Here is a 144,179-nt window from a genome sequence, read left to right on the forward strand (position 1 = left end):
GACGGGGTAGTGAATTGTGAAGAATTCTCACAGCCGTCTGCTCTCTCAGTTGGAATTATTATTATTATTATTATTATTATTATTATTATTTAATGGTATCAATGTTTGATATTTTAAACTTAAATGTACTCTACTGAAATGAAAACCTACAACCTGTTGACCGGGTTAGGGATGTAAGGAATGAATCAGATATAGGCTATTAGTACGATGGGGTCGCCACTCCCAAAGCGATTTATTAATGACTGATAAATGCTATGAAATGAGAATGGAGAGTGTTGCTGGAATCAAAGATGACAGGGAAAACCGGAGTACCCGGAGAAAAACCTGTCCCGCCTTCGCTTTGTCCAGCACAAATCTCACATGGAGTGACCGGGATTTGAACCACGTTATTCAGCGGTGGGAGGCCGACGAGCTGCCGTCTGAGCTACGGAGGCTTTCTAGATGTATTCTACTATATTAATTTAATCATTAGATAAAAGTAATAGTAATTGCAAACTTATCTTATCAAGTTTAAGGAGGGGGTGGAAAATTATTTGTGCCCTGAGGCGTTGCAATAGTTAAATTCGGCCCTGTTTGTATGATTCGACAAGCCGCACGATAAATCGTAACGTGTAGACCGGCCTTCACTTCCACTGCTCATGTCAACAGAGTGACAAGCGAGCTATACCGGGCGCTAGGATTCGTAACTAGAAGCGGAAACAAAACCCTTTGGTAATGCTCAGATAGTGTAACATAGAATCCCAGTAGCAAAAAGTACGTTACATTAACAGAGAAAGTTCAAAAACGTTTTGTTAGATTCCTAAATTACAGATTATCTGGCATTATTCCTGTGTGGTCCCATATTTACAATTATGAGAAAATAGTTTGAAAAATCGTAGAAAAATGAATGATGCTAAATTTCTCTACAAAATCGTAAACCGTAGTCTAGACAACCCGTGCGTCTTGCCATTACTGAACTTCTCCGTGCCTCGCCTGAACTCGAGAGCATCGAGTGTATGCAGAACTAAAAGGACACTGACTAATCTCCCACCGCCATTCACCACTCTGTAGAATGTGTAATAGTTTCAATACAGCTATTCAACAATATGAGAGTCTAGACTTCTCATCATCAATAAACCATACGTCATCAATTAATCATGTTTTAGACAATTTTGCTACCACACTGAAAAAATAATAATGTTGAGACAGGAAGTACAATCAAAACACACTAGCCTAATATTAAAAAAATAGGATAATGTGTAATTGTTACATAATAGTTTAGACTAACGTCAAGTTACAGTAGTAATTATGTAGATTATAAATAAAAAAAACTTCTATATTGTAACATCTCACTGTAGGTTTACTGTTAGTAGTGAGTTCTAGGTACCTTGTTGTAAAACATAAATAAATAAATAAATAAATAAATAAATAAATAAATAAATAAATAAATAAATAAATAAATAAATAAATAAATAAATAAATAAATAAATAAATAAATAAATAAATAAATACCATTGGCAATGTGTCTCGATGGGGAGCATACTATGTTTAGGCCTGTAATGGGGAAACATTTTTCCTTTAACCCTTTCGTTAACATTTATTTCTACTGATCAGAAAATTTTGGTTTTTCACATCAGTTAAGTAATGAGGAAAGAACACTATATGCCAATTTTCGTGAATTTCTTTTACATGGTTTTGTAAATACACCATGTTCTCATCTGGGTACCAAAGTACTTAATGTTTGCATCACATGCAAAGTCTTCACATAGAAGCAGGATTAAGATATCGCATATTAATTCTAAAATACATAGTATTGAATAGTTAATGTCTTCACTAAGAATGATCCACCCATTTTACAGTGTGAAAAGTTTTAAAATAGTTCCTTTTCTTGGCCAGGCTAAGAAGAACTTCACATTTTTGACAGCACCATCATATTTTCCAAGGAAAGGTGTCAAATTTTCAGAAACCAACATGTCTTCTCTCGATGTGGATGGGTAGGTGGTCCATTCCATCAAAGCGGACCTCTCGTATTGCCCAGGTTCAACATCCGTACCTGCCAAGCTGAAGGCTCGTCACAAGAGGGCCTGGTTGTTGATAGACGTCCTCTTTTGTTGCTAATTGCAATCTTTCCTTGTTTTACAAGTGATTAACGAATTCTGACGCGAATACGAGTATGTACAATATTTCTCTCATGGTAGGTCATACTAGTGGGGTAAAACAGACAGGCCCCACGATGCTACAGCCCTCATGGGTCTTGCCCTATCAAGCGAGCGCTGATCGATTACGAGGAGTCGTGTGGTCAGCGCGATGAAGTACTTCGGTCGTTATTCTTGAATTTCTAAATTGGGGGCGCTATCTTACTCAGATACTTAATTGTTCTCACGTAGGCTGAGTGAATCTAGGCAAAAATTCCTGATGTTGCCAGGTCAGTCAATCACTACTGATCTGCATTTAGGACAGTCGCCCAAGCAGCAGATTCCTAGCAGTTGTTTTCCTAGTATTTTCTTAAATGATTGCAAAGATTTTGGAAATTAATTTAGCATCACCCTTGGAAAGATATTCCAATCCCTAACTCCCCTTTCTATAAACGAATTTTTGCATCAATTTGTCCTCTTGAATTCCAACTTCATATTGTGATCTTTCCTACTTTTCAATATACCACTAAAACTTATTCATCTACTAATGTCATTCCACGCCAACTTTCCACTGACAGTTCGGAACATACCACCACTTAGTCGAGCAGCTCGTCTCCTTTCTCCCAAGTATTCCCAGCCAAAACTTTGCAACATTTTTGTAACGCTAATCTTTTGTCTGAAACCACCCTGAAGAAATCGAGCTGCATTTCTTTGGATTTTTTCCATTTCTTGAAACAATTAATCCTGGTGAGGGTCTCACACACGAGAACCATACTCTAGTTGGATGTTACCAGAGACTTAGATGCCCTCTCTTTTACATCCTTACTACAACCCCTAAATACCCTCATAACCATGCGCGGAGATCTGTGCCCTTTATTTACAATCCCATTTATGTGCGTCGAACCTGTGGCCTCCGGGTGAGACGCAGGGTCGTTGCCCCTGTATTGTGGGTGAGCTTCATTATGAATGAGAATTAGTATATCATATGCAATGAGAGATGAAATGTACATGAGATATTGCATGAATAAAATGATGACATTGTAGCTATTGGTTCAACAGTTGCAAGTTTTTTTCTGTATAGATGGCTCCCGCGTGACACAAATGAAGACAGCATATTTACAATGGTGTGCATACTTTTAGGTTTCTGAAAAAACAAAAAATAAACTAAAGAACATGAAAGTTACATTTTCAATATAGTTTACCCACTATTAGGTTTAAAATTCCGAAAGTTATCGACTGTTATATATCAGTAAGTAATAGTCACTACTGCGCTCACTAGAGAAGGCCGCCACAACAGATTTCCTTATATTCAAGTAACCGTCGTTGACGGGTCAGTCATATAGTATGCGCAAATTTATCTAATTCTCCAGCTACTTTGAGCCAATATTCAGGCGTGCTGTTTTACTCTGTACGAAGCGGTAATCCCATCTGTCGGAGATGAGTGACAGCTGAAGAGACATATCACATCACAACAATGGTCAATGTAATATTATTGATCAGTTTTATGAGCTTTCGATATTGTAGGCCTTCACATTTAGTTTACTTCCGACTCGGGGATGTTAGAGCATCTAATGTGAAGGCAATCCTTCTTTCTATCATGAATCTCTCTTATTCTTCAAGTGATCGTTCCTTTACGTTTTTTCTCTTTTTTTAATAACAATTTTCACAATTTCCCAATCGGTTTTACACTTTAAGATAATCATGACAGAAACTATCGCCAGTTGACATGACTAAACAATATTTCCATGTTAGCAATGCACGATGTTGACACGTACTGAGCAACAAAAGTATACATTCATGAATTATATTATCATGGTCGGTATGGTAAAGCTGTATGGCAGAAATGATTGGAACTTGTATTTTCTATAATTTTTTAATGTAATACTTCTTGATAAGACCAATAACATACCCGTAGGTATTAAAAAAACGTTTGGTGCCTTCCATAAACTACCATTTCATTCAGAGTGAATAAAAATTATTTATACCCTAGACTGTAGTACCTTATTCCCAGACTTAACATTCCGGCACCGATTTTCATTAAATTCTGTTGGCCCATTTTCTCGTAGTTCGGTGTTGATACGGACTTAGCAACAGAAATCGAAATTTATGAATATATCTGTTATCGTAGCCGGTACGTTAAAATGTAAAAGACATAAATGATCAGAGATTTAATTCTATATAACGTTCGTTATAGACTATTTATCGATAGGACCACTAAAAACATGAATACTTGAGAATTACATTTTAGGTCTTCCCCTAAACTACATTTAACTCAGAGTGAATAACATTATTTATAGCTTAGTTCATTCCCCGACTTTACATACCAGTTTTCATTAAATTGTCTTCAGCCATTACCTCGTGATACCCGTACAGACAGACAGACAGACAGACAGACAGACAGACAGACAGACAGACAGACAGACAGACAGACAGACAGACAGACAGACAGACAGACAGACAGACAGACAGACAGACAGACAGACAGACAGACAGACAGACAGACAGACAGACAGACAGACAGACAGACAGACAGACAGACAGACAGACAGACAGACAGACAGACAGACAGACAATGTTACTGTGGACATGGACGATTGAGAAATAATATTATTTTTATATTCTGAGTAATGTACAGACAAAAACTCTTATTTTATATATATATATATATTTCATAGTTGATCCAGTAAAGATCAGCAAATTTGAAATGAATGAATAATGGCAGTTCAGAAAAAAGATACATCACACATTCAGGGCACTTCTTGGGCATGCCTAAAAATTCCAGGCAGTTGAAAATGTTGTCTCGAAATGAGGACATGGTGAACGACAGGGTTAACAGGTTAGCAATTCTTATTTGCTAGCTCGGCGAGATTGTGAGGCGATACGAAACTGCCAAGATGTGAAGGTCAAGCTATTGCTCAGATAATTTTTGTTTCATATTTACCACTATTTTCATCATGTGCCTTTTCTGGTATTTAATTGTCTTAAAAAGAGAATAGCTTATACCGTGCGTCAATATTATGTCGAGATAAGGGAGCACATTAAATTCAATATAAAAATAAAATTCAAAACATCTTCTATTTGATACAAGCTCATAAAATTATGTGATAAACTTTAAGTATTTTTCCAGTAATTTAATGTGGCTCAGAGGATCATAAACGCCTTCTAATAAAATAATCTAAAAACATAATCGAAAAACGTATTTCACTGTGATACGGTACCAAGGTATATATTCTCCCTGATGAGATGAGTATTGTCGTCTGCTAGCAAAGAGCTATACCAACATGTGCAGCAAGGTGTTTATTGCGTTTCTCATATCGTGCTTGGTATCTGGTAAGTTCTATATTATTCACCGATAATTAAGAGTTCTTGATGAAGTTGTTTCCATTGCTGTTGCCACTGCTTACTGAGAAATTTTAATATACGACCTTATTGACCATTATATTGGTCCAGAGAAGTGCGACAGGCTTCGGCAGCCGGCACGATTCCTGTTCTCGCCGCAAGGTGGGGTCTTCATTCATTCCATCCCTGACCCGGTCACTGACTGGAAAACAGGTTGTAGGTTTTCATTTTCATTGGCCATGACACCTCCCGGCTGTGTGAGCATGATGAAATTCTCTGGAACTGTAAGATTTTCCACCAACAGTATTCTAACGTCATTCCGTTAGTTTTACTTAACACTGCATTAGGTGCGTTCTAAAAGTAGCATCAGTGGTCGCGTCGTATCTGAGAGATACATAAATTCAGTCCATCTACACGACCCCTGTATAATTTGTGAACCATGGAAACTAACATAAAATGCACTTTAAGGTTTATTTACAACATATCCATTGACACATTGAGAAAGTACACTGGCATAGTTGGAATATCTGCTTGTTCTTTGCACAGTCTTCAGGATCCTGAGATCGTACTGTTACTGATTAGTCAAACAGCTCACTGAATACAATACAGTTTTACAAATCATCTCCATTTTCAATTTCAAAAGATCTTGAGGTGCAAGCATAGCACAAACAATAATGAGGTAAATTACAGCAATTCAAACGCATTAAACAAGAGTACTTGAATATTTACTCGCGTCGTATCTGCGAGATAACGCTTACAGAAACTCGTGGCATTTGTATTGCATGAAGGTCACAAAATTATTGGTCCGACTCGTTGGCTGAATGGTCAGCGTACTGGCCTTCGGTTCAGAGGGTCCCGGGTTCGATTCCCGGCCGGGTCGGGGATTTAAACCTTAATTGGTTAATTCCAATGGCCCGGGGGCTGGGTGTTTGTGCTGTCCCCAACATCCCTGCAACTCACACACCACACACAACACTATCCTCCACCACAATAACACGCAGTTACCTACACATGGCAGATGCCGCCCACCCTCATCGGAAGGTCTGCCTTACAAGGGCTGCACTCGGCTAGAAATAGCCATACGCAATTAAATTTTTAAAAAAATTATTGGATGTCACCACTTCCGAGACAGGAAGGTAAGATGGGAGATGGGCTTCTTGCCTCAAGCAAGCTCAAGTTACAGCAAATAAACAACACCATGTATACCTGAGATAACACGCAACTGATGCAGTAGTACAGACTGTACTCCAAAATTAAATATTAAATTTTCTGCTTTCGATGGATGTTATGTAAGGACTAGCATCGATCCACTATCTCCCGAATGCCCCTAACCTCATGGCCAACTGGGTCGGTGCCTACAGTTTTACGTATTAATCAACAACAGTGGCGATTCCGCATAAACAAAGCTTGTGTATGGGATTGAACGTACCTATTAAAAGTACATTGGCAACCCATTGTTTAGGTCGGCGGTTGCAGAGTGGTCTCTGCACTCCGACCGACCAACCGAGCAGAGGACAGGTGGCCACGGGTCTGTCGTGGCTCTACGCCTCTGCATTCGGGAGACGGAGAGGGGATGGTCCCCACTGTCGGCTCTCCTGAGCATGGTTTTCTGTGGTTTTCTATTCTCCTGCACTAAGGTGAATGCCGGGACAGTTCCTAGTATAGGCCGCGGCAGCCAACAGAGTCACCTTCTCCGCACACCCCCTTCACCGAACAAATCTCCTGGCCTGAGAGACGGCGTCACCGTCTAAGAGGCCCACCTTCCCTCAGGAGAGGAATGAAAACAGTTTAGTAGTAGTAGTAGTACATTATTTAGACTTAATACACATTTACACAGATAACGAGCAACGGGTGTTGGTATTATTGAACAAAAATTACTTAAGGGTTTAGTGATGATATGTGGCCTCTGTAGAGACCTGCTGCAGGTAACCGGGTGTATGGTGATGCTGATAACCTGCGCTGTCGTCCCAAAATTCTCACAGGGTATACTCAAGTCAGAGCTTGATAAATCCTGGATGCCAGACCAACCTGGTGTATAAAATTGGCGGGTTACAGCTAGTTAATAAACTTTCCTCAATTTGGCATTATCAAACACGTGGAAGACATGTTATTATATTACAGTTGATGAGTTTTTATTATAATAGCAGGCTACTTCCCGTCAAAATTGAGTTGTGCTGTTATCATTATAAAGACAGGCCCCTTTTCTTAATGGCACTCACACCTAGTTAGTAAGCTTCTATTACAATAGCAGGGCAACTATGCCTAATGCCAGTCATATTTTAGATGGGTAAATTATCAATCAATCAATCAATACAATCAATCAATACTGTTCTGCATTTAGGGCAGTCGCCCAGGTGGCAGATTCCCTATCTGTTGCTTTCCTAGCCTTTTCCTAAATGATTTCAAAGAAATTGGAAATTTATTGAACGTCTCCCTTGGTAAGTTATTCCAGTCCCTAACTCCCCTTCCTATAAATGAATATTTGCCCCAGTTTGTCCTCTTGAATTCCAACTTTATCTTCATATTGTGATCTTTCCTACTTTTATAAACGCCATTCAAACTTATTCGTCTACTAATGTCATTCCACGCCAACTCTCCGCTGCCAGCTCGGAACATACCACTTAGTCGAGCAGCTCTTCTTCTTTCTCTCAATTCTTCCCAACCCAAACATTGCAACATTTTTGTAACGCTACTCTTTTGTCGGAAATCACCCAGAACAAATCGAGCTGCTTTTCTTTGGATTTTTTCCAGTTCTTGAATCAGGTAATCCTGGTGAGGGTCCCATACACTGGAACCATACTCTGGAACCATACCATACCATATCATATCGATCGACATACAAGATATATGCATGTTTACGCTATTTCAAACCATTTACAGATTAGTTTATAATGGCAGGCACACTTGTCTACTCCCAAACACAATCGATTAGGGGAGTTTTGAACATAATCACATGCTCCCTTGAGTTCTGCCAGTCACATCGAGAAGGGAATTATTAATTACAAAGGTAGTTCCTCCTTACTAATGCTAGTTACAAAGGAGTTGGAGAAGGATCCCATTCCTACTGCCAGTCCAAGTCGATGCGGAGAGTAATGATTACAATAGCAGACGCCCTGCTGCTGAGAGTCACTATAGATGTAAAATATTAATTATAATGGCAAACACACGCTTTCTACATCACTACAAATCGACTTCAATATACATATACAGTATATCGATCGACATACAAGATATATGCATGTTTACACTATTGCAAACCATTTACAGATTAACTGCTGCTAAACGTACGTCATATCGATAAATGGATTGTGCCATAAGACGCCTCATTTAGCGATCTAAATGGCTCGTTTTAAGATATTTTCTCCTGTCTCATCTATTTATGGGCAAAATTGAGTTAGAAACGTTGAATAGGATGAAATTTGGGTTAAGGTTTTCTCAGTGCATTACTTTTGGGTACTAATATGACAGCTAAAAACATAGAATTTGGTTCACGTATGGATGCTAGGTGGGCCAATGTTCGTGTAGAATTAGATTATTCTACCTTTCGTATAAGTGATTCGAACTACGAATTATGCGTGTACAAAGAGCAAAATGTAGGCATAATCGAGAAATAGTGATAAATCTAACACGTAAGGAATATAGATACGACGAAAAGTCATAGGACCAAAGCTGTAGATCACTCCACATTGAACTGAGATCGTGCCATCCGTTTTGTGATACGACTTACCGTTCAGCCGCGAAATACCTCGAAAGGAAGGTCTGGACCGACATTAAAATTGCCTCAATATTCCAATATTTTTCGGCGGTAAAAATGAAATATTTAAAGATATTGAAAGCTTTCCGTCGATTACAGGCTAAGACATGTAATTTTTCCAAATTTCAATTTTCTAGCTCGTCTGGCAGATTGTGCCTCAGTCTTGCTTTGGGGGAGGTGGGGTTAAAAATGACAACTTTTAGGAACCCAAATCTAACAAATATGCAGATGATCATTATTACACTTGAAACGGATAACTGTACGGAAATTTCGCCAAAATAGTCAATGTACAGCCACACGGTCATTACGACTTTATTTATGTAGATAAAATGTATATCACCGAGCAAGCGACTGCGGGTCTTGGGTCACGTAGTTATCAGTTTGCATCCGGGAGATAGTGACTTCGATCCGCACATTATGGTACTACTCACAGGTAATAAAATTCGCACATGTATTACAGACCTACTGTGTTTCGCACATTGCGGCGCCATTGACAGGCAACGCAAACCTATGGTGTTCATCACCTAAGTGTACTAACAACAGGGACTCGCACTATCCTGTGGTGTTCCTCCTATAGTGGGTACTAATCATAGGCAAGCCAAAACCATGGGTTCCGTCATCCCATGGTGTCGCTCAGATAATGCTACTAATCACAAACCTATTTGGTACCTAACATAGTGGTACTACGCGCAAGGAAAAGCGACTCATGGTGTTTCCCGTGTGGTGGTTTTAATCAAAAGGAGTTTCTTGGTTCTAATATAATCATCCCTTGGTCGCGCCTTTTAGTCGCCTCTTACGACAGGCAGAGGATACCGTGGGTGTATTTTTCGTCTGCGTGGGACGCACCACGTGGCGCCAGCGTAGTAGGTTCGTGGCCTGAGATTTTACATTCGTTTCACAGCTTATTCGGAATGAAGAGATAAGAGTAAGTTAGGAATGAACTCGATGGATGAAGCTATACGCGTAAACCGACTTCGGTGGTTGAATCAAATGAGGCGAATGGTGGAGGATAGGTTACCTAGGAGAATAATGGACTCAGTCATAGAGGGTAAGAGACCTGGAACAGAAGAGATTAGATGCATTAGGTCTGGCAAGACTAAGGGTATTAGGCCCTCTCTTCCCCCTAACAAGAAAATTATCTATTTACCTGTGTAGAATTAAATTACATAGACTACAAATGAAAATTCTTACAGTTACTTAACAATATTATAATAAATAATAATATGAATTGAGGGGAATCTCATAATTAATGCCTTCAACATACGAGGGCAATAAACAGGTTTTTACAACACTTGGGGTTTTTAAAATCTGCCTATTTCAGTATAAGAATTTTAACATCGTTTCCTATCTCAAGAATAACTAATTAATAATATAATTGCCCTTACGTCCCACTATCTAAATTTTGACGGATTTCTGAGACGCCAACGTATCGGATTTTGTCCCGCAGCAGTTCTTTTATGTGCCAGTAAATCTACTGACACGAGGCCGACGTATTTGAGTACCTTGAAATACCACCGGACTGAGCCAGGATCGAACCTGTCATATTACATCATAAAACATAAAATGAATAGACGTCTATGTCACTAAAGCATTCTTCTTCTTAATCTGTTTACCCTCCAGGGTCGGTTTTTCCCACGGACTCAGCATGGGATCCAACCTCTACCGCTTCAAGGGCAGTGTCCTGTAGCTTCAGACTCTGGCACGGGGGATACAACTGGGGAGAATGGCCAGTACCTCGCCCAGGCGGCCTCACCTGCTATGTTGAACAGGGGCCTTGTGGAGGGATGGGGAGATTGGAAGGGATAGGGAAGGAAGAAGGAAGGAAGCGGCCGTGGCCTTAAGTTAGGTACCATCCCGGCATTTGCCTGGAGGACAAGTGGGAAACCACGGAAAACCACTTCGAGGATGGCTGAGGTGGGAGTCGAACCCACCTCTACTCAGTTGACCTCCCGAGGCTGAGTGGACTCCGTTCCAGCCCTCGTACCATTTTCCAAATTTCGTGGCAGAGCCGGGAATCGAACCCGGGCCTCCAGGGGGTGGCAGCTAATCACGCTAACAACTACACCACAGAGGCGGACGCACTAATACATTAAGAAATGAAAATACCATGATTTAATACTCATAAACAGTTTTCGTACAGTCCGGTTTTACTTTCATTCCCCACTGATTTTAGTGCACATTTAGTATTTTGTTGGCAATTCTTTTGAATTTACAATAGCTTCAAGCCGCCTAGGCATTGAATGAACTAACTTGGAGGTGAAGGTGGGCTCAATCTTACCACATTCTTCCAAAATATAGTTGGGGACAAATCATGACGACCTCGCCTCACACCACTACTTCCCAGCGGCAGCTCGGTGTCTATTAGCGACTTATAGGATTTGCTACCTCTACTGCAGCCAGAGTTGCCAAATCGGCTACCGCACTCTACACGAAGAAAGAGTAAATACTACAGAGAGTGAGGAAGAAAGTGGTTTGGCAGCCTCTCCAAAACAAACAAGGATCACTTAGAACTCGTTAACTCAGCAGGGTGCAGGGTATGATTGACTACTGGCTTTCAGCTCGCTTCCAGGAACTGAGGCCGTCATGTTTTGTCCCCAACTATAACCATTTTCGAAGCTGGCTTTGAAGAAATATTTATTGTGCTCAGTTATCTCTTTAAGATAAGCCCACACATGTTCAATCGGATTCAGATCCGGGGACTGGGGGATTTTACCATATATTTAGGTGTGTTTTTAAAATACGCAATCGTGTGTCAAGGGCCGCATGCTTTGGATCATTATCCTGCATGAATACATACTTACCCAGAAGTCTCATTTTTTCGGCACTAGATGCTAGATCAGGGCCTCTCAGAGTGCATGCACCACTGTGCACGGTGCAAAAGACGACTTCGCTTGGTTTGTCCAGAGTGAAAACTCCCACTCCTCGATTTGGAGCAATAGCGCTGCCTCTTTCACTTTCCCTACGCCTGTCTCGCTCGCTCCCCCTGTCTCCCTCTTCCTCACTTGCTCCGTAGCGCTCCAAATCCGAGCCAAGTTGAGCCGAGCTTAGTCGAGTAGCCCAGAGACGAAGCGTTGGTCCGAGCCGAGCCGAGTGGGACCGATGCACTGTGCACAGGAACTCAGCACCGCAGTTTGTACGCGTGAGACTTTGGGCGTTTGAGAGGCCCTGTGCTAGATGTTTCTTAGAAATTTCAGTATAGTTTTTACGGTCCATCTATGAATTCTAAGGAACCTACTCCAGCTGAGCTCATGCACATCCAAACCATTCAAGAACCTCCACCATGCTTTACTGAAGGAAGCAGACTTTTTCTTAGTTCTGTGTTTGTTTTCCTCTTCACCTTTTTGCCATATTCTTCAAAACTGTGGTTTTCCTTTCATCCGTAAATATAACTCGATCCCAGAATTCTAGAGAAGCATGTTTATAGTCTGTAGCATATTGTAGTCCTTTCTTACTATCTGTTGGGGTAATTAAAGCTTTTCGCCTGGCATGCCTACAATGATACCCATTCGTTTATAAAAACATTTGAACTTCGGAAGGACAGATATTAAGTTGTAGATCATTTCCTAGTTCAGACCACAGTTTTGCAGCACCTATTCTAGGATTTTTCTTAACATACCTGAGGATTTGTCTTTAATTCGATTGTCTAGTTTGCAGGGACGTCCACATCTATGTGCATTTTTGAAATATTTTATCTCACCATACCTGTCAATACTTCCCTGTACTGTATTGTAGATCTTAGACTATTTACAAGTTTCGATATTCCGAGAGCGATTTACGGGAATTATGAGCCTGGATTATAATTCTTCTCTCATTTCTTGTTGTTTCCTTTCATTTCGCGGCCCATCTTATTGTTTGAGTGTACAACTTGTTGTTTAGAACAAATGAAGCACAGCTTACATGATACAAGACGTGACCAGCGTTGCAAGGGATGTCATCAAGGACTTTGATGTGATGATAAACCACCTGTACGAGTATTTTTTATGCACCTACAGTATATTTCGAACTCATTGGATGATACGTTTGTTAAAACAAACATTTCTAAAGTATTATTCTTATTTCCGGTACGTATTCATATTCATGTTTCGCGAAATACCGAAATATAGAAAAGTACCGGCATTTCTCGTTCACTACAAACGATAACATTCCTTGACGTTTAAGGTGTACGCATACTTTTTCCCATGACTGTATGCATTTTGTGAAGTGTTTATAATTTCTTGAATGTGGATATATGTACTACATATTTGTATTGCAGTATCTAATTGACCTCACATGGCTTCTCTGAAATATATTCCTATGTTGTTTTTATTTAAGCTACCTTCACCTCACTCTCCTTCCGTACTACAATATCATAATAACAAAAATGTCCTTTAAATTTCAGTGAGTTTTTCATTTGACCCGAAGAGCTGCAATCTTCCAGCCGTAAGAGGACCTTGCAGAGCGTCTATTCCTAAATTATTCTACAATGCAGCAACTCAGGAATGTGAAAATTTCATATATGGAGGATGTGGTGGAAATGAGAACAGGTAATATTCTGCACAGACAGATATTTTCTTTCTAGTAAAACAAGGAGTATGGCTTCAAAAATGTACCGATTTAACCTTTTTTTTAAAAATTTCTTGACAGTGGTTATTTGAACATAAAATTCCTTCTGGAGGGGGCGCGAGATAATTGAAGATACACTACAGATAGTACGAAAAGCAGCCATACGTAAAAATGAAGAATTGTACCGTTGCAAAACTTGTTTTACACAGTTTGAACAATAGTTGTGGTTCTTCTTCATTTGATGTAACCAAGGCCGAATCTAACTACTGCAACGCTTCTGGGTCCAAAATATTTTGCGCCCCCTGCTTTAAACTTGAAAAGACAAAACTGCAATTACTAATACTTTAACATAATGAATAAAGTAACAGAGTGCAGTGCCTCCAAGGTAAAATATAAAATATCAATTCAATTAAATAATTTAATAACAATAATAATAATTCAAATGTGGTGGTATTTTTAATGTTAGTACCGACAGCTTTCATATAAGCGGAACGAAAATTCCGTTATTCATGTACAGAGCTTTCGCTTTTGAATACTACGGAAGTGAGCGCCTTCTAAAGAATCATTTTCAAACTATCAGAGTGTTGAAATATTGTCGCCTCATAAATCTGCCGCGCTGTTCCCTGGCCCGTAAGGCTCATGCATAAGTACGGCCCTAACCCACATTATTCGTAAATGTGGGTAGGAAGCCCTGATATACACATGATCCTTACTGATGTTGAACATTACCCAGGTGATGGCAACTTTCATGAATTCAGGTGTATTATAGGCATTGCATTACTCTCCTCCTCAACAACACCTCACACGTAAGGCTAACAATCTATGGGGTTTAGATCAGGAGAGTTACATGGCCACATGCTTGGAGTGATGTGGCCGTGCTGATTCGTCGCCATCAAATGTGTGTAGTCAAAGCTTTGTGCGTAGATGCAGAGTCCTGCTGAAACTCGCCTTGCCTTCTGTTGTATACTCCAGTACATTCAAAGTCAGTGTGAAGCTGTCCCATGTCTGCTCAGTGCTGATCCCCCACCATGTTGACGCTGTGACTCTTGTAACGTAAGAACGTTGAGTTGCTGGCCTTGCCTCTTCAGCCAACATTTTTGACGTCACGACAGGCGTTAGGAGTCTAAAGTGGTCTGTTTAAACCTCGGCAGAGACTTCTCAGTCCTTCCCTAATTAGATTTTTATAGACATCAGGACAGCATCGATGGGAGTGACGAGGGTACTTCGTAATTGTACTGAATGTAGGGATGATTGGCATTACGAAATCATGTATATTCAATAAAGATCACTTCAAAATCGATAATTAGATTATTATAGACATCCGGACAGCACCGATGGGAGTCACGAGGGTAGGCCTACTTCCTTATTATACCGATGACTGGCAGATCACTACTGTAGCAGGAAGCCCACGTATTTTATGATATTTTGTGTAATTTAGTTAATTTACTCACAGATATGGTAAGTCTAAACTATTCCATCAGTACAATTCATAATAATTGTGATGTTGGAATCCTTTCTTAATTGTTTAGGTTAAGGATTTGTAAACAACAAAATTTCCCCCATTTATACAATTTGAATGAGTTGAAATGATAGATCACTAACTCTCTCTAAACTCGTTTCACATGAAAGACTGAAGTCAAACATAGGAGATTTAATTGTATTCACCGGTTATTTATGTTATAAAAATTACTTATAGTCTCAATTCCTAAAAGAATGACGGAGCATTTTCTATAACTCTTCAAGAGTTATTCTAGTTTCCGTGAAAATATTCTACGGTTGAAGAATTACTTAAGGATATTAATTCGTTTGTATTATTAAATTTTGCCGGTGTTCGCATCTATCAACCCTGCACTACCGTGATTATTCCTAAACATCGCTAACCACCCACCGAGTTTTGAGGAATCTCCATATCTCGGAAAAATTCCTAATGAAAATCAAAACTTGACATCTCTTTTAAATTAAATAACTTCAATAGGCTGTAGATAAACTTCGACTGTGGTGTGTTGCTGATATTTACCTACGTTAATTTTCTCTTACTTATCTTTCATCAGGTTTCCACTCAGTTGTGTGATTTTAACAGCCCGTATATGGACAGCCGAATGCGGTTCCTTTTCATATTCTCTTCTTACAAGCGGCAATTTATAGAAATATGATGCCTGCCTTTACATGGCTAGATTTTTGTAACCCACCTACAGCTTATTAAATTGATACTTGGACTTGCAATTTTTAATTTGACTGGTGAAGCTATTCTTACTGAACTAGATAATTACATTCTGTTGGAGTTTCTGTTCTCAATAATACCTGAATATACTGTATTTCACGTTTACACCCCTTTTTTTTTCAGGTTCTCTACGAAAGAAGAGTGTGAATCTTCCTGCAAGCTTAAACGATAAATTCATACAGCGTGCAATCAGAGATAAATGTTAACTGTCTGAATTATGTAAACGAAGACATGAATTTAGAAATGAAGCAAGCATATAAAAAGTACGAAGGCATTTTGCAACCTTTCCTATTATCACCTCATCCTCAAAACATGTAGGTGGAAGAATAATGGCTGATGGTGATAGTACATTTGTGATCTATAGCAGCTAGGATTGCGAACGAAGCGTCGGTCTTTATGCATTGACTACAAGTGCGGTATTTGGCCGGAGTTGAACTGGGAAACCATGGAAAATCACTTACGACATGATGTACATAAAACTGCTCTCACTGTTTGCAAGGATCTTTCCTCCGTTAACACTTTCTTCTTCTTCCCTAGTATCCTAGCTTGATTAGCGCGCGTTTTGATGCCACGAATTTCCGGCCGAGTTATATGTATAGACGACGCCAACCGAAGTCCTAAGCAGTGCCTTCGATGTTATACCGTTAGTCAGCTGAAAAACTGAGGGAAATATCCTTCCGTGTTTGGGTACTATTTCCCCTTCTCCATCTCAGTTCTCGTCCTAAGCCAGGCTGGTAATGCAAGCGGCTTTTATATAAAATATATAACGTCAAAAATATCGTTTAGGACTTGAGTTGACTCCGAGTATAGCTTCCTCATCTGTAAAGATGGTTTGATGAGCATTGCCAAGGCCATTTTGGTACATACTACAACTGACTGCGGCTGAGCGCGAGGTTTTTAACCCAGAGGTTTGGTGCATATGTACAGAAATAATGCAAACGCTTCAATATTTATGCACTGTCTATTTACATTACAGTACGTGTTCGTGCTCAATCGTAAATACATTTCAATGTGCAGCTTAAATAGAAATGTTCGATAAATGTCATTGTCAGTAAGGCAGCCGACGTACTATTGATAAATAATTCTCAGCGATTGCTAATGATATTATAACAAATTAAACGTAGTAACAGAACCACATACTTTTCAATACTAACCGGCCTAAGTATGACGGATAATGGGACTGAAGGATTTCCATATATAGGACATTCTTTGTACAGTTACGTTTTGGCAGTATTCCAACTTTAACCTTCCTTTTTCTTTTACAGTTAGTTTTACCTCGCATTTACAGGCCGGTCTTATGGTGACGTAGGGATAAGAAAAAGCTTGGAGTGGGAAGGAAGAGGCCGTGGGCTTAATAAATGTACAGCCCCACTGTTTGCTTGATGTGAAAATGGAAAACCACTGAAAACCATCTTCACGGCTGCCGACAGTGGGGTGCGAACCCACCTATCCCCCGAATGTAAGCTCACAGTTGCGCGACCCTAACCGCACGGCCAACTTGTCCGGTTTTACCTGTCTAGTACCAAGATTGACAACACACACGGATTACCAAGTGGGGTACAAATGTCTGATTTCCATATAATATAAAAAAATCAAAATATTTCAACTTAATAGTACAAATTAGACATGCTTATGATGTAAAATACTTTCACAGTCGTCATGAGACATCAGACACCCTGAAAAATATCACTTGTTTGTATGGAACGTTCAGATACGAAGACTAAAAAACACAGGTAAGTCCTGTTCTGCAGTACTTGATTAACTGGTAACTGAATTGAAGGGACTCACGAGAACTTAACTTGTGGGGAAACAATATCAGATATGAGGTATACTACATATCAATTATAGCCTCCTAATCCTCCGGATTATCCGGATTATATTTTCGATCTAACAATGTACAGTTTATGTGTCATGCTATTGAATTATACATTGTTGTCAGAGAAACACACATTTCGTTGTTGATACAGAGAAGAAATATTTAGGAGGTGGTGTTAGAAAGAGACACAGAGAAAAATAAACACTGTACGTACTTTACCAAGTTGGGTACAATTAAATCCCACATCATTGTCAGATGCATAATTTAAGAAATGCAACTTCGATTTTACTTTTGGCTGTATCATGACATTCAGCAATGTTTATTTAGTAATATAACCGTGTATGAAAAACCTACAAAAATGTTAATGCATAGGACAAGTGGGGTTCACTTATACCCCGCTTGGTATACGGAAAGTTAAGTACGTCAAAAGTTGGCACCCTTGACACAGCAACACATTCCAAGGCTGAAAACTTACTGACGTAAGATGAAACCTGCACGTTCCAGTGTTTTCCCTCAAGCTTTATTGATCGTGAAACAAAATACCAAGCGAATTGGAAATTGGTGCCACTTAAAAGAAAATGGAAGTGTTTTATCTGATGGCGTTAAGAATCATATCGAGGGATTATAACTCTAGGTCTATGTTGAACGTACAGGACAATAAACGATCGTTGGGAAACAAAATGGTAGATATTCCTGTACACGCTTCTAATATAACACGAAGCCCTACATTGAAGTACATAATTGAAAAATGTTCCTGATTTGTTATAAGTTCAATATCGGCCAAATCAGAATTGAAAATTGACACATCAGCAGTTTGCTCGTAGTAGAGATACATTCATTAACAGTAAATCATAACACGAAGGACCGATTTGCTTTCCTAACTACTGGAGTGGAACAAGTTCACAGATTTAGTGTTCAAATTACGAAATGGAGAAAAGGACTTTTAGATTTCCCCGACAACACTTCAAGCTAGCAAGTATAGGAAAAGCTAGAAAGAGATAGTAACATTGCACGGAAATGTTTCTTCTGGACTAAGCGACTCTCTGCAACACAACACAGACTGAAACAGCTGGCCAGGAAGACGTCCGACTGCGCATGAGTGCTTGCCCCATTCCACATCCTTTCTCGCATCGTATGCCTGCCGTCACGCACATGATCGGCAGTGGGCTGGCAGGTGGCCTTGAAGTACTGGTGAGCGTACTGACCGATCAGAATGCCATATTTGTCTTTAATAATTTTAAAATATACTGCAAGAATTTTTTATGCTTTTAAAGACACACTGAAAATCGACAGGTAAAGAGTTTTCGTCAGAATGCTTTACGATATCAGTAGATTAAGCGGTCAAAAAATCAGTCTAGTGCTTTAAATATCTAGATACGCTGACTGGACAAGCATGCGTTTAGATGGTAACGTCTTTTATGCGATAATCTTTTTTTCGATAATATTTCACCATCTGGTGTGAGGACGTTTGGACGCATTTTATAGTGTAACAGGAATATTTGTTCTCAGTGTAGGATTCCCATGTTTAGTTAGAGAAAGTGTACTTTAGCATGCGAGGCCTTTCGGCTCAAAGAAGCACCAGTGAGACAAGTGTGTAAGTGAAGGTTTAGTGAACAGCTACCAGAGAGGTATATATAATAATTTCGTGTGGCTATTCTAGCCGGGTCCAACCCTTCTAAGGCAGACCCTCCGGTGAGGGTGGGCGGCATCTGCCATGTGTAGGTAACTGCGTGTTATTGTGGTGGAGGATAGTGTTATGTGTGGTGTGTGAGTTGCAGGGATGTTGGGGACAGCACAAACACCCAGCCCCCGGGCCAATGGAGGTTAAAATCCCCGACCCGGCCGGGAATAGAACCCGGGACCCTCTGAACCGAAGGCCAGTACGCTGACCATTCAGCCAACGAGTCGGACACCAGAGAGGTGAAAGGTTAGGACGTGAACTCGGAGCCTCAACATGCCTTCTTTGCCTGAGCCACGTTTTGTACATCTCTTAATCACAGAACCAAAACGCGTGGGAAGATGTGTGTTAAGCCAGCCACATAATACTCGTACTAAGTCTGACATTATGAGAGGTCTAGACTCGTGTCGTTGTTCCATGATAGGTCAATGGTGCCGGCCCGAAAGGGCTAAACAGTCAACATGACTAGAAATAGAAAAGTTGCTGCCATTATCTTAACAGTAAGTGTCGCTAAAGAAGCAAATAGATAAATATTGTACCAGATGGATTTGGAGTAATCAAGGACGAGAAATTTGTGTGTTCGAGTGGAGCATCATCACGCTACTTCCCCTCCCTTCCCTGGCGCACAGCAGCCGGCAGCGGTTTGCGCTCTGGTACAGCAAACACGGCGAGTTTCTTGATTTGTATCGCACACCGGAAGTAACAAATTAGCCACATTTTCCTTTTGTTTCTTTCCATTTACCCTCCAGAGATGTTTTTTTTCCTCGGACTCAGTGAGGGATCCTTTCTCCACCGCGTCAAGGGCAGCGTCCTACAGCGTCAGATTTTGGGGCGGAGAAATACAATTGAGGAGGAGGAGGACCAGTAGTTCTCCCAGGCGTCCTCATCTAGTATGCTGAACAGGGATCTTTTTGGGGGATGTGAAGATTGTAAGGGGAGACCGGGAAAAGGGAAGGAAACGGCCGTGGCCTTAAATTAGTCATCGGACTCCCCTCTAATCAGTTGACCTCCTGAGGCCGAATGGATCACTTTCCAACCGGCGTACCACTTGTCAAATTTCGTGCAGAGCGGGGAATGGAATCGAGACCTCCGGGGGTGGCAGCTAATCACACTAACCACTATACAACACAGGTGAACCATACTTCCTCGGAAGGAAAAATTGTCTGTGCCAATCTGATTGCGCCATCGTTTTTTACATAATACGAAGAACATCACCGAATTTTTTGTCGGCATAATTTACATACACCCTATATAAAAGCAGGCTCGCCTCGAAGAGTGTTGAGAAGTCAGCTACGAGTCTTGAGGTGAAACTTCAGTGTATGGAACGATCACCTCAGTTGATTGTGTGACTTATCAGTCTTATCTGTTGTTGAACCAAGTGTTCATCAGACGTGCGTTGTGATAGCCAACGGATGTGCTGACAGCAGGGAATTGCTATGTGAAGAGAGTATGGTACATGAGCAGCAAAGTGAAAGGTGAGACCTGTTCGTCAAAATTATGGAGGATCACCCGATCCAGATAAACACTGTGAAGACAAGGGACTTTCGTATATAGCCAGTAATTATTGAGTTGTTGTCATTCGTTATCGAGTATAATTTCATCTCTCTCTCTCTCTTTCTCTCTCTCTCTCTCTGTATTTACTGAACCCTTTTGGTCCATACTGAAGGATAACTACCTTTCTTAGCTATCAGCAAAAGTTCATGAGATTTGTCTCTTGGGTCGTATCGGGTTCTTTGTCACTTGCTGAGGTAAAGGTTAGGTTCAGTAATTCTAATCTATCTACTCAAATGAAAAGTTTGTTAAAAACATGTTTCTATTTATTCAGGAAATTCCTGAAGCATTCCTGATCTATCAAGGGTATCATTTAACTCAATCGTGTCCACTGGACAATCATTTTTACATAGAAGGTCAGAACACTGGTGTGAGCCTTTGACGTAACTGCCTGATGGGGATTCTTACTAGAAACCATTGTCTCAATTATTAATTAAAGAAAGGAAAGTCTGGAAATCCTTAAATTCGGCTTCCATGTGAGACTACATGTACCATCATAGTGATTCTTTATGGTCCAGACCTCGTAACACGAACTCTGGACTCTGGGTATAATTAAGGCAGTCCAATCGGTGTGTGCTACAGAGTGGTTATACGGCATGGACCCTTAATTGAATCGATGTGACCTGCGACTATGTCATGGACCGACATATAAACTTCTAAGTTACTTTAAAGTCATTGTGGATGATGACCGCAAGGAAAATGATGCTACAGTGGCATATGGCCCTAATCTAAGTCGCTGAGGTTGATGACCCCCTGACCACCCAAATTTCCAAGCTGAAGGCTAAACAATTAAGTTACATCGGTTGATGACCAAAGTTTCCACTTTACTATCCCCAGCACATTTCTGCTCCATAAAACAATGTCAAATCATGGAACGACAACAATGCTCACAATACTTCGTGGCAGTAAAATCCATTACCTTCGGATATGTCCCCTTAATCGTTACGTTAACATTTACATATACCCCAGAAAAAAAAACTACGATTTCCAGAATGTATCTTCAAGTGATTCGTTTGATTGTAAAGTTATTTCAAATACGGTTTTCACTGAATTTAATAATTAAATAAATTTAAATGATTTAATGAAATCTTAAAGAACAACAAATTTTATTTCCACGGACGAATGGTTTCCTCACGAGTTACTACACAATTTTTGATGTATTCGTTTAATCATGTTGATGTTTATCTGTTGATTCCTGTATCTGGAAAAGAACTATTACATCATTCATATCCAGTTTATATCTTGTTTCATGACCTCACCCTTTAAATCTAATCTAACCCCAGCCATTATTAACACTTGGATAACCCTAATAATTACGTACAAACCAAAAGCAACTCGCCATATAATTACGATGTCATATCTTGGCATAACATTTTATAAAGTTTGCGCACCCCTCACAGACAAAACAATCATCACTACCACCGCTCCATATTTTGGACAACCCTGAATTTGGCTAACCTTGCTCATTATACTCTAAGTTTGTGGTCTCAAATGCACATTACGTTCTCAATTAAACAAATTTACAGTATCTAATACACACACGTTATTTCCGGATGAAAATTTCAACTAAATCCAACATTTAACGTTATCCTCTGCCGAGAAATGCAATCTCAATTCAATGCGTAACACACTCTGCATGTTCCGTTATCCGAGCGGCGAACCCCTATCAGCTGACGGTATTTCGCCCCAACCCTCTCTTGGCAGTGATATGAGACATCTGTTTGTTCTACCTGACTGGCCTCTCAGAATGCAACCTTTAAACTCTGCCGATAAAATTACACAAATACGATATTCTAACCAACAAAATGCACATAGATTATACTTCAAAATGCCAACGCTAATTGTACACGTCGCAAATTAATACCGGCATGGATTCTTATATACTGCTTTCCATTCCCAACATTATAAAATCTTCCTCGGGCATCAACAAGTCCCGGCTTCGTTGACAGGTCTCCAACACCTGATTCATAAATCTCGTCTCGACTCACACGACAAAACTAACCTCTGTTTCCCAAACTCACGACTATCACTGACAAAAGAACTGGAATAAAATCCTTACTAGAATCCACGACGTCTAATAACGCACAGTGCTTTAATAATGAATAACTTCGCATAAAATGATATCGTATTTTAATAACTGGATTTTCACGAAAATGACTGTAAAATTCTACTAAATCTATTTTATTGTCAGTCAGACACAGTTTAAATGGGCGTAGAAAAACGTTTCACTCCGTGACCAAATTCATCGCTCTATACTCTCACCCGACAGCGCGCTTCCACTCGAATGAAAATGAGTAACCATTGATTTCTTATATTATTTTCGTCAAAATTCAGACATAAATATTTTTACGTTGAATGAACATCTTAATTTGACTTCACAAAATATAGGCAATAAACACACGGAAATTATGATCTACACTGGACGTGATATCACTTCGAAACCCTATTTAATAACTTTTTATAACATCATACGGCACTCGCAAAACTTCAAAAATTTATCCAAGTGGAAAAATAAAACAAATGACCCTTTTTCGTCGTATTCTGACATTTACAAAAACCACGTAGGGACGACCAACTGCATCGTATATACCCCCTTCAAATACACATAATTTAGACATCATGAAACAAGATATAATAGGTGGTAAGTAACATACCTTAAGTCACGCCAGCGTTCGTCATAAGGCTCACCTGTGACCCTGGCATTTTTATTTAGCCATTTTTACATTTCTCACTGTACAGATCATTTTATTCTTCCGGTTTCCTGGAAATAAAGCATAAAAAATGAAAATGCCCTTCACTTGTTCTTGTTTAGCGCACACGATGGACTGTAATTATTTCCGCACACGAATTACTTTCTTTATCAAATACAAATTTATTCGGTACCTTGACCATCCTTTTTGGTACAATTATTTCCACTCAAGACAAACTATCTCCACATGGAGTCAAGACCCTAGCCATAACGGCTAAAATCTGTTGGTTGGACTTAGTATACTTTTGTCGTTCGATTTTACAGAGCAGCTCAACCCTCTGTCTTCAGCCTCGTGATACAAAATGCAGGGGGCTTCATCATGGCGTCACTTCTTATTTATAGAAACTACTCCCTCTCTCCGGGCATCTCCCTTTGCCGCCAAGAAATTTTCCGTAACTTTTCTGACTTAACTGAACTGTAATTACAAGAGTTTTGAAGGTAACCACATACTTGCTACATTTCCGGCGGTAGTGTACATGGACATTTAAAATGTATACATATTCAATTAGCTGGATAAATGACCTCATTTGGTAGGCACTATATTTTGTCGACCTGGCTTGGGTACGCCATACACACGCGCTCTTCTGAAATAGCCCACAAAAATGACTTAGATTCTTCCGCCGTCGACACGTGCGAATGACGTCACGTATCCCAGAGCGTGGGGCAGAAGGTAGCCAACCCCTCGCCACGTGTCAACTCCGAGCTATCAAGAAATCGAACTTCTTATACCAATTGACAATTTAATACATAATATTCTTAGGGCACAAAGGCCTTGGGTTCAGTATATAAACTGATTGGATCATCCTAGATTAAATTAGTTCATCTGTAACAGTTCGTGATTCATACTGTTGCAATGGTATTTAAAAACCTTTAAGGGTTCAGAATTTTAAAAACCTTTCCACACACTTTCCCCATTCTTAAATAGACATAGGTTTCCGTCTTTTAGAGTCCATTGTAATGTACTCGGATTACAATAAAATGATAACCAGCAAAGGAAACCAACCTTAGTAGTAATCACACCATCCCGTTAGATGTCGAGGAAAGGAAATGTGGAAGTTATTTTTCTCTAAATATCTGAACGTCCCGGCTCAAACCAACGTCCTTCTGGGTGAACAAGATGCTGGGCATTCTTCTTACTTTAAATATTACACAATGACTTTCTTTGTTCTTTGAAAGTAATTATCATATTCTAACACGTGCATATACAATGCTGACGTTACCGGCATTCAGTTATTTAAATGTAGCCTACGTAAAGATAACGACAGGCATCGTGCATGACAAGAAGTGTAATAATGCGGAACTTGAATAATGTTACTGACTTTACGTCCCACTAAATAAATTTATGGTTTTCGGAAGCGTAACCAAAGCAAGTAAATGTGTCAAAGCAAGTCATTAGAAATATTTTAGTTTTAATAATCTGTGTCCTCTCTCACCGTATCATAGTAAGATTGTTGGTTACAAGGATAATGTCCAGATAGAGGCGGTGACTAACACTAAAGACTTATTACACTTTACATAAGGTAACAATGACATATACAATAAAATACAAACATTGAAAACTAGAAAAACGGCTAGAATTGATAAGATTTCTGGGGATATACTAAAGTTTCACAAATAGGAAAAGTCTTATCAGTTAAATTTCTGCATTGATGGGGTGAAAGTTCCTTTTGGGGATTATTGTAAGTATCTGGGTGTTAATATAAGGACAGATCTTCATTGGGGTAATCACATAAATGGGATTGTAAATGAAGGGTACAGATCTCTGCACAAGGTTTTGAAAAATTTTAATAAATGTTATATTTTCAATACACAACAAAATTTAACAAATTTTTACATAGAATTTGAAAACTTAACGAGTACAACAAGTCAACAGCTATCCAATAATCAGGTACAAGACCAGAAAAGCAAGGATTTAGAGACAAATTAATGATCTGGGCTTCAAGCCCCACCTTTTACAATCTCTGAGCTCTCAGCTCACAACCACAAATTACCAAAGGGCAGAAAACCCCTCATTACATGGAGCACTTGCTCCCACCTAGTAATGTCAAGCCTCCTAGTGGCACCTTTCAAAACATCATAAAGAGCTGACCGCTCTCAATCTTTCAAGTCTATTAAAGGCCACAACAACTTTCGCATTGCCTGCCTCTCAAGGCACACTTACAAATGAACAGGGGTACCTTGTACCCATTCTACTGGACCTTAAATTAAAAAAGGGTTAATTTAAATGGCCCTAAATGCAAAAGGAATGGAGGCGAGAACTTGCACTCCTACATGAAACTAGGTAAAACCTAAGTGACGCTAGGCCAATTAAACAGGGGCTACTCCCACACTAGGGAGGTGACTCGTATAAGAAAATTTTAATACATTAGGAAAGAGAAGAAAATCGGATATGAAAACGTAGTCACCTCAGATCAAAATGCAGGGGAGCTCGAGAGGGTAAAGCACTCTCTATCCCCGATTTAGAGTTAAAGTAACATGAAAATTTTACATCGAAATGGTATAGGTTACATCAAAAACGGTTTCGGACCTTCCCCGAGGATTAAACTGCTGAGCTAGCAAGAAAATGAAGATGTTAAACGGCCGTTACCTTTTAGAAGAGCTGCTGGCGGATGAAAGAGGCGCTTCCCGCCTCCTGCTATTCTTCCATACAATAAGCTAGATGTTGTACGAGTGGCGGAGAGCCAGGAAAATCAGCAGTTTTTATACTCTCGGGGAAGATTCGAGACCTTTCAGGAATGATTAAGACACACCCACAGTCGTTTATTGGATAGCTTACAGTTACACATCGACGTTGGTAAAGAAAGACGCTATTGGCTGAAAATTAATGACAGAAATTTACGATTGGCTAATTTCAAAACTGGCGGAAAGAAAAGATTTATATTGCCAACCTACAAATGAAAGAACGAAATTTAGTTATAGGTAAACTTATGAGTATAAAATATCTTCAAGAAAAGTCCCACCACTTCGCACTAGGGTGCATGATCATAGTTTTTGGTAGAGACATCTGTGAGAGAATGTCCACACTTCTTGATCATTAGAAAACCAAAACAATTCGAAATTAACACGGTGACATCTTCAGATAAACGGTTGAATTAACTCAATTTCAAAGTTCAGAGTTTCAACTGTAGAGGAGTACTTTAAGGCGGAAAATTCAAATGTGCGGCGTGTAGGTGTACCAACCGGTACAATGGAACCATTCGTAAGTTACAATTGTAATGTTCTTGTAAAATGGATAGAAAATATCCCAATGATGTCAAAAAATGTAAATTAAAAGAACAACATTTGAAAGAAATTGAAAAGTTGCCGGAAATATCAACATTTTTTTGACAGAAAGTCTACAAGTGCATTGACGACTGAAGAGAATGTTACTAGTGAATTGGAATCTTCTACAGGTAAGCGAATAGTGTAATTTTTATCTAAGTGTGCTGTTTCAAGAGAGATTAGGTCTTTACGGAATTAGAAAGCATGAGCTTTAGGAAGATAGTTTTAGGAACAATGAAAGGGAATCCTAGTGTGTATTTTAAACTTCTGTCACATTGTATGGAATACTCGGACTCGTAAATAATAAATTGTCGATCTCGTTGGTGTAGTGGTAGCAATAATGACTGCCACCCCCGAAGACCCAGGTACCTTCCCCGACGCTGCCTTGGTGGGGGGGGGGGGGAATTGGTTACGAAGAAGGGGCCCCACATTTTTAAATAGCCCAGGGCCCCCAAACACCTTAATCCGGCACTGCTCTGCATCTGTGCACAAAGCTGGGAAGATACACAACTGTAAATAACGGAGATAATTCCACCTAATCAATACTACTTGTTAAAAGTACAATGTATCGACATAATACATACACCAAGAGGACAAATTGGGACTTTCCTATCCCATCGTCGCCATAAGACCTATCTGTGTCGGTGCGAAGTAAAGCCACTAGCAAAAAAAAAAGGTATCTAGACTTTATTGGGAACCAAGTTCATCTGTTCATGTCCACAGTGCAATGTTCTCTGCTGATGAGAGCCACTTTCAACAGAACAATACGCCATGCCACACTTTCAGGATCGTGAAGGACTGGTTCATTCCTTGACGGGCTCACAGGACGTGTGTGCGTGGGACGATCGGTCTCTGATAAGCCTTTCAATAATAATAATATGAACTCATGCTCCGCATGTGTGAATGAGTCATGAAATCAAATGCCTGATGAATAGGAAATGCATGGATCAGTATATTGCAAAACGAGCCGACACGATTACGCGAAGTGCAATGCTAGTGTTTACTTGACTCACCTAATTTATCAAATCATATGTAAATTAAAATCCACCGGAATTATATACAATTTATATATAGTTTCCTTTTTTGCAAGGAATCTGCGGGGCCCCTCGAAGGCCCGGGCCCGCCTCCATTGCAGGCCCTACAGGTCCTAACGTTACGCCCCTGAGACATAGGCATTTGATGAATTTCGTGACGCTTTAAATTTTTTGTAACTCTCTCTTTGTTGACTGATACATCTACCTCCTTGTATTTTTCAGTCATGGCCAGGTATGGCTTGCTGTTCTTATGACGATCAATATACCAGTAATCCTTGCTTTTGTGGGCTGATGACCTTAGATGAAATGAAATGGGGTATGGCTTTTAGTGCCGGGAGTGTCCGAGGACAGACCTTAGATGTTAGGCCCTTTTAAACAACAAGCATCATGATCATCAATCCTTGCTTTCCACTTGCCACAAGCACTGCCCCCACACTGGAGGAGATCAGACATATTAAAATGTTACGTAAATAGACAACACTAATCGGATTACCTGTCTGAGGACAAAGAAGTCGAACGACAAGGCGGAAGATAGTCCACACATTCCGTCTTATCGCATCAAATTTTTGGAAACGCATGCTCCGGCGGTCAGTGTTTCTACTTGTCGTCCAACCTCATTCCGTTAATGAAAGACGACGTTTTTCAGTCCACATCTTCCGTCTTACTTCATACGATTTGTTTGCAGGGCCGTATTTAGGCACGGGGTTTTATGGGCCGGGGACCAGAGCAGCAAATTTATGAGGCGGCAAAAATGAAAAGGTCTAATGGTTTGAAAACGAGTTTTTTGGAGTGCGCGCACTTTCGTAGTATTCAAAATCAAAGCTCCCGACATCAATAACAGAATTTTAGTTGCTTTTATGTGAAAGCTGTCGGTAAAGTAATATTACAAATACGAATCCAGAAGGGCGTTATTTTCCCATGAAGTCCGTGAAATTTAAAGCCATTTTTATTCAGTTTGTGAGAGTTTTATTAAATGTTTTTCGTGTTTCATACACAACCGGTGAAGAGGAAGGAAAGTGAATTGTTCTCTCAAACACCAAAATTAGACTTATTTTTCCACAGAACCCCAACTATAATTCAAACAACTTCCTCTCATACAGTGATGAAAATAAAAACGATGGTAATGGCACAAAAAATTTCGATGACTGTACGTCCACGTTCAGAAGCGTTTCCCTTGGTTTGCTGGTGGAACTATAAGTGAAAATCGTGAAGACAGTCTAGTACCAAGAGAAGGAATTTTTAAACCAAACGATTACCCTTATTTTTGGCTTATGAATAATTTTTTTAGAGACTGCTATCCTAAAAAGTGGAATGAAACACAATCATGAAAATATTTCTGTAATTCTAGGAGGAGGTATCCAGACAAACAGCGATTTCTAAAAAAAGAAAGGTGCTGTTTGAAAGAAAGCTTTTAAATAGGGGCATTACAACGCAAATATCTGGTTTATTCCTACAGCCAACGATCTGTTTTGTGTTCCTTGTTCACTTTTTGGAGGGACATCCCAATTTGCAACAACTGACTTCAATGATTGGAAGCACGGAGATCAGCGGTTAACAGAACATGAGAATTTCCACTCTCATCGTGGTGACGTGTCAATGTTTATAAGACGGGATAGTGAATTGTGAAGAGTTCATGTCTGTCTGATCTCTCAGTTGGAATTATTATTATTATTATTATTATTATTATTATTATTATTATTATTATTATTAGTTAATGGTATCAATGTTTGACATTTTTACCTTAGATGTACTCTACTGCATTATTTTAATCATTAGATAAAAATAATAGTAATTGCAATTTTATCTGGTCAATTTTAGGAGTGGGGGGGGGGGGCGGAAAATAATTTCGGCCCAGAGGCGTTGTAGTAGTTAAATTCGGCCCACCGAGCTCGATAGCTGCAGTCGCTTAACTGCGGCAAGTATCCAGTATTCGGGAGATAGTAGGTACGAACCCGACTGTCGGTAGCCCTGAAAATGGTTTTCCGTGGTATCCCATTTTCACACCAGGCAAATGCTGGGGCTGTACCTTAATTAAGGCCACGGCCGCTTCTTTCCCACTCTTAGCCCTTTCCTGTCCCATCGTTGCCGTAAGACCTATCTGTGCCGGTGCGACGTAAAACAACCAGCAAAAGAAAAAAATCTGCCCTGTTTGTATGATTCGACAAGCCGCACGATAAATTGCAGCATGTAGCCCGGCCTTCACTTCCACTGTTCGTGTCAACAGAGTAACAAGCGAGCTATACCGGGCGCTAGGATTCGTAAGTAGGAGCTCAAGCAAAACACTTTAGTAAGGCTCAGACAGTAACGATACTTTGCAGTTTATATGTAAGAGCAAAGTTAGAATATGTAAGTGGAACATGGAATCCCAGTAGTAAAAAGTACGTTATATTAACAGAGGATTTGCACGATCTTGCATGCATGAATTTCAGTGACTTGGGCTATGCTGTGTGTAGAAGTTGCAACGTCGGAACAGAAAGGATTATCTAAAATTTCCGGCAGAGTTTTTCACCACTGTGCACTGGACTTGAACGTGGGACTTAGGGACGAAATGTTACGCCGTATGGAAGATACTCCATAGCATTTATGAAGAATTGATACATGAAAGTATTGTTATTTAATGAAGTAGACCCAAGAAGAGGTCAAGCGCTTAAGCCTTTATGTTTATGAGAAAGAATGATCCTTGCGTGTTAGGAAACGGCTTTTGCTAGCCAATGTATACCTGCTTTTAGAGGAGCAGAAGATTTAAAATTCCCTCTTGTCGAGACAGTATCGGCTGAGTGTGGAACTCGGTCGAGTAGAAGTGTTTGTTTACATTTTTTTGTTGGTCGGGGTGACCTTCCCATTCCACTCCACGAGCGATCAATGACACAGCCGACACCCCAGGTGAGGGTGAGATCTTTCATTTAAGATGTCTGCATGTGAAACATTTTTCTTTCCACTTGTGTGTTTTTATTTTCAAGTGGCAAATTCTGATGTCTTATTGTGACCATCATTGCTCGTTCTTATTTGTATTCTTTGGGTTGTATTGTCTTTTGTTTGTCGATTAGAAAGTGACGTAACACGCAAGTTTTTAGGGGTGGAGGGTTCAAACCCATCCTTGTTTAGTGAGGTTCGGGCTCACGGTAACTTCTGTAATTTTGGTGTGAATAATTACTTTTTTAATTTTTTTATTTCCTTAAAATGCTATTTGTTCGGGGCGTCGACCTAGAAATATTTTTTGCCCCTACTTGCACCATATGTTATGAACCTGCGTCTATTTGGAAATTGCGGAAGTGTAAAGTGTTGAATGTGAGGAAAGGAACGTTAAGGACGACACAACCACCTAGTCCCCAGGCCAGGGATATTGATAATTTACAATTAAAAACCCCTGACCCGGTCGGGAATCGAACCCGAGCCCGCCAGGTGACAGGTGGACCCGTTGCCCCCTACACCACGGGGCCGCACTGGGAATAATTATGTCCTGTTTTTATGAACATTTGTATATACATCCCGTATGTGAGGGAATTTATTAGTGCTAATTATATATCTGCGAAGCGTTACTAGTCCTAACATTACAACTTATTAATTTCACGCCGTGGTGTTCCACACTTAGGGCCTGTTCAAGTTTATCTTAGATCTCAGATGGCAAAAGCAATATCCCGTCGACTCAATGTGTTGTTCATTTAATTGCCACCTCTTGGCATTAACCGCACTTGCATTTTAATGCATTATGTAAATTTGGATTTTGATATTTTTTTACTTGATGTTTTCGTTCATTAAATTTATTTAATCACTTGTTGTTCTTCATTTACTCACACAACGACGATTCCTGTCCGTTTAGATTTTTAAGATCCTTTTAGTTACATATTTAAGGCCACAGGACTTTCCACGCCTTCTCCGGCTGCTAGGCGATGCAATCAGGACAGGAACAATAGGTAAGTTGTATAACTCCGTAACCACTTAACTTGTCTACTTAATTATGTTTAAAGGGTATAGCACCTCGATGGGGAGCACACAGTTTATATAATGGAGGATCTTTTATCTTTTAAACTTTTCGTTTTCGATTTATTTCTACTGATCAGAAAATTTTGGTTTTTCACATCAGTTAGGTAATGAGGAAAGAACACTATATGGAAATTTTCGTGAATTTCTTTTATATGGTTTTGGAAATACACCATATATAAAGTACTTAATTGTAGCATAACATGCAAGGTTTTCACATAGAAGCAGGATGAAACATCGCACATATTAATTCTAAAATACATAATATTGAAGAGTTCATTTCTTCACTAAGAATGATCCACCCATTTTACAGTGTGAAAAGTTCTAAAATAGCTCATTTCCTTGGTCAGGCTAAAATAACTTCACATTTTTAACAGCACTTCATAGTTTTCATGGGAAGATTTCAAATTTACAGAAGTCTGCTGTCTTCCCTCGATGTGGATGGGTAGATGGTCTATTCCATCAAACCGGGCCTCTCGTATTGGCCTAGGTTCAATATCCACACCTCCCAAGCTTTAGGCTCGTCAAAAGAGGGCCTGTTTGTTGATGGACGTCCTATTTTGTTGGTAATCGGAATCTTTCCTTGTTTTACAAGTGATTCACGAATTCTGACGCGAATACGACTATGTAGAATATTTCTCTCACGGTACGGTCAAAATTAGTGGGGTAAAAAGAGACAGACCCCACGATGCTACAGCCCTCATTGGTCTTGTCCTATCACGGGAGCGCTGGTCGATTAGGAGGGGACGCGCGCTCAGCGCGACGAAATACTTCGGCCGTTATTATTGAATTTCTAAATTGGGGACGCTATCTCACTCAGATAGATTTTTGAATTGCTCTCACGTAGGCTGAGTGGATCAAGGCGAATTTTTCTGATGGTGCCAGGTCAGTCAATCACTACTGATCTACATTGAGGGCACTCGTGCAAGCGGTAGAATCCCTGGCAGTTGTTTTCCAAATATTTTCTTAAATGATGGCACAGAATTTGGTAATTTGTTGAACATCTCTCTTTGTAAGTTATTCCAATCCCTAACTCTCCTTCTTATAAATGAATATTTGCACCAATTTGTCCTCTTGGATTCCAACTTTTGATTCAGATTGTGATCTTTCCTACTTTTAAGGACACCACTCACACTTATTCGTCTACTAATATCATTCCACGCCATCTCTCCGATGACAGCCGAGAACATACCACTTATTCGAGTAGCTCGTCTCCTTTCTCCCAAGTCTTAGCCAGCCCAAACTTTGCAACATTTTTGTAACGCTGCTCTTTTGTAGGAAATCACCCAGAACAAATCGAACTGCTTTTCTTTGGATTTTTTCCAGTTCTTGATTCAAGTAATCCTGGCGAGGGTCCCATATACCGGAACCATGATCTATTTGGGTGTTACCAGAGGCTTATATGCCCTCTCCTTTACATCCTTACTACAACCGCTAAATACCCTCATAACCATGTGAGGAGATCTGTACGCTTTATTTAAAATCTCATTTATGTGTGTCAAACCTGTGGCCCCCGGGTGAGACGGAGGCACGTTGCCCCTGTATTGTGGGGCTAGCTCCATTCTGAATCAGAATTAGTATACATTATGCATTGAAGGATGAAAAGTACATGAGATATTGCATGAATAAAGTGATGACATTGCAGCTATTGGTTCAACAGTTGAAAGTTATTTTCTGTATAGATGGCTCCCTTGTGACACAAATGAGGACAGCATATTTACAATGATGTGCATACTTTTAGGTTTCTGAAAATCACAAATTGAATTAGCGAACAAGAAAGTTACATTTTCAGCTAAGTTTACCGGTAGTAGGTTTAAAATTCCTGAAGTTATCGACTGTTATATAACGTGAATAAGTAATAGTCACCACTGTGCCCACTAGAGAAGGCCGCCACGACAGATTTCCTTATATTCAACTAGCTATCGTTGACCGTCATTCAGCATGTGCAAAGTTGTCTAATTCCCCAGCTACTTTGTGCCAATATTTAGGCGTGCTGTTTTACTCGGTACACAGCAGTAACCACATCTCTCGGAGATAAGTGACAGCTGAAGAGACAAGTTACACCACGACAATGGTCAATGTAATGATATTATTGATCAGTTTCATGAGCTTTCGATATTGTAGGCCTTCACATTTAGTTTCCCTCCGACTCGGGGGTATTAGAGCATCTAATGTAAAGGCAGCCCTTCCTTCTATCATGACTCTCTCTTGTCTTATTCTTCGAGCTCCTTTACGAAATTTCTCCTTTTTTTAATAACCATCTTCACAATTTTCCTTGTCGATACGGACCGATGGCAAACCGGTTTTACACCTTAAGATATTCGTCACAAAAGCTATCGCCAGTTAAGGTGACTAAACAATATTTCTATGTTAGCAATGCACGAAGTCGATATGGAGTAACCCACAAAATTCTAAATTCATGAATTATATTAACATAGTCGCTATGGTAAAACTGTATGACATAAATGATAGTAAGTTGTATTCTCTAAAACTTTTGTTATGTAATACTCCTTGTTAAGACCAATAACATATGCATTAACACAATTAAATTTTAGGTGCCTTCCCTTAAACTACCATTTTAACCAGTGTGAATAAAAATTATTTATATCCTAGACTGTAGTTCTTTACTCCCAGACTTAACATACCGGTATCGATTTTCATTAAATTCTGTTGGCCCATTTTCTCGTGGTTCGGTGTTGATACGCACTTTGCAACAAAAATCGAAATTAATGAATATCTTTTTTATCGAAGCCGGTACGGCAAAAGTGTATGAAACATAAATGATCCGAAATTTAATTCCATATAACTTTACGTATATAGTATTTATCGATAGGACCACTAAAATAAATAAAATAATTTGAGAATTAAATTGTAAGCCTTTCCCTAAACGACCATTTCACTCAGTGTGAATAACATTATTTATAACCTAGATTGTAGTGCATCATTCGCCGACTTTACATACCAATTTTCATTAAAATGTCTTCAGCCATTTTATTGAGATGCCCGTACAGACAGACAGACAGACAGACAGACAGACAGACAGACAGACAGACAGACAGACAGACAGACAGACAGACAGACAGACAGACAGACAGACAGACAGACAGACAGACAGACAGACAGACAGACAGACAGACAGACAGACAGACAGACAGACAGACAGACAGACAGACAGACAGACAGACAGACAGACAGACAGACATGACGGAAATTAAAAGGTGCATTTCCTTGTTACTGTGGTCATGAACGATTGAGAAATAACATTATTTTAAAAATTTGAGCAATGCACAGACAAAACTCTTATTATTTATATTTCATAGTTGATCCAGTTGAGGTCTGCAAATTTGAAAAGAAGGAATAATGGAAGTTCAGAAAAACTATATATAACACATTCAGGCTACTTCTTCGACATGCCAAAAATTCTAGCAAGTTGAATGTAATGTATCGAAATGAAGACATGGTGGACGAAAAGGCTAACATGTTAGCGATATTCTTATTTGCTATCTCGGCGAGATTGTAAGACAATGCGCCACTGCCAAGATGTCAAGGTCAAGCTATTGCCCAGATCATTTTTGTTTCGTATTTTAGCACCATTTTAATCTTGTGACGTTTCTGGTAGTTAAAGAATTCATTAATATAAATAATGGTTTATAACGTTCGTACATATTATGTCGAGATAAGGAAGAACATTAAATTCAATGTAAAAATACAAATTCAACACTTATCTTCTATTTAATACCAGCTCATTAAATTATGTGATAAACTTTAAGTATTTTTCCAGTTATTTAATGTGGCTCAGACGATCATAAACGCCTTCTAGTAACAATCTAAAAACGTAATTGAAAAACGTCTTTCACTGATACGGTATCAAGGTATATATTCTCCCTGATGTGATCAGCATTGTCGTATGCTAGCAAAGAACTATAGCAACATGTGCAGGAAGATGTTTATCGCGTTTCTTATATCGTGTTTGGTATCTGGTAAGTTCTATCATAATCAGCGAGAGTAAGAGTTCTTGATGTAGTTCTTCCCATTACCCGTGCCACTGCTTACTGGGGAATTTTAATCTAGCACCGTATTGACCATGATACCTCCCGGCTGTGTTAGCATAATGAACTTCTCTGGAACTGTAAGATTTTCCACCAACAGTATTCTCACTTCCTTACGTTAGTTTTACTTAACACTGCATTAGGCGTGTCTTAAAAGTAGCTTCAATGCTCACGTCGTATCTGAGAGATGCATACATTCAGTCCATCTACACAACCCCTATATAATTTGTGGAAGATAAAAACTAACATAATATGCAATTTAAGGTTTATTTACAACATATCATTTGAAATATTGAGAAAGTATACTGGCATAGTTAAACTGAACACAATACAGTTTTACAAATCATCTTCTTCTTCTTCATTTTCAAGTTCAAAAAAATCTCGAGCTGCAAGCACTAACACAAACAATAACGAGCTAATTTACAGCAAATCAAACGATTTAAACAAGAATACTTACACATTTACTCGCGGCATATCTGTGAGATAACGGTTACAGGAGCTCGTGGCATTTGGTATGCATGAAGGCCACACAAATACTGGTTCTCACCACTTCCGAGACAGGAAGCTGGGAGTGGAATGGAGCTTCTAGTTTCAAGCAAGCTCAAGTTACAGCAAATAACTCCACCATGTATCTCTCAGATAATAAGTGACTAATACACTGGCAAAGGCTATACTCCACAAATAAATATTATATTTTTCTGCTTTCGATGGATGTTATGTGAGGACTAACATCGACGCACTGAGTAGGGGTAAACGTTGGCTGGCGTGGCCTGCGTCCTGTGAGTGTGTTGAGTAGAAATGTCCGGGCCCTCAACATATTCAATATCAACCAATAAGGAATTACCTCGATTCAATGGAAGTGCACTCTGTAGATTAGTGATTTTATGCACTGATATTTTAAAGCCTACATTTTTACGTATTAATCAACCAAAGTAACAATTCTGCATGAACAAAGCTTGTGTATGGACTTGAACGTACCTATTAAAATTACAATGGCTACACATTATTTAGGCCGGCGATGGCAGAGTGGCCTCTGCACTCCGACCGACCAACCGAGCAGAGGACGGGTGGCCGCGGCTCTGTCGTGGTTCTACGCCTCTGCATTCGGGAGACGGAGAGGGGATGGTCCCCACCGTCGGCTCTCCTGAGCATGGTTTTCCGTGGTTTTCCATTCTCCTGCACTAAGGCGAATGTCGGGAGAGTTCCTAGTATAGGTCACGGCCGCCAACCGTTTCACCTTCTGCGCACATCCCCTTCACCACAACAAATCTCCTGGCCGCAGAGACGGCTTCACCGTCTAAGAGGCCCACCTCCATTCAGGAGATGAATGAAAACATTGTTGTGGTAGTAGTAGTACATTACTTAGACGTAGTACACATTTACACAGATAACAGGAAATGGGTGTTGGCATTATTTAACAAAGATTACTTAAGGGTTTAGTAATGACATGTGCCCTCCGTAGAGACCTGGTGCAGTCATCCGGGAGTGTGGTGATGCTGATAACCTGCGCTGTCGCCGAAAATTCTCACAGGGTATGCTCTAAGTCAGGGCTTGAAAAATCCTGAGACCGACTCATTGGCTGAATGGTCAGCGTTGAGGTATTCGGTTCAGAAGTTTCCGGGCTGGATTCCTGGCCGAGCGGAGATTTTAATCGCGTTCGATTAATTCTTCTGGCTCGGGAACTGGGTGCTTGTGTTTGTCCCAACACTTTCCTCTTCATATCCAGACAACACACTACACTACCAACCACCACAGGAACACGCAATAATGATTACATTTCTTCGCTCTAGCTCGAGCGGTCGAGGAGAGAGGTCGTGTAGAGTAGTGCGTGCGGTGAATATGGTTGGCATCGAGCAATACCGGGCCGCTATTGGCAAATGGCAGGCGAAACGGAAGAAGGAGAACAAGAATGGATTGGTGATAAGTAAGGACGGATTAAAAATGAGTGAAACTTTGCTGGTAGTGGCAGTGGTAGCGGTGCTACTGGTTATTGGGGGTGGGGGGTGGGCGGTGGAATTAAACCCAGGCCCAAATACCAGTGGAAAATATAACACAGAGGATTTGGCCGCACTCAGGGTGGTTGTGAGTGAAGTCATGCAGGAGAAATGCCAGTGGGAGAAACTGCAGGAAATAAAGGACATGATGGAGGAGCAGAGGAAGGAGATAGGCAACATGAAGAAATGGCTGGAAACGAGGACGGAGGAATCAAGCAGAAGAGTTGACAATAATGAGAAAGAAATCGAGTTATTGAGAGGGGAAGTGAAATATTTGAAAGAGGAGATGATGAGGATGAAGAAAGAAGGGGAGGAGTACAAGCAGGAGAGATGGAAGAAAGGCATATTTATATATGGAGTTGAGGAAGATGTGAGGGAGGGCAAGTTGGAACTGATAGGCAAGATCGAAGTTATACGTGATACAATGAAGATAGATTTCAGTAGTGGTGACATAGACGATGTAGAGAGAATTGGTAAAACTAAAGGACGGAGGCCAATTAGGGTAAAATTTTTATCTACCCTAATGGCAGAAATTGTGGTAGGTAACAGTAAGAATTTACAGGGACAGAAAATAAGGGTGAAAAGAGACATGGGAAGAGAAGGAAGTGAAAATATGAGGATCTTGAATAGGCACCTATGGAGAGCGAGGAACCAGGGGCTAAAGGCCCGAATAAGAGGTCTGAGGTTGGAGGTGACAAACGGGCGATGGGTTAGAGTACATTCAGTGACGAAGCTAAAGGAGATGGACGAAAACGAGAGGGTTGAGGGTGGTGAGATGATTACATTTCTTCATATAGGGTTGGCGTCAGGAAGGGCATCCGGCCGTAAAACAGGGCCACATACACATGTGCGGCAGAGTTCACACCAGCATTCCCATAGATGTGGCAAAAGCCGTAGCAGGAGGGCTTGAAACATCTTGGATGCCAAACCCCCCTGGCGTTTAAAATTGGCAGGTTAGAGCTAGTTAATAAACTTTCCTTAATTCGGCATTAATGAAACACATAGGAGACATGTTATTATATGGAAAAAAATTCACATTTCAATGCACTAGTTTGAAAATCTTAACTTGTTAACACAGTAGTTTTCTCCTGGGTCTTCTTCAAGCTATGTTACAGTACGATGGTTTTTGCAGCCACGTCTTCATGTATTTCTCAGGCCTAAATCGGTCAACTGGTGTGGCATTTGAATGTATGAACAATTCATTACAACTAGTAATTTCAGAAGACAATAAACAGATATGAGATAAACATTAGACCAAGAGCAATTGTATCACTTACTTTCTACAACGTATTTCTCACGCTACGCTAAAACGAAATAAATAATTCACGATAACTTTGTGATAAATTAAGACAAATATATCAACGGCATTAATGATCATAAGGACCACTTCATTTCATTTCATCTCATAGAAATGCTGGTATTCTATATATTGTGTGACGTATCTGTATCTATATAAATAAAATCGTAATGACCGTGTGTCTCTACATTGACTATTTTGGTGAAATTTCCGTACAGTTATCCGTTTCAGGTGCAATAATGACCATCTGCATTTTTTTTTTTTTTTTTTTTTTTTTACCTTTGGTGCCTGTTTGTTTGTCTGTTTGTATTTAACTTGAAAACTACATGATATATTTCTACCAAACTTCATATTTAGAATCCACCTGATCTTGGGTCGGTTTTAGGGACAATATTGTTTCAAAATCCCTGAAATGTTTGCGGGTTTATACGAAACTGAAACCGTAATTATGCACTTCCACAAAATATACACAACTAAACTTAATGGAAAACCACCTGCCTTAATGGAAATCAATTTCTAAACCTTTTTTCCCATATGCATCATTTCGATACGATGATTTAAGGAATATATCATTAACGGACCGTTTTTTTTGGTATAAGTTCTACCGGATCTAACTCAAAGGCGGGTGCGTGTAAAGCGTATTTCTTATAACTTGAAAACTACTGGAGATATTTCATCCAGACTTCATATTTAGCATCCACCTGTCCAAAGACAAGTGTCTTTTTTTTTGCTAGTGGCTTTACGTCGCACTGACACAGATAGGTCTTATGGCGACGATGGGATAGGATAGGCCTAGGAGTTGGAAGGAAACGGCTGTGGCCTTAATTAAGGTACAGCCCCAGCATTTGCCTGGTGTGAAAATGGGGAACCACGAAAAATTATCTTCAGGGCTGGCGATAGTGGGATTTCAGCCCACTGTCTCCAGGATGCAAGCTCACAGCCGCGCGCCCCTAACCGCACGGCCAAATCGCCCGGTAGATAACTGTTTAGGTCCATACCATGTCGAATTCCCGGAATGGACTGGCGGTTTATAGGGAACCGAAATATTGATTTTGCTCTCCCACAATATATACAAGACGAATCTGACTGGAAATCGACCAAACTTGATGGAAATCCATTTCTAATTGTTTTTCTCATGGACATTTATTCGACTTGAGGATTAATAAGGGAGATATCATGAACGGTCGGTTTTGCAGGCTAGCCCGAGAGATGTTGTACGTGAAACAGATTCCGTATCAATCTATAAAAATAAAATCGTAACGACCGTGTGTCTGTACGTTGAATATTTTGGCTATATTTCCGTACAGCTATCCGTTTAAGGGTTCATAATGACTGTCCGCATATTTTTACTTTTAGTTTCCTGAAAGTCCTAATTTTAACCCCCTTGCCCAAAATCAAGATTGCGGCACAATCTACCACACGAGCTAGAAATATAAAATTAGGCAAACTTATATGTCTTAGCCTGTAAGTGACGGAAAGCTTCCACAGTATTTAAATATTTAATTTTTTACCCCCGAAAAATATCGGAATATTGGGGCAATTTTAATGTCAGTGCAGACCTTCGTTTCGAGGTTTCGTTCTAAGAACTAATTGTAATTTATAAAAATCAACTAAATTTAAAATTCTTGCTTTTGTTTCATCTGTCTGTAGGAGCCAGGTATTCAAAATTTCTTTTATTCCACGTTTGTTCCTGGCTTGTAAACCGCGGAGACAAGGTATTCTACAAAAGTAAATCAGTGTTATTCGCCCGAGTTACAAAAAATTTAAGGATCACTTTGTTAATAATCTCACCTGCTATATTAATAGCAACAACCATGAGTATTTAACTAAAGTAAACTCATTTCCTCATCCTGATGTGGGGCAGCTCTTTTTAGACAGACACCCCCAGTGGAAGGAAGTTGCAGGTGTACCATTTTTAGAACATATCAACCTTCCTGCCATTCATAAATCTCTGACAATACGGTACTGGGAATCGAACTCAGGCTCCCGAGAATGGCAGATAATTGTGCTAACCATGACGCTGGCGGGCCTTTTCTGCCCCCCCCCCCCTTCTTCAAATAATCTTAGAGGGGACGAGTGCCATTTTGCAATCCGCATCCCAAATTCTCCTTCTAAATGTTTTAAGCCCCCTTAAAACGTGAAGTTCGCTAGTCTTTGGAGCCCCGAATCGTAACTCCAGCGTAATAAGGTTTAAAAAGGAAGTCCCAAGTCGGCGAAGCAGGAGTTGTTCATGAAACTCTGGTCCTTCACACCGAAATTCGCTGGTTGTCCACAGGAAGTGTACTTTCCAGATTTTAAGAACGTAGAAATGAGTTATTACAGATATTTGCCACAGAAAAATTTGAGTTTGCTGACTTAATTAGCGACGAAACTTGGTGTTCGAAAGTTGCATACCTAGCTGATATTTTTGGACATTTGAATAATCTCAGTGCCAGTATGCTGGGCAAGAAATAGACTATTCTTAAATCAACTGGCAAGTTGAATGGGTTCTTAAAAGAATTCAGCTGTAGAAGTCAAAAGTTGAAAAGTGTACCTTGAAATGTTTTCTCTCACAGCTGATACTGACATCTGTTCCAGTCCAATTTTAGAACATCTTTCTGTTTTGGGGAATAAAGTGCAAGAATATTTTTCTTTCCTCAACGTGAACGAATGCGACTGGGTTCGCAATCCTTTTGCCGTTACTTTTGAGGACACAAAACATATACCAATAGAAGAGGCAGAAGAATTGGCTGAACTTACAGCCGATCGAACTTTGAAGCTGAAATTTAGAGAAAAAACACTACTTCAGTTCTGGATTTCAGTGAAGAGAGAGTTCGCAGTGTTATCATAGGGTACCTTATCTATATTAATACAGTTTTCAACAACTTATCTGTGCGAACAGGGATTTTCGGCACTGACCTGCATTAAAGGTAAGAAACGCGAATGTCTTCTTTCTGTATACCAAGAATTACGGGTGTGTTCTTCTGCGATTCCTCCTCGCAATGAACAGTTGGTACTTATATAGCGTCAAGTATCTCTTATATATTCTTACTTGTTCTGGCGTATACGCAACTCTGGTTTTGGTTCCCAGTCACTCTGGTATCATCGGGAATGAGACTGCTGATCAGGCAGCTAAACGAGCATCACAACAATCTCCCCCTCTTTCTCTAGCAATCCCTCCTTCTGATCGCATACATGAAGTGCGGGCTATATCTTATCAACAATGGCAGTCCGATTGGAATGAATCGTCACGAGAAAAGGGACATTTTTATCATCTATTACAACCTGTTATTCCTCATAAACCGTGGTTTTATTATGGCACGTACTCTCGGCGCCACATCATATCTATTATTCGTCTACGTTTTAATCATGCTCTTACTCCCCAATATAAAAGTCGATTTCATCTTTCTCTCCCAACTTCCTGTGTTTGTGGCTTGCCTGATACTGACAGTAATCACCTCCTGTTACAATGTCCTGCTTTTGATGTTCCCCGACAGCGCTTCTTATCCTCTTTACTTAACATGAACATGCCTTTCCGCACAAGTATTTCGTGTTTACTATCCTCTCTAACTCCTACTCATGTTAACAGCATAAATCAGTTTCTTGATGATGCACATGTTGTATTATAATCCTTTAAAAGCCTATTTCTTCTCACTCTTCCATTGCAAAATGTTTGTCATATTTTTGGTGGGATATAAATCACGATAACCTGTGTCTTATATGAGGTCATCATGTTTTTGTGTGAGTCCTATTTTTTTTATTTATCAGCTATACCTTTAACGTTTCATTACGAGTGATATATGTGCCAGTGTTGATGTTATTAATCTGGTTTCGTGACTGGACGATAACAAATGAGTCCAACCACACCATTCTAGAAGAAGAAGAAGAAGAAGAAGAAGAAGAACAGTTGTGCAGAAGTAAACATGCCCACATTTCCCACAAAACTGCAACAATAGTATAATATTATTGACAGAGCATCTTATTTTTTGAGTTCTTACTGCATGTAGGCTTTAGCCATTCTGTAATATTAGTAAATAGTATTACTAAAATATTGAATACACAAGCAATTCTTTCTTGACACAGTCGAACATTTATACCAGGGCCTCTCAGGGTGCATGCGCGTGGTGCATGCACTGTGCACGGTGCAAAAGACGACTTGGCTTGGTTGATCAGAGTGCAGACCCTCCACTCCTCGATTTGGAGCAATAGCGCTTACTCTCTCTTTCCTCACGCCTCTCTCGCTCACTCCGCCTGTCTCCCTCTGCCCCACTTGCGCCGTAGCACTCGAAATCCGGGCTGAGTTGAGCCGAGCATAGCCGAGTAGCCCACAGACGAAGCGTTGATCCGAGCCATACCGAGCGGCATCGATGCACAGTGCACGGAGCTCTTGCGCCTCGCTCTGCACGCGTGAGATTTTGGGCGTTTGAGAGGCCCTGATTTATACGGAACACTAGTGTGCCGCGGAACACCCTTTGAGAACCCCTGCTTTAGTTATTACCAATAATTCTTTGTACTCTCTTCCTTTGCTACGGAATGCAGTTCTCGATTCATGCCCACCTATTGTTCTGAGTGTGTCTAGTGCTTTCATTAATTCGGCTTTTTTTCTTCTTCTGCAGTCTTCATTGTACCACACACTATTTCTTTGTACTCATATCTCCTGAGCCCGCATCTTATGTCCTGCCATCAGCACTGTGCTTTCTGTTAGCTGCATTGCCTCATCTATGTTGTTTTCTTCAATCGCGATCTTAATTCCTGTCTAGATACTTTCAGAAGACCTCCCTTCAAATTATTCCTTGAATTCTGTGCTAAGGTCTTGGACACTAAACTCTCTTTAATATTCTTTTGAAAATACCCCCCACTATTCTCTTCCGTGCCTACCATATTTATAATTATGGGTAAGTGATGCGATTGTCCTCAAACTTTAACATTATTATCTTCTAAATGTGTGGTAAGGCCTTCTTAGAACACAATACTAGATCAATAGCACTACCACCCGTTTCCGTTATAGAACTGTATTTACGAAGCAAGCCATGTTTTAGTGAGTCCTGAAATTAATTTTCCCTCGCATTACTCGCATTACTTCAACCAAATTGGCGCGATTGTTGTCACCTAATCCCGAACTTGATTCTTCTTACCTTTCTCCTTTGTCCATGATAAAACTGAAGCAATGTAGGCTCTACTCTGTTATGAAATTGTAGGCCACTGCTACCCACCGTAATGTATGTACCGAAACTGACTGATGTGTTCTGAATATTTTTAGACTTTTTCAATTAATTCCTAAGCGGGAAGAGAAAAATAAGCATTATTGCTGGTTCTTGCTTCTACTCAAATTATTGCCAGGTAGAAAAGATTGGAACAAGTCTATCTCATAATGAATAATACAAATTTTCGAGGTAAATATAAGATGCGCTTACATTTTCTCACTTGAAGTACCTCGGAGGCACACCGTCAACAGCAAATACTCAGTAGGACGCAGAAAGTATCAAAGTTTAATATCAAGTCAGAACTGTACCTAGTTTTTCTGGATGCTATGAAATACATTTGTGTTAACGGAGATATGTTGAAAATTTCGTTAGTCCTAGCCACCTGAGCACAAGGAGGGCCAACACTCACAATATGTCCGAGATGCCTAATCCTTTTCCATAGCAACAGGTACTCCGATGCTCATGACCACTTACAAGGCAACTCAGCCGTTATGCATGGTTCACGGACTAGAACATGGCTACAGTAATCCACTACGAACCACATAGTGCAGATAAGGAAAATTAACAACCCAATAGCTCAATTCAATCTTGATCATGCATAAAGGCTAATCATTGGTGTTGAGATACATTTGATCACAATCCAGAAATTGACAGAATTCTTGCAATGTCCTTAAGGTACAGTCTACCGAATTAAAAGTGAATTATCATAGTGCTGTCAATAACTGTCCGGCTCCATAGCTACTGTAAATGGTTAGCGTGCTGGCCGTTGGTCACAGGGGTCCAGGGTTCGATTCCCGGCAGGGCCGGGAACGTTAATCATCATTGGTTAATTCCGCTGGTACAGGGACTAGGTGTATGTGTCGTCTTCACCATCATTTCATCCTCATCACGATTCGCAGGTCGCCCACGGGAGTCTAATCAAAATACCTGCATCTGGCGAGCCGAACCTGTCCTCGGAAACTCTCAGCACTAAAACTCCCAAACCCCACGGCACTTAACACCCTTGAATTTGCCTTGGCCTGCCCAGCGACCGCTGTTCAGCCCGAAGGCCTGCAGATTACAATGGGTCGTGTGGTCAGCACGACGCATACTCTTCGGCCATTATTCTGGGCTTTCGAGACCGGGGCCGCCATCTCACCGTCAGATAGCTCCTCAATTCAAATCACCTACACTGAGTGAACATCGAACCAGCCCTCAGGTCGAGAGATAAATCCCTGACCTGGCCGGGAATTGAACCTGGGGCCCAGGTACGCTACCCCTACACCACTGTGGTCAGCACTAAAAGCCATACGCCATTTCATTTTTGTCAATAACTTCCGTCACTATGAACAGGAAGATATGTAGCATGCTAATTGTGTTATGTTTGGCATTCGGTAAGCTTAGCGTTTTTCACTGATAGTTTGATTTCAATTTTACTGTGATTGTTTTAGTTTGTTGGCTTTCTGTCTTATTCGACCATGTAGTCAGCTTCTTACACCTGATAATGAAACTTTTCTATATGTACAGTATATGTTATTTTGTCCACCTCTGTGGTGTGGTAGTTAGTGTGATTAGCTGCCACCCCCGAAGGTCCGGATTCGTTTCCCGGCTCTGCCACGAAATTTGAAAAGCGGTAGGCTTGCTTGTTGATGATGCTTGTTGTTTTAAGGGGCCTAACATCGAAGGTCATCGGCCCTAAAAGCGATAGGAGGACTGGAGGTTGATCCATTCAGACTAGAGGGCAACTGAGCAGAGGGTATTCGATTTCCACGGAAGCCATCCAACTAGTGGTTTTCCATTGTTTTCCAGCTACTTTTCCGGGAAAATGCCGGGATGCTACCTAATTTGAACACAGAATAACTCTCCAAGTTAGATAAAGAAATGGGTACTTTCTCCAAGGTGAATGTAAACTTGAAAAAGAAGAAGAGGATACCTAACTTAAAGGCCACGCTGCTTTCTTTCGTCCTCCTCGTTTACCCCTTCCAGTCTTCCCATTCCCCCTACAAGGTCCCAGTTCCACATAGCAGGTGAGGCCGTCTGAGCGAGGTACTGGTTCTCTATTCCAATTATATGCCCGACTCAGTCGTACGCTCCAGAACACTGTCCTTGAAGCGATAGAGTTTGAATCCCTCGCTGAGTCCGAGGGAAAAACCAACTCAGGAAGGTAAACGGTTTAAGAAGAAAGAAAGAAAGAAAGAAAGAAAGAAAGAAAGAAAGAAAGAAAGAAAGAAAGAAAGAAAGAAAGAAAGAAAGAAAAGCTGTCAGAGAGGTCATGTACGTTTGGATGAAACAATATATACCACACCTAACTCAGCACATAATAGGATTGTGCTAGCCCCATCTTGATAATATTAAATTAGTCATATTCAAGGTTCTTTTTCTCCTAATCCATGGGAGGTAGTGTCCTGAGATTTTACATTCGTTTCAGAGGTTATTCGGAATGAAGAGATAAGGCTACTTAGAATAGAATTCGATGGGTGAAGCTGTACGCGTAAAGCGGATTCGGTTGTGGGATCAAGTGAGGCGAATGGAGGAGGATACGTTACCTAGGAGAATAATGGACTCAGTCATAGAGGTTAAGAGACGTGGAATAGAAGAAAATGGATGTGTTTCGTCTGGCAAGACTAAGGGCATTATGACCTCTCTCCCCCCTAACATGAAAATTCTATATTTACGTAAAAAGCAATGTCATCTCCGTACAGGCAATGAAGGCCCTTGAAGGGGTGGAAGATAAAGGCTTCCAATTTCCGTAACCTCGGCACTTGCTGGGGTAGAGTGGTTAGCTTTACGCCTAGCCGCCTTTGCCTCCAGGAATTAACCTGGTACTCATTTTTGGTGTAGGCTGAGTAAACCTCAGGGCCACGTGCACCTCTGACAGCGAAAATCTCGTTTCTTAAATTTCACAACTTCCTGACGGGGATTCGATCCCACGTCCCTCCGGCCGAACCGAGCACGCCTTTACCGCCTCGGGCAGGCAGCCCCTTCTATATTTACGTGTGTAGAATTAAATTATATAGACTGCAAATGAAACTTCTTACAGCTACTTAACAATATTATAATAAATAATAATATGAATTGGAGGAAATCTCATAATGAATTCCTTCAACATACGAGGACAATAAACAGTTGTTTTTTTTTTTTACAACACTTTGGGTTTCTAAAAGCTGCCTATTTCAGTACAAGTATATTAACATTGTTTCCTATCTCAAAAATGACTAACTCTTTCTTTCTTTCATTCTTTCTTTCTCTCTTTCTTTCTTGATCTGTTTACACTCCAGGGTTGGTTTTTCCCTCGGACTCAGCGAGGGATCCCACCTCTACCGCCTCAAGGGTAGTGTCCTGGAGCGAGAGACATTGGGTCAGTGGATACAACTGGGGAGAATGACCAGTATATCGCCCAGGCGGCCTCACCTTCTATGTTGTACAGGGGGCTTACTGGGGGATGGGAAGATTGGAAGGGAAATACAAGGAAGAGGGAAGGAAGCGGCTGTGGCCTTCAGTTAGATACCATCCCGCCATTTGCTTGGAGGAGAAGTGGGAAACCATGGAAAACCACTTCCAGGATGGTTGATGTGGGAATCGAACCCACCTCTACTCAGTTGATCTCCTGAGGCTGAGTGGACCCCGTTCCAGCCCTCGTACCACTTTTCAAATTTCGTGGCATAGCCGGAAATCGAACTCGGGCCTGCAGGGCTGACAGCTAATCACACTAACCACTACACCACAGAGGCGGACGACTAATTAATAATGTTTTTGCTTTTATTTCCCATTATCTAAATTTTGACGGTTTTCTGAGACTCCAACGTATCTGATTTTGTCCCGCAGCAGTTCTTTTATGTGCCAGTAAATCTACCACCGGACTGAGCCAGGATCGAACCTGCCAAATTGGGGTCAAAGGCCAGCGCCTCAACTTTCTGAGCCTCTCAGCCCGGCACTAATTGAACTTCTTCTTCTTGTTCTGCTTACCCTCCAGGATCGGTTTTTCCCTCGGACTCAGCGAGTGATCCCACCTCTACCGCCTCAAGGGCAGTATCCTTGAGCTTCAGACTCTGGGTCGGCAGATACAACTGGGGAGGATGACCAGTACCTCACCCAGACGGCCTCACCTGTTATGCTGAACAGGGGCCTGGGTGGGGGATGGGAAGTTTGGAAGGGATAGACAAGGAAGAGGGAAGGAAGCGGCCGTGGTCTTAAGTTAGGTACCATCCCGGCATTTGCCTGGAGGAGAAGTTGGAAACCACGGAAAACCACTTCCAGGATGGCTGAGGTGGGAATCGAACCCACCTCTACTCAGTTGACCTCCCGAGGCTGAGTGGACCCCGTTCCAGCCCTCGTACTACTTTTTCAAATTTTGTGGCAGAGCCGGGAATCGAACCCGGGCCTCCGGGGGTGACAGCTAATCACACTAACCACTACACCACGGTGGCGGACACTAATTGAACTAATGTTCAATAATGTGTGAATAGTGAATAGCCCAACTCTTGTCCCGTTTCTCTAAGGGTCGGGTATGAGCTGAGATGAATTTGTCGTGGCGGGCTTTTATGATCGGACTGGTGTCAACCTATTTAGAGGAGTTAATGAGACGGAATGAATGACGGGATGTATGATAGTAGGAAGGGGGAGGGTGAAACACCGTGGCGGCATATAGCCTACTCCGACGGACAGACGAATCTCCATCAACAGCATCATATGCCCTATGTGGGGAGGTTTGAATTTAATCCAGGCTTTTAGCAAGCGATCCAGTGATTATAAAACATGTACCACCACCTCTCCTACCCTGCCGGTCAACATTCTGGCGGCAAAAGTTTGTTCGACCAACGGGACTCGAACCGGCTAACCACTGTGTCAGACCGTTCAGACTTAAACGCCTTAATGATCGTGGCCACCAGGCGGGCTAAATTAATCTGCGCGTGTACTTAGCATTATTTACGTCATAAATGAATGCACTTACCACTGCTTACATCTGTAAATACGTTTTAGTCTTCAATATTGCTATTATATTGATTACATTATTTCTGTCGCCAATCACTGTTATAAACAGGCTGATGGTGGTTGAAAAAAATACTGTCACTGTTACACCATTCAGGTATTTTAAATGAAGGAAAGAATGCTCAGGTTTTGTACTCATTCTGCCCAAAATGATATTAAAACAGTAGGTTTAAAAGTTAAATTACATTAAACTTAAACTATTAAACTTTCATGGTAAGCTACCCCGGCCTGTGTACGGCAAGTAAACAGTGTTAACGTACAACTTTCTTTTCCTTCTTCTTCTTTTCCTGCCGCTTTTCCCACACCTGTGGGGTCGCGGGTGCGAACTGTGTCGCACATGTGGATTTGGCCCTGTTTTACGGCCGGATGCCCTTCCTGACGCCAACCCTCTATGGAGGGATGTAAGCACTATTGCGTGTTTCTGTGGTGGTTGGTAGTGTAGTATGTTGTCTGAAGATGATGAGGAGAGTGTTGGGACGGACATATACACCCAGTCCCCGAGCCAGAAGAATTAATCAGAAGCGATTAAAATCCCCGACCCGGCCGGGAATCGAACCCGGGACCCTCTGAACCGAAGGCCAGTACGCTGACCATTCAGCCAACGAGTCGGACACAGTGTTAACGTACAACACTTGATATTATTTACATGCATAAGGTATAGAAGTCCGCCTCTGTGGTGTAGTGGTTAGTGTGATTAGCTGCCAACCCCGAAGGTCCGGATTCGATTCCCGTCTCTGACACGAAATTTGAAAAGTGGTACGAGGGCTGGAACTGCGCCCACTCAGCCTCGGGAGGTCAACTGAGTAGAGGTGGGTTCGATTCCCACCTCAGCCATCCTCGAAGTGGTTTTCCGTGGTTCCCACGTTTCCTCTAGGCAAATGCCGGGATGGTACCTAACTTAAGGCCGCGGCCACTTCTTTCTCTCTTCCTTGTCTACCCCTTCCAATCTTCCTATTCACCCGCAAGGCCCCTCCTCAGTATAGCAGGTGGGGCTACCTGGTCGAGGTACTGGTTGTTCTCCCCAGCTGTATCCCCTGACCCAATGTCTGAAGCTCCAGGACACTGCCCTTGAGGCGGTAGAGGTGGGATCCCTCGCTGAGTCCGAGGGAGAAACCAACCTTGGAGGGTAAACAGATTAAGAAGAAGAAGCAGCTATAGATCATTTAACCTGACAATTTTCCCTTTCAAATGTGTCATCTTTGTCAGGAGCATAGTGGGGATAACTATCGATATCTTCCATGGATTCTCCTAAACACTCCATTAAATTCACACCTTGTACATAAAAGTCATACAACCGACTGCTAACGTCAGCCATTTTCTGTCCCTTGCCACTGTTTGCATGCCAAAAGCGAGTCACTTACAGATGAGTTCAAATATATGAAACTGCATAGTGCTGTCATTTGTTGAGCAATCAAGGAACTTTAACTAATACGAGATACAGTAGGAAATTCCCTACCAATATTTACATGCCATAACTCAACTTATGTGGAAAACGTCCCTTCCATTATTTACAGAGCCTCTCAATTAAGAAGCGGAGGGAGACCAAGTTGACGTTTGACTCAGTTTTTAATAATTTAAGGACAAGAGTTATTGAACTAACGAGGCCATAGAGTTAGATACAGATATAGGATTGTGTAGGTGTTCAGCCAGCTCAGAGACTTGTAGACTGAACACTGAAGGCGTAAGAGTCAGTAATACAGATGATGTACAGTAGCCACAGAAAGTATTCCTACACCAACATTTTAATGTATACCTTGTATATGAAGCACCATGAAGTAATATAAACACATCCAGTGAGACATATGCATTAAAGAAAGACACCTAGCTGTACATTTGCTATGAGATTTACAGCGCTCAACATAATACACAAATAAACTCGTCTTTTAACAGAACAAAAAGTATTCGTACACTACTAGATAATTCAAACACTTTCCGAAGTCTTTGTTCAAACACAGTCTTAATACTTTGTATGCATGCCTTTAGCTTTGATGATCTGTTCCAGACGTCTTGGCATTGAGTTAACTAAACGTTTGGTGTACGCTTCAGATATGTTGGATCGTGCATCTGAGGGTATCTCCTTAAGATGTTCTTTACTAGTAGGATGGCGTTTTTGCACTTCTTTGCCTAGATGGTCCCACAGGTTCTCTATGGGGTTGAGGCCTGGACTCTGCGGTGGAGTGAGAAGTCTTCTTGGGGCGTTGTACAACAACCGTTCACTGGTTATTGTCCCGTTGGAAGTGGAAGACTCCTTCCAGATGAAGCTTGTGTGCACTGCTGCTTAAATTATGGCGCCATACATCTATGTGCATCCTGGCATCCATAATACCATCAATAAATGCCAGATATCCCACTGTATTTGCAGCCATGCAGCCCCAAAGCATCACACTCGCTCCTCCCTGTTTTACCGTGGGGATTACGTATTGAGATTCACGTTCGGTGTTTGGCTTCCACCATATCTTCCTGCTCCTACCAGTTCCAAACTGTGTAAACTTCGCTTCATCAGAAAATAAAATGGTGTTCCAAAAGTCCATTGCCTTTTCACGATACTCTTTCGCGAACTGTAGGCGCATCTGCCTATTTCTTTCACTTATGAGTGGCTTATTTCGTGGACATCTACTGCGCAGGTTCGCACTGTGCAATACATTCCATACAGCCTGCACATTCACCGTTTTGTTGGGCCTTGAAGCGAGTTCTGTAGCACTTCGGAGCGGTTCCTTTCGTGCCGAATGCACAATATTGCGTCGCTCCCGTATTGTCAGCACTTTTGGACAACCAGATCTGGGTTTGTTTTCTGTTTGCCCGCTGTGCTTGCATTTTTTAAACTATTGAACTCACCGTAGTAAAGCTAATGCCGAGCTGTGTTCCAGTTTGACGACAACTTTTACCTTGCTTACACGGTAACACTATATTACCTCGTTGACTCAACGAAGGTTCCGTCTTCTTTCGCCCAATACTAAATAACCTTGCGGCAACGACAGCACAGTGATGACTGAAGAGATAACAACCCCACCTGCAGGCATAACTGTGGCGACAACTGATTTAACTAATCACAAAGACAGTGCACCCGCACTGTACGAATACTTTCTTGGCGGTACGATCTGCAGTTTGTATACAGTATAGTGCCGATCTTGTTACATTTTTAAACGATCTGTATATTCAGCGTGTATATCTGATGTCTGTCGTTATGCCGTTTATAAATCTGACTTCAGCTCGTAAGTCGTAAAGATGTTCTATCGTTCCCATAGGTGTTCGAATACTTTCTGTGCCCACTGTATGTATTTTGTGAAGTGTTTATAATTTCTTCAATGTGGATTTCTCCTCTACATATTTGCATTGACATGTCTAATTGAAGACATGAGTGAAAGAACTAGATAATGACCACATTTAGCGAAAATTAGCTTTTGACTTCTATTTGTAGCCTTAACTGCCCTCTATCAGTTACTATAGCAGTTAATTTCAGAAAGTGCCTATTTTTCTCGCTAGATGGCCTTTAAGTTTCAACTGGTTCCTTTCTGAGTGCAAGACTTGGATAATAACCGGAATTATCCAGTTCTTGCTCTCAGTTGCCCTCGTGCTGAAGAAGAGTAAGGAAGGTGGCTGAATGCAGTGAGTTATTTAGTGCTGCAAATGCAAGCTTTAATTCAGAGGTAGGTTACATTAAGAGCTGTATTTTAGTGCTAAATGTATAGAATGTATATTACAGAATATTAAGTTTAATGTTACATTGTATTATACAACAATATTTTAGACTAAAATGTTATATTCAAATAAATGTGGAAGTTTGAAACCCACACTTTATGCTTTTATAAATGATTGTAATTTTTAGATACCGCTACTAAGTTCTACTGATTCTTCTCCGGTAAAGAGTAAGAAAAGGACAAGAAAGGAATATAATTGGCAAAGGAATGTTAGGAAACGAAATATGTTGAATGGGGAAGAATATATATATCAACAACAGGGAAAAACTTGTGCCTGCAAAGACAGTTGCTCCAGATTTTTTTTTGTAAGAGAAAATGTACAGCCAAGTTCTGCAAAGATATTAAAGAACGAATTCTTAGGAATTTCAACGAAATGAGTGAGAAGAATGCTCAGGATGAATATCTCATGGGCTTAATAATCTCACATAATATTCAAAGGTTAGCTTTAAATAAATATTAGTTTTAGACATATATTTTGTAGGAGCATTGAACACACAACAATGCAATATATTTTTGTTGCGGAAGGCACACTGATTTCAGCATGAAGTGGAGAAGGAAGAAGAAGCTTGCTGCAAGAAACAATGAAACTGAGAGTGAAGATGAGGATGAAGAAATAGGTGTAGAACCATTATGTAGAGAAGTACATTCCGCATGAAATTAAAACACTGCACATTTTTACTGACAACTGTGCAGGGCAAAACAAGAATATTTTGATGGTTCAGTACTTAAGTACACTAGCGGCTTCGGGCAGATTGGTCAAAATATATCACCATTTTCCAGAACGTGGACATTCGTTCATGCCCTGTGATCGTACCTTCGCACAGATTGAGAAGCTAAAACGCAAGAAAGAGTATGTGTTTGTCCCTCAGGAATGGCACGATATTGTTTCATCTGCTTCCCAAAAATTTGCTGTGGTGAAAGTACACCAGGACATGGTATTTGATTTTAAACATCACTTGGTGTCACATTTTAAGAAAATAATAAAGAATGGTACCGAATCATTCAGAATAAGTAGGTACTATAATTTTTTTATGAAGGGAGAGAGCTGTCTGTTTCTGCTGGTCAAAACACTTTTGTTCATACAAAATTTTGTTTGTTCAAGACGAAACGTACTCCAATATTGCATCCCGCCAAGTTGTACCAAACTCCACTGCCTTTGAATAACAAGAAGTACAGAGATGTGATGAAATTGGTACAGAAGTATATTCCTCCTGTACACATGAAATGGTATTCTGATCTCAGATGTGAACGCGAGGATGAAGAATATGGCTCTGAAAGTGAGGCATCATGCCACGAGTTCTAAAAACGGTTTTCAACCATATTTTTCATAATACTTATTATGTATGTCATGCACTGACCTTTTAAAATTCAATATTTCATCATTTAAACATTAAAACATGTAATGGCATTCATTCTCCAATTTCTATTCCCGTTTTTACATTCCTTAAAACATCTGAGTGCAAGATATGGATAATTCCATCACACATTTTCTCGTTTTTTTATTATTTCTAAATAGAGTAGTGGGTTAAAAATTGAAATAGTAGTGTATATTCATATATACTTTCACATTAAACTGAAATCTTAAATGAATTATAGGATTTATATAGTTTTAAATGTTTTTCCCGTTTTTCTCGGAACTTAACATTTGGTTATTAGCTTGTTCTTGCACTCAGGTCTTCAATTGACCTCACATGGCTTCGATGAATTACATTTTTATGTTGTTTGTAATGTAAGATACCTTCCCCAACCTAAGCTACACAGACTCCTTCCCTACTACAATAATATAATAATAAAAATGTCCTTTCTATTTCAGTGAGTTTTGCATTTGACCCGAACAGCTGCAGTCTTCCACCCGTTACAGGATATTGTTTAGCTCTGATTCGTCTATTTTTCTACAATGGACTAACTCAGGAATGTGAACGGTTCATATATGGAGGATGTGGTGGAAATGAAAACAGGTAATATTCTGCACGGATGGAACTTTTCTTCCTGGTCAAACAAGGACTAGGACTGATTTAACCTTTTTTTAAATTTCATGACAATGGCAGTTTGAACATAAATTTCCTTATGCTGGTAGCGTAAGATATATGATGATACTGTACTGTACATTAGAGACTGTACGAAAAACAGTCATACGTAAGAATAAAGAAATGAATCGTTGCAAAATTTTACACAGATTGAACAATAGTTGTGATTCTTCTTCATTTGATGTAACCAAGGCCGAATCTAGCTACTGCAACACCTCTGGGCCTAAATAATTTTGCGCCACCTCTTGAAAAGACAAAACTGCATTTACTAATACTTTAATACAGTATAATGAATAAAGTGCCGGGCTAAGTGGCTCAGACGGTTTAGGCGCTGGCCTTCTGACCCCAGCTTGGCAGGTTCGATCCTGGCTCAGTCCGGTGGTATTTGAAGGTGCTCAAATACGTCAGCCTCGTGTCGGAAGATTTACTGCCACCTAAAAACACTCCTGCGGGACTAAAGTCCGATACCTCGGCGTCTCCGAAAACCGTAAAAGTAGTTTGTGGTACGTTAAGCAAATGACATTATAATGAATAAAGTAATAGAGTAGAGTGCCTCCAAGGTAAATATCAAACGCTAATATAAATAATTAAATATAATAATAACAACAACAATAATAATAATTCAAATGTGGTTGTATTTTAAATATTATTAGCGACAGCTTCCATGTAAGCGGAACAAAAATTCCATTATTCACTCCAGAGCATTCACTTTTTAATACTACGCAAGTGACCGCCTTCTAAAAAATTATTTTCAAACCATCAGGGCGTTTAAATATTGTTGTCCCATAAATTTGCCGCGCTGTTCCCGGGCCTGTAAAACTCCTGTAGAAATACGGCCCTGGATGTAATCCACATTATTCGTAAATGTGGGTAGGAAGCACTGACATTCATGCGATCCTTACTGATAATGAACATTACCCGGGTAATGGCGACTTTTTTTTTTTTTTTTTTTTTTTTTTTTGCTATTTGCTTTACGTCGCACCGACACAGACATGTCTTATGGCGACGATGGGATATGTAAGGCCTAGGAATGGGAAGGAAGCGGCCGTGGCCTTAATTAAGGTACAGCCCCAGCATTTGCCTAATGTGAAAATGGGAAACCACGGAAAACCATCTTCAGGGCTGCCGACAGTGGGTTTCGAACCCACTATATCCCGATTACTGGATACTGGCCGCACTTGAGCGAGTGCAGCTATCGAGCTCGGTATGGCGACTTTCGTAAAATCAATTGTATTATAGGAACTAGCAAATTTACCCGTGCTTCGCTGCGGTATTCTACATTGTATACGGATTTCTCCTTAATTACTGTAATGGCAGTGAGTAAGATTATATTAAACTGCATGTCTCTTAGCGCTATCCGAGAAACAAAACAGGGAAGACGCCATACGTTGTTTCCGATGTAATTTAGGCATTGGGGAAGTTTTGAGGATAATGGCAGGCCACATTTACTACTGCCAATCACAATCGAGTTCCGGAATTTCTACTATAACGGCAGGCTCACTTGGCAACTGCCATTCACAATAGAGATGGATAGTTTACATTATAAAGACAGGCCGAGTATCTTAATGCCAGTCACAATCGAGTTGGAGAGATTGGATTATAATCGAGAAATGTCGCGCAATCTATCGTACCAACAATCGAGACACGACAATAAATCATAGGACCAAAGTTCTAGGTCTCTCCAAATTGAAGAGCGGTTGTGCTATCTGTTTCGTAATGCGACTTATCGTTTAGCTACCAATTAGGTATTCCGAAATGAAGGTCTGCACCGTCATTAAAATGCATCAATATTTCGATATTTTCCGGGGCCAAAAGTTATACATTTGAACAGATTAGAATTTTCCCTCAAAGAAAAGTTTGTCCAGGTTTCGGGATTAGTAATCGCAGTCATACGGAGTTATTAAGGAAGAAAGTAGTACAGTTATGCAAGTTAAAATTAGTAGAAAATAGAGCTGTAGCTGAGGACAGCCGAATAGGAAACATACACTTAAGAAAATGGAAATTGCAACACCATGAAGGCATCGGTCGTTTGTGTTGATTTTCAAGATATGGAACGATGCCATATAGGTATGTAAACGATCGAAGTTTCAGACCCATTGGATTGTTGCTACAGGTCTCCCCACGTGATTGGTAGCGGAGGAATCAACTCCAGTATACGGACTCTGGTGTAGCGTAATTGACTTGCAGTCTGTGCAGTGAGGTGTTCCCCGTCAATCATGCCTCGACGACAGAGAATAGCACGCTATCAACAACTGTCGCCGTTTGAGAGGGCTCGGATAATTGGGCTGTATGGGGCTGGATTATCGCTAAGGACTGTCGCTGCACGTGTTGGCCGACAGGCATCTACGGTACAACGTGTATGGCAGCAGTGGTCAAATGAAGGTACCCACACTCGTAGACCCGGCACAGGCCCAGCGCGATAGACAACTGTGAGAGAGGATCGCCGCATCATTCGGATGGCCCGGATGGAACCCCATGCAACAGCAGCGCAAATTCGAGCATCTGTAGCACCCCACGTTAAACAACAAACAGTTGGTAATCGCCTGCGTGCAGGTGGTTTACGAGCCCGTGTCCCTGCAGAAGGTGTTCTATTGACTCCACAACAGCGACGTGTAACGCTGGCCTGGTGTCGAGAAAGATCGACGTGGGTCTACGAATGGCATAGGGTCGTCTTTAGTGATGAATGCGTTTCTGTCTTGCCCGCAGTGACCGCCGGAATCGTGTACGCCGACGTACCGGGGAGAGGGGCCACCCAGATCTTATTGTCGAGAGACACACAGAGCCAACGCCAAGCGTTATGGTCTGGGGAGCTACTGGCTTTAATGTGAAATCACAATTAGTGCTTGTTGAGGGCGCTATGACTGCTCGACAGTACGTTGATAGGGTACTCAATCCAGTGGTTGTCCCTATGATGGCGAACATTGCTAATGGGATGTTTCAGCTGGACAATGCCCGGGTTCACACTGCACGCATCTCCAGAGAAGCTCTCCACGACATCACAACCTTAGAATGACCCGCCAGATCCCCTGACCTGCGTCCTATTTAACATGTGTGGGTCATGATGGGTCGACAACTGGCCAACCGTCCTCAGCCAGCCACAACTCTGGAACAACTGACCCGTGCAGTGCAGCAAGCATGGGTCACAATTCCTCAGGAAGCGATCCAGGGCCTTATTGACTCCATGCCTCGACGAATTCATCAACGTATTGCAGCTCGTGGTAGGCACATCCTGTATTGATTGTTGTCCAAACATGCGGTCAGAGGGACCTGAACGTGTAATAATCGAATCACAACCGAACACTCGCCCTGCATGTTCAATTGCAGCAATGTAGCACCACTTCCATTTTCTTCAGTGTATGTAAATACCAAGTGGATGTATTGGAAAATAAAATGTCCCTCAATCAATTGTGATGGTTTGAGTTAAGGATATAAGAATGCGGTAACAGAGGAGACCTTTAGGCGCGGGGATTCTTTGGGTAACAGATAAGGAGATGATTGATGGTGTTACTACCCAAGCCTAAAGAGGCAAAGTAGATGCAAGACATTAAAGCGGAAAACGGAAGTAGAATGGAAATACAGTAAAAATTATAGCAAATGCCAGAAAACACCCTACGGTGTGAAATAATGGGCTACCCTGAATCTGCCTCATGTCTGCTGAGTGATGATCCCCCAACACGTTGACGCTGCGATTCTCGTGACGTAAAAACGTAATAATTTGTTGGCCTTGCCTCTTTAGCCGACATTACGAATCTTTTAAGGGATTTAAATATTTGTTTTTTAGTTTCTTTCTTTCTTTCTTAATCCATCTACTCTCCAGGGTTGGTTTTTCCCTCGGACTCAGCAATGGATCCCAACTCTCCCAACTCAAGGTCAGTATCCCGGAGCGTGAGACTTTGGTTTGGGCGATACAGCTGGGATGAAGGATCAGTACTTTGCCCACATGACCTCACTTGCCATTCTGAGCAGGGGACTTGTGGAAAGAGGGGAGGGGCGGGGAGATGGGGAGATGGGAAGATCGGAAGGAAGAGAGCAGGAAGCGACTGTGGCCTTAAGTTAAGTACCATCTTGACATTTTCCTGGTGGAGTGAGGAAACACGGAAATCCACTTCGAGGATGGTTGAGGTGGGAATCGAAAACCCTCTACTCAGTTGACCTCCCGAGGCTGAGTGGACCCCGTTCCAGCCTTCGTACCACTCTTCAAATTTCGTGGCTGAGTCGGGAATCGAATCCGTGCCTCCGGGTGTGGCAGCTAATCACACTAACTACTACATCACAGAGGCGGACTGCTGAATCACACTGTATGTAAAATAAGAGTTGTGTCTGTACTTTTGGTCAGAATTTAAAAAAGAATGGAATTTCTTTATCTGTCTTGTCCACGGTAACAAGGAAACACTTTTTAATTTTCCGTCTTGTATGTCTGTCTGCTTTCTGTATGTCTCTATGTCTGTCTTTACGTAAGCATATACAATATACGTATGAATGTGTGTAACTATGGGCATCACGTGAAAGTGGCTGAAGAGAATTTAATTAAAATCAGTATATAAAGTCGTGGTATGATGCTCTACAATATAGGCTATAAATCATTTTATTCACTTACTTAATCTGTTTACCCTCCAGATTAGTCTTTTCCTTCGGACTCAGCGAGGGATCCCACCTCTACCGCCTCAAGGGCAGTGTCCTGGAGCGGGGGATACAACTGGGGAGAATGATCAATACCGCGCCCAGGCGGCCTCTCCTGCAATGCTGAACAGGGGCCTTGTCGGGGAATGGGACGATGGGAAGGGATAGACAAGGAGGAGGGAAGGAGGCAGCCGTGGCTTTAAGTTAGGTACCATCCCGGCATTTGCCTGGAGAAGAAGTGGAAAACCACGGAAAACCACTTCGAGGATGGCTGAGGAGGGAATCGAACCCCTGTCTACTCAGTTGACCTCCCGAGGCTGAGTGGACCCCGCTCCAGCCCTTGTACCGCTTTTCAAATTTCGTGGCAGAGCCGGGAATCGAACCCGGACCTCCGGGGGTGGCAGCTAATCACACTAACCACTACACCACAGAGGCGAAATAATTTTATTCACGCTGGATGAAATGGTAGTTTAGGAGAATGAGCCAAAATTTATTTTTTTAAGTACGGCACCTATGTTTTCGGTCCGCCTCAGTGGTGTAGTGGTTAGTGTGATTAGCTGCCACCCCGGAGGCCAGTATTCGATTCCAGGCTCTGCTACCAAATTTGAAAAGTTGGTACGAGGGCCGGAACGGGGTCCACTCAGCCTCGGGAGGTCAACTGAGTAGAGGTGGGTTCGATTCCCACCTCAGCCATCCTGGAAGTGGCTTTCCGTGGTTTCCCACTTCTCCTCCTGGCAAATGCCGCGATGGTATCTGACTTAAGGCCACGGCCGCTTCCTTTCCTCTTCCTTGTATATCCCTTCCAATCTTCCCAAACCCCTCCCCAGCAAGGTGCCTGTGCAGCATAGCAGGTGAGGCCGCCTGGGCGAGGTACTGGTCATTCTCCCCAGATGTATCCCCGACCCAGAGTCTGGTGCTCCAGGACACTGTCCTTGAGGCGGTAGAGGTGGGATCCCTCGCTGAGTCCGAGGGAAAACCAACCGTGAAGGGTAAACAGAAGGGGAAGAAAAAATACCTATGTTTTCGGTCTTAATCGAAAATTATTACATACCGCAACACAGGTTTCAATCATTTATGTCTTATTGAGTTTTACCGTACCGACTATGATAACAGAGAAATGAATTTAGACTTTTATTGCATGGTTCATATCAATGCAGGAAAGCAGCACGGTTTGTTCTGTGTGATTTCTGACAAAGGAATAGTGTTAATAAAATATTGCAAACATTGGGCTGGGAAGACTTGTGAGTAAGGAGACAAGATGCTCGATTATGCGGTATGTTTCGAGCTGAGTTGGCGTGAAAGACGTAAGTAGAAGAAGAAGAAGAAGCTTGAGTGGAGCTTTTAAAACTACGAAAGATCATAATATAAAGAATAGTTGGAATTCAAGAGGACGGATTGGGACAAATATTAATTTATAGGACGAGGAATAAGGGATTGGAATACATTATCAAGGGAAATGTTCGATAAATTTCCAAGTCCACTGAAAATGTTTCAGTAAAATTAGGCAAACAATTTATCTATCTCTACTAATATTATAAAAAGGAAAAATTTCTAAGTTGTTTGTAACGGATAGACTCAAAAACTACTGAACCGATTTTAAAAATTTCTTCACCTATAGAAAGCTACATTTCCAGTGAGTACCATGAGCTGTATTTTATTTTCAAAACAATTCGTGGTGGGGTGGCCTGGGGGGAGATATAAAATAATAGGCTAATATAGACAAAATATCGATATTGTCGTATAAGGACGAGGCAAAGTTCAATTTAATCCTCTTGACGCAAAGAACAAAACTCGGTAAGCCCTACGGGCCCTAAAACCAACCGTTACGGAGATATTGGCACCACACCTACCCCTGCGCTAGGAATCGGATAAAAGGAATGAACTGCCGTAACCATGACAACGTCAGCTCCAGGATTCTAGAGCAGCGAGATTATGCATGTACGTTTGGGCATAGTTGCCAACCAAAATTGGTACGCATAAGACTTACTATCTGGAAAAAATATACCGTTGTGTAAGGCACTCATAGGACTCCTTTGGGCGGGGATGGAAAGGGAGTGAAGTATAAAAATCTTACTATATATAAAAACGGATGTATGTGTGTGTGTGTAAATGGCACATCTCTTCCTAAACCACTGGAGCAATTTGAACCAAACTGGGTACACGTATTACTTACTATCGGGAGACGAGCCCTGACGGGGTAAGCCATCCCTAGCGCCTTTAAGGGAGGGGGTCGGGGGGGAGTATTTATAAAAATATTCGAGAATAGTGTCGATTTCATAGTTTTCGGGGTCGCTGAGTTGAAAAGTAATACTCCAGAATTTTTTAAAGACCAAGTTCAGCCCCCTTTTAGGTGGAGAACGAAGGGGGAGGGGGTGATATAGAAATAATTAAAAACAGTTTCGAATCCATAGATTTCAGGGTCTCTGAGATGAATAGTAATACTCCTGATATTTTACAAGTCCAAGTGGGGGGCGGAGGGAGTGAGATAAAAAATAATCGAAAAACTATATAAAAATCTTATCTTATTGTTCTTACTATTGTGCCCGTTTACATCTCGTAGACAGCTTTCAAAATGGCGCCGAATGAAGGTATGGCCCATCCGATCTATGAGATACAAGGAATATATATGTAGTGCGATATTATAGAAGGCCATGCATGTCTGTGAACGGACAAATATTGAAGGCACTACGGGACGGTAGAGAGTCAAGTGAATTGTTTTACAAAAAAAAATAGAAGCGAAGGGATTGTTAAAAAACTTCACTTAAAAATCTGCATCGCAAGAGTGAAGACGTAACCGGTAAACGAGCTATATATTGAAAGAAGATACAAGATTTTAGAGGAGATTCTTGAAGAAAAGGGATCGTCGTTGTAAAACAAATAATATAATTCATCGGCCGACGAACCAGAGTTAATTAAAATAAAAAATAAGCAAGATACGGTGATATACGCCTAGAAGTATCCCGAGAGCAATCGCGTCGCATTCTGTAAGGAGGGACCAATTGAAACCCAAGAGAAATACTTTCATACGGCAAGAAGACTAAATTGGTCTAATTCAAGAAAGAAGAAGAATAAATTTTCGAGATTTTCCCAGAAAGCGCCGATATAGATATATATATACGGAGAAAATCCCGACGAGATCAAAGTTATATCTCAGAGAGCAAGAAAAAGGAATAACAACTGGAGAATTATTATTGTCAGATGGATCATATCGTGACAATTTTCTGCTCCGAAATATATATTTTTGTTATCAGCAGAAGTAATATGATGTGTGCCTGCTAAGGATGGATGATGGACCAAACTGGGGAGCGGTACATCCTAACCAGATGACCAACCCATAATGAGGAAGACAACGGCTAACCAGATGACCAACCCATGATGAGGAAGGCAACGGCTAACCAGATGATCAACCCATGATGAGGAAGGCAACGGCCAACCAGATGACCAACCCATGATGAGGAAGGCAACGGCTAACCAGATGACCAACCTATAATGAGGAAGGCAACGGCCAACCAGATGACCAACCCATGATGAGGAAGGCAACGGCTAACCAGATGACAACCCACAATGAGGAAGGCAATGGCCAACCAGATGATCAACGCATGATGAGGAAGGCAACGACCAACCAGATGACTAACCCACATCCTGACCGCAGAGCTAACGTCATCCGAGTGGAGGCGGAACAACTGGACCAAATGTAACGAAAAGCGAGCTAAGTCTTTACATTTTTAATTACGTAGTTTTTGATTTGCGTATACATTTACTTGTGGCCTGTGCTGATAAGTTGGTGATAAAAACCATTTAATTAAGAGTGCAAGTGAATAATGGAAGTGAAGTGTGAGATATTTAAGTCTATAGTAATACGATCGAGGAGTGTAGAATAAGATTCTAGTACATTACATATACGCCACCACATTTTTTGGTCAGAATAACTAATGAGAATTTGAAGGAAGTGTTTTTTATAACAGCTGATAGCAATGATTTGACACATTGTGGAATTTTGATAAATCTCGTATTGGTTATACCAAATGTTTACGTCATGTTTGGTCCGCGCGTTTGAGATGAATGTGTAGAATCACGTACTCTTTACTCCGCAACATAAGTGTATGGAACTCAGTTTGGGGTTATGATATATAACGTTATTGAGATGTGTTTATAAGAAAGGCAATTGTGACATATTTGGCATGGTAATATAAGAGTAATCGTGACATGTTGTAGTGGAGGTTATGATAATGAAGTTGTTAGTTGAATGTTGAAATCATGTTACAGTATTGGTAACTCGGCGAAATAAGTCAATGTATAATGAAATGCGGATGTTTATTTATGTGTTACGGAGAGAGCAAGGATTGCCTGCATCTAAGGAAATGCCATGTCACATTTATAAGAGGTAAGGATTTGTGTGAAATGATACATGTACGTGAAACTAAGCACACCGCAGGAATGACCTAAACTAAGGTATGAGTGATATACATTGAAGTAGAATTGAGATTTTGATGGGATTATATGACAATAGTAGATGCTGTATTTCAAGTACGAGAATATTATGATGTATTTTATAACGGTGTTCATGGCCAAAGGCAAATATGATATTTATCAATGTGGTAATAAATTTCCGAGCATAAATGCGTAGTATTTACATTCTGACTGCCCAAATGAATTGAGTAACTTGCGAAGATCAGAAATATCATGGAATATGACAAAGGGAGAGCACATAGAGCCTGAAATAGATGTGTATGTGAATCAATAAATTATGTGGAAAGCTAGATAAATAACTTATTTATTCTGACACAGAGTTTATTTGAATTTACATTCTTTAAGAGAATAATGGATAGGGAAATGATAGGCTAGGAGCCAGATTTAACATGCATTAGGGAAATATGCCTTAGCCCGTAAGTCGTTACCAAAGCGCATCATAGAAGAAAGACCAAATTAAATGAGTTCAGATTTTTATGTTCAAATTTATGTTCAAACTTATGTTCAGATTTATGAGCAGATTTATATTTATATTCATATTCAAACTCAGATCTATTTGTTTATTTTACGTTTTATTCTGTTAAACTATACATTTTTTCAGATCTAATTAGCCTGATTTTGATGATAATGAGCAATCTAAACATCATAACGATATTTGCGTCAACTTGATGACTTGTTTTCAATGAAGACTGTGGATGTCCAGTCATCAATTGTAAATAGTAATATTCATTTTTGACTTCATTTCGGAATTGGTGTAAATAGCTTAACATTGCATTTATTTTTCTTTTCTACGAGCCACCGGTGACTCTGAATTATTATCTGTACATAGTAACAACGCGAATACTACCCTAAATCACATTACTTTTTCCTAGGGCAATCTTTTATTCAAATAAATATTATTATTATGTTTTCTAGAATTTGTGTGTGATGATTTCTTTCCCTTTTACGTAGTTGATAAGCTAGTTGGTAAGCCAAGAACGTAATTGACTGAGTTGATGCCTGATTTGAATTTATCAAGGACTTACATCGTTGGTACTTTATTCAGGTGAATTAATTATTTGGTATTACATCCTCGGTGAACCGGCATTCTCTTCGTACTCACGTTAAGCGAGACCTAATGTAAAATCTTCAGATTTTACTTGAGAGATGGATACCCTGAGAAGAAATTGAGCCGCTGGGAATTATCTGCCTACTCTTTTTCTACATGGGGGCACAGATAAAGTTGGCGCTCCAACTTGGGACCAGAAGAGAAAGACACCGGGGGACTCAGAAAAAGAAGGGTCTACGAATACATTATTTAATTAGCAGCCCGACCTAAGGCTCGAAGAGAAAGACACCGTGGGAACGTAATGTAATAGCAAACTGTAGACTATGAGCAATTAATTTTGCAGTTTAAGGTGAAACTTATCTGATTAAGGGAAGTTGTAATGAAGAAGTGTTGTGTGGAAAAGGATTCCCAGGAATGTAGTAATGACAGGACGCATGATGGGAATTGAAGAAGAAAAGGAAGATGGAATATGCATAAAAATATAATTTTATCCGAAGAAATGGATGATGTTGAGGAATAATTGTTATTTATCAGATGATTTCCTTCTTCTTATAATAATAATGTAAGTTAGGTTGATTTTTAAGTTTATTTTAACTGACACTGAGTTGATTTTGAGTATTGTGAAGGTTGATGAATATTTAAGTGGATATTAGATGCCGCATAGCGGAAATTTAATTTCTTTTCTTGGAACTAGTTCCGAAATGAAATCAAAATAATAAATCGGAACTCATGGTCTAGTTGTTCATGGTCTATCTGGTGGGATGGTGCTAATCTCCAGGAAGGTCCATCCATATTATAATTTATTGCAAAGAAGAAACTTGAAACTAGTGTATAAGGTTGAAGCATTGGACTGTTTTAAACTTAGTAGATTAAGGAATTGTTGAATGTGTGATATTATATGCTGATATCTTATGAATTTAGAGAATTGCTAGGAAAATTAGATAATTTTTAGGAAAAATAGAGAATCTGTTACGAATTTAGAGAGATCATACCGAATAGAATTGCATTTGACCAAAATATAGCAACACAAGGAAAGGTACAGACTAGAAGGGAGCAAGAAGAAGAAATGAAGAATATACAGGAAAAACAAGGAGTTCCGCTGTGGATCATCGAATTTGTAAAAATGCAGGAAGAGAAGGAGAAGAGGCAGGAAGAAGAAAGAAAGAAGGAGAAACAAGAACAGGAAGAGAAGGAGAAGAGGAAGGAAGAAGAAAGAAAGAAGGAGAAACAAGAACAGGAAGAGAAGGAGAAGAGGCAGGAAGAAGAAAGAAAGAAGGAGACACAAGAACAGGAAGAGAAGGAGAAGAGGCAGGAAGAAGAAATAAAGAAGGAGAAACAAGAACGTGAAGAAGAGAAGAAGAGGCAGCAAGAGAAAGAGAAGAAAGAGAAAGAAGAGAAGGATAGAAGATGAGCAGAAAAGGAACGAAAACAAGAAGAATGGCAACAGAAGCAAGCAGAGGAAAGAAGAAAGCAAGAGGAGAAAGAGCAGGAACGGGAAGCAAGATTCCAGAGATTCATGGAAGAAATGAGAGACGAGTTAAAAGGGAAACAGGAAGAAGTGACAAGAAATTTCCGGAGTCAGGAACGAAATTCAGAATATGCGGGCTGAGTTGACCGAAACAATGGAGAATAAAAATAAAGAGATGCGAGAGGAAATAAATAGAATGAGAGGAGAAGTGACAGAAAGTCGAAGTATCATTACGACGCAGATGGGTGAAGAAATTGCTAAGTTGACTGCTAATTTGGAGGAAATGAGAGGGAATAATGAGAAAAAATGGGAAGAAGTAAACAAGATAAATGACAAGGTAACAGAGAGCCAGGAAATCATCAGAAAATTAAGGGATGAAGAGATAAACGAAATAACAAGTGGCATGGCAGGACTAAACATAAGACAACAAGACTTAGAGGAGAAATTTACTCAAGCTACAGGCCAAGTAGGTAACAAAATAAATGAATTAAAGGAGAAAATTGAAAGCAATAAGTTGATTCAGAACGGAAGTTGGAGAAGACCGAAGAGGAGATGAAGCAGATTAGAAGGGAAATACAGGAGATGAAGGTGGAGAGTCAGTCAGCGAAATCTGTGATTTCAAACTCGAGCGAAAGGCAATGAGCAATTGAAGTACAAATAAATGAAAGAGAAAATACACTTTCAACAACAATCGACCCGAGTAGGCGAGATATTGAGGTAATGAATGGAAGCAATCAGAGTGATGGTGCCCCGATAATCAGTATCATTAAGAATTATGATGACCGCCCGAAACATTTTGGCGGTTCTGCGAAGACTTCCCCGAAGCAATTCGAAGAGTTCAAAGTTGCCTTTTTGAGAAAATTTTGGGACCCGGAAATTCAGCAGCAGTTGAGACTAGAGCTGTATTCTAGGAAATTCTCGTCTGCATGACAAATGCGGTACAGCGACTACTTTTCCTACCAATTTCATCGATTTCAGGACCTAGATAACGCGCCGAGTGAACTTGAGGCAATTAAAATTATCCAAAAGCAGTTTCCGTTAGAGGTACAGCGATTGTTAGCAGCCTCAGACATACGAACCGCCATTGATATGGAAAAGCGATTGAGACAGATTGATTTAACATCCACATGCCTAATAGAAAGGAATCCTAGGAATCTCAGCCAAATCGAGGCGATCAATACTATTAGCCCTGAAATCACGAACGGTAGAGAAGACAAGGTTGACGAGGGTAGAACAGAAAACCGTGCTAAAGTACAAGACAAGGAACGGAGGAGATATTGTTGTCAATGCAACAGAGACCAACCTGGAAGATGTGGGCAAAGAGTTAGTAGAAATAACCTACAGTACAGGAATAACACCAGTTACAACATGAATAGGAGTCAACCGTACTATAGAAACAAAAGGCGGTACAATGAGAGACGAGGACCGAGCGAATATAGCAAGAATGAGGAAAATAGAAGGTACATACAAGAGCTGAGAGAGCAGAGACAAAACAGAAGCCGTTGGGAGGAAGCTATTAAAAACAAGGATATTAATGGTGACCTCGAAGGAGCGGAAAGTCTCGAGCTCCAAAGTTATAAACGGAGAAGGGAAGAAGAAAGATGGAAAGAGACCAAAATGCAGAGAAGTACGAACAACTCCGAGTTGTCGGAGAAGAGAAAAAACGCTGATGGCAGATTAGTAGATCAGAAGAGTGTAAATAATCTGGGAGAGGAAAATATTGTCAAAATTCGCAGTTGGGTAGTAGCTCAAATCGATCATTGGGGCATCCAGCCGGAAGATTTAATTCGAGATGATACACGCGACAACAAATAACCAACATTTAAATTACCAGTGATAGTAGTGAGAGTGGCCGACATCAGGATATATTGTTTAGTATATTCTGGGGCCAGTATAAGTGTGATGTCAAACATGTTATTTCAACAGTTGAGCAAGAAAATAGAAATACCGATAATACCCGTATCTGGGGTAAAAATCAGAGGTATCATACCAGATAAGTCGGTTGAGTGCAAGATTTAAGCATACCTAAACATAACGATCGGTAGACATGATTTCGAGCACCCATTTATGGTGATGAAGAAAATAAAATATAACATTATATTCGGAATAGACTTCATGTTAAGTTCGCGGATGACGATTGATATGGAAAGGTGTGGGGTTCGGTTCCCAATCATAGAGAAAGATGGAAACAAAACAGTAGAAATGATCCAAAATAGGATACGTTGGAAGGGAATGAATACTTAAAGATCGAAGGAAAGGAAGTGGATTTATTGAGCAGAGAGAATCTAGAGCCAGAAGAAAAGGATTTTAGCCAAGAAATAAAGTCCGAAATGATCAAGAGAATCGAGGAGATCATAGCTATCGAAGAGGAAAATGGTGAGAAATCAGAGATCTGGGAGGGTATTGCTCAAGCTGAGGTTTCAGCAGAAGAAAAGCGAACACTATACGGAATCATAAATAAATATATTGAAGTTTTTGATGACAAACCGGGGCAAATACCCAATTTCAAATATAAATTAATAGTCAATGATTGGACACCGTATAAGGGAAAGTTTTATGACGTACCGGAGAAGCACTTCACTGAGTTAAAGAAGATCATTGAGGAAATGTTAGCCGATGGATTAATCATTAAAACAACCACCCCATTTCCAAACCCGCAGGTCATTGTAAAGAAAAACAAAGGGAAACTGAGAATATGTCTTTATGCTCACAGGATCAATGAAAAGCTAATACCTGAGTACAACCAGGCCCCTAGGATCAAGGATATTGTGAAGAAATTTCGAGGCCAGAAGTACTTCACAAGCATGGATTGCACGGCATCGTTTCACCATATTGTCCTCAAGAAAAATCACGATTATTAACAGGATTCATGTTTAATAATCAGACTTATGCCTATTGTCGGTTGCCATTCGGACTCAAGAACAGTTCTGCCGTATTAATAAGGGCGTTAGACAGAAGCCTCACAAGTGAAGTAAAAGAATTTGTTAATTGCTATGTCGACGATCTGGTTTTTGGGAGTTCCACTTTTGAAGAACATTGTGTCAACCTAGAGAAATTATTAAGCAACCTGCAGAGAACTGACTTTAAAATAAATATGTCAAAGTCTAAATTTTGCCAAAGCCAGGTACTTCTTGTCGGTCATGTAATCGATGGCGAGGGGATAAGACCTAACCCCGTGAAAATAGAGGCTATATGCGAATTTCCATGGCCGACAAGAATAAAGCATGTAAGGCAGTTTTTAGGAATGACAGGATTTTTCTCAGATCATTGCGAGGGATATACGGAGACGGCTGCACTATTTCACAACCTATTAAAGGTCAATAACAAATGGAAATGGAGCAATGAGGCTGAACAGGCTTTCATCAATATGAAAGAACTTATGAAACAGAGTATAAAACTGGGATACCAAGATTATGAAAAGAAGTTTGTAATCCAAGCAGATGCGTCCCTAGTTGATTTCCAATTGCCTTCCGCATCCTAATGCCGTTGACCAGTTGTAGGTTATTCCGCCTTTTGGGACCATTTCCTGTCCCAAGGACAATAAAGTGCCCTAACCTCCACCCGCTCATCCACCCTCAAGGAGACTGTTGGCACTTGGTAGAGCGGATCTTCTTATACCGGAAGATACTCGGTCCCTTCATTCGTTAGCCGCCTGCATATAACACAATTTTTATAATCAGTGGTTGCCTCCTCTCTACCGTGGGGAGGATTTCACCGTCATTGGAACTGAGACCATAATGGCTTTTATCAGTTTCTCTGGATCTTCAGATAGGTGTTTTAACTCATAGTGAATAAAAAACAAAATATAAACTGCTCGAACGCACGTAATGAACCCAAACCACGTGAAAGGTAGGAATGCCGAACTGCTGAACTGCGTTCAAGGTCAATGTTTAGCGTTTTAAAAAGCACGTCTTCCGTCTGTTGTGTTCAGCTTTCTCCACGTACAAGGCACTCACGCACTGAAACTTTCGATTTATAATTTATGTTACCGATAAGTATATTTCTCTGCTCGGATTTATGAAAATATCGAATTAGCGAGTCTTAAAATACTGTATCGATTCTGTACTGTACTCTCAAGTAAATACGCTACAGAAATGGCGTAACATCTGACATACCAAAGCGAAACTCGTAGCAATTTTTCAGTGACCATCTTGGGCTTCTCTGCAGGCTTCACTTCTCCGAATCCAGTTGCGATGCATTCGAGCCAAGACACCTGTGTTGTTAAGAATATCCTCTGGTGCTTAAAAATACGTTCACGGAGGTCATCCGAAGTGGTTACTTCAGTTCAGTATACTTTGTGTTTAATGTCCCCCCAGACATAACAATCCACTGGAATAAGATCTGGAATAAGAGCTGGCCAACTGATAGTTCCACATCGTCCTGTCTACCGTTGAGGAAATGTCTGCACCATCGTGTAAAATCCACGTGGTTCGGCGTAGTCGAAGCGACACATCTTCTGAAAGCTCCAGTAACGTACTGTATCTACAGGAGCAAGATAATATTAATAAAAATATGTAACCGACCTCCAACTACACCCATCCAGATGTTAATTAGAACCGGTGCTGGAAATTGCCTTGTCCTATTGAATGGGGATGTTCCACAGCTCATGAGTGGGATATAGTGGGTTCCAACCCTCTGTCGGCAGCCCTAAAGATGGTTTTCCGTGATTTGCCATGTTCACACCAGGCAAATGCTGGGGCTGTAACGTCGTGAAGGCCACGGTCGCTTCCTTTCCGAAACTAGCCCTTTCCCGTCCCATCGTCACCATAAGGAAAGCTACACCGATCAAATTTATGCAAGTAAGGTGATTGGTACCGGTCTGAGTGTCTGAGACGGTTGAGGTCCTGACCTTCCGAACTCCAACTGGGCAGGTTCAATCTTGGCTCAGTCTGATGGTATTTGATGGGGCACACATACGTCAGCCTCGTGTCGTAGAAATACTGGCACGTAAATGAACTCCTGCGATATTAAATTTCGGCACCTCAGCGTCTCAGTAAACGGTAAAAGTAGTCAGTGGGACGTAAAGCAAAATAACTCAAAAATACGATTGATCAAAGAAACAGACCTCCCACCGCATCCATCCAGATATTCATTGAGAGGCGGTGCTAGAAGTTGCCTTGGTATACTGAGAGGGGATGTTCCACAGCCCACGAGTGAGTTATGTAAATATTAAACACTCCTTGTGTAAAAATTGACTCACGTGTCACTAATACACTTGACAGAAATTCTGGATTGCGTGCTTCATCAATTAACCAGCGGCAGAAATCCACTCTTAAATCATCACCGAGCTTGGTAGTAGCAGTCGCTAAAGTTCGACCAGTATCCAGTATTCGGGATATAGTGGCTTCGAACCCCTCTGTCGGCAGCCCTAAAAATGGTCTTCCGTGGTTTTTCATGTTCACACCAGGCAAATGCTAGGGCTGTACCTTCATTAAGACCACGGTTGATTCCTTCCCGATCCTAGCCCTCAGGTATATCTGTCGCCGTAAGACCTATCTGTGTCGTGGCGACGTACATCAACTTGTAAAAAAATGGGTAATCAGCTGGTGAAAGACACTGCACCCGTTGAATGTGGTCCGGGTGCATTCATTCGCTCTTCATGCAGTGTCCTACGTATGGTCCAAATTGGTATACCAACGGCACGTATTATACTACGCGTACGGCGCCCGGGACCATTCTTACCATTGTCAGGATGTCTCCTTCCTCGTCTAATAAAATAATGCTATTTGCTTTATGTCGCACTAACTACTCTTACGGTTTTCGGAGACGCCGAGGTGCCGGAATTTAGTCCCGCAGGAGTTCTTTTCAATCAATCAATCAATCAATCAATCAATCAATCAATCAATCAATCAATCAATCAATCAATCAATCAATCAATCAATCAATCAATCAATCAATCAATCAATCAATCAATCAATCAATCAATCAATCAATCAATCAATCAATCAATCAATCAATCACTACTGATCTGCATTTAGGGCAGTCACCCAGGTGGCAGATTCCCTATCTGCTGTTTTCCTAGCCTTTTCTTAAATGATTGCAAAGAAATTGGAAATTTATTGAACATCTCCCCTTCCTATAAACGAATATTTACCCCAATTTGTCCTCTTGAATTCCAACTTTATCTTCATATTGTGATCTTTCCTACTTTTAAAGACATCATCCAAACTTATTCGTCTACTGATGTCCTCCCACGCCATCTCTCCACTGACAGCTCGGAACATACCACTTAGTCGAGCAGCTCGTCTCCTTTCTCCCAAGTCTTCCCATCCCAAACTTTGCAACATTTTCGTAACGCTACTCTTTTGTCGGAAATCGCCCAGAACAAATCGAGCTGCTTTTCTTTGGATTTTTCCAGTTCCTGAATCAAGTAATCATGGTAAGGGCCCCGTACACTGGAACCATACTCAAGTTGAGGTCTTACCAGAGACAAATGTGCTCTCTCCTTTACATCCTTACTACAACCCCTAAATACTCTCATAACCATATGCAGAGGTGTGTACCCTTTATTTACAATCATATTTATGTGATTACCCCAATGAAGATCTATCTTTATATTTATATCTAGTATTTACATTGATCCCCAAAGGGAACTTTCACCCCATCAACGCAGTAATTAAAACTGAGAGGACTTTTCCTATTTGTGAAACTCACAACCTGACTTTTAACCCCGTTTATCAACATATCATTGCCTGCTGTCCATCTCACAACATTACCGAGGTCACGTTGCAGTTGTTCACAATCTTTTAACTAATTTATTAATCTATACAGAATAACATCATTTGCAAACAGCCTTATCTCTGATTCCACTTCCTTACACATATCATTGATATATATAAGGAAACATAAAAGTCCAATAATACTGCCTTGAGGAATTGCCCTCTTAATTTTTACAGGGACAGATAAAGCTTCACCTACTCTAATTCTCTGAGTTCTATTTTCTAGAAATATAGCAACCCATTCAGTCACTCTTTTGTCTAGTCCAATTGCACTCATTTTTGCCAATAGTCTCCCATGATCCACCCTATCAAATGCTTTAGACAGGTCAATCGCGATACAGTCCATTTGACCTCCTGAATCCAAGATATCTGCTATATCTTGCTGAAATCCTACAAGTTGGGCTTCAGTGGAATAACCTTTCCTAAACCCAAACTGCCTTCTGTCAAACCATTTATTAATTTTGCAAACATGTCTTATACAATCAGAAAGAATGCTTTCCCAAAGCTTACATACAATGCATGTCAAACTGACTGGCCTGTAATTTTCAGCTTTATGCCTATCACCCTTTCCTTTATATACAGGGGCTACTATAGCAACTCTCCATTCATTTGGTATAGCTCCTTCAACCAAACAATAATCAAATAAGTATTGCAGATATGGTACTATATCCCAACCCATTGCCTTTAGTATATCCCCAGAAATCTTATCAATTCCAGCTGCTTTTCTAGTTTCCAACTTTTGTATCTTACTGTAAATGTCATTGCTGTCATAGATAAATTTTAATACTTCTTTAGTATTAATCACCTCCTCTATCTGGACATTATCTATGTAACCAACAATCTTTACATACTGCTGACTGAATGCTACTGCCTTTTGAAGATCCTCGCATACACACTCCCCTTGTTCATTAATTATTCCTGGAATGTCCTTCTTGGAACCTGTTTCTGCCTTAAAGTACCTATACATACTCTTCCAATTTTCACGAAAATTAGTGTGGCCACCAATTATGCTTGCCTTCATGTTATCCTTAGCTGACTTCTTTGCTAGATTCAATTTCCTAGTAAGTTCCTTCAATTTCTCCTTACTTCCACAGCCATTTCTAACTGTATTTCTTTCCAACCCGCACCTCTTTCTTAGTCTCTTTACTTCCCTGTTATAATATAATGGATCTTTACCATTCCTTACCACCTTTAAAGGTACAAACCTATTTTCACATTCCTCAACAATTGCTTTAAACCCATCCCAGAGTCTGTTTACATTTTTATTTACCGTTTTCCACCGATTATAGTTGCTTATTAAAAACTCCCTCATGCCTGTTTTATCAGCCATATGGTACTACCTAACAGTCCTAATTTTAATCTCTTCCTTTCTTTCACATTTATTTTTAATTACCACAAAAACAGCTTCGTGATCACTAATACGATCTATTACTTCGGTTTCTCTATAGAGCTTATCTGGTTTTACCAGCACCACATCCAGAATATTCTTCCCTCTAGTTGGTTCCATCACTTTCTGAATCACGTGCCCTTCCCATATTAACGTATTTGCCATTTGTTAGTCATGCTTCCTGTCGTTCGCATTACCTTCCCAATTGACAGTTGGTAAATTGAGATCACCCGCTACGATCACGTTCCTTTCCTTATCGTTTCCCACATACCTGATTATCTTATCAAATAATTCTGAATCAGCATCTGCACTACCCTTTCCTGGTCTGTACACTCCAAATACATCTAGTTGCCTATTATATTTAGAAATGAGCCTTACCCCTAGAATTTCGTGCTTGTCATCTTTAACTCTTTCGTAGCTTACAAATTCTTCATTCACGAGAATGAATACTCCCCCTCCTACCTATCTTATCTCTACGATACACCCTCCAGTTCCGTGAGAAAATTTCTGCATCCATTATATCATTTCTCAGCCATGATTCAACTCCTATTACAATATCTGGTAAGTATATATTTATTAAATTACTTATTTCTATTCCTTTCTTTACAATACTTCTACAGTTAAGCACTAACAGTTTTATGTCATCCCTACTAGATTTCCGGTTACGTGCCAGTAAATCTACCGACACAAAGCTGACGTTTTTTAGCACCTTCAAATACCACCGGACTGAGCCAGGATAGAACCTGCCAAGTTGGGGTCAGAAGGCCAGCGCCTCAACCGTCTGAGCCACTCAGCCCGGCCCTTCCGCGTCTAGGATTACACGTGGCCGTTCAGACCTTCGCTTTTCATAGCATGATATAATACAGCCTGTGCCGCACACATGTTGCACTACAGCAAGTATCGTTGCTGGATTAGGCACCCGTATGTTGGAAAACCTTTCCCAATAGGTTCGTTGCACGCGACCCGTATTATATTCTGCCTCAAAAGATACATTAGCAGCATATCACTGTATTCGTGGTTTTCATACACTGACATTATTCAAATACTACTACTATTACTAGTAGTACGAAGTAACTCGTGAACGAGTATTACGGACAATAATTCGCCGCTCTGACAGCTGTTATTCATGTGAAAGTCAGGCAGGCCGCTCATACGTCTACTCCGGTGTCATGTAGGGGGTGGGGACCCGGCTAACCACATCCCCGTCGCTAGGAACAGCAGACAACCTAACTGGCACGTGACACGTCTAGTGCATTTTTCGAACTGCTTACGTTGAATGTTCTCGCACAATGTGATTTCGTTAGTTTGGATTCTTGGGAGAATTATAAGCAGTATGCAGAAACACCCCGGACTTCATTTCTTATTTTGTTATAATGCACAACAAAGCACAAACACAAAGCCTATAGGACGTCCGATTAGTCTGGTAGACATCTCTAAATACCATAAGGTAAACATTTTTATCGCTAAACCACGCACATTTTACTGTGCGAATTGCGCGTGTTTTAACTCTCTATTCTAGCTCAGTTCGGTGGTATTTGAAGCTCCTAAAATACGCCCCGCTTCTGGTCGGTAGTTTTACAGACACGTTAAAGAATACCCGTGGGCAAAATTCCAACAACTCGCATCTATAATAATGTTATATGCTTTAAGGACCACTAACTACTTTTCCGGTTTTCGGAGTCGCCGAGGTGCCGGAATTTAGTCCCCCAGGAGTTATTTTACATGCCAGTCAATCTATCTACAAGAGGCCGACGTATTTGACCACCTTCAAATACCATCGGACTGACCAGGATCGAACGTCCCAAATTGGGGTCAGAAGGTGAGCGCCACCTCGAGTCTCCAATGGGACGTAAACAACATTATTATTATTATTATTATTATTATTATTATTATTATTATTATTATTATTATTATTATTATAATAACTGTATTAGTCTAGAAAACACTAAAGAAAGTAGTGAACTGACAACAAGTCCGAATTATTAATCTTGAAATTCCGGACATGTCTCCAAGATTAGTGGAACATGTAGTTACAAACTGTTTTTCGTCGCATGGACACAGATAGGTGTTATGGCGTCGATGGGAGAGGAAAGGGTAGGAGTGGGAAGGAAGCGGCCGTGGCCTTAAGTTAGGTACCATCCCGGCATTTGCCTGAAGGAGAAGTGGGAAGCCACGGAAAACCACTTCCAGGATGGCTGAGGTGGGAACCGAACCCCCTCAACTCAGTTGACTTCCCGAGGCTGAGTGGACCCCGTTCCATCCCTCGTACCACTTTTCAAATTTCGTGGTTGAGCGGGAATCGAACCCGAGCTTCCGTGGGTGGCAGCTAATCGCACGAACCACTACACCACAGAGGCTGGCGAACATGTACTTGAATGTCCAAAGTTGCGGTTCTATTCTTGTATAGGAAATGCTAGAAATGCCTTCCGTTAGCTCTACGACAAGCTTCCATGCGGTGACACCACGAAGCTCTCACCCGCCTCCACACATCTACGTCAGCTCTCACAGTTGCGACGGCATCCCAGATTCGTTTTCGTAGAGTTGCTTCATCAGGAATTTCCACTATGTACCCCGAGTATTTGAGGTGCCCCCAGAAATAAAAGTCTAGTGGATTTAAATCGGGGGACCGCGATGGCCAGCTGATGGGACCATACCGACCAACCCACCGATTCGGGAAACAGCGATCTAGAAATCGACGAACGTCCATACTGACATGAGGAGGTGCCCCGTCGTGCATGAACCACATCCGCTGACGTACCTGTAGTGGAACGTCGTCCAGAAGCTCTGGTAGAGAAGACTGCAGAAAATGGAGGTAACTAGAGCCAGTTAGTCGTGTAGACAGTTCCAATGGTCCAAGAAGCTAATCTCCCAATATCCCGGCCCAAAGATTTATAGAAAACCTGTGCTGGAAATGACCTTGGCGAATGGCTCGAGGGTTTTCCTCTGCCCATGTATGGGCGTTGTGAAAATTAATGATACCCTCACGAGTAAAAGATGCCTCATCTGTAACCAACACATCATGCGGAAAGTATGCATTACCTTCACATTGTTGCAAGAACCAGGTACAGAATTCAGCTCTTGGTAGGTAATCCGCTTCTTGGAGATGCTGAACCCTCTGGAAGTGGTACGGGTACAATAGCTGTTCACGCAATGTACGGTGAATAGTCCAGTTAGATGTACCTACTTGCCTTGCCAAACTCCTTGTGCTTATTGACAGTGTATCTTCGACAAGTCGTAAAATTTCTTCTTCCCGCCGAAGCTCCGCAGGATCACGATGCGGTCCACGACCCTCGATCCGAGGAAGAAGCGAGCCTGTGTCCCGGAGCCTTTGATGCACAGCGACGAACGTTCGGCTATTGGGAATACGGCGGTTTGGAAATCGTTGTCTGTACAGCTCCCTCGCTGCATGTGCAGATTCTCCTGCTGCACCGTAAACGAGGTGAATATCAGCTAATTCTGAAAACGTAAATGTTTCCATTATCTGATCAATTGGATACAGTGATGATAGGTCTACAACTGTCCCACGCCTTGGGGACAGCAAGCGACAACGTGCCAGCAATGACGAAGGGGCAGTGGGTGGAGCCCACGTCCAGTGCCGCATTCACTTGTTCACGCGCCACCGCTGAATGTGCAACAGCTGCGTCAAACCGTTTCCTCATGTGATTGGTTTACGTAGAGTTAACAGTGTGCTGAGGCTAAAAAGGGTACATTTAAAGTAAACAATAAGAATACATTTTGGAATAAATCAGTGGAGCGAAGTCATATGTAATAATAATAATAATAATAATAATAATAATAATAATAATAATAATAATAATAATAATAATAATAATAATAATAATAATAATAATAATAACAACTTGCTAGTTGTTTTACGGCGCACCGACAAAGATAGGTCTTATGGCGACGATGGGATAGGAAAGGCCTAGGAGTTGGAAGGAAGCGGCCGTGGCCTTATTAAGGTACAACCCCACATTTGCCTGGTGCGAAAATGGAAAACCACGGAAAACCGTCATCTGGGCTGCCGACAGTGGGATTCGAACCCACTATCTCCCGGATGAAAGCTCACAGCCGCGAGCCTCTAACCGCACGGCCAACTCGCCCGGTAATAATAATAATAATAATAATAATAATAATAATAATAATAATAATAATAATAATAATAATAATTGTTACCGTGTTTTTGTGGCAGTTATGCGTGAAAGAAGGTGCGGGGTGGTGAATAGGTCTCAGGCTACGAAATTAAAGTGAATTTAAAATTTAACAAGGTTATATTTTCTTTTCAAAATCAAGAAATAACAAACATGGGAGGTACAGAGTAGCAAGGCAACAAAAGTATAATTACAGTATTTACAGGATTTGGGCTTCGAGCCCCGCGATCACAATCCTTGAGCAATTAGCTCAGTTTTACCCCAAACACAAGTGTCAACAGAGGGGCAGAGAACCCCATTCATGCCTAGGAGCACTTGCTCCAAAATACACAGTAAGGCCTCCTTGAGGCGCGCAGAAAACAAAATTTTCAGAAAAAGAGCAACTTGCTCTCAAAATTCAGGCCTGTCAAAGGCCCCACCTAATTCCACTTTCAAGCTGTCCTTTCAGGACATATACACAGGGGTAAAATACCCAACCTACTGAGGTCTGTTAAATGACAAGAAGGTTAATTACATGACCTCTAAAATAACAATTTGAGAGGAGGCGATCTGCACTCCTAATACACTTGTTTTTAAAACCTAATCTGGCTCTAGGCCACTAATGCAAGGGCTAATCCCATACTACAGAGGTGACTTTAGAAAAGAACAATTTGCTTTACGTTAACGAAGAATAGGTTGAGAAAAATAAGTTCACCTCAAAACAATATGATTGGGAGCTCGAGAGGGTTAAGCACTCTCTATCCCGATATGCAGTTTAAAAGATGGAATAGATACAAGTTTCTTTACATTTTAAGGAAGGTTACATAATGGAAAAACTTCGGACCCGCCCCGAGAGTTAAACTGCTGAGCAAGCAAGAAAAGAAGTAATTAATCGGCCATTACCTGGTTGTTGACTGCCGCCGAAGAAAGAGGCGCGTCCCGCCCACTGCTATGTACTTTACACACGAAAAGATGGAACAGAAGTGGCCCGGAGACCCTAAAATCAGCAGTTTATATACTCTCGCGGAAAGTTCGAGGCGTTAGGGGAATGAGAACACCCTCCCACAAACTCTTTATTGGGTAGGATACAGCAACATATTCAAGTTGGGGGAAGATACATCCGATTGGTCAGAAATTAGTGAAAGAAATTCGGGATTGGCTAAATTTAAAACAAGGGGAAAGAAAGTGTTAATATTGCCAACTTAAACAATGACAGAAGGAAATTTAACAATGAACAAACTTTTGAAATTAAATTTTCTCCAAAAGAACAGTTCTTTTTCTTCGCACTAGGGTGCACTATTGTAGTTCTTCAGTAGTGTCCTCTAGAAGAGAAAGTTCACACTTCTTACTACCGGTAAAACAAAAATACATCAAAAGTGGCACAGTTCAAGAACTCCAAACTTTCCAAGTAGTGACATCTTCCGAGAAACTTGAAAATGAATACCGTTGATAAAGTTCAGACTTCCTCCAGCAGAGGAGTTTCAATTGACGCACATTTTAAATTAGCGGCGTGGAGGTGTACCGCCCGGTACAGACCTCCCCCCCCCCAAAAGTTCCTCCAGGGGTGACACATGAAATTTGTTTGAAAACAAGGTCCAAGTTTTGATGTTGATACGGAGATTAATTGCCGAAGAATTTATCGAAATGGCTGAAATTTAGTTTGATTCAGTTTCAAAATTTCTTTTAGTAACAGCGGAAGTACTGTCTTAATGTTTGTAGAAGGTTGAATTGAGAAGGAAAACTTTAGTTTTAAAGTTGAGGAAAATTTTCTAAGTCCACCAAATATTGCAGTAGAATACCCAAGAAAAGGTAGTAAGGTTGATCTGGAATGTCCATATAGTTGATGTTGATTAAGTTGGATGGCCATACCGGCCGTTGCAGCTTGCGTCCAAAGGCGGCCGCTCGGACCCCACAAGTACCCTGAGATACCGCTCGCCCGCACTATGAGGGGAGCAGAGGTGTTGAAGCACGCCGCGCCCGCGGTGAACATATACAGGCTGCGGGCAAGTAGCAGGTCGTGCGCCGCACATCAGCCTTGGCCGGGAGGAGAGCTCCGGCTCGCCGTGCACATGTGGTCCTCGCTGGGGAAGAGGGGGCCCATCCTCTAACCCAGTCGCAGCACGGCGCCGCGTGGCTGCGGGGGCACTGAAACATTAAAACTAGGCGGCAGAATATGTTGGACCATCATCTTTTTTGAGGGCACACGCTTTGTGGAGAGGTTGAGGGGCCAGCGGCGTGCAGAAATTCATTGCATTAATTAAGCCACTGTGTAGAGTGGAGCAGGAGACGGGAGCGTGGTAATGGCCATGGCAAGGACAGGATGGCAGTTTAATGGTTCGGGGCAGGTTTCACAAAAATGCTTACATATAAAACAAAATACTATAGAAGGGGCAGAAAGCCTTAAAAGTGAAAACTCAAAAAAAGTATAACCTTCATATTCCTTTCACGATTATATGAAGCAAGTTAACACAGAAATTACACCGGTTTCACCTGTGACAGGTGAACCCTAAATATCCTCTCGGTGGCTGGATTACTTAATAACAACGTAACCGGCGTAAGGAAATCTAAAATAGTACACGGCCCATGAAATCTGGGGGCAAGCTTGCCCGCGGGAACAAAATTCTTGACCATCACTTGGTCACCTACCTTCAAAGGGGTGGGTCTCCGTCCACGATCATATCTTTCCCTAACCTTTTCATGAGACACTTTAAGATTGGCTTTAGCTTTCTTCCAAAGATCTTTAATGTTGTCCGGATCTATTGTCTCGGGTAGAATGTCAGTCAGAGACCAGAGGTTAGAGAGCGGCGTGTTGGGAACGAACTTGAACATCAAAGAAGCTGGAGTAAACTTGTGAGATTCATGAACCGCCGAATTCAAAGCAAAAGCTAACCAATGCAAGGACGTGTCCCACCTGGAATGATCTTCATGATGATAGGCAATAAGTGCGGCCCTGAGATTACGGTTAACCCGTTCAGCCAGAGATGGTTGAGGGTAATAAGCAGAAGTAGTTTCATGAGAGATGGACAAGTCAAAACAGAATTTACGAAAAAGACACAATATATTGGCACGGACCAAAAGAAGCAAAAATAGAATTTAGGCAAGTAATGGTGGACTGAGCGGTAGCCAGCTTAGTCGGAAATAACCAGGAAAATCTTGTAAAACCATCTACGCATACAACGATGAACTTGTTGGCATTTCCCTTTGACTGGGGGAAGGGTCCTACATAATCAATATACAGGCGTTCCATGGGGCGCGACGCTTGATGCGAAGACAGAAGGCCTACCTTGGTGGACATGGTTGGTTTACTAAGCAAACAAGATTTACAAGCCTTTACTAGTTCACGGATTTCACCGTCCATACCTTTCCAGATGAACATTTCACGAATCTTCTCACGAGTTTTAAAGATACCAAGATGCCCCCCTAATGGGGTCTCATGATAGTATTTGAAGATCATAGGCACAAGAACAGCTGGAACGACAACCTTCATCATCTTATCATGCCTCGAAGGGCAACATAGAACACCATTCCTCAGAACATAAGGGACAACATGTTCCCCAGAAGAAAGGGTTTCCATTATCGGAGCCAGCGTCGGATCTTCACGTTGGTATTTCTCGATATCCCTAAAGAGCATGGGAGCATCTGTTAAGATGGCATTAACCTCAGATAGCATGGACTCGGGAGGTGAAGAACTATCGACCGGATTATGGGTCTCGACCTCGTTGGAAAACATACGGCTGAGTCCATCAGCAACAACATTTTCGGTACCTCGGATATGCCTGACATCGAATTGGAAGGCAGAAATACGGATGGCCCAACGGGCTATACGACCAGTACGACGCGGCCTACCTAAGACCCAGCTTAAGGCTTGATTATCTGTCTCCGGGTCGAATTTGACATGTTCCAGATAGACACGGAACTTCTCTAAGGCAAATAAGACTGCCAACCCTTCCAGCTCATATATAGAATACTTGGTTTCTTGAGCCGATAGAGTCCTAGATGCATAGGCGATGGGTCGCCTCCCTAGTTCAGTCTCTTGAAGAAGGACTGCAGCTACTGCTGACGACGACGCGTCGGTTTGGACGATGAATTTCTTCGAGAAATCAGGCATAGCAAGTACAGGGGCATTACAGAGAGCTAATTTAAGATCTTCAAAAGCGGCTTGTTGAGAAGGGCCCCACTCGAATTTGATGCCTTTCCTACGAAGAAGGTTCAAGGGCGCCGCTCTATTAGCGAAGTTAGGAATGAACTTCCTGAAGAAATTCACCATACCAATGAACCTGGCGATACCTTTGATGTCCTTGGGAGGTTTAAAATCACGGATGGCCTTTGTTCTAGAATGATCGACTGCTACACCATCAGGTGAAAAATATGCCCTAGGAATGACATAGAGGGCTTAGCAAAGGCAACCTTGGACAACTTGACAGTTAACCCAGCCTTACGAAGGCGATTGAGAACTTCTCGCAGATGATCTAGATGTTCTTCAAAGGTCTCCGAAAATACGACGACATCATCCAAATAGTGATACAAATACTCAAATTTGATGTCAGAGAAGACCCTATCTAGCAGCCTAGTGAGTACAGCTGCTCCCGTGGGGAGCCCGAAAGGCACGCGGTTGTATTCGTATAAATTCCAGTCCGTGGCAAACGCTGTAAGATGTTTAGACTCTTCCGCCAGAGGAATTTGATTGTAGGCTTGATTCAAGTCCAAGATAGTAAAGAACTTGGCCTTACGAAACCATGAAAAACAAGAATGAAGGTCGGGAAGGGGCACAGATTGCAACACCACCTTCCGATTGAGAGCCCTATAATTAATGACAGGCCTGAAGCCTCCTTGGGGTTTCGGGACTAGAAAAATAGGCGAAGAATACGCCGACTTAGGGGGCCTAATAATACCGTCCTTCAACATCTGATCGATGATTTCTTTCAGAGCCTTCATTTTAGGTGGAGATAGCCTATAAGGTGGAAAACGGACAGGAATCGAATCCGTAACCTCAATTTTGTATTCAATAAGGTCAGTAACACCAAGAGTATCAGAGAACACCTCTGGAAACGACTGACACAACTTACGAATACTATCAGCCTGCTCCTCAGGTAGATCTCTAAGGTCTAACAACATCTCATCCTGGGTAGGCGAAATAGATGAACATGATACAGAATTACACTTTAACAAGGGAATTTTACAATTGGAAGCAAATTTGAATGTGCACGACCTACTCTGGAGATCGAGCACAAGACCAGTGTAAGAAATGAAGTCAGCTCCCAATATAATGGGGCAAGACAAGTGCTTAGCCACAAACAATTTGATTTTCCATGTAAATTTAAAAATACGAATTTTGACATTTACAGCACCTAGGATTTCCAATGGAGATGAATTAGCCGAAACATATTGAACAGGAGAAGAGACATAGTCAGGTAGTTTACAAACAGACTTCAATTTTGAATACCATTCAGCCGAAATAATCGAACAAACACTGCCTGAATCTAAGAGAGCTGTTACAGGTTCATTATTTAACTCAATCTTAAGAAAAGGAACAGGCGCGGGGGAACCCGCCGCAATCCTAAGACACTCTTTAGGGCATTCAAAAGACGAATTTGAAGACTGATCGTTCCCTGAATTTACAACCTGTTTACCCGGGGCTGAGTCTCGGGAAGATGGATTAGTTGACTCAGCCGAAGCCACTAGTCACTTTTGATTGTTGTTGGAAGTTGCACCAGAAGTTGAGCAGGAGGGGGTGCTATTTGAATTTGGGCAATTTTTGGCGATATGTGAGAAAGCCCCACATTTAAAACAGCCTTGTGATGAACCAGCCCCATTCCTTGTCCCACTCGACTTGATCAGTGGACACTTATTGCGCAGATGGTCGGGCGACCCGCAAGCATAACATTTACGGGGTGTGACTGGTCGGCGAGGAGGAGGCCGAGTATTACTAAAGGAAGGTGGGGGTTCTTTCGCGACACGCAAGGAATCGGCGTACCTCACTCCTTCCGCTGAGACGGCCAACGCTTCAAGTTCAGAGAAAGTTTGCGGGCACGCCGCGAAACACAAATATGACCTATAGGGTGGTGAAATTCCTTCTACAATAGCCTGTACAATCTAATCTTCAGGAAAATGAAGGGCAAACACCCTAGTATAAAACTTAATGTCTTGTATGAAATCAGCCAGATTTTCATCCAATCTCTGTACTCGATAATAGTACTTCTGAATCAGAGATGACCTCGCGCGGGCGGGAATAAAATTTGCAAGCAAGTGTGCATGAAAATCTTCAATAGATGACTGTTCGGCTATGGCTCTTACTATTTTGTCAGAGAGAATACCAATTGCATAAGGATAGATGATTTGCAAAATTTGGCATGGAGAAAGAGAAAACACAAGGGCATGGTCCTGAAATTCAACTAAAAATCTTAAGAATGAAATTACGTCACTGGTGGTATTAACGGAAAACTTAGAGATACCTCTGAGCAACATTGCCAATGGATGAGGCAAGCTGCTAAATCCGGGTGACATAGTAGGTAAAGGTTTCAATGGCAAGGAAGTTAATTCCGAACGTATATTATTCCACGATGCACGGCGTCCAGACTCGTTGTCCAATGGGGCAGAGATGGTTTGAGCAGCAACGGTTATCCTATTAACTTCTCCCTTAGGAGGCTCTTCCTCGGAACGTGCATTCATCGTGGTGGGTTGATCAATTTTGGGAGGAATTTCCCCAGTTAACAATTGAGTGACCTTGCTAGATAACTCAGAAATATTTTCAAGTAGCGTACTAGCTTCCTTCTTCTGAACGTCATTCAACTTTAGAGACAACAGATCGTTAACTCTATTTGAAAAATGAAACAGCCTGGCTTGCACACGCTTAATTTGATTAGGAGATGGATCATTTTCATCAAAAAAACTAACTACAGATGCTAGCCCAGTAATATTCTCGACGATCGTGGAAAGAGAGTCGTCAATTTCTTTCTCTCCCAAGGTGGGGATGGAAATGGGCAAATCAAGGGACTCTCTAAGCTTGTTTGTGTCTACCGCAACCGTGCCTCCAGATTGCACTTTCTAATAGTCAATTCATAGATCAACTCCTCCTTGCGCAAATAGTTAAGATGGAGAACATCGCGAGGACCGGACATGATGACAGAACAATTTTGAAAAACTCAAAAAATTCCAGCAACTGAGAAAATGGTTAGAGTTCGGATCAAAACAATGTTTAGCCGTCAAAATGGGCTAAAATGAGACCCATTCAACCACGCTCTGCTACCACTTGTTACCGTGTTTTTGTGGTAGTTATGCGTGAAAGAAGGTGCGGGGTGGTGAATAGGTCTCAGGCTACGAAATTAAAGTGAATTTAAAATTTAACAAGGTTATATTTTCTTTTTAAAATCAAGAAATAACAAACATGGGAGGTACAGAGTAGCAAGGCAACAAAAGTATAATTACAGTATTTACAGGATTTGGGCTTCGAGCCCCGCGATCACAATCCTTGAGCAATTAGCTCAGTTTTACCCCAAACACAAGTGTCAACAGAGGGGCAGAGAACCCCATTCATGCCTAGGAGCACTTGCTCCAAAATACACAGTAAGGCCTCCTTGAGGCGCGCAGAAAACAAAATTTTCAGAAAAAGAGCAACTTGCTCTCAAAATTCAGGCCTGTCAAAGGCCCCACCTAATTCCACTTTCAAGCTGTCCTTTCAGGACATATACACAGGGGTAAAATACCCAACCTACTGAGGTCTGTTAAATGACAAGAAGGTTAATTACATGACCTCTAAAATAACAATTTGAGAGGAGGCGATCTGCACTCCTAATACACTTGTTTTTAAAACCTAATCTGGCTCTAGGCCACTAATGCAAGGGCTAATCCCATACTACAGAGGTGACTTTAGAAAAGAACAATTTGCTTTACGTTAACGAAGAATAGGTTGAGAAAAATAAGTTCACCTCAAAACAATATGATTGGGAGCTCGAGAGGGTTAAGCACTCTCTATCCCGATATGCAGTTTAAAAGATGGAATAGATACAAGTTTCTTTACATTTTAAGGAAGGTTACATAATGGAAAAACTTCGGACCCGCCCCGAGAGTTAAACTGCTGAGCAAGCAAGAAAAGAAGTAATTAATCGGCCATTACCTGGTTGTTGACTGCCGCCGAAGAAAGAGGCGCTTCCCGCCCCCTGCTATGTACTTTACACACGAAAAGATGGAACAGAAGTGGCCCGGAGACCCTAAAATCAGCAGTTTATATACTCTCGCGGAAAGTTCGAGGCGTTAGGGGAATGAGAACACCCTCCCACAAACTCTTTATTGGGTAGGATACAGCAACATATTCAAGTTGGGGGAAGATACATCCGATTGGTCAGAAATTAGTGAAAGAAATTCGGGATTGGCTAAATTTAAAACAAGGGGAAAGAAAGGGTTAATATTGCCAACTTAAACAATGACAGAAGGAAATTTAACAAAGAACAAACTTTTGAAATTAAATTTTCTCCAAAAGAACAGTTCTTTTTCTTCGAACTAGGGTGCACTATTGTAGTTCTTCAGTAGTGTCCTCTAGAAGAGAAAGTTCACACTTCTTACTACCGGTAAAACAAAAATACATCAAAAGTGGCACAGTTCAAGAACTCCAAACTTTCCAAGTAGTGACATCTTCCGAGAAACTTGAAAATTAATACCGTCGATAAAGTTCAGACTTCCTCCAGCAGAGGAGTTTCAATTGGCGCACATTTTAAATTAGCGGCGTGGAGGTGTACCGCCCGGTACAATAATAATAATAATAATAATAATAATAATAATAATAATAATAATAATAATAATAATAATAATAATAATAATTTGCTAGTTGTTTTACGTCGCACCGACACAGATAGGTATTCTGGTGACGATGGGATAGGAAAGGCCTCGGAGTTGGAAGGAAGCAGCCGTGGCCTTAATTAAGGTACAGCCCCAGCATTTTTCTGGTGTAAAAATAGGAAACAACGGAAAACCATCTTCTGGGCTGCCGACAGTGGAATTCGAACCCACTATCTCCCGGATGCAAGCTCTCAGCCACGCGCCTCTAACAGCACCTCCAACTCGCCCGGTAATAATAATAATAATAATAATAATAATAATAATAATAATAATAATAATAATAATAATAACAACAACTTTTTGCTAGTTGTTTTACGTCGCACAGACACAGATAGGTCTTACGGCGACGATGAGATAGGAAAGGCCTAGCAGTTGGAAGGAAGCGATCGTGGCCTTAATTAAGGTTGCCTGGTGTGAAAATGGAAAACCACGGAAAAGCATCTTCAGGGCTGCCGACAGTGGAGTTCGAACCCACTATATCCCGAATGCAAGTTCACAATTGCGCGCCCCTAACCGCACGACCAACTTACTCCAGGCTCTAATGCCGGGCTGAGTAGCTCGGACGATAGAGCGCTGGTCTTCGGATCCCAACTGGGCAGGTTCGATGGAGGCTCAGTTCGGTGGTATTTGAAGGTGCTAAAATACGCCAGTTTCATGTCTGTAGATTTACTTGCATTAAAAAAGTGTTGCGGTACAACATTCCGGCACCTCAGCGTCTCCAAAAAACCGTCAAAGTAGTTCTTGTGTCATGGTAAAATAAAGAATTATAGCTTACTGTTTGTCTTTGCAGTGCTTAATAAATTTTTAAAATAAAAGTGGCCCATCTGAGTTGCTCAGACGGTTAAAGTATTGGTTTCTTGGTTCCAACTTAGCAGGCTCCATCTTGGCTCAGCCCGATGGTATTCGAAGGTGCTCAAATACTTCAGCCTCGTGGCGGTAGATGTACTGGCGCGTAAAAAGAACTCCTGAGGGACTAAATTACAGCGCCTCGGCGCCTTCAGGAATAGTAAGAGTAGTTAGTGGGACGTAAAGCAAATAACATTATTATTATTATTATTATTATTATTATTATTATTATTATTATTATTATTATTATTATTATTATTATTATTATTATTATTATTAGGTCATTAGGAGCTGAAAGGCAGGGAAGAAAATAGTAAAATATGCGTGGTTTAGGAGGAAACACGATGAAATGTACGGTACTTCACACGTGCCATCATCGCTCGCAGTAGTTAACTACAGGATACCATGCGTAAAGCTGCGTTTACACTAGCGAAACTCCCTCGCGAAACTCGCTCGGGTGAAACTTACTCGCTTCGAGTGAAATTTCGCACTACCCAAAACAGAGCGCAATTCAGAGCGAAAAATAGCGCGAGTGGGGCGAGCCGCCTTCGACAAGCCTGAACGCTCCTGTTCTTGTTTTTCAGCCAACATGGAAACTTGTTTTGTTCCTCCAGCCGCTGCAGCCGCGTTTTCCATCATGTCAATGTCATTTTTGATCAAGAAAGAGAAGAAGAAAAATCGATGCCGGCGCCCTCGACGATGGTGGAGCAAACAATTATTCCTTGGAAGAAGCCAATATGGAAACAGCCTTATGAGAGAAATGGTACAGGAATCCATTGATGATACAATTAAGAACTTCGTCCGCATGAGTACCCAAGATTTTGAACAACTCATTTCACTGATCAGTCAAAAAGTTGAAAATCAAGACACAACATTCAGAGAAGCTGTAACAGTGAGAGAAAGTTTGGCTGTCACACTGCGTTTCTTAGCAACTGGTGATTCGTACACAAGTTTGCAGTATTTATTTAAAATATCGAAGTGCACAATATCAAAAATCGTCCCAGAAGTTTGTGATGCGTTGATTGAAAAACTTCAGGATTATGTGAAGGTAAGGATAATAATTAGTCGCATTTAAAACAGTAAATCGACTCGGTATTATATATGTATTTTAAAAATGTCAAATGAACAAATAGAAATGCTAATAATTAAAAATCACACAATATTAATTCAATTTAGAAATACATTTCGTATCCAAACCGCACCCATTTAAAAATAGCGTTTGACATATTTGTTAATGTTTGTGGATCAATAAAAAAATGGGTAAAAATGTAAAATAAAGATAAAATAATGGAAGAAAATATAAATCACAAACCAAGTAAAATTAGTCACATGCGCAATAGCCCATCTAAATATGACGAATCCAAATGTTCAGGGCTTGTGGCTTCTGAATGTGGTGTTGTCTGCCCACTAGTGGAAGTTCTTCACAATGACCCAAGAATGCTTCAAAATAGGTACTGGTAGGTTCAAAAAAGTAATGAAATGACACAATTTTGCATTAAAAACCAATAGTAATAGCTTACCTGATCCAGTGACTGCTCATATTTTCTTTTGATCTTTCACCTTGATATGATCCCAGTAGCGCTTTCATCTTCGCTTTCACTGTAGAGATAGGAAAGTTTAGTTGATAACTAATTTCCTTCCACGCATTTTCTCTTTTATTTCGATTGATTTTTTTTTCTTTTCGGAATCCATATAAAATTGCGCTTAGTGTAAACGCAGCTTAAGACCAGTACCAGGTCTCTTGGGGATGAGTCAGGTGTAACTTCGTATTGTGGTTAGCACTAGAGGACGAAGTGTGACAAACAGGTTTTGTGTATAAACAAACATGCACATCAACAGACACACACACGCAATGAACCCAAACCACTTACAGTGTAGATTGAACTGCCAAGCTGCGTTCAAGATCAATATCTAGCGTTTTAACAAGCACGTCTTCCGAGTGTTGTGTTCAGCTTGCGCCACGTACAAGGCAATCGCGCACTGAAACTCTAGATTTATAATTTTTGTTACCGGTACTTCCATTTTTCTGCTGGGATTTATGAGAATATCGAACTATCGAGATTCAAAATACTACATCGATTGAGAACTGAACTCCCAACTCGATACGCTGCAGAAATGGTGTAACATCTGATATACCAATGTGAAACTCGTAGCAATTGTTCAAGTGACCACCCTGGGCTACTTTGCAGGCTTCACTTCGCCGTACCGGGCAAGTTGGCCGTGCGGTTAGGAGCGCACAGCTGTGTGCTCGCATCCGGGAGATTGGGGCTTCGAACCCCAATGTCGGCAGCCCTGAAGATGGTTTTCCGTGGTTTCCCAAGTTTACACCAGGCATTGCGGGGGCTGTACCTTAATTAAGGCCACGGCCACTTTCTTCCCATTCGTAGGCCTTTCCTGTCCCATTGTCGCCATAAGACCTCTCTGTGTAGGTGCGACGTAAAGCAACTAACAAAAGAAAATCACTTCTCCGAATCCAGTCTTCCGCAATATCCATTGGAGATCTGGCGGGCCAATTGATGGGTCCATATCGTCCTATCCACCATTGACCAAATGACTGATCCAAATGATCACGCAGTAAGCGGCTTATATCAGGCGGTGGACCATCGTGTAAAAACCACATCTTTCTGCGTAGTCGAAACGGCGCGTCCTCTGAAAGCTCTAGTAACGTACCTATGAGGAACTCCAGGTAAGATACCCCTATGAACCGTGCAGGCAAGATTATAATAATAATGGTATGGGCTTTACGTCCCACTAACTACTTTTCACGGTTTTCGGAGACGCGGTGTTGCCGGAATTTAGTACCACAGGAGTTCTTCACGTGCCAGTATATCTACTGACACAAGGCTGACGTATTTGAGCACCTTCAAATTCTACCGGACTGAGCCAGGATGGAACCTGTCAAGATGGGGTCAGAAGGCCAGTGCGTCAACCGTCTGAGCCACTCAGCCCGGCAAGATGATTAGTGCCGCACTGCGTAAAGTGCTGGCCTTCTAAACCCAACTTGGGAGGCTTGGTCTTGGCTCAGCCCGGTGGTATTTGAAGGTGCTCAAATACGCCAGTCTCGTGTCTGTAGATTTATTTGCATTAAAAAATTACTGCGGTAAAAAATTCTGGTATTTCGGCTTCTCCGAAAACCGTGAAAATTAGTTAGTAGAATGTAAAGACATTATTATTATTATTATTATTATTATTATTATTATTATTATTATTATTATTATTGTTGTTGTTATTATTATTAGTAGAAGTAGTAGCGGTAGTAGTATTATTATTACGGAAGTTCTAATTAAACGGGTCCATTACAGCCATCATTTTACCTATCGGCACTTACTGTCCAGTAATAAGCCTTCTGTCCGCCTCCGTGGTGTAGTGGTTAGTGTGATTAGCTGCCACCCCCGAAGGCTCGGGTTCGATTTCCAGCTCTGACACGAAATTTGAAAAGTGGTACGAGGGCTGGAACGGGGTCCACTAAGCCTCGGGAGGTCAAATGAGTAGAGGTGGTCCGATTCCCACCTCAGCCATCCTGAAAGTGGTTTCCCGTAGTTTCCCACTTCTCCAGGCAAATGCCGGGATGGTACCTAACTTAAGGCCACGGCCGCTTCCTTCCCTCTTCCTTGTCTATCCCTTCCAATCTTCCCATCCCCCCCGCAAGGCCACTGTTCAGCATAGCAGATGAGGCCGCCTGAGTGAGGTACTGGTCATTCTCCCCAGTTGTATCCCCGACCCAATCTCTCACGCTCCACTACACTCCCCTTGAGCCGGTAGAGCTGTGGTCCCTTGCTGAGTCCCATGAAAAACCAACCCTGGAGGATAAACAGATTAGGAAAAAGAACAATAAGCCTTCTATTAAAAATGCCCGGCGGCAATTCCACAGAAGCTCTTTTTTCCTTCGAGCAATGTTCACGCATGGATGCAAGTACGGTTTTTGAAATTTGTCTCATTAATAACAATTTCACTGAATATGTATAGCCTTTTCTTTCAGTGTCCACCGTCCTTTCATTGACCTAAAATATTTACGAATAAGCATAGACAACCCGCATGGTCTATTGTCAGAAATTCATCGCAGACTGTCGCAATAACAGCACAGAAATGTTGCGCCCATTTTTCATTTACTTATTAACTATTTCCTTTCATTTTGTCAGCTTGGGTCACTGAGTAATGCCATTGACGTTTTATAAATCATACACAACTACACAACACTTGATTTGCATGCATGTGCTGGTACGGATCTTCGACGTCACTGTAAGGATTCTGTGTACTTTTCACACAGGCTACGCTAGACCGGTTTTCGAATACAGAGAGTGGCCTGGCACGTGAGTCAACCTCTCCTACTTGCCAAGCCTTTAGGGGAAGTGCACAACATGTGTTGGCCTGCGAAAAGAAACAGGTTCAACAAGCCGTATACTCTGCTACTGTACTTAGACTACGCGTGGACAGAATGACATCACCGGCGTATCCTGCTAGGGCCGTTTAAAACACATTAGGTTCTGAAATATTTGGCTCAGTTATGGGCAAACTAACAGGACAAGGTAAAAAGTACAGACCATATATTGTGAGATGTATTTTTCTTTGCCGACTAGCTTAATATCTGCACGTATACCCCTAACACGCTGTATAAGTGAAACTATGTAGGTGTGTGTGTGTGTGTCTTGCATGGACTCCAAACTACTACACCGATTTCGCTGAAAATGTCATAATTTGTACTTATTACTACTGAGACGGTTCAGGAAGTTGTTTGAACGAAATCCGATGGGTAGTCTGCTTATGATGAGTAATTTCATGTAATCAATTTAATTACAAAGCTGCACCAAGACTGGATCCACTTGATGGACATATTGTCGCTAGGCGACAGCAACTTACGCTGTATCATCATAGTCCAGCAAGAAATGCTGTACATACGAGGATGGGAACACGCCGCTATGTTTTATAAAGTACCTTTTTTACTAGGAGTTTCATAACCGTGGTTGCATATAGAAGGATGGGAAAAGGCTGTCATGTTCCTTGATAAGAGGCCATGCAACTACAGTAGGCAACTCGATGCATATTATTTGGAAATACCAATCCAATACGCCGTGATCGAGATATAATTTCATGTAACTAAGCAACCCATTGCTCGTTATTGTAAACAGCATTAATAAATTTGTCCTGCTTAATAGGTTATGAGGTGCATGAACTATTCAACTAAATATTACCATAAATATTTTCATTACAATTGTATTTGCTCTTTCCTTCGTCATTAGAATTTTCCTTTGTCGACAGAATTGGAATTATTTCTATCTATCTATCTATTTCTATCGAGTCTTTCAGTTTATCTATAGTCCTCGTAAACGCCGTTCCAGTAACTCTTTTATGCTGCACTAACATATCCATGTTTCGTTAACCTCAAATCTTCTTAACTATTAAAAACGTTGTTCTGTCACGGTCGCCACTATTTTAGGTTTATGATTAACTCACATCAGCAGGCTTCAAAACATTTAATACAAATCACGGAACTATATTCAATACGATATCCACTAATTCAGGTACTTCAAAGTTATTTACTTGATGAGATCCGCAATCTTAACTGAAAAAAAAAAGGCATTCAAAATTCAAAAATCACAACATTCTCAATAGAAGTTCCCAGAAAACTTTACATTCTCCAACCTTGAGTTGTTGGTCAACTCAACACTGATTATTAAAGGAAATAACATAACAGAGCATTTCTCTGTAGTGACACCTAATGTTTCAAGAGCTCTCAAATAAGATTCTAGTTTATCATATAGTGAAGCTAAAAGTATCGATTCCTTTGACTGATGGGAAGACAAATTTAGCTTCAAGCCTTCTCTAACACTTAACTTCTCAGGTACTTTAAACAAATCCATGTTTTGTTTTGAAACCTGCTGATGTGAGTTAATCAGACAACCTAAAAAGTGGAGTTAAGCAGAGGGCATACGGAGTATACCCTCGTATAACAAGTAATAATAAAGCAAGCCGCCGTTTACCGCACGTAGTTCAGCGCTTAACTTTGAGTGAATCATACAACAGCTCTTGGCACCATTCATCACATGAACTGTGAAACCTGAATGGGAAAGACCTCGGCTGTATTTAACTATCATAATAGGAGATGTTCTGTATATCATAGCAACGGTGACGTCACGTGCATCGTCTCGAGCGGGGTGGACATGCCGCACGTTTAGGAAATTTACACCATGCGTGTCAAGGTTACGAGCTGACAACTCTGTGTGCATGAGAACGCTTCTGGACTAGAAGTAAAGAAGGCCCGGCCTCCCATTCCTCCACCCCAAAACAGCCCCTGCCTGTTAACCTGAGTATTGTAATCTGCTAGGCTCACTTCGTTGGGATTTCCGGGTAAAGGCCCGCTCCCACCTAGTGGAATGGAATCGAATCGAACCGAACAGAATTTGTTTTTAACATGTGTTTAAATGGGAGATAGAGATAGCGATCGCCACGAGTCGAATCGAATCGAACCGAACGGAACAGGATTCTCTGCCAAGAATATTTTTCGACTAGCGGAGCGGAATCGAACAGAATTATCAAGATTCGTGCAACTTCGTAGACGGTCCGGTCGAGTCGAGATCTTTAGGACGACCATTTGGCGGCAAATGTGTATCAGCTTCAGCTGGAGAGTCAGCTGTTTCTTGGATACGGTCGGGAAAATTTTGTTTTGTGATCGTTTATTTAACTTATTGATACTAGACACGGAAAAACTTATTAGCTTTGTTCAAAAATATAATTTCCTCTACTACAAGACCCACGAGCATTACTGCAACAACGTAAAAAATAATGCCTGGGAGGATTTAAGCAAGGCTATGGAAAACCAAACTTATTATAATATTCAATTTTGTGGTAGGTTTCTGTAGTCTATATACAATTTAATTCATATTTTTTGTTGACTTCATCACCAAATCATGTTATGTTGGAGTCCACATACAGTACATCAGTACGATAATTGACATCACATCTCACATAGGATGCATCTTTCAGTGTTTATTATATTTTCAGTGAACGATTTCGTAAGTGGCATTCCCTAGGTTTCAAACTGTCGTATTTGTGCTGTGCGGTTAGGGGTGCGTAGGTGTGAGTTTTCATTCAGGAGATAGTGAGTTCGAAACCCACTGTCGGCAGCCCTGAAGATGGTTTTCCGTGGTTTCCCCATTTTCACACCAGAAAAATGCTGGGTCTGTACCTTAATTAAGGCCACGGTCCTAGCCCTTTCCTATTGTCACCATAAGACCTATCTGTGTCGGTGCGACGTAAAGCAAATTGTAAAAAAAATAATAAAATAATAAAAAGGAATGTTGAGGCTACCTCGATTAATGATTTCATCCTCCCACGGGACGCAATCTAATGCATTAAAGTAGTTTTAAAAATGATCACGGCCTCCCATTGCATCTGATGTAGCATTTCCTCCCGTAAAATTAACCTTTTCTGTTGAATTCTACTATCCGAAATAGTTGTTGAAATTGCAGTACAGTAACCCTGAAGTAGGCCTACCGTCGAAACTTAGCTTCATCGCGCATTCAACATTGAAATAAGTTTGAATACTCTCCTTTTGGCTGTCTTGTTAATTTCATGTACCCAGAAACTTCTCCGATCTCTCGTAATTTTCTACCTCCTCACACCTTCTATCAGACCGCCCATTGCAAGCCTGTGAAGATTCCCGTAGAATCCCGTTCGATTCTGTTCCGCTAGATGCGAGCGGTCGAGTGGAAATTTCGGCTGTTCGGTTCTATTCGATTCCACTAGGTGGGAGCGAGCCTTAAGACTTCTCAGAGAAGATTTAGACGTCATCGTCATTTTTATAACCTTACCCCTTACAGGTTATTTTTGTGAGTAAATTAATTCCATTTCTGACGTCACGACAGACCTTAGGAGTCTAAAGTGGTCAGTTTAAACCTTGGCAGAGACTTCTCAGCACTTCAAAATTCAGACGTTTTCCTAATTATATTATTATAGACATCAGGACAGAACCGATGGGAGTGACGAGGGTAATTCGTAATTATACCGAATTTAGGAATGATTGGCATTACGATATCATATATGGGTCGGTGACCTTCGATGTTAGGCCCGTTTAAACAACAAGCATCACGAATTCAATAAAGGTCAATTCAAAAATCGATAATTAGATTATTATAGACATCCGAACAACACCGATGGGAGTCACGAGGGTAGGCCTGCTTCGTTATTATACCGATTATTCTCAGATTACTGATATAGCAGGAAACCCACGTATTTTATATTTTATGTCATTTAGTTAATTCACTCACAGATATGGTAAGTCTAAACTATTCCCTCACTACATTTCATAATAATTGTGATATTGAAATACTTTCTTAATTGTTTAGGTTAAGGATTTGTAAACAAACAAAATTTCGCCATTTATACAATATGAATGAGTTAAGATGATAGATCACTAATTCTCTCTAACCTTGTTTCACGTGAAAGACTGAAGTGAGACCAAGGAGATTTAATTTTATTCACCTGGAATTTATGTTATAAACATTTCTTATTTACTTTCGATCCCTAAAAATATGACGGGGCCTTTTCTGTAATTCTTCAAGAGCTATTCTACTTTCTATGAAAATATTCTATGGTTGAAGAATTACTTCAGGATATTAATTCGTTTGTATTAGTAAATTTTGCCGGTTTTCGCATCTATCAACCCTACACTACCGTGATTTTTCCTAAACAGCCCTAATCACCCCTCGAGTTTTGAGGAATCTCCATATCTCTGAAAAATTCCTTATGAAAATCAAAACTTGACTTCTCTTTTAAATTAAATAACTTCAGTAGGCTGTAAATAAACTTTGACTATGGTGTGTTGCTATGTTTTATTTTCTCTTCACTTACCTTTCATAAGATTTCCACCTACAACTTATTAAATTGGTACTTACGGACTTGCAAATTGTAATTCGACTGGTGAAGCTATTCTTTCTGAACTAGTTAATTACATTCTGTTGGAGTTTCTGTTCTGAATAATCCCTGAATATTTATACTGTATTTCGCTTTTACGCCCTTTTTCAGGTTCTTTACGAAAGAAGAGTGTGAATCTTCCTGCAAGCCTGGACGATAAAATCATACAACGTGCAATCAGAGATAAATGAAAACTGTCTGAATTATGTAAATGAAGAAATGAAGTTAGATATAAAGCACGCATATAAAAAGTACGAAAGCGTTTTACTACCTTTCCTATTATCACCTCATCCTCGAAACATTTAGGTGGATGGTGATTTGTCAACTATAGCAGCTAGGATTGTGAACAAAGCGGCGGTGTTTATGCATTGACTACAAGTGCGGTATTTGGCCGGAGTTGAACTGGGAAACCATGGAAAATCACTTGCGACAGGATGTACACAAAACTGCTCTCACTGTTCGCAAGGATCTTTCCTCCGTTAACACTTTGGAGTGGCCCCACTCTTCTTCTATTCTATTATCCTAGCTCGCTTAGGGCGCGTTTTGATGCCACGACATTCCGGCCGAGTTATATGTATAGTCGGCGCCAACCTAAGTCCTACCGAGCTCGATAGCTGCAGTCGCTTAAGTGCGGCCAGTATCCAGTATTCGGGAGATAGTAGGCTCGAACCCCACTGTCGGCAGCCCTGAAAATGGTTTTCCGTGGTTTCCCATTTTCACACCAGGAAAATGCTGGGGCTGTACCTTAATTAAGGCCACGGCCGCTTCCTTCCCACTCCTAGCCCCTTCCTATCCAATCGTGGCCATAAGACCTATCTGTGTCGGTGCGACGTAAAGCAACTAGCATCATCATCCTAAGTCCTAAGTGGTCCCTTAAAAGTTATACCGTTAGTCAACTGAAAAACTGAGGAAAATATCCTTCCGCGTGTGAGCAACCTTTCCCCTTCTCCATTGCGGTTCTCGTCCTGTACCAGGCGGGTAATGCAAGCGACTTTTATATAAAATATATAACGTCAAAAAAAAAAATCGCTTAGGACTTGAGTTGACTCCGGGTATAACTGCCTTATCTCATTTTTATTCCTTGGAGTTGTAGAAGAGAGAAGTTTCATTTTCTGCAAACGAAATAATAGAAAGCTTGAAGAATATTAATCCATTTTCACGGGAAAGTAGAAGTTACGCGAATTTGAGGAATTACTATCGTCTCAACTGCAGTAAATAGAATAACAGCAGCTTGAAAATTCCTTTTGTGTGTGTTTATGTGAGTGCATCATGAACGATCCTCCTGACACGGGTCAGGTAATTAACGCTGCCTTACAAGCATGCTACAGCAACTCTCCATCGATGATTCCAGACTTTACTTTAAATGCTAAAATTCCTCCGAATCCACATCAACTTCTGTCGACTCAACAACCTGTCAACACCTACTCAACAGAGATGCAAGGAGCATCTGCCGCATTACTTCAAAGAGGTCAGGTACCAGTATCCATTGCATCAGCACAACCAGCCAACAAATCAGGTAATTCTGACTCTGAATTTTTAAGTGAATTCAATCCCCAGTGCAAAAAAATGCGTCCTAGTGGAAGTGAACCCCGTCCTACTGAGGAGTCTGACATGATCCTTGATGTCACAAACAGTTCCGGTTCAACTCATACCACGAATAGTTCTAATGGTGCAGATGTGGGAGAAATAAATACTTTATCCTCATCTGTAAATCAGCCCAACACTAATCAAAGAGTTATATATCGCAATAGTAGCGAAAATAGATACAATCCCAATGATCATGGCCCTTTCGTTGTTATCGTTGAAAGTGTAAACAAAGACGTAGGTAGTCTCCATCCAATGGTGCTTGGTAGGCTTTTATTTAACGAGCAGGTCGTTAGCCGTCAAAACATCCTGGACATAAAACCCATAGGGCGAAACAGACTTCGAGTTGAAACCACTTCAGGAGCAGTGGCGAATCAACTAGTGGAAACAGAATTTTTTCGTAAACAAAAACTAGAAGCTTACATTCCGTCTAGTGTTATTCAAAGACAAGGTTTAATTAAAAATGTCGACCCCTCACTTAGTGAAGATGAAATATTACGGGAGATACAAACCCCGTTACCAGTTGTTCGTGTAAAGCGCTTCAGTAAGGTTATTCGCGGGGAGAGAAGGCCTATCCCAGTTTGTCTGTTAACTTTTCGTGCACAACAACTGCCAGCATATATACACTTACTCGGAACTAGGTGCCCAGTGCAACCATTTGTGATGTCTGTACGATTATGTGAACGATGCCTCAGATTCAATCACTCTAGCCTGCAATGCCGAAGTGCTCAACGCTGTAGCCGTTGCTCAGGGCCTCACGATATTAGTCAGTGTTCAGATTTAATTACTCCCTGTTGTGTTCACTGCAAAGGAGCTCACCTCTCCACTGATAAAAACTGCACAGAATATAAAAAGTGGATTTCTGTTCGGGAACTTATGGCATTTAACAATATCTCTCAAGTGGCTGCGCTTGATATCTATAACAACAGAGCGTACGCGGACTCAGCGGCACGCCCACCAGTTAATTATCAAAATCAGGTGGAATTTCCCCCGCTACCTAATATTTCTGCAACCTCTAACATGTCAACAGCAAGAAACTTTCCAAAACAACATGAGCCCTTGACACCAAGTTTTACAGCAGAGCCACCAATGAAGGAAGATACCCCATGGAATATCACACAACAGATCTCTCCTCATTCAACATTTAACCAACAACTCGACCATCCACTCGCCTCACAGCGTAAAATTTCAGTTCCTGTAAACTCGTCAAGACGTCCGGTACAACCTTTCAAACCCCATTTCCCACCAATTTCTCAACTGGCCTATATTCCTTCACATTTACCTGTTACTCCGATTACTCACAATCCCTACCCTCCCCAACCCCATCGCGTAACATCAAATCCTGCTCAAAACAACGAACAACTCATTGAGCATATATTCAATATTATTATGCTCATCGTAGGTCAGCTCCAATCTTCAGCATCCAGCAACATTCATCCAACAACAATCCGCGACATGATTACCAATATTTTCGCCTCTGAAAATGGCCTTTAAAATCTTACAGTGGAACGGCCGGTCGGTGATCTCGAACAGAGGTGTTCTACAGCGTGAGATTCAAAGCCAAAATGCATCCATAATCGCACTATCTGGGACATGGCTACTTACCTTACTGATCCAACTATTTTCGTCTCAACCATCTGACTCTCTACAACCCATGGCGATCAAGTATATTCTGCGACAGATTTTCCAAGCTCATAATGGCATTTAAAATTCTTCAATGGAATGCACGATCGGCTATTTCAAACAAAGAGAGTCTAGATAATACACTTCACAATATAAACCCTCACGTTGTTGTCCTGTCAGAAACATGATTCAAACCACAAAGATATATACATTTTCGCAACTATACCATTTTAAGGGAAGACCGTGATGATGGATATGGTGGCGTTGCTATTCTGGTACACACGACATTATCTTACAGACAGCTAACTATCCAACGTAGTGTACCATCGCCATTTCAACTGATTGCAGCTAGTATACAACTACCTTCTAGAACTCTTACGATAGCATCTGGATATTGCCCACCGAGAACAGCAGTCACCTTGGATATTTGGCAAGAAATCATGTCGCAACTTCCTCCCCCACAGATCATCTGTGGAGACTTGAACGCTCACTCCACAGCATGGGGTTGTCCAACCACCGATCGCTACGGCAATGATATAGTCAATATGGTCGAACATTATAATTTAGTCATCCTGAATGATCATTCTCCTACATTGGTTCCTTCACCGAATCGGCAGAAATCGGCAGTTGACCTCACTATTGCCAACCCCTCTTTATCCTTGTCCACCAACTGGTCCCTCCTTACTGATTCTGGGGGTTCCAACCACTTTCCCATTTTGATCACAATAGAGACTTCTCCTCCACCTCATCAGCAGAAAGTGTCAACAGGAAAATGGAACTGCTCTAAAGCAAATTGGCCAGTATTTACAGCCAATATGGATGAAGAGATATTACGCCTTCCACTGCAAAATCCTAGTGGTGTCAGCTACAACCTCTATATCTCCGCTATGGAGAAAGCTGCATCCGATTCGATTCCCCTGAAGAAAGTTGGATCTATACACACGGGAAAACCAGCTGTCTGGTGGACCCCAGACTGCTCTCGAGCTGTTGCACGACGACGGACAGCGCTTCGGCAATACCGAGAACAACCCACTTTTGAGAGGTACCAGCAATGTCTGCACACTACAGCTCAAGTAAGGAGATTTTTGAAAGAAAGGAAAAGACACAGCTGGAAGGAATTCTGTGCATCATTAGATAGGAATGCCAACATCTCCGACGTCTGGAACAAAATCAAAGCCTTCCGCCACAAAGATCATAGTCCACGATCCCATACGATCTCACCAGCCTGTATAGAGGGATTCTTTGACAAAATAGCTCCACCGTTTGTTGATTCTCAACCCCTTCAGTTCAACACGAACCCGAGTACTCATTTTTTATGCTCTCCCTTCACATTGGATGAGCTGCAAAATGCAATAAAACAGTCCTCCAGTACTGCACCAGGTTTTGATAATATTTGTTACCCGATGCTGGCCCATTTATCAATCCATGCTCTACAGTGGCTGCTTCGGATCATAAACGAAATATGGTCTCAAGGAGAATTTCCATTATCCTGGCTAACACAGATTGTGATACCCATCTTCAAATTCGGAAAGGAACCAGAGGATCCGAACGCTTACCGTCCTATCGCCTTGTCTTCATGTATACTGAAAACCCTCGAGCGTATGATTAAACTTCGACTCGAATGGTGGCTAGAATTTCACAATCTTCTACCACGAACTCAGAATGGTTTTCGAAAAGGAAGAGGTACCTATGATAGTCATGCACTGCTCACTACGGACATATATAAGACATTTGCTTCGAACAGTTATATGCTTGCCCTTTTTCTGGATATTTCTGCTGCATACGACAATGTTGATATCTCAAGATTATTATCTAAATTGATGGACCTCGGCCTTCTTCATCCGCTCATCAAGGGCATTTACAATCTTCTACACAGCAGATGGATATATGTGCGTTATCATGACAAACTACTTGGCCCACGGAAAGTCTCACAAGGTCTGCCTCAAGGTGCTGTGCTTAGTCCCCTGCTCTACACCATTTACACCAGTGATCTAGAGACCATATTTTCACCCAGGATTAAAATATTACAATATGCTGACGATGTGTGTGTATATACTAGCGCAAGCTCTCTCCAGACTGTAGAAGCCCACATGGCTTTAGCTGTATATCAATTAGACCACTGGCTCCTTGAAAATAATTTATCCCTATCGCCTTCCAAGTCTCAAGTAGTGATATTTACGCGAAAATACCTGAGAGTCCTACCCTTAACCTTGAACTTGGGTCCATACAACATCAGAGTCAAACCTCAGGCAAGGTTTTTAGGTCTCACATATGACACTCGACTGACATGGTCGCCACATATATCTGAGCTTACACCAAAACTGGAAAGATCTATGAATATTCTTCGTGCTCTCACCCGAACATGGTGGGGGGCTGATCCCTGTGTTCTCCTTCTCCTATATCGCAGTTTGATCCGATCCAAAATGGATTATGGGAGTATGTTTTATCATAACGGAAGCAAAATCGCTTTGCGCAAGCTGGACAGAATACAATATAGCTGTGTCAGAACCTGCATTGGAGCAATGGCTTCGACCCCAACAAATGCGTTGTTACTAGAGTGCGTCGAACCTCCTCTTGCTGTACGTAGACAATATTTAGCAGACAAATTTGTATTATCCAGGATGTACAACAATGAACCACCAATCTGCAGCAGTCTGGATGATTTAGAAACAGTTATGAGAGAACACGGACACCGAAAATGGTGAGAAATATATGCCTTCTGAACAGTCTTCAGTTTCTACGCCCCATACTTCCATCGTCAACACCCCACAAGTCTTGCCTTGCTTTTGATATTCCGTACTCCTACTTATTGTTTTCTGTTCCAATACATCTTTTTACAACAGACTTACTTCCTCTAACCACAGTTCAGTCTTACTTTGTGGAATATACTCAAAGACAGTGGCCCAATGCTCTTCAAATCTTCACTGATGGTTCAAAAATACCCTCACCACCTGCAGTGGGATGCGCTTTTTACTGTCCCGCAACTGAAGAATCTCGTTTATTCACTTTACCAAATGACTGGTCTATTTTTACAGCAGAAGCTGTCGCTATTTCCGAAGCTCTAGCATACAGTTTAAGAGTTAAACCTTCTGCAGTTCTTATAATTACTGACTCTCTCAGTGTCTTGAAGACTTTACAGTCACCTGCTACATACAAACTAACGGTTCATCAAATTCAGATCATTCAGAGAATTCGACAACTTACTCGCCTCAATATTGCTGTACACTTTCTTTGGATACCTAGTCATAAAGGTATCAAACACAACGAGTATGTTGACCGGCTCGCTAGAGCAGCAACGCATTTGGGCGAACGGTTAGATTCACCAGTGTCTATTCGAGACTACGTGCCACGTATCAAGCAGCGTTCCTGGACGCAAATTGAAGAAGAATGGTATATTACAAAAGGGCAACGGGGAAAACAATACGCTGCAGTCCAACCATACCCTCCTCACTCACCTTGGTTCTCCAAATGGAATGCTTGTCGCCGATACATCACTTCTCTTATTCGCATGAGGTTCAACCACGGCAGTTTTGCAAATCATCTCTATCAGATAGGAGTCCTAAACTCGCCCTACTGTTCCTGTGACCGCCAAGCAATCGCTGACCTCAACCACATCTTCTTCTCGTGCCATCTTTATAATGTACAGCAGGAAAAATGTATAACAACTTTACTTTCATTGAACTTCCAACTACCACTCAACATCCAGTGCATTTTATCATCCCAACAACCAGAAGCGTATAATGCAATCGCCTTATTCTTAAAAGACACCGATTTAAGATTATAAAGTTTGATGTGATACTACTTCAGAAAAACTACGTAAACATACTACAGTTGCAGTGTCCCAATTTGTTCTTTTATTTTTTTTTTCTCTTCGTATGTGTGTGCGCGCATTCTGTACGGGCTCGGAACGTAATATCATTATAATACTATGGAAGATTCATAGGTGTGTATGTATTCTAAGTGTATATTTAATGTATATGCTTTGTTATCTAATGTATATCTAGCTGGCTGTTTGGTCTGGCACCTAAAGCCAATAAATTAATTAAAAAAAAAACTGCCTTATCTGTAAAGATGGCTTGATGAGTACTGCCAAGGCCATTTTTGGTAGATACTACAACTGACTGTGGCTGAGCGCGAAATATTTAACTGACAGGTTGGTGCACATGTACAGAAACAATGCAAACGCTTCAATATTTTTTATGCACTGCCTATTTACAGTAGTGTGCAAATTAATTAGGACAAGACGATTTATTACTATATGTATAACACAGTTAGGAGCTTACTGAATATTAATAACTAATGTGTCCTCCTTTTGCTTTAATGACCATCTGAACACGTTGTGGCATAGATTCGATCAGGTTAGAGCAGATGTTTCGTAGTTCCCCGTCATGAAACCACACTTTTACCACATTTACTAACATGCGTTCCTTTGTTGAACAGTCCATTTTACCAAGACGCCTTTTCACAATACTCCACAAATTCTCTATGGGGTTTAAGTCTGGTTAATTACCAGGCGACTGAAGCACATTGATGTTGTTTTCTTCCACGAATGTCTTGACTGCTTTAGAAGTGTGACACGGGGCCAGATCATGTTGAAATGTTCCTCCACCATCTGCGAAGGTCTGTAGGATTGGCACAATCCTGCGCCTAAGGATTTCCATGTATTTGGTTGAATTCAAAATGCCATCAACTGGAACTAGAGCCCCAGGACCACTTGCAGTGAAGAAACACCAAAACATTTTTTTGCGGGGGGGGGGGTGTGTTTTAGAGTCTGTTCAAGATGCTCAGCTCGCACTGCCTCATGGGTGTTTCACCTGACAACCCGTGCTCTGTAATCTTGAACCATAAAATGTGATTCGTCACTGAAAATTACACGTTTCCAGTCATTGGAGGTCCAAGATTGATATATTTTGGCACATGCTAACAGTTTTTCTTCATGGCAGGCGTTTAACAACTGCTTCTTTATTGGCTTTCATGCCTTCCGCCCACAATCAAGAAGCCTACGCCGTACCGTTGAATGTTTCAACCCCAGTAGCCAATAAATCTCTCTGAAGGTCTTTGCTTGTCTTGTGAGGATGAATTCTACTGTTTCTAAGTAGAAATTTGTTAGTTCTAGAGGTGGTTTTTCGTTTCTCTCCACATCTGCCTTTTCTCTTTGGAGACAATGAGGCAGTGTCACGATATGCCCTAAGAGGTCTTGAAACACTAGATTTTCCCACACCAACAACAGAGGCAATGTCTCTTATAGTCATAGATGTGTGTTCACGAAGAGCAACTATTTTTGCCCGCTTCACTGGTGAAATGTCCATTTTAAAACAAATAGAAAGTTTTCCTCTCGAGAACACATAAAAAACACACACTGTTGCTATACAATACAAGCACTCAACTGAACTGGAGGGGACCGACAACTGTTGTTCATGGTCAAGGCAACAATAGTCCATCAATACAACAGTTGAGCAGATAAAATCGGTTACAGCTAACCAACTTCAATTCTTTGTAAAGTATGAGCTTGTCCCAATTAATTTGCACACTACTGTACATTATAGTACGTATTCGTGCTCATTCGTACATACATTTCAATATGCAGCTTAAATAGAAAAGAAAGTATGCTCCATAAATGTCATTGTCAGCAAGGCATGAAGTGATAGCTACCTCCTACCAGCCGACGCGCTATTGCTAAAAAATTCTCAGCGATTGCTAAAAGTAACATAACAAAAAGCATCATCAATAAAAGTACCAAATCATTATTAATACTAACCACCCGAAACCCATCAAAATATGATGGTTAATGGGATTGAAGGATTTCCATCTATATGATATTCTTTGTACAATTACGTTTTGACAGTACTGCTACTTTAACCTTTTTTTTTTTTTTTACAATTTGTTTTACCTCGCACCGACAGACCAGTCTTATGGCGACGATAGGATAAGAAAAAGCTTGGAGTGGGAAGGAAGCGGCCGTGACGTTAATGAATGTACAGCCCCACTGTTTGCTTGATGTGAAAATGGGAAACCACTGAAAACCATCTTCACGGCTGCCAACAGTGGGGTGACAACCCACCTACTGTATCTCCCGGATACACGCTCACAGCTGCGTGTCCCTAACCGCACGGCCAACTTGCCCGGTTATATCTTTCTAGTGCCAAGATTAAGAACACAAACGGATTACTAAGTGGGGTACAAATGTGCGATTTTTATACAAAAATATTAAAATATTTTCAACTTAATACAGACAAAATTAGTCATGCTTATGATGTGAAATACTCTCACAGTCGTCATGAGACATACGCCATCCTGAAAACATCACTAAATCACTTCTTTGTTAGGACTATTCACGTACGAAAGCTGGAAAGTACATGTACGATCTGTTCTGGAGTACTCGATTAACTGTAACTGGTAACTGAATTGAAAGGATGTATGAGAACCTGACCTATGGAGAAACGTACGGTGCAAACAATATCAGGAATACCTCATATTTATTATAGCCTCCAATTCCTCCGGATTATCAGGATTATATTTCCAAGCTATCAATGTACCGTGAGATTTCTGCGTCATGCTATTGAATTACGCATTATTGTCAGAGAAACACATATTTCATTGTTGATACAGAAAATGAATAATTAGCAGGCGGTATGGGGAAGACACACAGAGAAAAATGAACACTGTAGGCTACGTACTTTACCAAATCGGGTACAAATAGACCCCACATCATTTTAAGGTGCAGAATTTAAGAATTGCCACTTCGATTTTACTTTTGGCTGTGTCATGATATTCATCAATATTTTTATTTAGTAATATAACCTTGTATGAAAACCTACAAAAGTGTTAAAGCATACGATAAGTGGGGTTCATTTATACCCCGCTTGGTATACGGAGAGTTATGTACGTCAAATGTTGACACTCTTGACCTAGTAACATATTCTATGGCTGAAAACTTGCTGAGGTAAAATGAAACCTGCACGTTCCAGTGTTTCCCCTTGAGCTTTATTGATCGTGAAACAAAATACCAAGCGAATTGGAAATTGGTGCCAGTAAAAAGGAAATGGAAGTGTTTTATCTAATGGTGTTAAAAATCATATCGAGGGATTATAGCTCTTGGTCTATGTTGAATGTGCAATACAATGAACGATCGTTGGGAAACAAAATGGTAGCTATTCCTGCACACGCTACTAATATAACACGAAGCCCTACATTGAAGTACATAAATTGAAAACTGTTCCTGATTTGCTATAAGCTCAATATCGGCCAAATGAGAATTGATTATTGGTAAAGATACAATTCTAACAGTTTCCATAACAGTAAATCATGACACGAAGGATCGACTTGCTTTCCTAACTACTGGAGTGGAAGAAGTTCACAGCCTTAGGTTTAAAATTACGACATGGAGGAAAGGACTTTTACATTTCTCCGACAACACTTCAAGCTAGCAAATACAGGGAGAGCTAGAAAGAGACAGTAACATTGCAATGAATAGTAGTTTCTTCTGGACAACATGTTGTCAATCTTATGTTAATTTTAAGGACACTTCCTCTTAAGCATTACTTTGTCAATTTTATATATTTTTCATCTAAACAGTGTTACGTGGCTGAAGATGTTGATAAAATACGAAACATGTACCACTTTTAACCATTAAATTGCCTTAAGCAATCATTGTATCGACTAGGTGGAAAATAATAAATACTTAATTGTGAATCTATTGAAGTGCGATACGGACCATGAAATTGATTTTATGTAATTAAAAATGTGAAGCGACCATCTTCACCCAAAAGTGAAATACAAGTCATGGGAAAATAATTTCAAATGAAGCAGATTTACTTTGGTCAAGTTTGATGATGATGATGATGCTTGTTGTTTAAAGGGGCCTAACATCGAAGGTCATCGGCCCTTGGTCAAGTTTAGAGAAAAATTTAATTTTTACAAAAACTGTTAGAGAAAGCTTGCTTCATGTCAAAATGAAGATGGATATAAAACCTGTTTATACCATCATAAATTACAATTGATTCAGATTGCAGTACACTACAAAATCTTACATTAAAATACAGAACAAGGATAATACAATCAAGATCAACAGTTTTCCAGTATGGTTCGTTGAAGTTTCGGCCATAAGAGTCCTTTGATCCATAAGGAATAGAATTAAGTAATTTAATAGATATATATTTACCAGATATTGTAATAGGAGTTGAATCATAGCTGAGAAATGATATAATGGATGCAGAAATTTTCTCACGGCACTGGAGTGTGTATTGTAGAGATAGGAATGGTGGGAGGGGGAGTATTCATTCTGGTGAAAGAAGAATTTGTAAGGTATGAAAAAGTTAAAGATGAAACATATGAAATTCTAGATGTAAGGCTTATTTCTAAAGATAATAGGCAACTTTATATATTTTGAGTGTACAGACCAGGAAAGGGTAGCACTGACGCGGATTCAGAATCATTTGATAGGATAGTTGGCTATGTGGGAAACGACATGGAAAGAAATGTGATTGTAGCAGGAGATCTGAATTTGCCAGATGTCAATTGGGAAGGAAATGCAAATGACAGGAAGCATGACCAACAAATGCCAAATAAGTTAATATGGGAAGGACAGCTGATTCAGAAAGTGATGGAACCAACCAGAGGAAAAAATATCCTGGATGTGGTGCTGATAAAACCAGATGAGCTCTATAGGGAAACTGAAGTAATAGATGGTTTTAGTGATCATGAAGCTGTTTTTGTCGTAGTTCAAAATAAATGTGATAGAAAGGAAGGTCTTAAAAGTAGGACTATTAGGCAGTACCATATGGATGATAAAGCAGGCATGAGGTGGTTTCTAAAAAGTAACTATGATCGGTGGAAAACGGTAAATAAAAATGTAAACAGACTCTGGGATGGGTTTAAAGAAATTGTTGAGGAATGCGAAAACAGGTTTGTACCCTTAAGGGTGGTAAGGAATGGTAAGGACCCACCTTATTATAATAGAGAAATAAAGAGACTAAGAAGGAGGTGCAGACTGGAAAGAAATAGAGTTAGAAATTGCTGTGAAAGTAAGGAGAAATTGAAGGAACTTACTAGAAAATTGAATCTAGCAAAGAAGGCAGCTAAGAATAACATGATGGCAAGCACAATTGGCAGTCATACAAGTTTTAGTGAAAAATGGAAGGGTATATATAGGTATTTTAAGGCAGAAACAGGTTCCAAGAAGGACATTCCAGGAATAATTAATGAACAAGGAGAGTGTGTATGTGAGGATCTTCAAAAGGCAGAAGTATTCAGTCAGTAGTATGTAAAGATTGTTGGTTACAAGGATAATGTCCAGATAGAGGAGGAGACTAAGGCCAAAGAAGTATTAAAATTTACATATGGTAACAATGACATTTACAATAAGATACAAAAGTTGAAAACTAGAAAAGCGGCTGGAATTGATCAGATTTCTGGGGAAATACTAAAGACAATGGGTTGGGATATAGTACCATATCTGAAGTACTTATTTGATTATTGTTTGCTTGAAGGAGCTATACCGAATGAATTTCGAGTTGCTATAGTAAGCCCTGTGTATAAAGGAAAGGGTGATAGACATAGAGTTGAAAATTACAGGCCAGTAAGTTTGATGTGCATTGTATGTAAGCTTTGGGAAGGCATTCTTTCTGATTATGTTAGACAAGTTTGTGAAATTAATAACTGGCTCCATAGAAGGCAGTTTGGTTTTAGGACAGGTTATTCCACTGAAGCTCAACTTGTAGGATTCCAGCAAGATATAGCAAATATCTTGGATTCTGCAGGTCAAATGGACTGTATCCTGATTGACCTGTCCAAAGCATTTGATAGGGTGGATCATGGGAGACTACTGGCAAAAATGAGTGCAATTGGACTAGACAAAAGAGTGACTGAATGGGTTGCTATATTTCTAGAAAATAGATTCTAGAGTATTAGAGTAGGCAAAGCTTTATTTGACCCAGTAATAATTAAGAGGGGAATTCCTCAGGGCAGTATTATTGGACCTTTATGTTTTCTTATATATATATAAATGATATGACTAAAGGAGTGGAATCGGAGGTAAGGCTCTTTGCGGATGATGTTATTCTCTACAGAGTAATAAATAAGTTACAAGATTGTGAGCAGCTGCAGCGTGACCTCGAAAATGTTGTGAGATGGACAGCAGGCAATGGTATGTTGATGAACGGGGTTAAAAGTCAGGTTGTGAGTTTCACAAATAGGAAAAGTCCTCTCAGTTTTAATTACTGCATTGATGGGGTGAAAGTTCCTTTTGGGGATCATTGTAAGTAGCCTATCTAGGTGTTAATATAAGGAAAGATCTTCATTGGGGTAATCATATAAATGGGATTGTAAATAAAGGGTACAGATCTCTGCATATGGTTATGAGGGTGTTTAGGGGTTGTAGTAAGGATGTAAAGGAGAGGGCATATAAGTCTCTGGTAAGACCCCAACTAGAGTATGGTTCCAGTGTATGGGACCCTCACGAGGATTACCTGATTCAAGTACTGGAAAAAATCCAAAGAAAAGCAGCTCGATTTGTTCTGGGTGATTTCCAACAAAAGAGTAGCGTTACAAAAATGTTGCAAAGTTTGGGTTGGGAGGAATTGAGAAAAAGAAGAAGAGCTGCTCGATTAAGTGGTATGTTCCGAGCTGTCAGTGGAGAGATGGCGTGGAATGACATTAGTAGACGAATAAGTTTGAGTGGTGTTTATAAAAGTAGGAAAGATCACAATATGAAGATAAAGTTGGAATTCAAGAGGACAAATTGGGGCAAATATTCATTTATAGGAAGGGGAGTTAGGGATTGTAATAACTTACCAAAGGAGACGTTCAATAAATTTCCAATTTCTTTGAAATCATTTAGGAAAATTCTAGGAAAGCAACAGATAGGGAATCTGCCACCTGGGTGACTGCCCTAAATGCAGATCAGTATTGAATGATTGATTGATTGATTGAACCTCGTAGGGTTCTTCCCACTGTCTAGATCCTGCCATTAGTTGCCCTTTATTTTACCTTGTTTAATTTTGGTATGTTCAGTTTGCAATCTAACATCCAATTTTTGAGGCTTACTGGACGAGATGACCATGCGGTTAGGGAAATAGTGGGTTTGAGTCCCACTGTCGGCAGCCCTGAAGTTGGTTTTCCCGTGGTTTCCCTTTTTCACACCAGGCAAATGCTGGGGCTGAGCCTTAATTAGTGTTTTAGTGTTACGGCTGCTTCCTTCTCATTCCTAGGCCTCTCCTATCCCATTGTCATCATAAGACCTATCTGTGTCAGTGTGACGTAAAGAGAATAACAAAAAAAAAACTTTTGAGGCTTCTTAGAAAATAGATTTAACAGATCTGTTGAATCTACAATTATGTCTCTGAATGTTTATTGTCAGTTTCCTTTTATTTTTTATTTTTTGTGAGATTTCATGGAGTGGGGGTTCCAATCCCCCCGTGAACAACCCCCTTGGCTATCCAAACCAAACCCCACAGCACTTAACGCCCTTGAAAGGGACTTGGCCTGCCCAGAACCCGCTGCTCAGCCCAAAGACCTGCAGATTATGAGGGGTCGTTTGGTCAGCACGACACATCCTCTTGGCCTTTGTTCTGGGCTTTCGAGACTGGGGCCACCATCTCACTAGCAGATAGCTCCTCAATTCTAATTACGTAGGCTGAGTGGACCTCGAACCAGCCCTCAGGTCAAGAGAAAAATCCCTTAACTGGTCGGGAATCAAACCCGGTGCCTCCGGGCGAGAGGCAGGCATGCTACCTCTACACCATGGGGCTGGCCCCCTTGGCTATGCCCTGGAATATTAGCAAATCACAAGTTTTTTTCTGCCCTAACTGAATTGAATACACATGTGTTACTGAATTTTTTTACAACTGATTTGTACTGCTAGAGTGTTGTCCCCTTTCCCTTTGACTTCTCTGCCATTCCCCCCGCTCCACATCTCCTCTCTTGGGGCCATCCACTCCTGCACTGCACACATTGCTACTCTTGAGTATCATCAAATAATCAAAGCAAGCCTGTAACCTACAAAGAGAGCATCACTGCTTCATTCCACACCCGTTAGAGGGTGCCAGCTACATGTCTCCTTACCATCATTCACTGCAATATGGAGAAACCCACCGTTCCACTAGTGTGAACTCCAATTTCATAGGTGAGCGGAGTACTTTTTGGTATCGGACTCCAAGGTCACCAAAGATATACACAATTCAGCAGACCGAAATCATCAAACTCATTTTGTATATGTATGCCAGTGAAAGTTATGATTTATCTGTTATAATAAATTTATTCAAGTAGCTGTTCCATAGCTTATTAGCTTAAGCATTGTTGACTGTTTGGCATAGATACAACAGAAAATGTTTTTACTGGTAATACTGGTAATATATTTCTTTTTTGTCTCTGTCCAATTTTGAATGCGAAGCAGCCAGTGTGAGGGACTTGTTGGAAGCTGTGTTAGTTGGCCCAACCAGTAAAAATTATGAAGCTAAATTCACAGATGTTCATGGCTATGATAATGAGAGTGACAATGAAGAAATAGGCTCTGGTAAAGTGCGTGAAGGAGATTCAGACAGTGAGCAAGAAATAGATCCTAATGATGACATGCAGTTTTATTCAGGCTTTGATTCTCAGTTCTACATGGGAAAGCGATATGACCTGATGGAAGATACTGTATATAGCCCAACAATAAGAAGATGATCCAAGAACACCATTACATACTTGCCAGGTCATAGGGCATGTGTCAGGAGTATCAAGAAGCCCATTGAACTTTGAAGGAGATTTACAGATGGTATCTATGATCAAAATTATTGTGAACTGTCTGGCTCCATGGCTAAATGGTTAGCGTGCTGGCCTTTGGTCACAGAGGTTCCGGGTTTGACTCCCGGCAGGGTTGGGCATTTTAACCTTAATTGGTTAATTTCGCTGGCACGGGGACTGGGTGTATGTCTCCATCATCATATCATCCTCATCACGACATGCAGGTCGCCTGCGGGAGTCAAATGAAAAGAACTGCATCTGGCGAGCCAAACATGTCCTCGGACACTCCCGGCACTGAAAGCCATACGCCATTATTATTGTGAACTATACACATCAACACATAGCATAAACAGCTCAAGGACAGTAATAAAGGGAAACTTATATTGGGCAAACTAACAGTGATGAAATTTAAGCTCTGATTGCAAATCTATTTTCCAGTGATATGGAAAAAATCCAGTCATCAGAAATATTTCAGCTAGTTATGTCACTAAGGAGATTTAAGATACCTCCTACAGTAGCTAGGATTTTATGAGTAAAACCACATGCAAGGAAAGAAGAGCCAGTGATAAAATTGTTCCCATTTGAGATTACCTTGACGGCTTGTAAAATCCTGCAGATCATTACAGTATGTCTCAGTACGTGACTATGAAATATTGCTGGGAATTTGTGAATGCTGTAGTTTCCATCAGTTTATTCCCAATAAGCCAAATGAGTATGGCTTAAAAGACTATGCATATTGTGATGCTAAGATGTTTTATTCACAAAATTTAGAAGTTTACTTAGGACTGTAGCCTGATGGACCTTTCAAAACTAATAGTAAATTCTCCCCATGGTTTTTTTGCTAGTTGCTTTACGTCGCACCGACACAGATAGGTCTTATGGCGACAATGGGACAGGAAAGGGCTAGGAGTGGAAAGGAAGCAGCCGTGGCCTTAATTAAGGTACAGCCCCAGCATTTGCCTGGTGTGAAAATGGGAAACCACGGAAAACCATTTTCAGTGCTGCCGACAGTGGGATTCGAACCTACTATCTCCCGAATACTGGATACTGGCCGCTATTAAGCGACTGCAGCTATCGAGCTTGGTTCTCCCCATGGTGGTGTTGAGAAAATGTGTGAACCAATATATCATACTGGTAGAAACGTCACAACAGTTAATTATAAAATGAGCAACAAAATACAAGAAGAGTCAGAAATTGGAAAGCATAGTAAGATAGTTAAATAAACTAAATGAACTAATTTGAATGATTATAAAATGGGAAATTAAATCTAAGAGGAGTCCAAGGTTGGTATTATATGTAGAGTAACAACTTGACCTAATCCAGTTTAAAAATCTACTTCAAAATGAGCGTTAAATAACCTGAACTGCAGTTCAGAATATGAAGTGTCTATTAACGAGTGTCAGCTCATCTTCAAGGCAATATCACGCAGAATGTTTCTATTAAGGCGAGATTATAAAGCACCATCACTGTTTTGAAGCAGCATTGATGTAGCTGAGATGTGCGGAACAACTGGAGTTTCTGTTCACATGACACAATACATGAAGCAATCTCACTGCTTCGAAACACCGGCTCAGTGCTTCGAAGCATACACACACTACATAACTCTATTTCGAAGTTCTATTTCTAATTTTCTTTGGTTCATCAGAGATAGGTTAAAGGAAATTTACAGCTTTAAATGGAATATTCAATGCAGTTTAGAACCACCAAAGGAACTCGGCAGACACAGAGTACCTATATACATCGAAGCAGAACTGAAAGATAAAATACTTCTGCAAGAAGTGTTACAAGTACTGTCTTAAATGTGTTGTGCCATGACTGTCTGGAAGATTAGATTTGTATACATGTATTATTTTTTCATTATCACTTGTAATAATTCATATGCAGGATGGTCGGAAACAACGTGGACTGGGTTTAAGAAGTGTTAGAGGGTTGGTCATGCTGATAAATAATTTGAAGGGAATAATTTGATATCTCATACCGTTGTCATGTTATCAGCTACCAAAGTTATCCAATCAGATCACTTTGTGGGCAAATTCAAATGGGCTTTGCGAGGCAGTGTTGCTAAATCTGTACGTGACTTAAGACCGGCATGGGAACACCAGTTGAACAATAAAACTTCGCCACGGGAGGTGTTTGAGAATGCAGACCTCTGAGCTGACAGGATCCTGCCAAAGTAAGTACACTACGATGATAGAGGCTGAAATCGAAACTGTGTTTGATGCTGATTTCTCGGCATGGCTCCCAAACTGAATTCAAGTTACATGCAGATTTAGCAACACTGCCGTGCAAAGCCCATACGTATTCACTCGTGAATCACAACAGCTGATAAAATGACAACAGTGTAAGATATCGAATTATTTATTTCAAATTATTTATCAGCATGACCAAGCCTCTAAAACTAATATACCCAGCTCACACTGTTTCCGACCACCCTGTATATGTATATTTTCTCAATTTTATTCCACAATCAATTACTACTGATCTGCATTTAGGGCAGTCACCCAGGTGGCAGATTCCCTATCTGTTGTTTTCCTAGCCTTTTCTTAAATGATCGCAAAGAAATTGGAAAATTATTGCACATTTCCCTTGGTAAGTTATTCCAATCCCTAACTCTCCTTCCTGTAAACGAATATTTGCCCCAATTTGTCCTCTTGAATTCCAGCTTTGTAGATTACTTGAGAATGCTAAGATTTAGGCATAATGTGTTTTAATACTTGTACAGAGGACCTGTGCTGCTCTGCAGCATTCATTATAAATAGGTTAGATGACTCCTCTTGATATGCCTGTCATAGTCATATTGTTTTACCTGTCCTATTCAATGGTTTTATGAACATTTTATAACAAGTGTATTATGGTATGCTTCAGTTCGTAGTCAGAATTCATCCATTCTGACGTCATCATGCCATCACTTGGTAAAAGTACATCCATTTATTTGCTTTTTTCCCTGTAGTTCTTGATGTAAAGCTTGGTATTGTGTCATAGAAGGAAATGACAGTTCTTCTACTTAGAATGATTGTATTGTGAGCTCATAGAGGTTAGTCTCAAAGGAGTGTTTCTTGCCAGGAATTGAACTTTTTTGAGATGCATGGTCTTCACTCTTTGTAGTGTAACTAGGTTATCCTTTGATAGATGTTCCCAGATAATGATGGGGTCTGTTGTAGACTATTTATCTTAAGAGCATGTAAGTTGTTAGGAATGCTCTGCTATCTGTTGAATATTTGGAAACTGGGAAAGGTTAGAGAATCAAGGAGTATCTATCAGGGAATAGCATTATTCTCTGATCAGAGGAAGTGTATATTCTATGGCTTGACAGGTAATAATCAAACATGGTTGCATGGAATGACATTACTACGGATGAAAATCATATATCAGAATATTAATGAAAGTGTTAGTCGCTTATCAACCTGCTAAGTACAAAATGTATTGCAGGTTAGGGTGAGTCCTCACCTGAAATTATTGTAGTGATCATTGAATAATTTGATTTTATGATTACTCAACATTGACTGGAGTGTTTGTTCATGCCATCTCACTGCTTTGAAACAGTGAAGCATTGTTGTGTCAAGGCATCGAGACAGCTGACTGTGCCGGCTCAGTGTTCGAAGCATACACACACTAGCCAAGTCGGTTTCGGTCCATTGCATGTCTGAGGTCCCCACTCATTCCTGGGCTTCGATGGATACACTTCCCTAACTTCATTGGCACTGGTCCCCTGACTCTTTCACTTTGGTGGACCTTCATCTTGGGCTACGTCGATGACGTGGATCGCCTCACCATAGTGCTGTCGAGACTGTCCTCCCGTGTGGTTAGGGGTGCGCAGCTGTGAGCTCGCATCCGAGAGATAGTGAGTTCGAACCCCACCGTCGGCAGCCCTGAAGGTGGTTTTCTGTGGTTTCCCATTTTTACACCAGGCAAATGCTTGGCTGTACCTTAATTAAGGCCATGGCCGCTTCCTTCCCATTCCTAGGCCTTTCCTGTCCCATCATTGCCGTAAGACCTATCTGTGTCAGTGCGACGTAAAGCAAATAGCAAAAGAAAACTTCTTTCCCCCTCCTAGCCATTTCCTATCACATTGTCGCCACAAGATCTATCTGCGTTCGCGCGACACAGAAAATTGTAGAAAAAAAGGAAAGGGAGACTGTCCTCCGCTCGTCTCATCGAGCTGTCTCAATATTTGCGCAGCATCAACCGCATTTCGGACATTCGCTGCTATGAGCATCTTCTGCACTTCCAATGGGAGCTGTTTGCCGATAGCGGAAATCAATTCAAGCTCTGAAGGAGGACTATCCAATTCCTTATACTTTAACAACTGGCCAACAAAGTACTCGCAGAAATGGGTCTGCCCTGCACCAGAGTTCTTTCATGAATACAGCTCTAGTCTTAATATCTGCTGCATCTTGATCCCCCAATATTTTTTGAGGAAGCATTGCTGGAACTTCTCATACCTATCGAAACAATATTTAAATGCCAGGTATCACACCAGAGGCTGATCCGTTAGGTACCGCTTGACTATTTTGAGTTTCCTGTCCGCTGGCACTTGGTGATCAATAAAGTATTGGTCTACCTCAGCCAGGAAACCTTTCGGGTTGAGATGGGTGTTTGACCCGATCTTCTTCGGCTCGTCATTCGTCATCCAGATGTGATTATATACGGGAAGTGCTCTGCTCTCTTGCAGAGTTGACGTTCCCAGAGGTTTGTTGTGTAAGGGTCCATTTTCATTTCCCTGCGAAATGTCAGCGTTTGCCTCGTGGCCAATACTGCTGGCCGGACTCACTCGGTCAATGCTCTCCTGCTTCTTGAGGATCGATCACATCACGATCTCACCCCTGACTTTTTGGAACTTTAACAACTCAACGTTGACTGAACTTTGATACCTATCAATGTCTCATGATTAACCCGTAGGTACTTCCGGAGAGAATAAAACAAACATGAAGCAAATTGGTCCAGTAGAACGGGCAGACGGATTGGCCAAAGTTGTTTTTAGTGAACTCTTTTAATATATAGAGATTCTATCTATGATTCAAATACGTTAAAGAGAATGAAAAACAAATAAAAATAGTAAAAACTGGTCTATGGGACTGAAGCCACTAATGATGAGACGATAATGCACGTCATCAACATAGAGTTAACTGGTGGTGATACTTGATGTCGGTGATGATGGAGCGCTACTGTTTACTTCCTCTTTAATCATGGACCTGGTTATTTTCTCTATTGAAAGATAGTAAGTTTCACTTTCTAACCAAAACACTTTCATTACAACAAAAGAAAGGAATCATTGGTTGTGCAGGTGGAAGGAAAGTTTCTTTATCCACTTCAAGACTGTACCGGTGCTTGCCAACTCCCTTCCCTTCTGCAAATAAGAAATGATGTATTTAAACAGCATATATGGGTTTTCAAAAACTCAGCCTGTTTAATAAAAACTCTATGAAGTCTAATATTTGGAAAAAAAATAATAAGAAAACAGTTGAATTAAACCTCTGTGCAATTTCTTAAGTTTCTCTATAAATGTACATTATTTAACAAATCAACTGAAAATAAATTCAAATTTTAAATTTTGTTGAGAAATATGGACTGTTTGTGTTCAATAAATTATACACTATTTCAATTATTTACACTCCGGATCAAGTATTCATGTCTGAACTTTTTTTTGAACCTTTTAATGATATCATATGAATACAAAAAAAAAATAAAGTATGAAATATAAAATATTGGGAGTCTTGAAATATATTTAAGGTGATTTATATGAGCTGGGTGGTTTTTAAATGACCCCATTTCTGCCTTATAGCAGATGGGAAGATGCAATTGATTTCTAAATATGAAGAAACTCTGGGAGATTCATTTGTCAACAATATGGGGAATGTGCTCTGAAACCATACTGCTCTTCTCTTAACTTTTCTTCCACCCTCGAGTCTCCAGAATCTTTTCAAACATCTTTGAACAGTGACATACCAATGTGACTCCCCTATAGTTCTTAAGTTCTTAAAATATTTCCTATTCCCCTCCTTGAAGATGGGTGTGATTATCCCCTTCTTTCGGTCTTCAGGGGTCTTGTATCGTTTTCTCACTTTTGCTTGTTGCTGGCTTGCTTGCCGTTTTGTTGTATATTCATTCAAGATGCAGTACACATTGCCTTGGTGCATGTAATTAGCAAAAAATGATTGTATTATGAAGTCCATGTAGCCACCCAAAGGATGTTCAGGAACAAGTATGGTGTGCACAATCCTCCTAAGAGAGACAAGATACTTTTTTTTTGCTAGTTGCTTTACGTCGCACCGACACAGATAGGTCTTATGGCGACAATGGGACAGGAAAGGCCTAGGAATGGGAAGGAGCGGCCATGGCCTTAATTAAGGTACAGCCTCAGCATTTGCCTGGTGTGAAAATGGGAAACCACAGGAAATCATCTTCAGGGATGCCGACAGTGGGGTTCAAACTCACTATCTCCCAGATGCGAGCCTACAGCTGCGTGCTCCTAACTGCATGGCCAACTCACCTGGTAGACAAGATAGTAGCCTTGGGAAAAGTTCAATTAACTACTATTGCAAAAGATTGTGTAACAGTAAGGTACTAGTAGTGTGCAGCCCATGCTGCACATTTATGGTGTTGAATGACGGAAAGATTTACTTGTTATTTTTTTGTACAATAGTATATTGTAACATGTAATTTCCATATAGAGCCAATACAGGACATCCTCGTCATGCTAAATGAAAGTGTTGTTCAATGAACTACCGTAATTCAGAACATTGTAGCAATCCTAGTGTTTTTTGTGTTCCCTTGGAAGGAATACAAAAAAGAAAGGAGACAAAAATGGATATTGGCAGCAAACCGAATGAAGTAAGTATCATGAAATAATATCAGAAATATTTACAGTAATTCATACATAATTGACTCCCTGAGAACACACATTAATAACGTCTCAATAGTTTCTTGTCCCTGCTTATTCTTCCTTCCTTTCTTTCTTTCTTTCTTTCTTTCTTCCTTTCTTTCTTTCATAATTCGTTTACTCTCCAGGGTTGGTTTTTCCCTCGGGCTCAGCGAGAGATCCCACCTCTACTGCCTCAAGGGCAGTGTCCCGGAGCATGAGACTCTGAGTTGGGGATACAACTGGAGAGGAGGACCATTAACTTGCTCAGGCGGCCTTACCTGCTATGCTGAACAGGGGCCTTGTGGGGGGATGGGGAAGGAAGCGGCCATGGTCTTAAGTTAGGTACCATCCCAGCATTTGCCTGGAGGAGAAGTGGGAATCCATAGAAAACCACTTCAAGGATGGCTGAGGTGGAAATTCACAGCCCCCCTACTCAGCTGACCTCCCGAGGCTGAGTGGACACTGTCCGATCCCTCGTACCTTCCTAAGCAGTAATCAAACCTGGGCCACCGAGGGTAACAGCTAATCCACTAATAACTACACCACAAAGGCAGACGTCCCTGTTTACAGTGATAAATTCAATATCGTCATCATCATCTGCAGTTTCCAACTGTTGGCCAGGTTTGCTTGGAATATAAGCCTCTCCGTCTCCTCTTCTCTTCCCACTACTTCTCCCTTGTTTCTCTTGCCTAGTCCTCTCCTCTGTACATACTCTTTCACTCCTTTTATCCATCTGTCTCTTGGTCTTCCTCTTGGTCATTTTCCTGTTATCTCCATTTCATGCATCCTCTTCGGTATCCTTTCCTCTGTCATTCTTTTCATGTGTCCATACCATCTAAGTCTAGGTGCCTCTATTTTGTTCTGTAGTGGCTCTTCTTTTACTATATCTCTAACCTTCTCACTTCTCATCTTATCCATTCTTGTTACTCCTATCCTGCTTCTCAGAAATTTCATTTCACTTGCCTGTATCCTGTTCATGGTTCTACTTCATTAGCCAAGTTTCTGCTGCATACGCCACTCTTTTGCTTCTTTGAGGGACATCCTTGCTCCAAACCAGGCTTCTGACACTTTTCAGGAATGCTCCTGCTTGTCTTTCACATTCAATTATTTCCTTATAATTTCTTCCACTTTCCTCTATGATAGTACTTGAAACTCTCTACCTTCCTAAGCAGTTGTCCTTCAAGCATTATCCCTCTTGTAGGTCTCTCCTTCTTTCTAATTGTGATCACAATCTCGCTCTTTTTGGCAATAAATTTCATTCCATATTGTTCCACCTCGTCTTCCCATGCATTTAACTGTCCCTGGATATCCTTTTCCTTTTCTCTCCAGACTAACAAGTCATTTGCAAACATCATTACTTTCATTTTTGCTTCCCCAATTTTCTTTGCTCCTTTTGTCATTAGCTAGTCCATTATTATAATGCAGAGCAAAGGTGCCAGAGCACTTCCTTGCCTTAATCCACTTCTTTGCAGAAACCAGTCTATTCTTTCTCCTACTACTTTCACACAACCAACACTTCCATGATACTTCTTCCTTACCCTTTCTGTTGTCCGCTTCTCGACACCTTCTTTCTGTAAGGCTTCCCATACCTTGTTTCGGCACACATGATCATATGCTATCTCAAAGTCCACAAAGGCTATCAATAGATCTTTACCCCAGTCATAATGATGCTTTTGTAGTTGTCTTACTGTGAGTATAAAGTATACTGTTGACCATCATGATCTGAAACCATACTGCTCTTCTCTTAACTTTTCTTCCACCCTCGATTCTCCAGAATCTTCTCAAACACCTTTGCATAGTAATATATCAATGTGTCTCCCCTACAGTTTTTAAAATCTTTCCTATTCCCCTTCGAGGGCCCTGGGACCGCTACGGTAGCTGTGAAGGACCTTCAGGAACTCTGAAAAGTGGTGGCAAAAGGGGCTCTGGTTAAGATGCAGCAGGTCGTTATGCTACTTAGGTTCCAAAATGGGTAGAAAAAAAAAAAGTAAATAAATGCAATGTAAATTTTAATCTTATACCAGTTGCATAGTATTATTTGAAGTAATTCCACATACTGTATATGAGTTGACCATGTTTGTATGCATAGGAGATATTATAAGTAGAATTTTTTAAACAATATAAATTTATTTGTTTAATAGAAAAAAATTGTTAGCGTAAATTGTATATTATTGTATTCTAGAAAAATTTTCTTCTTCTCTTGTTAATTTAAAATTTAGTGCTTGACAATAATGTATTTTAGTGTAACATTTGTCACCGAGGTAGACACCTCATTTGCAAATAAAGAGATTTTCATTTGATTTGATTCTGAAGATGGGTACGATTATCCTCTTCTTCCAATCTTCAAGGGTCTTCCTCTCCTTCGATACTACTTTCAACACATGATAAAGCCCTGTTTCCCTACATCTCCTGCTGCCTTCACCATTTCATTACTCACTTAATCTAAACCTGGGATTTCCCTCCATTCATCTTGTCCAGTGCTACCTGCACTTCTCCCCATGTTAAGTCTTTTTCCATGTTTCTTCCCTTCTCCCTGCTTCTACTTTCCTCCTCAATGCATCCTTATAGGTTTAGTAAATCTTCAGATTACTCCTTCCACATTCCTTTGAATTTTTCTTTTTCTTGCACTTCATTTCCATTTTAAGCTATCATTATAACATCTTCCTTCATGCCTTTCCTCTTATTTATTTACTATTCCATACAGTACTTTTTCATTTCCTTTGCTATCTTCTTCCATCATGTTTGTCCCCTTTTCCAGTCATGTTTTCTTCTCCTATGTTACAACATTTATAGCTATTTTTTTTTTTTTTTTTTTTTTTTTTGCTATTGGCTTTATGTCACACCAACACAGATAGGTCTTATGGCAATGACAGGACAGTGAGTAGCGAGGACTGGGAAGGAAGTGGCCATGGCCTAAATTAAGGTACAGCCCCAGCATTTGCCTGGTGTGAAAATGGGAAACCATGGAAAACCATCTTCAGGGCTGCCGACAGTGGAGTTCGAACCCACTATCTCCCGAATACTGGATACTGGCCACACTTAAATGACTGCAGCTATCGGCTCAGTCCTTTATAGTTTCTTCCTTTTTGGTCTTATATTCTTGTCATTGTCCTCTGTTGAAATAACACTCTAAAAGCTATGTTCTTCTCCCCAACTGCTACTTTGACTCTGTCATTCCACCATGCGGTCTCCTTGCATTATTTTCTAGTACTAGTTCTCCCATAAACTTCCTCTACAGTTTTTACTAATGTTCTCTTGAACCTTTACCATTCCTCCTTTCCTGATCTTGTATCATCTGTTGGTAAGTTCAATCTATTTTTTTTTTTCAACTCTTTCCTGGTATTCTTCGTTGGTTTTCTTCTCCTTCAGTGTCCATATTTTGATATGTCTTTCTTGCTTCTCTGTCCTCTTTCTTTCCTTCATTGTTCTCAGTTTCATTACCAGTAGTCTGTGGTCACTATCTAGAGCCTCTGATGATATTACCCTTAACATTTCCCTTTATTTCCCAGTCGCAGATAATGTAATCCACAAAGGGTTTCATAGACCAGTCACTGCCATACCAGGTTATCGTACGGCTTTCTCTCTTCTTGAACCATGAGTTCCCGACCATCATTCCATTTCTTTAGCACAAATCCAGTATTCTTTTCCCTTCATTATTTCTATTTCCCCATCCTTCCACTCCAAGTCTGTTCTCATATCCCTTCCTTTCCATGCTCACATGGACATTGTAAGTCCCCCGTTACTATGTTGTTTTAGCCATTCAATTGTCTCTTCAATTCTTCCTCAAAGTCATCTTTATCCTATTGCATGCATCCTATTTGAGGAGCATAGATTAATACAATTTCCCAATTTTTCCTTTGACTATTATTTTGACTTTCATCTACCTGTAACTTATTCCTTTCCCTTCCCTTTTCAATCCATTTCTTGCTACCACTCCTACTCCATTTTGCTTTCCTTCATTTCCTATCCACTACAACCAAAAACCTTTCTACAGCACCCTCTTACCTTCCCCCCTTCATTTAGTCTCTGTCAGCCCTAATACATCTTAGTTTTCGTCTTTCCACCATGTCTACCACCTCTTCTTGTTTTCCAGTCAGTGTTTGTATATTCAGGGTTTCAATTCATAATCCTGTTCCTCGCCAGGGTCATTGTCTCTTACATGTGTCCAGCTTATTATTCCTTGTTTCCTTGAAAGCGAGTTAATATCCATCGCCGACTTGCTAGGCCTGTCATGACTTCACCAGAGTCCTGTTAGCTGCTATCTTTTTCAAGATTCCTGCAGGGCCTTCACAGCTACCATAGCGGTCTCGGGGCACATGCGAACCCCACTGTACTTCACCCCCACAGGCTATTCCCTAGTTGATGACGTTGCTCATCTCCCACGGCATGGACGAGGGGCTGGACTGATGGGAGATTCTAAATTCACATAATCCAATAATTACTTTTGTATTGATTCCAGATGTCACTTTATCTATAAATCAATCTGAATTCGTTCCTGCAAAAAAAAAAAAAAAAAAAAAAAAAAAAAAAAAAAAAAAAATTAAGGTTAGTTATAACTAAATTTTGAAACTTCTTCAATTTTATTCTGTTTTTATCAAAATTAGGTTTCACATTTAGGTACAAATAAACACATATTTCACCAATTAGAGAAATGTAGCAGTATTAGTTCAAACATTTTTTAGTTTTCTCTTATACAGTACTAGCAAGATACCCGTGCTTTATTACTGTTTAAAGTTGAAAGTTATCTTTCATGGTTTTAAATTTTGCAGCATCGTCTGTCAGCTGGCCTATAAAATACACCTTCAGTTTGTACATCAAACAGTTTTCAAGGAATACGGTAATCTTTTATTTTTGGATCTAACACTCATTTGATCCCTGTACAATTGGAATGCTTTAAAGCCCTAAGTTATTTAACATCTAGTGCAGAGATGTGACCAATCTGTAAAATTTTGACTTTATACGTTGAACAGTAATGAGAGAATGTTCTGTTTTAGGAGTAGAATGTTTTTAAAATATTTCTTATTTAATATCTAGGCCATAGAAGACTGAAATGGGGAAACCACGGAAAATAATCTTCAGAGCTTCTGACACTGAGGTTCGAACCCACTATTTCCTAGATGCAAGCACGCAGTTACATAACTCAAACCATGTAGCCAACTTGTTTGACTGGAAAAAGTTTAACTCTGAGTAAATTGAGGGAGTCTGACGTGAGAGACAGTGAACCCATTTGTCAATCCCAAGCTATACATTTGAGGGAGTAGTACGGCTGACAGCACTCATCTTGACAGTCCTTGTACTGTGCAAACATTGTGTCCAGCAATATTGTTAGTCAAACGTCCTAGCAGGAGTATTAAAATAAATAAATAAATGAATAAATAAAATGCCAACTGGATTAAAGCCACTTATATATATTTAACAAAGCCTAGCTTTCTCCCAAATTACATTGGCCTTCATCAGGGCATGTGAAGGTTTGCCTCCGACAGCGAGCAAAGAAATTCTTCAAAGGAACATGGAAGTCATGACCGTACTATCCACTGCCCCTTCACTAACTGGACTCAGAGATTGTCGCGCTGTGCTCTGGTGGTTGTGAAGGAAGTTACTGATTCATCACCCTCTGTCGACAGTTTCTTGAATGCATCGTACTGTGCCATGGTGATGTTATGCATGTATTTTTAGAGTACAAATCTCCATGTATTTGATAACCTGAAGCTGTTTTCCCTGCTGATATTATTTGGGCACAGCTCTATATCTATGTCTTCCTTTACAAGTTGAGCATAGAAGTCTTTTACAGGTGCGATGATCTTCACCTGGTCAAAGAGGATTTCATGGTCCGTACAATAGAAATGTTTTCCTCTGGCAGGAGCCTAATAGGGATAATACAAACCAGGACTACAGAAAAAAGTATTCCTTCCTTACATGGCAGATGTAAATAATAGAATGGGGTGTATTCTTAGGAAGTAAAATTTAACTCCAGTTTACACCACAGAATGGAAGCTCAAATCCCTGTTTCAACCAGTCAAAGAAAAACTGCCTCTTGAAACATTGGGCATCTATGGAATTCCATTTGCTTGTGGTTGCTGCTCATATATTGGGTTGACAAAAAGGCTGTTCTACAGTACAGACCATGAAATCCTCTTTGACCAGGCAAAGATCATTGTGCCTGTAAAAGACTTCTATGCTGTACTTGTAAGGGAAACCATAGAGATAGAGCTGCGCCTAAATATCATCAACAGGGAAGATGACTTCAAGTTATGAAATACATGGAGACTTGTACTCCAGAAATACATGAATAACACCACCATGGTACAGTGCGACGCACTCAAGAAACTGTCGACAGGGGGCGGTAAATCAGTAACTTCCCTCCCAACCACCACAGTACAGCGCGACATTCCCTGTATCCATTTAGTGGAGGGGGGCTGTGGATTAGTACGGTCGTGACTTCCACATTCCTTCGAAGAATTTCTTTACTCACTGTCGGAGGTAGATCTTCACATGCTCTAATGAAGGCCAATTTAATTTGTCGGAAAGCTCAGCTTTGTTAAATATGTATGAGTGGCTTTAATCCAGTTAGCATATTTATTTCTTTATTTTAGTCCTAGCAGGAGATTTAATTCTTTCTTTCTCAGTTTGTTTGGAGGGTAGATCTTCACTTTTAAAGTATGATTGCTTTTGTATACATTTATGCAGTTTAGATGCAATAAGGCTATGCATTGGTAAGCAATGGTGATCATTATAATTTTGTTAAAGGGTGTCCGTGTCCTCTCAGCTGGATAACAACCATTCTAATGCCTTATGAATTTTAGAGACAAGTACATATGATGTAAAATCATTGCCAAGGATCATGAACTTTCTTGACATTTTGTGAGGGTTCCTCCATTTTGCTCTCTCATGGTCTGTCCTGTATGTGCTAACATCTGGAGGACCAGTGGCATTTCCTGGGCCAGAAGTTCAGGTGTTGTAATAGATGAAATTAATGGATTAAATATAAGCCTGCACATTCTCATACCCCCATTTCTTTGACCAAATTATTCATATCTCGAAATGAGTTAATGTAAGGCATGGAGAAAAAAGAGAAAGTCTGCAAGGAATTACGACTTTCTTTCAGAGCTGAAATACATACTTTGGCCATTTCAGTCACTTGAACATTGTAAAACTTTATATACTGTAATAATATAATAATGCAAAATTAAAGTACAACAAATTAACAAATCACCATCGGCAGAACTGAAAATGGCTGGGCATGGTCGGCCACTGTCAATCACTTATTTTCTTCTTTCATTATAAAAAAGTGATGACAAACTATTATTTAATAATTGTTTTATTACACATTCACTACCAATATTAAAACATTGTAACAATATACACTCGTGTGGAACTCAAAAACGAAAATTAACAAAAAGCGTTGGAAACTTAAACAACGCCTTAGTCAGGTTTAAAAAGTATGAGGAAAGTTTACTGAGATTGTACGTGCACATAGCAATCCTAGGGAGTAAAGCTGCCGAGTCGCTGGAAACAGAACCAACGCCTTGGTGGCATGGCGGGTGGTGCTGGACGGTGCTGAGAGTAACTGCAGTATATTTAGTAATAAAATAATTTATTACTTTTCTTTCGATTTTATTTGGTTATTGACACACGAATTACACACCCTGAAAAAATGCCACATCAGGCGAGTTGGCCATGTGGTTAGGAGCGTGCAGCTGTGAGCTCACATCCGGGAAATAGTGGGTTCGAACCCCACTGTCGGCAACCCTGAAGATGGTTTTCCCGTTGTTTCCCATTTTCACACCAGGCAAATGCTAGGGCTGTACCTTAATTAAGGCCACGGCTGCTTCCTTCCCATTCCTAGGCCTTTCCTGTCCCATTGTTGCCATAAGACACCTATATGTGTTCGTGCGACATAAAGCAACTAGAAAAAAAAAAAAAAAAAATGAAATGCCACTGTGGAGGACTAACGCTTGAGTCTACTAAGTGGCATTCTCCCACGTGGTCTTCCGACAGGTGTTTGGCTGAACTCCACCATCTTCTCCAGAGATTCTCCTCCTCTACGTGTAATGTGGCCAAACAACTGCAGTTTTCCTTGGAAACAGAAAGTTCTTGTCATTTTTCAGTTAATTTCAAGTTGAGTCTTTTCATGTTCTGTCTTCTCCAACACCATGCCTGAAAAGTATCTATTTTCCTCCTATCTGACTCAGTGGCGTAGATACGACTTTTCCTTGCGGGGGCGTGGGGGGTGGGGGTGGATATGAATAGTGTATTGTACGAGGAAATGTTTGTTATTTGCCATTGTCGCTAGTTTGAAAAGCATGTAAGTCACCCTAGGGGAGTACAGTAAGATTTGGAGATGCTACAGAGAGGGTTGTCAGTTTACTGAATTCTATTTTTCTTTAAAATCTTGTTTATTTTTCATTTGCAAAATCATATCACCTTTCATTTTTACAAGTTGACTTGATGCTTCTGAAACGACTGGAACCTCCAGCTTCTTGGAACAGGTGCTGGAGCTGGCCTGGACAGCTACCATGCCCAATTTCTTGATGAAAAGTTCTAGAATTTCTCAAAGGTCCGAATGGTCTCAAATTTCTGAAAGTTCTTGGAGTTCACATTGCAGGGTTCAATCTCATATGGAATTGATTAATGTGAGGTGTGACACATACACACACACACACAGCCCCGTATGTGATTAGAACTGTCATTTGTTTCAACTCACTTGTAGGCCTACAACACTTTGCTTGGTAACTGAATGATACTGATTTCTACTGAGGCAACTGTTTCATAAATGAACTGAACCTCTGACTCAAGACACTTCCTAGGGTCATATAATTTGCACACGTCAAATGTTAATGAAATTAACACCCGAAGAATATTTACACATTTAAAAAAGATACACTGAATTGTTGACACAAGATATGATTTGCACACGTCAAATGTTAACGGAACTGACACACAAAGAAGTCTATGCATCTGACTGCAATGCAAGTCCAAAGATTGAACTATTTAGACATAAGATTTTATGAAGAAAGTCTACTGGCATTGTAATGACAGTATGAAAAAATTTTAATCTACCACTAACTTGCATTATATTGTTCCTAACTGACATGTCCCCAGCTTTGTCACTCTTGATGGTTAAAAACACAAGTTTGATTATGATGTAAGATTCACTAGTTCTCACAAGTTCAAGATAAATTGGTACATTTTCTGTTAATTCTGCATGAGAAAAATAAACAAGTTCAAATGCGCTGGATGAAAATATTCAATGTTCTAGGCTACCACTAGCCCTAAGCTGGCATTAGAAATATTCAATGTTCACAATCAGTTGTTACGGAAAAAGAACACGAGTTCAAATATGACACTGGAAATAACTATGTTCCCTTCAGAACTGAGCATTGAATGTTAAAGTATTACATCGTAGCAAAACAATAAGTTTTGGACAGACATAATCACGTCTTAACTCACTCGAAGAACTCCGCCTGCTGACCGTACTGGGGAGACGGTGGATTATTACTACCTGCCCCCAGCTTCGTTGGCTTGCCCTTTATATCCGAGCAAATACCAATCATTGTAAAAAATACAAGTTTTAATTACCTCTATAAATTAAAAAGTGTGTCTTGCTGGTGAGATGTAGTGTTTACAGTGCACTATGTTTGCTGGTGTGGGCTAGAATAAATTTTTTACTTTCATTGACCTGTCTCAGTCTCATCCTTGGTTTTGACAATATGAAAGTGCCTGAGGTATGAGTGATGCTGGTAATACCATTCCTTATGCAGCCAGTCCCTGTTATGAATGGTGTGAAAATATCACTCATAGGATCGGTTAGTGCATGCATTTCAGTGGGCTTGGCAGACTGCTGTGTAATAGCAACTTCTGGCTCGGTGAGGAAAGTAACGGGAAACCACCTAACTCCTCATTTTGCTAGTATTTCTCTTCAGTGATGCCTAAGCTATTTATGACAGCTTATGGTGTAGCTGTTAAGGATCAAACTAGACTTCAGACTGAATACCCAACATACATACAACTCAGAAAGTAATAGGTGGATTTCTCTAGAAAGTTGATAGTTTGTAATTGTCATGGCCTCCATGTTGATAACGCCTGATCGATCATAACTCTTTTTTTTTGCTAGGGGCTTTACGTCGCACCGACACAGATAGGTCTTATGGCGACGATGAGATAGGAGAGGCCTAGGAGTTGGAAGGAAGCGGCCGTGGCCTTAATTAAGGTACAGCCCCAGCATTTGCCTGGTGTGAAAATGGGAAACCACGGAAAACCACTTTCAGGGCTGCCGATAGTGGGATTCGAACCTACTATCTCCCGGATGCAAGCTCACAGCCGCGCGCCTCTACGCGCACGGCCAACTTGCCCGGTAATCATAACTCTATCATTTATAGATTTATTCAAGATATTACAATATATGGGAATTATTTCACTTGGCTGTGGCTGACTCAAAGTGATCACGTCATCATTCAGGTATGTCACTGCATTCAACGAGCAGCCTAACCTTTACTCCTTGTGAAGTTTGATTCAAATTCTTCGAACCTGGCCTATCAAAGCGGCATTCTCGGTACAGTGTGCGTGTGTTTGGTCCTCAACAGCTGTTATAGATGGTCTAGGCATCACGTAAAGGGGTGTACTAAGGTAATAGGAAAATGAGCAGTGAGGTACTTTCCCGTTGCTTTTCTCACTGAGCCAAAAGTTGCTATTATGCACCAGTCTGCCAAGCCCACTGAAATGTATGCACCAACTGACCCTATGAGTAACAATTTTACACAATTCATAGCAGGGACTTGCCACGTAAGGAATGGTATTACTAACATCGCTCATACCTCAGTCACTTTCACATTGTCAAAGCCAAGGATAACACAGAGACATATCAATGAAGGTAAAAAAATTGTTCTAGACCTTTCCAGAAGACATAGCCTATTCTAAACTTTAGGTCTCACCACTAAAGGCAATTATGAATGGTAGTGGCAGTAACAATAATAATATTAACAATGTTACTGGGGTTCGAGGATCACAGAGAGGGAAAAGAAGGTGGGGGCTTGAATGGGTCTATCTACGATATCAAAATTTAATTGAAAACTTTAAAATACAGGTTATATTTCTTTTCAGAAAACAAACTTAACATATTCTTCACTTAGTGAAAACAACAACGTATCAGGTACAATGGAAATTTTGATATAAGAATAGAAAACCCCAGAATAGGGAATTTAACACATTTGGGCTTCAAGCCCCTAATTTCCAAATTTTCAATGTCGCCAATGTAGCGTTTACATAGACAAGGAGAGAAATCTCCCAAGACAGAGCACCTTGCTTCAACCAATACAAATTTACAGCCTTCCAGAGGCACCCCTCCATGTTACAGCAATCTCTTACATAACAACGAAAGAGCTTACAAGTTTCACCTTTAAGTTTACATAAGGGATAGATTTACATTACTCGGCGTCTCTAGGCCCAACCTACAAGTAACAATTTTGGTACGCAGAGGTATCTATTACCCAAACTACCGGGCCTTCGTGGAAAGAAGAACAAGTTAAATTGCTGGCCCAAACACAAAATGTATTGAGGCGTACACTAGCGCTCCTAGAAAACTCAGTTTAACACCCTACTGGGGCCTGTGACCCGATGATGCAGAGACTAATCCCAAGCTACTGAGGTGACTAGAAAGAAGGTTACTTAATGCTTTACAGAAGGAGAAACAGTTACAAAACCGTAGTCACCTCGAGATAAATTGAAAGGGAAATCATGAGGGTAACGCACTCTCTATCCCCGATTTACAGTTTATGATGTTTTACATTAGCAAGAAGAAGTTTACATTTTTAGGAATCCGGTGGTTACATAATTAAAGATTAGTACCTTCCCCTTGGATAAGTTTGTGGAGACAGCTACAGAGATAGAAAACTCATGGCTATTACCTGGGCTGATGTACTGCCTGCCAAAGGATGAGGCACTCCGCCTCCTGACTTAACATACACTCTCAGTAATTCGACGATCAGTAAGACCAGGTATCTTGAAAAGCCGCAGCTTATATACCCGAGGGGATGGTTCGAGAAGGTTCTGGACTAAATCCGGACACACCCTCTCACTTTTATTGGCCGAATAAAAATCTACAAGAAGCCTGTGATAGGCCAAAAAATAAATACAAACATTTCTAATTGGCCACATTCAAAAGGTGGTGGGATGAGAAGGAAGTGTTGCAAACCTTGAAATAACAAAATGAATGAACATTGATTTAGTTTTGAAAACCTAGAAACACAAAACTTCTTTAAAACACAAATTCATCCACCCTGCAAAAGAGTGCATGACCTCAGTTTTTTGGTAAGGACATCTGTGGAGAAAAGTTCAGACTACTTGCTGTACACCAAAACAAAACAAATAAATCCAGTCACTTTAGGAAACTTCAAAATAACACAATATTCTGTTATTTATGAGTGACATCTTCTGATTAGTGTCCCAACTTCATGCAGTAGCTGTTTCACATTTTGTTTGATAGATAGAGTTCCTTAAGGCACTTATTTCAAATGTGCAGTGTTGGCGTGTACCTCCTTGTACAGACCTTCCCCCTACCAAAGGTCCTTTTCTGGGGTGACACAGTAGAATTTGAAGGAAGAAAATTTGAATGGAATGTAGGAATTTTATATATGATGAAAGATATCTTGCTGAAAGTCCATTTTTAGAACAAAATAATTTGGAAAACTAGTTTGGAAGTCTTCTTGCCATCTTAAAAGTCTAGGATATGCCGATTGAGTTTGACGGCAAGACCAGTCACCGCTGCCAATACCCAGGCGAGATCCATCGGACCACCCAAGTACCCTCAGATACACCTCTACCGCTATTATGAGAGGGGTAGTCGTGTGATAGTCGCCGCTGATCGGATGTTGAAGTGCAGTCCCCAGAAAGTTGGCGGTAGCATTACCGCCCCTCAGCCCTTGCCAGAAAGATGGAGCTCCTGCGCGCCGTTCAGAAGGAGGCATCACTAGAGTGGAGTGGGCCGATTCCCCACTCTGGTATCGCTCGCCAGATGTTGAGACACTGCCGCTGATGGCAGAGAGGGTACTGAAACAATAATATCTTGGCGACATAGATTGTTTTGCTGGAGTATGAGAGTACAACCTTTATTTTTGCAGGAGGCAGAGGGGCGGGCGGCTTTGATGGTGAGTGTGTGACATCAATGCATGGATGAAGGAGACACGGGCTAGGTAATGGACAACAGTAATAATCAGAGGGGAAGGTTGCAGAATCCAGATTATATACAGTTTACATACAGATGTGGGGCAGAAGGCCTCTCTATTACTATTACATACAGTTTAACATATGTATTATTCTTAAAAGAAAAATAACCTTCGACTCCTCCAAAATTTAGTGGTTAATGGAAACCAACAATGGATTTACACTGGTTTCACCTGAAAGAGGTGAATCCTAAATATCCTCTCCGTGGCTGGCTTACTGACCAATAATGTAACAGGTCTTAGAAAATCTAATATGATACACGTCCCATGGAATCTCGGGGCAAGCTTCCCCGCAGGAACGAAATTTTAAACCATGACCTGATCTCCAATTTAAATTAGTGGGCCTCCGTTCATGATCATATCTTTCTCTAACCTTTTCATGGGAAGCTTTAAGATTGTATTTAGCCTTCTTCCATAGATCTCTAATATTATCGGGATCTATTGTCTCTGGTAATATATCGTTAAGTGACCAAGGATTAGAGATCGGCATGTTAGGAATAAATTTAAACATGAGAGATGCTGGCGTGAACTTGTGTGACTCATGAACCGCCAAATTTAGAGCAAATGCTAACCGATGCAGGGACGTATCCCACCTAGAATGATCTTCATGATGAAATGCATTTAAAGCAGATCTAAGAGTACGATTCACCTGCTCAGCCATAGATGGTTGAGGGTAATAAGCAGAAGTTGTTGTGTGTGAGATAGACAGGTCAAATAACCAAGAAAATCTCATGAAACCGTCTACACACACCAGAATAAATTTATTTCTGTTTCCCTTGGATTGTGGGAAAGGTCCGACGTAGTCTATACATAGACGTTCCATGGGGCGAGACGCTTGATGAGATGACAAGAGCCCTAGCTTAGTGGACAAGTTGGGCTTGCTAAGCAAGCAAGATTTCGAAGATTTCACCATTTCTCTAATTTCACCGTCCATACCTCTCCGAATGAACATCTCTCGGATCTTTTCCGGAGTTTTGAAGATGCCTAAATGCCCCCCTAATGGGGTCTCATGATAGTACTAGAAGATCATAGGTACAAGCACCGGTGGAACCACGATAACACACAAGGGATGACATGTTCCCCAGAAGAAAAGATTTCCATTATAGCCAGCTGCTTGCTTGCTTGCTTGCTTCTTTATTTCTTTCTTTCTTTCTTTCTTTCTTTATTTATTTATTTATTTATTTATTTACAACGGGGTACCTTGCACACCCTAATAATAGTAAACCTACAATGATGTATTACAATATAGAAGATAGTTATGATCTATCTAATTACTACTGTAAATTTATGTTAGTCTAAAATATTCTGTAACAATTACGCATTAGCCTATTCATTAAAAAAATAGTAGGCTAGTGTGTTTTGATTTTACTTCCTGTCACAAATTTGTTATTTCTTCAGTGTGGCAGCAAAATTATCTATAAATTGATTAATTGATGATGTCTTGTTAATTGATTATGGGAAGTCTAGACTGCTATCTTTTAGAATAGCTTTATTGAAACTATTACACATTCTATAGAGTGGTGAATGGGTATGGGAGATAGTCAGTGTCCTTTTAGTTCTGGACACACTTCATGCTCTTGGGTTCAGGCAAGGCACGGAGAAGTTCAGTAATGGCAAGCTGTATGGGTTATCTAGACTATGGTTTACGATTTTGTAGAGAAATTTAGCATCATTCTGCGATTTTCCAAACTATTTCCTCATAATTGTAAATATTGGACCACACAGGAATAATGCCAGATATTCTGTAATTTAGGAATTTAACAAAACTTTTTTGAATTTTCTCTGTTAACGTAAGGTACTTTTTACTCCTGGGACTCCATGTTACACTTCCATATTTTAACTTTGCTCCTCCATATAAACTGTAGAGTGTAGTTACTGTCTGAGCCTTACTAAAGAGTTTTGCTTGCCCTCCTAGTTACGAATCCTAGCGCCCGGTACAGCTCGCTTGTTACTCTGTTGACACGAGCAGTGGAAGTGAAGGCCGGTCTACACTCTGCGATTTATCATGTGGCTTGTCGAATCATTCAAACAGGGACGAATCTAATTACTGCAACGCCTCTGGGCCCAAATAATTTTCTGTCCCCTTCTTTAAACTTGATAAAACAAAATTGAAATTACTATTATTTTATACAATGAATAAAATAATACAGTAGAATACATCTAAGGTACAAATAGAAAACATTAATACCATTAAATAATAATAATAATAATAATAATAATAATAATAATAATAATAATAATAATAATAATAATAATAATAATAATAATAATAATAATAATAATAATAATAATAATAATAATAATAATAATAATAATAATAATAATTGTACCGTGAGGTACACCCCAATGCCGCGCATTTAAGTCTAGCCCCTAAACGAACTCCTCTACTGGTGAAACAGTGAAATTTAAACTAGACCTACTTATAAATTTACTCAGAAGATGTCACCACTAAAATATATCATTTCGTTATTGTGAAGTTTCCTGAACTGACTGTATTTCTACTTGTTTTATTTGTCATTCATCAAGAAGTTTGGACATTCTTCCATAGATGTCACTACTAAAAACTATGGTCATGCACCCTGGTGCGAAGTGAAAGAACTTTCGATTTAAAGAAGTTTTGTATTTATAAGTTCTTTTACTAATTGATGTTCATTTATTTTTGGGTTGGCATTATTTATCTTTTCTTTTCGCCAGTTTTGAATCCAGCCAATCCCTAATTTCTGTTATTAATTTTCCACCAATCACAGTCTTCTTCTTCGATTTTGAGTGTAACTTTCAAAATTATCCAATAAAATGAGAGGGTGTGGCTAGTTTATTCTTGAATGGTCTCAAACTTTCTCCAAGGGTTTATAAACTGCGGATTTTCACGTCTCTTGGCCAATTGATCGTCATCTTACTGAGCGTGTGTATCAAGCAGGAGGCGGGAGGCCTCTTCGTCAGCTGCTAGAACTTCTACAGGGAATGGCCACAAAACATCTTCCTTTCTTTCTTTCTTGCTAGCTCCGCAGTTTAACCCAAGGGAAAGGTCCAAATCATCAACTATGTAACCTACTTTCTGGAAATGTAACTTCTGCCGCCTAATGTAAAAACATAAAATCTTTAACTGTAAATCGGGGATAGAGATTGATATACCCTCTCGAGCTTCCCTTCATCTTGGTTTGAGGTTCCACGCTTTTGTTTCTCCAATGTATTAAATTTATTTCCATGCGTGCAATCTCAGTAGTTTGGGAATGGCCCCTCTTTCGTCGGCCAAGCGCCTTATAGGTTTTTAAATTTGTGGAGCTCAGTCTTCGACTCCATTCAAATTGAACTCGGGCCGTTTATTTAACCTGTTCTTTTTCACTAAGGCCCTGTAGGTTGGGTACTAGATACCTCTGTGTAATTAGTTTTCTATTTTTTAAATAGTGCCTGGTAAGGCCAGAGATTATTAGAGGTTCATGCTATGTGGCCTTGAGTAGGCTAGGAAAACTGAGAGCACGTCAGCTCTTTTTCAAGTGTTGTAAAAGTGCCTCTGGGAGGTCTGACATTGTTATTTAAGGAGCAAGTGCTCCATGTATTGCGGGATTTCTGCCCTTGAGTAAGGTTGTGATTTTTGTAAATTTGAGCGTGTAACTCAGGAAATATAAAGCTAGGGGCTTAAAGCCCAAGGTGTTAAGATTCTGAATCTTGGATTTTTAAACCAATTTTATTTAACGTCTGCTACTTGTAAAAATAGTCAATTTTAATGTCTGAAAATATAACCTTCAGTCTTAGTTTTAAATTCAATTCTTGACATTGTAGTTAGACCCATTCACTCCGGCACCTTCTTTCACCTGTGCGATCCAGAAATACCCCGGAACAAGTGGTAGCAGAGCGTGGTTGAATGGGTCTCAATTAAGCCCCTTTTGACGGCTAATCATAGTATCTGTTTCGAACTCTAAGAATTTTTCTCAGTCGCTGGAATTTCTTTTTCTTTTCTAAATTTGTAAATTGCTTTCATCATGACTGGCCCTCGCGAAGTCCTCCATCCCGGCTACGTGCGCAAGGAGGAATTGATTTATGAATTACTTATTAGGAATGTTCAATATGGAGGCACGTTTGCGGCAGATAGAACCAAACTGAAGGAGTCCCTAGAATTGCCTATTAGTATCCCAACTTTGGGAGAGAAGGATATTGATGAGGCTCTATCCACTATCACGGACAACACCACCGAGCTAGCTTCTGTAGTAAGTTTTTTGAAGTGAGTGATCCATCTCCTAATCAACTCAAAAGAGTACAGGCTAGATAGTTTCACTTTTACAATAGAGTTAGGGACCTATTGTCTCTCAAGTTAAAAGAAGATCATGCTAAAGAGGCGAGTAATTTAGTTGATCATCTATCAAAGATGTCCAATAAAGTTACGGTAGTCAATTGTAAACTGGGGCAACTGCTCATAAAAACCGACCAAGCCACTGTGGTAAACATTGTAAGTGAGGAGGATTCTTCCAAGGGCGATGAAAGCAGAAAATCTGTAACAGCGCAACAAACATCTGCCCCATTAGGAAATGAGCCTGATCGTCGTACATCCATTCCACCTTTAAAAAAAAAAATAATGCTGTGTCTGAAGCTTCTTCAACCCATAGGCCGTTACCTACTATGACACCTGGGTTCAGCAGTTTGCCTCATCCTTTGACTATGTTGCTTAGGGGAATTTCTAAGTTTTCTATTAATTCTACTAATGATGTCATTTCATTTTTAGGATTCTTAGTTGAATTTCAAGATCACGCACTAGTGTTTTGCCTCTCCCACTCTCAAATTCAAATAATTTACCCTTATTCCATTGGTGCCCTCTCGGACAAAATAGAGCAATAGCTGAACAATCTTCCATAGAAGACTTCCATGCACATCTCTTAGCTAACTTCATTCCGGCTCGGACAATGTCATCATTAATTCAAAGGTACTATTTCAGAGTACAGCGACCGGCTGAGTCGGCGTGTTCTTCTTTTCCAGGCTCAGCCCCTGTTCAGCCCAGCGAAAGCTCAGGTACGGGTTCTTCTAGTCTATCATTCGAATGTCCTAAAGAATGCCTCAGGATTGCAGCGGAGTCCCCCGCACTGGTACCTTTTCTCAAAATTGAGTTGAACAATGAACCGGTCACTGCCCTGTTAGACTCAGGGAGTGTTTGTTCCATTATTTCGGCTGAATGGTTTTCAAAATTAAAGTCTGTCTGTAAATTTTCTGATTATTGTTCATCTTCAGTCCAGTGCGTTTCGGCTAATTCTTCTCCATTAGAAATTTTAGGTTTCATCTTTGCCAAAATTCGTATTTCTAAATTCACCTGGAAGGTAAAACTGTTTGTGGCTAAGCACTTGTCTTGCCCCATAATATTAGGAGCAGACTTCATGTCTTCTACTGGTCTAGTGCTCGACATTCAGACCAAGTCGTGCACGTTCAAATTTGCTAGTAACTGTAGTATTCCTTTGCTTAAGTGTGATTCTGCATCATGTTCATCTGTTTCGCCTACCCAGAATGAGATGTTGTTAGACCTTGGACATCTACATGAGGAGCAGGCTGATAGTATTCGTAAGTTGTGTCAGCCATTTCGGATGTATTTTCCGATACTCTTGGCGTTACTGACCTTATTGAATACAAGATTGAGGTTGCGGATTCGATCCCAGTGAAGTTTCCCCCTTACAGGCTATCTCCTCCTAAAATGAAAGCTCTTAAAGAGATCACCGACCAGATGTTAAAAGATGGTATTATTCGACCTTCCAAGTCGGCGTATTCATCGCCCATTTTTCTGGTTCTGAAACCCCAAGGTGGCTTCAGGCCTGTGATTGACTATAGGGCTTTAAATCGGAAGGTGGTGGTATAATCTGTGCCTCTTCCCGACCTTCACTCTTGTTTTTCATGGTTTCGGAAAGCTAAGTTCTTCACCATCTTAGACCTTAATCAGGCGTACAGTCAGATCCCTCTAGCTGAAGAATCAAAACATCTAACAGCTTTTACCACGGATTGAAACTTATATGAGTACAACCGCGTGCATTTCGGGCTCCCCACGGGGGCAGCTGTGCTCACGAGATTGCTAGATAGGGTCTTCTCCGACATCAAATTTGAATACTTGTACCATTATCTTGATGATGTCGTCGTATTTTCCGAGACCTTTGAAGAACACCTTGATCGTCTAAAAGAGGTCCTCAATCGCCTTCGTAAGGCAGGGTTAACTGCGAAGTTATCTAAGGTAGCTTTTGCTAAGCCTTCCATGTCATTCCTTGGACATATTGTGTCGCCCGATGGCGTTTCGATCGATCATTCTAGGACACAGGCCATCCGTGATTTCAAACCTCCTAAGGACGTCAAAGATATTGCCAGATTCATAGGCATGGTGAATTTCTTCAGGAAATTTATTCCTAACTTCGCTAACAGAGCGGTGCCCTTGAACTTACTTCGTAGGAAAGGCGTCAAATTTGAGTGGAGACCGTCTCAACAAGCCGCTTTCGAAGATCTGAAATTAGCTCTTTGCAACGCACCTGTCCTATTCATCGTTCAAACCGACGACTCGTCGTCGGCGGTGGCTGCTGTGTTTCTTCAAGAAACTGAACTCGGAAGACGACCCAACGCCTATGCATCTAGGACATTATCGGCTCAAGAAGCCAAATATTCTATCTATGAACTTGAGGGTTTGGCAGTCTTATTTGCATTAGAGAAGTTCCGCCTCTACCTGGAACATGTCAAGTTTGACCTAGAAACAGTTATCCAAGCCTTAAGTTGGGTCTTAGCTAGGCCGCGTCGTACTGGTCGTATAGTACGCTGGGCCATAAGGATTTCTGCCTTGCAGTTTGATGTTAGGCATATCAGAGGATCTGAAAATGTTGTTGCGGCTGGACTAAGCCGCATGTTCACTCATGATGTGGAGACCTCTGAACAGGAAGATTGTTCTTCTCTTCCCACAGCCATACCTTCGGGTGTAATTGCCATTCTAACTGATGCAACCATGTTGTTTAGGGATATTGAAAAATATCAACGTGAAGATCCTGTGCTGGCCCCTGTTATGGAAACCCTTTCTTCTGGGGAACATGTCGTCCCTTGTGTGTTGAGGAACGGGGTTTTGTGTTGCCCGTCGAGGCATAATCAGAAGATGAAAGTAGTGGTTCCAGCCGTGCTTGTACCTATGATCTTCAAGTACTATCATGAGGCCCCGTTAGGGGGCATTTACGCATCTTCAAAACTCGAGAAAAGATCCGAGAGATGTTTATTTGAAAAGATATGGACGGTGAAATTAGAGAATTGGTAAAAGCTTGTAAACCTTGCCTGCTTAGTAAGCCCACCTTGTCCACTAAGCTAGGTCTTCTATCTTCTCATCAAGCGTCGCGCCCCATGGAACGCCTCTATATAGACTACGTCGGACCCTTCCCCCAATCAAAGGTGAACGCCAACAACTTCATTCTCGTGTGTGTAGATGGTTTCACTAGGTTTTCTTGGTTATTTCCGACTAAGCTGGCTACCGTTCAGTCCACCATTTCTTGTTTAAATACCATCTTTGCTTCTTTTGGTCCGTGTCAATATATAGTTTCTGATAATGCTAAGGCATTTACATCTAACCTCTTCCGGAAAATCTGTTTTGATCTGTCTATAGCACATGTAACTACATCGGCGTATTATCCTCAACCGTCTCTGGCTGAGCCGGTCAATCGTAATCTGAGATCGGCTCTCATTGCATAAAATTATGATGATCATTCCAGGTGAGATACATCCCCGCATTGGTTGGTCTTCGCTTTGAATTCGGCAGTTCATGAATCTCAGAAGTTCACTCCAGCTTCTTTGATATTGAAATTTGTGCCTTACACGCCGCTCTCTAACCTTTGGTTACTTAATGATATTCTACCAAAGACAATAGATCTCGATAATATTAGAGCCAACCTTAAGGTGTCACATGAAAAAGTTAGGGAAAGGTATGATCGTGGACGGAGGCCCACTAATTTAAAAGTAGGAGATCAAGTGAGGGTTAGAAATTTTATTCCCGCGGGCAAGCTTGCCCCCAGATTTCATGGGCCGTGCATCATATTGGATTTCCTGACTCCTGTTACATTATTAGTGAGCAATCCAGCCACAGAGGGTCCAAATCTTTCAGATGAAACCTGTATCATTAGTTTTTTTGATATTCATAGCCGCTAAAATTTAGCAGGAGTTTGAAGGTTTTATTTTTTTTAAATAATCTCTCGAGGCCTTCTGCCCCGATTATCGTATTATAGTTTGTATATGATCTGTATGTACGATCTTACCCTCTGGTTTTCCTGCTGTCATTTCCTTGTGGCCATTACCAAGCCCCCGTCTCCTGCATATCCACACCATTGGCACTCAAGCCCCTTCTACGCCGCCCGCCTCTCAGCATAACCAATACTCTCAAATCTCCAACAACACCTTTCTGTCACCGAGATCTTACTGTTTCGGTGCCCCCTCAGCCGTTCACCGCTGTACTGCAACCGAAGTGGGGGACGGGCCCACTCCACTCCCTTGAAAAGTCTCCTTGGGAACGGCGCGCCAGAGTCCATCTCCCGGCAAAGGCTGAAGTGCGGTGCCCCTACCGCCAACTCATCTGGGGACTGCCCATATTCTCCTAATCGGCGGCGTCCATCACCACGACTACCCCTCTCATAGTAGCGGGAGAGGTGTATCTGAGGGTACTTGAGGGGTCCGGGCGACCTCAACTGGATATCGGCAGCGGCGGCAGGATTTGTCGTCAAAAATATCCACATGTATTTTACCTTCTATGACTACAAGGACACTCTAAGGTTGAAATTTAACAAGTTTCTACCCATCAACAAAACAAAAGGTCTTAGACATTTTCTTCAACTGGAAATATTTATTTTCAAAATTCTTCTGTGTCACCGCTACGAAGGACATTAGGGGGGGAGGTCTGTACCGGGAGGTACACCCCAACGCCGCGCATTTAAATCTAGCCCCTAAAAGAACTCATCTACTGGTGAAACAGTGAAATTTAAACTAGACCTACTTATAAATTTACTCAGAAGATGTCACCACTAAAATATATCATTTTGTTATTGTGAAGTTTCCTGAACTGACTGTGTTTCTACTTGTTTTGTTTTTCATTCATCAAGAAGTTTGGACATTCTTCCATAGATGTCACTGCTAAAAACTATGATCATGCACCCTGGTGCGAAGTGAAAGATTTTTCGATTTAAAGAAGTTTTGTATTCATAAGTTCTTTTACTAATTGATGTTCATTTATTTTTGGGTTGGCATTATTTATCTTTCCTTTCCGCCAGTTTTGAATCCAGCCAATCCCTAATTTCTGTTGTTAATTTTCCACCAATCACAGTCTTCTTCTTCTTCTTCTTCTTCTTCGATTTTGAGTGTAACTTTTAAAATTATTCAATAAAATGAGAGGGTGTGGCTAGTTTATTATTGAATGGTCTCAAACTTTCCCCGAGGGTTCATAAACTGCGGATTTTCACGTCTCTTGGCCAATTGATCGTCATCTTACTGAGCGTGTGTATCAAGCAGGAGGCGGGAGGCCTCTTCGTCAGCTGCTAGAACTTCTACAGGGAATGGCCACAAAACATCTTCCTTTCTTTCTTTCTTGCTAGCTCCGCAGTTTAACCCAAGGGAAAGGTCCAAATCATCAACTATGTAACCTACTTTCTGGAAATGTAACTTCTGCCGCCTAATGTAAAAACATAAAATCTTTAACTGTAAATCGGGGATAGAGATTGATATACCCTCTCGAGCTTCCCTTCATCTTGGTTTGAGGTTCCACGCTTTTGTTTCTCCAATGTATTAAATTTATTTCCATGCGTGCAATCTCAGTAGTTTGGGAATAGCCCCTCTTTCGTCGGCCAAGCGCCTTATAGGTTTTTAAATTTGTGGAGCTCCGTGTTCGACTCCATTCAAATTGAACTCGGGCCGTTTATTTAACCTGTTCTTTTTCACTAAGGCCCTGTAGGTTGGGTACTAGATACCTCTGTGTAATTAGTTTTCTATTTTTTAAATAGTGCCTGGTAAGGCCAGAGATTATTAGAGGTTCATGCTATGTGGCCTTGAGTAGGCTAGGAAAACTGAGAGCACGTCAGCTCTTTTTCAAGTGTTGTAAAAGTGCCTCTGGGAGGTCTGACATTGTTATTTAAGGAGCAAGTGCTCCATGTATTGCGGGATTTCTGCCCTTGAGTAAGGTTGTGATTTTTGTAAATTTGAGCGTGTAACTCAGGAAATATAAAGCTAGGGGCTTAAAGCCCAAGGGGTTAAGATTCTGAATCTTGGATTTTTTAACCAATTTTATTTAACGTCTGCTACTTGTAAAAATAGTCAATTTTAATGTCTGAAAATATAACCTTCAGTCTTAGTTTTAAATTCAATTCTTGACATTGTAGTTAGACCCATTCACTCCGGCACCTTCTTTCACCTCTGCGACCCACAAATACCCCGGAATAATAATAATAATAATAATAATAATAATAATAATAATAATAATAATAATAATAATAATAATAATAATAATAATAATAATA

The 144,179-nt window shown here is 40.7% G+C and overlaps 1 long non-coding RNA gene across 1 annotated transcript; it reads left to right on the plus strand.

Annotated features, from left to right (window-relative positions):
- The first annotated feature begins 35,950 nt into the window (after window positions 1–35,950).
- On the plus strand, window positions 35,951–97,927 carry LOC136874395 (uncharacterized). Its single transcript, XR_010860261.2, has 3 exons — window positions 35,951–36,020; window positions 55,043–55,187; window positions 97,798–97,927. It is a non-coding gene; the product is annotated as an uncharacterized lncRNA (long non-coding RNA).
- Window positions 97,928–144,179: the final 46,252 nt, after the last annotated feature.

Source organism: Anabrus simplex, chromosome 5, assembly GCF_040414725.1.
Source record: "Anabrus simplex isolate iqAnaSimp1 chromosome 5, ASM4041472v1, whole genome shotgun sequence".
NCBI classification, from domain to species: domain Eukaryota; kingdom Metazoa; phylum Arthropoda; class Insecta; order Orthoptera; family Tettigoniidae; genus Anabrus; species Anabrus simplex.